A 114,324-nucleotide genomic window follows, 5' to 3' on the forward strand; every position below is an offset into this window, starting at 1 on the left:
ATTAGCGAAAGACGCAAGAAAAATGCATAATTGAATTCCGGCGTTTTTTGGAAATTTCAAAAAGAGTTGTACGCATACGGTAGAAATTGTCATCTTGCTGCGTGAGGCTTGAAATGCCACTGCGGTCTGAAATACCGCTGTGAGTTCATGGAATGTACACTGGCTAGATCCCTTTAGCCAGACCACGCTTGCATCTTGTTGTGTGGCAGTCTACAAGATGCATTTTCTACCCAGACACAATAGCCCTGACACATAACAATGCATACATTAACCAACACAATGCTTTTTTTTTAACCTATCCATTGAATGGCTGAAATTTGTGAAGACTCATAGAAAAATGGATGTGCATCATGCCTTAGCCGCTGATGAGATGATCGTGGGTTGATATTATCCCGATGGCAATAATGAGAAAGAAAGCGAGAGATTAGCCCTGGAATTTAATGGTTGAATGCATCATGGCCATGACTGTCGTTATAATCTTAACCACATACACCCTTTGTCAAAAGTTCCATACAGCGTTTTAAGAAACGCTTTGATGTGGCTCAGGTGCTTGCACTGCCGCCTCACAGTAAGAAGGTCATGGATTCGATTCCTGCATGGGGCGCTGTTGGCTCTGAGGGTCAGGTCCTACCTTCAGTGCTCAGGTGGGCTATCTCCTGGGCCTTTCTGTGTGGAGTTTGCATGTTCTCCCCGTGTTTACAAGGGGTTTCCTCCAATAAGAACCCCAACATAAAAACATGAAAAAGAACAGAACACTTTCCTGTCCGTCTGTGACCCAAGATGGACAGTTCACTTCACTTGTTTAGGTGCTTAAAAGCTGCCCACTGCTCCTGTGGAGTCCTGGAGGAAGGACGGTCCAGGATGAGAAAATGCAGAGAGCAAATTCGCAGCGAAATTGTTTGTGTTGCAGTGTGTCGTGCGTGCCAATAAAATCTGACTTATTATGATGACATAGTGGAGATGCTCACTAAGCCTTATGGTCTGAAAGTTGAAATTATGAGGGAATGTGAGTGAAAGTGTGCCAAACAAAATGATGCAGCGGTCATCAAGCTCATGGGTTGCACACAAACACCCCAATCGTCTGAAACCAAGAGACAGAAGCTCGCCTAGAGCGCCAAATGTGCTAGGGCCCCCCTGGCCACACCTGAGTTTTTTTTCGCCTCGTTTAGATACCTTCAACTGGCTTTCGTTTTAAATATGCGTTGATGACTTATGTTGTGTGATAAAACATTTGTAAAGCATATACAGTATAAATACTGTTAATATATGTTTGTTTTTTCTACAATGTAAATGTGATTTGTCAGATTGTGTGTTTTAAAATGTTTTTGTCAATAAATACGCTCAACCCTGTGTAATACTTTTGTCTTGTTTATTTATCACCACACTACATTAGGCTAATACTTGTTTAGACACTTTTCACCAGTTTGTACATATTGGACACAGTTTAACATATTAAAAGTACAATTAAATGGTTGTAATTTTTTCTCAAATGATGAAACCACATTATCCTTTTTAATCAAGTCATCAGAATATTTGAAAAACATGTCTTTATAGCTTAAACCTCTCAGCATGTAATGGAGAAATAAAAGTGTTCACCACACAACAGACATGAAATCTTGCAGGCTTGTACAGTTAGTTCTTATAAATGTGTGGATGGATGGTGGGGATATGTTTGGGTTGTTACCAATACTGTCAAACAGCCAGCACATGTGTTTTATGTACAGAGCCAGCCAGTGCTCGCCAGACAGTTCCGAACTATGATTGATTATTACAGATGCTGTTAATTTTTGTACAGTTGTTTTGGGTAATTGTGTGTTCACAGTCTCAGTGGTAATCTATCAGAATCTGTCTTTGATTTGACACCTCTATTATACCGTCAAATATGGCATAAACTATAACATTTTGATCTGAGTTTGTTTAAAAACGGTTCATTGAAAGAAATTAATGAAAATATCCCCTTTTACAGAAAGTCCGTGGTCAGATGTATTCTCACTTAATCAGTCATGTGAGTCTCGTTCATACCACAGCTACCACAATGTTCGTTGCAACACATACTCAGAAATGGACTCCCCTTGGTCCTGATAAACAATAACACCAGTTGTTACGAACAGGACTTTTTTATGTGCAGAAATCTTAGTAGAACTCTTAACACTTTCATCTTTGAATCCCCCTAGACTTACTATTAATCTACCTTGACAAATTTAAATGACAATGTATTTACTTAAATTCACCTTGTTGTCTGCCTCTTTATGTTGCGGCCTTGCAAACTGATCGTAAGGAAATCCAAGGCCAGAAGGAAATCTCTACTTTAACCTTTCATAGGTAGTACCTAATTATGATTAGTTATTGTCAACTAAATGCCACTTTATCATTGAATTTGTCATTTGCCTTAATATGGAACTCAACAGGGGTTTGAGTACTTCATATATAGTATTTTTAAGTTTTTTTTTTTTTTTAAGTTAGCAGAAAAACTTGGAAATATCCTAGAACATAAATGTTTTCATTAAAAACTAAGCAAATATGTGTAATTATCTTTTGTAACTGTGATGTACATTTGCCAAACAGCATTTCAACACCAAGAACCTCTGACGTTCGAACCCCTCTCAAGCACAATATTACACAAGATCCAATCCACCAGTCCTCTAGATGGCATCACTGCTTCGCTTTTAAAAGAGCATCTTTCCAATGGATGTGTGCCTGATTATTGGTAGAAACTCACCATTTGGAAGCACTCATTAGAAATAGAAACAATTATACATGGTTTCAATTTAAAGCATGTCCATTTAAAATGTTTGTGTGTTTTATGTCTTCATTTAATGCCATGCACTGGAGGCATAGAAACACTAATTTTAGACGTGTCATCCAATTGTGTTAACCATTCCAATTTACCATTCAATCGGCCTTTGCATGAATTTAAACTTTTGTTTTGAAATTCGATCTCCGTGCAAGACGAACGGCTTAATAAACATTTTGACGCAACGATTTCATGTCATATTTCTATTCGTGGCAGAATAACATCATGTGTAGCTACATAAGTAGTTCATTTAACTTTTAATGACAACAGGTAGCTATAGATCCAGCTATGTTGTGAACATCAAGCGAATGTTTAATAGCAAGCTAATTTCACCGCGGTCTTCATCCATCACACACCTGACACCAAACGAGGTATACCAGGACCAAATCTCAACCAATCTAAATGATTGTATGATGAAAAATGTCTTTACACCAACATTTACACGTCACTCGCAGTGAGATAAATCATTGAAGTAGGATATAGTTCAACACGTCTGCGTCCGCCCAACGTGCGCATTCATGTCTTCAAAGTACATTAGTATAGCGCACAAACTCAATCACACTGTTTTAAATAATATCTCTACGTCGTGTGAATCTACAGCCAAAAGTATTGTATTTTATAGGTGCGTATTTTTCTCTGCCCCTTCATAATAACCGTTTACTCCTAGGTTCATATTCGTCATATTCGACATTTATTTAGCAGGAACCGTTAAGGTCACCCAAACTTTCTATCAAAGTGAAGGGAGGGATCAGAGAGAGTCCTGTGGTTTGCTGAAGGGTGCTGAGCGTCAGCTTTCTTTACTATAGGGCAGATTTAGGCCGTTTGTCCAGCCCCTCTGCGATTTGTTCCTGAAATGTCTAGTGGTTCACACGTTGGACAAAACTATAACCTGAGAACCCGGAACGTGCATTCGTGTGCGTGTGTGTTGAACTATGTATTAATGGCCAATTCGAGCACCGAACAATTTTGAATTAAGGTAGACTCGCCTCACAAATATGCTAATGGATTTTTCAAGGTGGTCCACCAGGTGGAAAACGAAAAGATGGTGTTTACATCCTACTGCAACTACAGTCCTCACCATCATTTTTCTTCTGCATGCTTCCGAAGTGACAGCAGGTAAGATGTGACAACTGTTCCCCTGTCGTTGGTTATGTCTTGAGAGTTTTTGTGTAATTGTAATCAGTGTAATTCTGGGCCATGATAGTAGTGACCTCTGTCTGCAGTGACGGCAAAAGTTGGTGTTTTTTTGGACGTCGTCTTCCAGCTTGTCCGCTGGAGTAGTTCAAAACTGCAAGTGAGACAGATGTTGTAGGTTTTTGGGACGGATCCTTTGAACAGCATATGCGAAATGGCGACATTTAGTTAAATAAGTTATAGTCATTTAAATGGATGGATGAAACCAGACGGTCCCACACACTATTAAATAGTAGCCTGCATAATAGTGACTGCAACAACAGGATCAAATTCGTGGCACTTTGTTCTGAAACTTTCCGTCTCAAAGCAAAATGCCAGCTAATGCCAACTAACTCTCCGATTGCAGATATCCGTCCAAGGTAAACGAATGGAAAATGAATCAGTGTGGGAGTTGACTAAAATTAAATATTTCAATTCATAATGAATTATATATGATATTGTGCCAATTAGCACATGCCTGGCTACATAAAGATTCAACCGAACGAAATTATTTCTCTTTCACACTTTCACAAAAAAGCTACCACAAGCACCTTCTGCACTTAGGTCTTACATAAAGTTTCACAGAAAAGGAGAAGATTACTACACCCCTCTCTAAGTGATGCCACCATCAACTGAGTTAAAAAAAAAAGAACATGCTTTCATGGGACAGAACTTCATTCAAAAGTTATGCATACAGCAAAGGTGCCTTCTCATTAAGTCAATCTACTTGCCTATTGATATCTGTGTCTTACAAGGTGGTTGCAGGTACTAGTGCACGGCACCATGGAGTATATAGTGTACTCCACTGTGTATACTAACATAATATGAGGTATCTTAATGATGACACTCATGAGGATCTGCTGAATCCATGAAATTAATACATTCATGAAAATGTCAGTTTCTGTATAATTGCCTGGATAGTGAATACAGTTGCATGGCCTTTATAGTATTAGGAGATGAACGTTTGGTGTCACACTACATGATGTCATAAAAGCAGAATCAAGTGGAATATACATGGAACACCTTTTAAACTCCGGCTGCTGATTGGAAAGGATGGTGAGCTTTGGGTTAGGTGCTATGACGTCGTTATCAGGCACAAATAGGGCAACATCAAAATGAGGGGTTGAAACTTAGACACATCCTCGACTCATTTCTTATGTTTATTTGGGAATGCTCTTCTATTTTTCTTTGATTGTAACACTGCTGCCTCCTTTTACCCTTCTCTCTTCTGGTTACCTTAAAAAGAAATGTTTATCACAAAAAAGGGAAGCTTTGCACAGAATTTCTATTACCATTAATGCTAGCACAAGCCTCTGTGGGACAGGTTAAATGGCATATTGCTCTGTGGGTTTATTGTTAAATTTGTGTTTTCTAACCCAATCATACTAAGGAGAATTCTGATCACTTATCACTTTTTTCGTGATAAGACCAACAGGCACAGTTCATGTTATGAACACATTTAAACCGTAAAATGAATAAATACTTAACATCATTATTAACGGGCCTAATAAATATGCATAAAAGCAAGCTAAAATATTAGATACTGGGGAATATTTATATTTATGCAGAACATATTCAAAAGTCAAAAAGTCAAAAGTGGGGAAGTTTTCTTAGGGGAAAAAAGTCTGTCAGCACTTATATGCAGGAGAGAATTGAATACATGCTATATGCATTTATCAATCAAAAAACCACAAATATTCAGGTTGTGTTCAGTTTTTAAACAAAACCAGATGAGTTTGTTTTGGCGTCGGTCAGTTAATTCCATTTTTGCGCCTCCACATTCAACCGAAACCAGGTGACCAGCAAGCCACAGTACAGAGAGGAGGTGTGTGACGGTATGAAGTGAAAGGGTTTATTGCAGCTCGTCTTTCTCTAATAATCAGCATTCCTTCCAGGATTTAGATTGACCAAAATGACAGTTGGTGATTGTGGTGGTGATTTTTTTTTTGAAATCACGATTTGTGATTTATCATTCTCTGTAAACTACTCCACACACACTTGAAACACATTAATGAGCAATGAAGATAACAACCATTAGATATATTATCTATATGAGTATTTTTTTTTTTTCTTCACCTGACACCAAATGAGTGTGACATTGAGCAGTGGCAGTGGTTGAGACAGAATACGCATAACCGTATGCCACCATCAGGAGGCCAGAAAAAGTGGCAATAGGCTCCTAGAAATCACCACCTCAAAATGATGACGCAAATAATTTCTCATATACTGTACTCCCCATTCCTCATATACTCAAGTTGCCTTAACATCCAACATTATCAAAAATAGACTGGTTTTGGCCCATCTTAGACTTCAGTTGACCACCTCTCTGGACCCACTGCAGTTTGCCTTCTGCCCAAGGTTGGAGTTGAGGATGCCATTATCAACCTGCTTTAGCGAGCTGGACAAAACAGGCAGCACTGTGAGGATCATATATGTGAGTCTAACCCAATTCAGCCTCTTCTGGTAATGTGTGAGTAGCACCATAAAATGCCGGTATACACCTCCCTAACCACCTGGATCATTGGCCACCGGACCACAGTTTGAGCAACTAATGGAATGTATGTCTGAGTAGGTGGCTAGCAGCAGAGGGGGCCGTACTGTCACCTGTCCTTTTCACCCTGTATACCTCACAGGACTTCCAGTACAAGTCGGAGTCGTGTCATCTGCACATTTTCAACAGAGGACTCTGCAGTTGTGGGGTGTGTCAGCAGTGGGAAGGAGACAGAGTACAGGGAACTGGTGGACCGCCTTTTGGTGTGGTGTCAGAAAAACTACTATGTTTCCATTCTAGGAGAAGAGGTGGACATGGTGGAAGGCTATACCCCGCAAACAGGGGACGTCCCCAGGACGTTAACAGGACTTTCGCAACGTCCCCAATCGTCCCCAATTGGTCCCCGCCACAACGTTCGCTAGAGGACGTTACCAGAACGTTTTTGACGTTCGCAGCAAGTCTACGTTTCGTCCTTCTGTGACGTTCGCATGAGTCTTAAATCCGACTTTTAGGGAACGTTATAATTTGGTCTCTCAGCATACGTCCCCAGGACGTCCTTCAAAAACGTCCCCGTTACCTTTACCTGTGGTCCTCTGCGTGACGTTCGCATGAGCCTTAAAACGGACTTTTAGGGAACGTTCTTACTTGGTCTCTCAGCATACGTCCCCAGGACGTCCTTCAAAAACGTCCCCGTTACCTTCACCTGTGGTCCTGCGTGACGTTCGCATGAGCCTTAAAACGTACTTTTAGGGAACGTTCTTATTTGGTCTCTCAGCATACGTCCCCAGGACGTCCTTCAAAAACGTCCCTGTTACCTTTACCTGTGGTCCACTGCCTTAAAACGGACTTGCATGCGTGCATTTATCTTAAGTCGTGAGATTACTGAAACGCACTCTATGCTGGTCTAACAAAACAGATGTTAAACAAACTTCACCTTATCCAAAATGCAGCTGCTAGAATAGTCACTAAGGCTGAATCTCGATTCTTCCCCTTGCCCCTTTTGCTTTGTCTTTGTCTTTGTCTTAACCTTAGCACTTGCAAGTGTAAGGGCCAAGGGCTAAAAACTTTCCCCTATGAAATGAGATGCCACTCGGTTTCGGGTACGTCATGCGTGACTGTATGAGCTATGAAACTAGCGATTTAAAAAAAGTTTCAATGAAGACCATGGTTGCAAATATATATGTATACAACTGTGTAGAGCACGAAACAAGACTGTCGTCATTTTTAAATTAATTATAAGCCAAAAATACTTACATGTAGTGTATGTAGCATCTAGCTGGCAAGCTACCATATAAGCTAATGGAGTGGTGGTATACGCGCTAATTGTAACCTAAAACTACCGTTTGAAAGCTTCAGTTAAGACCTATAATACTATGCATCGTTCGTGTAGCACATTTCAGATCAAACCGAGTCATTATAAACATATAAAAAGTTGTGTAGATAGCTTTATTCATGTAAAATATTCCTCGCTTGTTTTTTTGAAAATTCCCGAGCTGGTTTCGCTGTGTGCTCTGGGATAGCCCTTGGAGGAGCAAGTGAGCTCTCCGATCATCTTAATTTTAAGGGGTATAAAGCCCTCAATCTTATCCCTTAATCTTGATCAAATTGGGTATTGAGACACCACTAGCTCTCACATGAATGCGCAATTTCAAGGGTAAGGGGGAAGATAAGGGGTAAGGGGAAGTATTGAGATTGGGCCTAAGACTTCAAAATTCAATCATATCACCCCTGTTCTTAAATCACTTCACTGGCTCCCTGTACAACAAATAATTGAGTTTAAAATACTCCTTCTTGTCTATAAATCACTAAACGGCCTTGCCCCACACTATATTTCCGATTGTATTTCTTTTTATGATCCATTGCGTTGCCTAAGGTCCTCCAATAAATGTCTTCTCATGACCCCAAGAATAAACACCGATGCTGCACACGGTGCCTTTAGTTACTGTGCCCCAACCCTCTGGAATAGCCTACCTCTGGAGTTAAGGTCATCGCACTCAGTGCTCTCTTTTAAAAAGGGAATTAAAACTTTTTTATTTTCTTCAGCCTATTCATGTCCTGTATGTGTTGATGTCTTCATGTTCATGTTCATTGTGTTGTCTCTGTTCAACGAAATGAATTCGCAAAATGTACCCTTTGAAATTGAATTGCAACTTTCATTCATTCAATCATTCTGTGCATCAAAATCGCCCAAATTCCCCCGTTTTTTCCAAGCAAGCCTGTATTTCTTTCAAATAAACAAAACAATGATCGCAATGATGAACAAACATTAATTTAAAAAACAAAAACACTGAGAAAATGTCACTTCTACACTGAATTCCGCTACGGTCACACCCCCCTATACAGTTCCGCTACAGCCTTACAGTCACATTTATTCGCTCATCTTCCCAATCGCCTGCAAATAATGTTTTTTTAGTCTTCTGTTCTGTTGATGGCTGGCAAACAACAATCTTAGAAGGTTTGGGTCACTTGCAGCACACAACACAGGAGAGACAATTAGAAACAAAAAAACATGACAGAAAAATAAATACATTTGGGATTAAAAAAAAACCTTAATACATTACTTTAAGTTTATCTTTGTTATTCACTAATTTGAAGCCATCAATCTACCATAAAACGGAATTCACCAAAATGTGTAAGGAACTTTTTTTTTGGCGGTTACAAACATGAAAAAAAACAGGGGGGTACGTAGCTTGAGATTGAATGTCTGAAGGGGTACGGGACTGTAAAAGTTTGGGAACCACTGGCCTACTCTAACTAGAAAAGTATTTAAACTAGCTCATTCAAACTTTCTTGGCTTAAATATCATTACTTGAAGAATATGAACTTCTAAGGGTTTGGCTTGGATATCATAGTTTTCGGGGTGCTTGAATTTGCGCAAAAAATGTACTCTACGTTCTGTTGCAGCATCTTTGACGACCTGTGGAAAGCTCAATGTTAAAGCTAGAGACTTGATATTATACACAGACCTTCCTATGTGTGCTCTGTATATTGTATTGGAATCATGCAGAAATTACATTTATAGCACAGATCAGTAGAGAAGCATTCATTTTTATTTTATTTCATCATTATTAGTTTGGCTAATTATTCTGCCTCCCTGCCCGCACGTCCGTGACGTGCCATGGATGTTAATTATAAAAGGAATCATTACAGAAAACCCTCAATGCGTAGTGACTGAGATCGCTACAATATGCTTTTCCTCAAACTCTCGGAAAAAATGACTAAGTTTGTTGGCTGTCTCACACTGTGATAAACGTGTTAAAGTGACAAAATAGTATTCAGACAGTGGTAGTACAGTAGGTAGAGAAGTGGTTTAGTAATAGGAAAGTTGCCGGTTCAATTCTCAAGTCTCGCAATCAAGTTTGTAAGCGTGTGTGTCTGTGTGTGTGTCTATGTATATCATGTGAAATCAGCTATACAAGTAAACCTGAACTTGTGTGTGCGTGTGTGTGCCCTGTAAGCAAAATGACGGCCCACGATCTATTATTATTTTATTTTTATCATTTAGCTCAGCAAAAACGGTTGTTACCCCCATGCCTGCTACGTCCGCGGTGCGTCCTTGAATAACGTCCCCAGGACGTCTAAAACACGTTTCCCAGAAGTCACCACAATGCCCTCAGGACGTTCTTGCAACTTCCTGCAGAACGTCCTCAGGACCTATAGAAACACGTTTTCCAGACGTCACCGCAATGTCCTAGGGACGTTCTTGCAACGTCCTGCAGAACGTCCCCAGGACCTATAGAAAACGTTTCCCAATTGTCACCGCAACGTCCTCGGGACGGTCTTGGAACGTCGTGCAAAACGTCCTAGAGTTGTTAAGGGAACCATACACATTTACGTCATTTTGCTTACAGGGTAGATACTTTGGCTTTCACCTTGACAACAGACAGGACTAGATATGTAACACTCAGTCTACAGGAAAGACAGAGTAGTCTCTACATCTTGAAGAGGCTTAGGTTCTTTAATGTGTGCACTGCAGCAAGATGTTTGCATATCTTGCGTCTTGCAATATGTTGCATATCTATGTTTGCAAGAATTTCTAAAATCCTGATTTTGCTTTGTCATTATGGGGTATTGAGTATAGACTCATGAGAGAGAAAAATGAATTTAAACGATTTTAAAATAAGGCTGTAACATAACAAAATGAAGGGGTCTGTTTTTTTTTACTTAATTGTGTGTTTTGTGAAAGTTGTGTTTTTGTGATTTATGTGAATTGAATCACTGTGATCCCCCTTTGGGGATCAATAAAGTACACTTGGGCCTGGGGGAGAGTTTAAAAGAATTGTGCACACTTGACCTAACATGGAAATGGATGTGGAAAAGATTGCATGGAAGAGCACTGTAAACTCTGAGAAAGTTTAACACACTAAGAAATCTTTAGTTTTGTCACTTGGATTAAAGTCTAAAAGCAGATTTCTTGTGTTGTATTCTTGTATGATGTTGGATATTAAGCATATGTTGGATGGCTTTGCATATGCAGTTCTGGGAGAGTCGAAATGCCAAAGTTAAGCTTAGTGGTAAAGACAATGACATAACAAATGACAGTGTCCTCTATATTCCCACAGCTGGACCAGTGGATGTGCTTAAGTTGTTTGACTTTCACAGCACTCCAGATGGAGTGACAAAAGTACCAGGGTTTTGCACCCTCCGAAGAGGATCCAAACCGGACATAGCCTTCAGAGTAAATAAAGAAGCCCAGATCAGCACTCCCACCAAACACTTTTTCCCAGGTGATTATCCTCAAAGAAATTGTACACATTACACACATATTAGATTAATGTTTCTTTTTTCAATGTGCAATGTGATGTACTCCACTTAAACTTCTTTGATATCTCACCTCTGTACAAGAAAGTTAGTACTTGGGTTATCCATATGTATGCTTTGCAGTGCTTCACTGCCACTCTTGCACCTAGTCTGACTATAGTTACACAGTTTTTCTCATAATAGTAATTTACCCTCTAATTGTTACACTTCCAGACCTTTCTTCGCACCCCCGGTGGGGAAAATTCAAGTTTTGGTATGGCAAGGGTTCGACAGATTTAAATGGACCTGTTTTTGTATATTATGAAAAGTAGTTGCATGCTCTCAGGTCCTTCTAACCCTTCCTGCGAAGGGGTGACAAAATTTAACACAATAACAACATCAGTATTATATATATAACAGTTTATTCAAACAGATAACGCTATGATTACACCGTCTGTTTGGTTTGTTGAGTGCAAAACTGCTGAGCTATGGGGCATTTTCTGAACTGGCTGGCCCACTCCGTCAATGAGTGTAACGATGTGTAGTCACACTTGTGGCTGTGGAAGGCACGCTTATTGTGTTAGTGTATCCTAATGAGTGTGATTTAACCATGTTACACTATAGTTAAGTGGGAGTGGAGAGGGGCCGAGCCATGTATTTTGATGCCTGTGTGTGTGGACACTGCCCCTTCTGAAGAGGTTTTGAAGGGCACACTAATGTTACTGTATTATAAACCGCATGTGAAGATGAATAAAAAGGGTAGTGTATCAAAATGAACAAGAAAACAGTTGTACATAATTGTTTGAACCCAACAAATTAATGAGTTTGGCCGCATCAATGCATCATTGTAACGTGTGGCTTTAAAAGTTGGAATTGGGAAATATCAAGCCCTAGTTCTGAGTTGTCTCGAACACAGCATTCGTGTCAACTCTGTGTTAGAGTTCAGACTGCAAGCTATACAATTTAGTTAAATTTCCAGAGAATAAGAGACTGTAAGGAGTTTACTGACAAACATTTGAAGTGGTAATGGAGGAAAAGATTGAATGTCTGTGTTACATCCTTAAATTCCTGTATGTTATGTGTAACTTTTAGGAGGAGAGTTTCCCCAGGACTTCTCTATTCTCATGACCATCAAGCCTAAAGCTGGGGTGCAGTCCTTCCTGTTCTCCATTTACAATGAACATGGCATTCAGCAGATGGGTGTGGAAGTTGGGCGCTCCCCAGTTTTTCTGTATGAAGACCAGCAGGGGAAACCTGCTGCTGAGGACTACCCTTTATTCCGTGGGATCAACTTGGCTGATGGAAAGTAAGTAGTGCTGAGGATGAGGTTATGTTTTGCCTCATTTCTGTTTGTTTGTTGGTTGGTTTGTTTGTTTGTTTGTTAGCAGGATTATGCAACAACTACTGGCTCAATGTTTATTAAACAGCCTACTTTCAGAAAACCAAAAAGCTCTACCTGATCCACTTGTCCCTGTCCCTCCTGTCCTACTCTACTCTACCTGATCCACTTGTCTCTATCCCTCCTGTCCTACTCTACTCTACCTGATCCACTCATCTCTATCCCTCCTGTCCTACTCTACTCTACCTGATCCACTTGTCTCTATCCCTCCTGTCCTACTCTACTCTCCCTGATCCACTTGTCTCCGTCCCTCCTGTCGTACTCTACCTGATCCACTCATCTCTATCCCTCCTGTCCTACTCTACTCTACCTGATCCACTTGTCTCTATCCCTCCTGTCCTACTCTACTCTAGCTGATCCACTTGTCTCTATCCCTCCTGTCCTCCTCTACTCTACCTGATCCACTCATCTCTATCCCTCCTGTCCTCCTCTACTCTACCTGATCCACTTGTCTCTGTCTCTCCTGTCCTCCTCTACTCTACCTGATCCACTTGTCTCTATCCCTCCTGTCCTCCTCTACTCTACCTGATCCACTCATCTCTATCCCTCCTGTCCTCCTCTACTCTACCTGATCCACTTGTCTCTGTCTCTCCTGTCCTCCTCTACTCTACCTGATCCACTCATCTCTATCCCTCCTGTCCTCCTCTACTCTACCTGATCCACTTGTCTCTATCCCTCCTGTCCTCCTCTACTCTACCTGATCCACTTGTCTCTGTCTCTCCTGTCCTCCTCTACTCTACCTGATCCACTTGTCTCTGTCTCTCCTGTCCTCCTCTACTCTACCTGATCCACTTGTCTCTGTCGCTCCTGTCCTACTCTACCTGTTCCACTTCATCAGTTTCCACTCAGCTTATAATACACCTTCTGTATTATGTACATATTCAGTGCCATCCTGTTTACTGCCACTAATGAATGCCATCAATGACATGGCTCCCTGCTTCAAAGCTTCACACTTCTTTGTAATAGTAACCTTAAGAGCACATTTGTGACCCACAGTGTTATAAAGATAACCTTAAGAGCACACTGGTGACCCACTGTGTTATAAAAGTAACCTTAAGAGCACATTGGTGAACCACTGTGTTATAATAGTAACCTTAAGAGCACACTGGTGACCCACTGTGTTATAATAGTAACCTTAAGAGCTTACTGGTGACCCACTGTGTTATAATAGTAACCTTAAGAGTTCACTGGTGAACCACTTCGTGGTTTTACACCCAGTACTTTTGAATGCTGGCCACTCAGTTTTTCACTTACTAACAATCTTGTATGTGTTTATGCCACATATATGCTAATTCGTTTTCTCCTGACTGAAGTATGTATTTATGTATAATATCTTCTTTTCTCTCAACTGGGTCGCCTCAGGTAAAGAGCTAGGTTCTGCTCAAGGTTTCTTCTTGTTAAACGGGAGTTTTTCCTTGCCACCATCGCATTAGTGCTTGCTCTAGGGGTTTAGGCCTTGGGCTCTGTAAAACGTCCTTGAAACAATGTTAAATTATTAATGGTGCTTTATAAATACATAAACCTGAATTAAATTCAAAGCCATCAAAGTCTTACATTTTTTTCTCACTTGAGCTGGATGTAGGAATGCTGGTAGCAGAATACATTGACAATAGCTTTCAGATTCACAGATTTCAGATTGACTAAAGTTGCCAGTGTAAAAATGTGAAATGACATACTGTTATTTTTTTATCATAACAGATGAAGAACAATGATGTAACAGTGTGGTGTTGCCATGATGGGTAACCGACAGCTCTGTTTTAACAGCCTATGTCATGTACTAATAAGCATTCATAATATGAGCTCTGTCTTAACATGAGTTCTGTCATGACAATTACTGAAAATGCTGACATGACACATATCAGTGGAAATAATTTGTCAATAAACTCTTTATGGCATATGCAGTGACATGTTCAGGATACAGTTATCTATGATGGGGGATTGAAGTGAAATGTTAGTGCAGAAAACTCTACCTTGGAACAAGCCATCCCACCTGAGCCTTGTTTTGGAATGCACACCTTGACTTATAGTATTTAAATCCTAGTGATGTGTGCCTGTTCTCTTGCTCATGTCGTCTATTTGATTCTTTGGTCTATATGCCAATGGCTGGTGAACTGAAAAAATATACTGGCCTTAGTACTTGCAGACTCTCTTAGTGGTTAGCTCTTACAGCTGGGTTTAACTCGACACAATGTCCCTTGCGCCAAAAATTGCGTCATCATGTCTCTGTGTTGAGCTATAGTAATGGTGGCCAGCGAGGTTCAATCAAAGAACCTTGAAACATAGTCAATTAAGTTATGTGTTATGTGTAGTCATAAAAGTGTAGTGAGGTAGACCTATTTTAGCAACCCGCCAATAGAGACTGACCTCATTTATTTTATTTGTCAGTGTAAATTTATACCCACATTTGCAAGTGGCGGATGCTAATTTTGGACCCTGTCTGTTTTTTTTTTTTGTTCTTTGTTACTTGAATTGTTCTGACTTGTGCAATAACTTCTGTGAGGTGTTGTAGTGCCCTTTACTATGTTTAACTTCAGTTTTTTACTTCTGCAGCAGGTTCTTTTATCTTTTTGAATAATTACCATAATTTCGGTAACTCAAGATAATTTAAGTCAAGTAAGAAGCCTTTCAGAAGAGTTGCAAATGTAGAACTGCAAGAGCAGACTGCAGCATGGATACATTGGCTTTATAATCAAAAATAATAATGTATATACCAGTACGTATAACCTTAAAGCAGATCCAGTGCCTGTTGGCCAGGGTAAGAAATGTAAATACAATTGAACACCTAAATATAAAGCTAGACATAATGCAAGGGAACATTGCAGTTTGTCATTACTGAATTTTGAAACCTCTGACTGACGCAGGCCTCTTTCCATCCATAAATATCATTACTAAAAAATGGCTGCTGAAAATGAATTATGTGTACATCTGGAGGACCATTCACCAGACTAAACCTTGGTCTGTGCTCTTTGTTTAAGGTCTCTAAAGGGCTTGCATCAAATTTGAAAGATGCAAAAAAAATGCTTCAAGAAGAAGAAAAACTTCAGCAGTAGTGAAATCAATGCTTAGTTAAATAAACTGAAATTAAATGCTGGGACATGTGATGTCAATTTGGTTATGATATTCATGCGTTTTTTTCATTTTCCTCAAATTTAAAACGGGCATTGGACAAACAATTTGTGGACTGGTTTAATTTTGTATTCTTGTCTTGGTAAGAATGCTCTCGACCACTCGTACAAATGTATCTTACCTAAGAGAGGAGCAAAAATATGTATACATTGTTGAATCCCAGAAATCAATGGATACTGACAAAATAAGAACAAACTTTGGATATGAACAAAAATGAAAGGAAATCTGTTCGTATATTGCTTCCTGCATGAGGCCATTGTCAGTGCCAATAGTGAATATTTGGCAACTGTTGGGTTTTTTTCCCTTAGAATGAGATTTGTTTGACATCCATGTCCACAATATCCAAGTTAAATGCGAACTTAAGACCAGTTTGTTTTTAATCTTTAACTTCTTACACTTTCAGATGGCATCGTGTTGCCCTTAGTGTGGAGAAGAATAGTGTGACCATGATTGTAGACTGCAAGAAGAAGATCTCCAAAGCCCTGGACAGAAGTGACCTTGCGGCAATCAGTACAGATGGAATTGCGGTGTTTGGCACCAGAATCCTTGATGACAATGTTTATGAGGTAAGAGAGATTGAGACACCTCATATATGAAGTGTAGCCTTTCAAGTCTATACTTATCACATATTTTTTACAAGGGATGTATCTACCATAGGGGAAGATCCAAGGAGTATCTTGGCTCAGGAAGTTACAATACAGTACTTGAAAACCAGCGCGCAAGGTTTTAAAAAAACTGTTTTCTGTGAGTCTGCACTTTCAAGTAAATGTAATATAAGGGGATTAACAGGATATTGATTATTAGATATTTTATAACATATTACATATATTTTATTACATATTGATACATTATTCTTATTTATGGCATGGCCTTGCTGACATTTGAGTTGTTGTGCATATTTATGTCCATTAAAGTTATTCTGTGTTTTATGGGTATTACATTGTATCACCTTACAGTAGTTCGTAACTTCTAAGTTGCTCTTCTATATAAAAAGAAACTAAAAGTTTATATTTACTGAAAGTACGGGCCCCACAGTAGGAACTCAATGCAACAAAAGATTCAAATATTTAATTTTTTCAAAATGTTATATGTCCCGCTATAATATTGATGACAGACTCAGTGTGGCACACATTTCTAGAGAGATGTTCTGCCATTTCTTTCTGCTACTCATTGATGGGGGGTGGGGTTGTGTTGCTCTACCTTTCCCTTAAAAAAGAGCACATTTTAACTCCTCCACAAAGCTGGTCATTGGTAATTCTTAAATACCTATCCCATACAAAGCGTATGCCAAATCATACTACGATGTTCCAAACATCCAGAAAAACCCGGGATTCCTGCTTTCTGCACGGAAACATCTATCAAAGTATTTGCCTTCAGATAGGAGACCAATCTCCTTGCTACCACTCTAAAGAAGATATTTCCTTATGCATTCTGAAGACTGATAGCTCAGAATTGGCCTAAAGCCAAAACTTTCTTCTTGGAATTGAAATACCACCTGCCTGAAACCACATCCGTGGAATTGTTCCTTTTTTTCCATACAATCACTTTGAGATTCCGTAGATATTCTAAAACATAATGCGCTCCTTTATAGACGCGATAAGGTACCCATTAGGGCTAGGAGAAGATGCAGCCCTTGCACAATGCACAACCTCTTGCACCTCTCTTCTCCTGGGTGGGCCATCGTCCAACTTGAAGTTGTCTGACATCGGCCAGCAATCTCCAATTCTGTGCTTTGTCCCATCTGCCAGTCCTGTTTGTTCGTCACTTTTCTGCCCCTCTTGTACAAAACAAATCATACTGCCCTTGTTATTAACTGGCTCAATAACCTCAACTGGTTTATTCTCAAACAGACATGCAAAGGATTTTAAAGCCTGATTGTCTCTAGGAATAGCAACCCTAGGCCAGGCTAGTTTTACGTCTAGACATGTTTCAATGAGCCAACACCCAAACACAACTTGCTGCTTTTACCTTCACCCTCCCACTGGGTGTTTCTCTTAGTCAAGGATGCTTCCTTGGTAGGACCGGACCGTCTGAGTCCTTCCAAGTCGTGTCATTAAGAGGCTACGCAAGACTCCTTCCTAGCATTCTGAGAACAAACAATGGAACAATCTGGCGAGTGTGCCTCATTGAAAAGATCCCGCCTTCAAATTCCGGTAGAATTAGAAGGATCCTTGGCATTGGAATAGTCCTTCAGCAGGATTCAATGACGAAGTATCCTTAAAAACAGCCATCATTGAACTTTTCTTGACTTTGAGAAACACCCACTGAGGTTCTCTGGAGTTAGGAGGACTTCAAGCAGCGCCATACAATGAGTTGAATGCGGTTAGCATTAATGCAGTTCATAGTTGTTTTGTAATTGATTGTCACATTGGTGAAAAAGGCCCATTTTCTGCCACGATCACTTGTCTTTCAATGGCACATTATGTTAGCTAATCCTTATATCATATTAAAATGGTCTATTCATCATTAGAAAACCCCTCTGCAATAATGTTTTTGCAGCTGAAACATGTTGTTCAAGGAAGCAATACAACTGGTTTTCTTTGGGTTACTTGAGTTGCTTGCTTACTGTTTATGTGTTAATGTCTGCGTTGTGAACTTCATTATTTGTTCAGTGGGTGATACAGTAGCGGAGACACGAAATAGAATGTTTTCAACTTGCGCTGACAGACTTCTGTTTCCCAGGGAAGATTCCTTTTGGGAGAGTTTTTATTGGGCGAATTGTTTTCTTTGTTTATTTAAATATTGTGTTCCTCTGGCACCCAGGCTGCCTTTGTTTGGTCAGGAATCGAAGTAAATTGACTAGCGTTAAATGTGTACTGTCCTGTAAATGTTGTGTGTGTCTTGAGTTTTGAAAGTCCTTTAACGGTTGTGATTTAATGGTGTGAAGAGTTTTGGGCCTTGTTGTGATGCTGAACTGCCCTTCTTTTGTGATTTTTAATACAAATTACGTTGGTACTGAATTGCGGCTGCAGTAACACTGTTTTACCCTGCAGCTGAAACTAAGAGTTGGTAGCCTGTGTTGTCTTTATGTTAATTTAATTGAGGCATAAGGCTAAACATGTTTACTCAATTTGTTCGTCAAGATCTTAGAAACTTCGGTCTCGTTAATATTGATAGATGTTGACTCACTAGAGCTGATTGCCCTGTTGCTCGTTGTACCAAGGGCAAGAAAGGAATTACTGGCTCAAAGCATACAAAGTTATCACTAATTTCAAGATGGGGGTTTCCCTGGGTAAAAGCAAATATGTTCAGGTAATCACATATGTATCACAAAACTGGCCACACCATGTCAACAAAAATATTACACAATATGATACAATAATGCACATGTTATGGGTTTAATACACTTACCAGATGACAGCTAACCAACTAATAAACCTTACCTTTCACGCCCACAATCAAATGCACTTTTTCATGCTCTGCCTAATCAACCGCTCACTCCCTTCTTTCAAGATGCTGGCTTCTCCATCACAGTCAGAGTCTCTGTAAGTCATTGGTCCAGGTCCTTAAATGCTTTCCAAACTTGCATAAGTCTGCCCTCTTTTTAGCCATGTTTGCATAGGCAGTTTTCCTCAGCAGGAACTTGACAGCCTCTTTTGGGTGTCTTGAACCTTAATACACATTTTCATAGCAGAACCCACCCTTATAGGATCTTGTTAAGGGCCATTTACAAGGGAGGAATTAGCAGGTACTTCTGTGTGGCCCTGCTTAGTGGGGCTAGCAGTGATGATTGATGCTTGAGTTGGTTAATGAATAACCAACTATTTTAAACAATATAAACAAGTTTTATTATGGTTCAATTTGTCATAGCACAGAAACCAAATATGGGCGGGCATACCATGGCTAGTCACATTTCTATTGATACTTCCAGGGATTGATCATGTCTCCAGCAGCCAGAGACTTTTTGCCCTCCCGATTATCCTTAGGCCCAAGAGCACCAACTAGTGCTTGAGAGGGTGTTTAGGTGGAAGGGGATAAAAGCAGTGCTCAACATAATACTTTGACTGAGGAGACCATGCAGTAGCAGCTTGATCTATCAGGGGAGAAGAACCAGCACGATGCTTTCAGTACAAAGTACTGCTGACACAATTTGTATAGGTGCTTTATTAGTATCAAATTCAGAATGTGTTCTTGTTAAAACAAATAACAATGCTAACCTATTGTCTGATTTAAATAGGCTACTGCTTCAAACAATTGAGGCTTTAGCTTTAGCTTGTTATTTAACTGCAAACTTGGCTTGTGAGCTAACTAATGTTAACGTATGCTGTTAGCTTACATTAGAGCCGCATCATTACCAGAACCCCGAGATTACATCATAGTCATTATCTTAGATAGACAAACAAAAAGAATTTGATGAGTTGACACAGATTATAAAACAATTGGGTCCTATCGCGTTATTTAGCTGTTTCTGATTGGACGAGAGACGTTCCATGCCATGGATTATCCAAGAACAACCCAACGGGTACTTTTCACATCTAATAATAAATCACTCCGCGATGAAATATTCTATAGCGCATTGATCATAACCGCTAATTCAAAATTCTTATAATTCCAAACCAAGACGTTGACAATGGAACAATTTTTTTGTTGTGGAGAAACAATGGCGAAATAAACAATTTGAATCAATAACTTTGTGTTTAAATGTTAATTTGTTGACTGTAAAATTGTTTTATAAAAGCAATATAGCACTCGTGGGAGTGGGGTAGGTAAGGGATAATCCCACGTGTGTTGTTGCCTACGCCATTCGGCCTTCGGCCTCGGTGGCTATGGCCGAACACCACCTGTGGGATTATCCCTTACCTACCCCACTCCCACGAGTGCTATATTGCTTAAATGACCCTGAGATAATAATAATACCATTTTGACTTAAAACTTCATGAATTACAGCTAAAATGAAGATCAGCTAATGAGTATGTGAACATTTCAAACTATCACACTTGGAGATTTGTGTGTTGCGTAGGCTCATGCTATATAAAATACCTTGATATCTGAAAATGCTGTTTGTGAAACCCATATTCATTTTAGTTTGATCCGTGAAGCTGCAGCAATTTGTGGGCAATCTGGTGTTATGTAAAAAAGGTACTAGTGAGTAATAAGCATGCATGTCTAGTGAAGTTGGTGTTATGTAGCCAATCTTAAGAAAGGTACTAGTGAGTAATAAGCACGCATGTCTAGTAAAGTTGGTTAGGAAACAGTGGCGTAACTATAGGGAGTGCAGGGAGTGCAGCTGCACTAGGGCCCGTGGCGAAAGGGGGCCCGTCCTCAATCTCAACGCGGAAGCGAGTCATTGGAGAACTGACCGGGCCCCCCGGCATGCTCGCCGGCTCATCGAAAATGGTGTATGATCCAGTCCCATCAATTCGCAAACATTTCTCAATTACGGTGACAGTTATTCACAAATATGAGCTATCACTTGCCCAATAACCATTTTACCAAAAGTCAGTCTTGACAACAGCAAATAATTAATTTAGCCTCATTTGCCTTTTGCTGAATGAAACGAGTCTAGTTTTTAATAAGTAATATTGCCATTGAAAAATAGCAAGGGTGTGTGGGTAATTTTGTTATCAAAGATTCTATAGCCCACCCAAACATGTTGCGATTGTTTCCCATCCTGTGTTGTGCTGCATTCCGTGTTGAGTAAGCGATAAGTAGGCTACCCCATGCCCTTCAAACACAAAAGTGGCTGCATGAACGCAACGAGCAGGATGAAAGGGTGGCAAAACTGCCAAAATTATCTTAATTTGGATTTGTGGTGAAGAGTGTTCAGGAGAACGCTACGTCTCTGACCCCCAGCCCAACGGCAATGAGGCCCACCAGGGTAGGCTAATCACATAGCGTTTACTGTCTGGTATACTGTCTGATATACTGTCAACTCCCATAGTTCACGTCCTGCTTTTCAAGCAGCGATCTCTCAGCAGTCATGAGTGCAACAGGTAGCAAAAGCTCAGATTGTGGATAACCACTTGGTTACATCAGCATTGTTACATCAGCATGGTGAGGTGTGCACGGCTCTGCTATTGTTTCTTACCGTAGAATGCCATTCTAAACGTCATGCATGTTACGTTTTATAATACGCCTAATGCTACTTGAAATGTATTTTTTCGCGTCAATGTCGTTAAAAGAATAAGTTACTTTGTGCATAGGTCTAACAGATATTGTTGGAGGAAGTTTGTTTTGTAATTGGTAGCAGCAGACGAGGCGCTGTCGAGCGGCTGTTCCCATAAATCCATGTAAATGTTCGTAATTCACAATAATGTTTGATAACCCCCTGAAGAAGTGGTATTAATGTTTTCCCATGTGTTGTCTATCAGCTCATTATACACTGCTTCTCCAAAATCAGTTTGATCGATGAAATACTGTGTTCATGGGTGTTTTCATGACAACATATTGTAGCAACCCTAAATGTGTATTGTACATGCGTCTCACTAGACTGCAATATCATTGTTTTCACCTGACGTTACGACGGTAAGGGGGGCCCATTGACATGGTTTGCACTTGGGCCCGTCAAGATATTGTTACGCTGCTGGTGGGAAACCTTACCATTTACGATTATATGCTTCAGTTGACGTGGAGATTTTGTTAAAAGTTGAACATTTCCCTCAGACTGTTAACTTTTGATAGCACAATAGGGACATAAAGGTTAGAATGAATGGACTGGCTGAAAGCTTTTATGCCTCACCCAAGATCTCACAGCACATCAAGATCTTACAGCATCACCCCAAATTGTTTTGCACATATATACATAGCTACACTTAGATTGATTTGTTTTGTTTGTTTTTTGCATTTTAATTTAATAAAATTCATGATCTGCTCATAGCTTTAAATAACCTCTCTGCAAGCTGTCAGACACGCATTCCACCGAAGACCACTGTACAGCATAAAAGAAGAAGAAGAGGAAGAAAAAAAACAAGATTTATGACGCTAAGTTTCCACTTGAGCTCCCAGAGCAGCTATGCTTATATTATTCCAGTAGTCTTGGACTTGCCAGGCATGCCCTGAAAATGCTTCTGTCGAAAAGACAGAAGCACTTTCAGGGAGTTATTGCAGAGGCGAGAAATATGTGTTAAGTGCAGACAGTTTTGGCATTTGATTATTATTTCCTGGTGTGTATACTGTTATTTATGGATAAATACACACACACAAATATATGAGAAAGAAAGGCCTTTCCGTTCTACAAATGGTACTTTAAATCTATTTGCAACTCTCTCTGAAGCCTGTTAATGATTTTATCAGAGGAATGTCAGGTCCAAGCAAAAGCATTTTGCTGACTGTAGTAGTTGGCATTTTTCAACAGCAGCAGTCGGCTCCTAGTAAGAAACCCCTTGGAAAAAGATCATGCACAGAGTTGTCGGCTTTAGGTAGGAGTAGAGGCAGGCCTCTTATTTCCTCCTCCAACTTTTAATGGAAAACAGACGGAGCAGAAGACATTTCACATGAGCTGTGGATCTGGTTATTTTTCTAGCCATTCCTCATCAGTTAGACCACCACTGTGCAACAACATGTGAATGATTTTCCTCAATGAGTCCAACACACAAAAAAATGTACTGCTTTGAAGAAGGCTACATAAACATCTTCCCATTTAAAAACTACAACCTGATTTTACTAGATTGTTTTCCCTTTGTTGCCTTTTTGATCATTGTTGTAGGTAATAAGCTACTGTGTGTTTTTACGACAGTAGCAGCTGGGATAGTTTACTCTCTGTGATTCAAAAGCTGCAAAATGCAAACTGTGTGGAGAGAGAGTGGCATACTCAACTGATGATGGATATTCAGCTTAAGTGGAAGAGAGGAAGGTTTGGATTGGTTTATCTAAAGTGTCCTTTTTGGTGGCCTTTAGAGCTCTACTTAATAGATCCATAACATTAGATCATGATTAACGAGTGATTGCATAGACAAAGATTACAATGAAAACAATATGGCTGCAGGCGGCAATACATGGGGTCCAAACAGGGCAGTCCTTGAGGATGTCGATGCTGATTGGAAAATTATGAATGGAACTATTTCTGACTGTAAGCCACTGCAGCAACTGCAGGTGCCAGCAGGAGACCTTCGGCCTTTGAGAACTGGGATTGAGTGCAGACCTTGAGGATTGTCAATGTTGAGGACTTTAAAACTTGACATTAAGAGCAGACCTTGAAGACTTTTGATGCTTATTGAATATATAAGAATTGAGAAAATATTTGAGACTGTTAGCTATAGTAGCAGCAGCAGGTTTCAGACTAACTTGAGCATTTAGATTTTTGTATTTAAAAAATTGAGACAAGATGCACCATGATACTATGAGGGCTTCAAACCTGAACCTGCACTGAGCCACCGGGAAAGACAAACTCACTTACATAAATGTGTCCAGTAAAAAAGGAAAGTGTTCAAGACCAGTAGGTTCACAGGGTCCATTTTTTGAATTAATTTAAGAGTTTAGATACTTGTGTGAAATATACACTTTCTGCACAATTTGATACATAGTAGATATGGTCCCTGGTCACTCCGGTGTTTGGAATGTGATAAGGAATAAATACATGGGTAATGGCTTATATTAATCTCATTGATGCAGCAGTGGAGGCTCTGAGCTAAGGCGATTTTTAGATAATTGCATTATATAAGAACGGCACCTTGAGGTCAATATGCGTCATTTTATATCCTTGAGTAGTGGGTGCAATTTCCAACCCAACTGCCAATGTTGGTGTGTTTAGGCCTTAAGCTTTTTGCTACACTTTTACTGGAGAAAAATAAGAATAAATTACCGGTAATTATTATGAGAACAAAAATAATAGGCTTGCGGCAGCCTATAGACCATTTAGCCAAAATGTTGAAATATTACATTGATTCTAATGTCTTACTCTTAGTTTGAAGAGTAAATCAGCCAGTTCCCTGAGTTGAGCCTAAACGGCAGTATTTAAGTAAAGAGCTCTGATGATGTAGCATAGGTGCAGATGTGCTGAGCATGTAAACCTTACCCAAACAACACATATAATATGGACAACCACAACACAGTCTACTGGACATTGAGGTCAACACATCAATCTCACAGGAACATTCAGTAACAATCGCAGTTTTGTCTCAGTCTACCATAATGACATTAGCAGGACCCTTTGTGCACAGTAAGAGCTAGCCTACAACTTTCCATAGGACCATGTGTATACGCACAATCCAACAATTTGCAAATACAGTGTATACACAGTTCTTATCATGAATCTGATTATGTGCACATGAATGCAGTTAACACCCACTCCCACCATTATTATTATACAGGTCGCGACACACCTTAAATTGGTTGGATTAACCTGTTCATCTTCCTGGTAAATGTCCCCACGGAAGGTTTGCATGGTCCTCTGTTGCCCATCCTGCAGCTTGTTAGCAGGATCAGCAGCCATGTGGTCACGTCTGTGGTCAAAATTAAGTTAGGACTAACATGCCAAATAAAGCGAAGGATAAATGAATATTTGGACAATCTATTCCTTTTGGCCATTTGCCCATACACTGCTTAAACAATGAATCATCCAGACCGTTACAATGTTTGTCAAACTGATCATCCTCTCATGGTACCAGTACTTGTTTGAATATGATTACAGTCAATCACACAGAAAGCAGTTTTGTGTACCAATAAATAACGTCAAATCACGGTTGCACTAATGACATTGAAATCACATGTACCTTAAAATTCTGATCTATGCGGTAACATGGTAGTGAGAGCAAAAACGGAAATCCATTTTGTGTCTGATTTGTTACCACATATTGATGTTGGACAGTTTGAATATGAAGAGAATATTTAATATTATTTTGTGGAATGTGAGCAAAGACTTGGAACAAGGACTGTACCATGCTGTGTAAATGCAGTCTTAGGGTGCTGTCACCATGAGACAGATGAAGTCATAGCTTGGAGTTAAATACCATCACTATAGTTGATCAAGCTAACTAACTGAAATTGCTAACAGCACACTTACTTGTATTATCTCACCTGCATTACATGACTAAGCACATATATATGATAGGCTGATGTTTTGATTGACAATGTCCAGTCTGATTTAGAATATGCAAACATTTATTTTTGTGTCTTTGTTATAAAATACCTAACCAAACTGAAAACTTTTTTATCAATAATACAAAGGTCTGTCCTCCTACTCACTTACAATGGGCAATAGAAATACAACATGTTTTGGACTTTTGGGCCAACATAGGTCTGAGATTATTAATAGAAAACAGTATTTATCATGTTATTTTTTTTACCAGGTTCTTTTTTCTTGCTTCTTTTGTGACTGTTGTGACAAAGACCAAATGTATGTTGTCCTCCAGGGTGACATTCAGCAGCTACTGATGGTGGCGGACCCCAAAGCAGCCTATGACTACTGTGAACACTTTAGTCCAGACTGCGATGCTCCCCACTGGGATTCACCACAAGCTCAGGAACCCGAGGAAGAGGTGAGGATAAAAGTGCACTTATCATTTTATTTGCTGTTTGAATTTATTTAACATCATTGAATTTATTTAACACATACAGTATTTACTCAAATGTTTATTGTTCCTGAGTTATACCCTGCTTAGTCACATTATGTCTCTAATTTCTTCAACTTTAACTTTTGACCTAAATCTCTTCAATAAATGTGAACATTAATATACATTTTTAGTTTTTTCATTTGTGTTAAAAACCTTTACTTTGCTCATAGGAAATGTGCTAATTATGATAACTAATAAATAGGAACTATTTGTACAGGCTGCTTTCAAGTTGAATTTATTTTTCTCTGTTCTATCATATGCATTCAATAAGAGATCTGCAGCTTAAGCACCTCTCTGCTATTGTAATTATGGGTTGCCTGTCTCCCTTCTGGAATTTCAACCTTTCCAGCCAGCCTTACATTTTTCCAGCAGTATTTCACCAAATAACTGATGAGCTCACCGTGGAAATGTTTTCCCTCTTCTCCGTCTCACTAAGTTGGGGCCCTTTCTGGAAGAGCCTTTTTCACTAATGATTTTCCCAGGTTTTGTCAGTTAATCACTAAAACACCTGAATAGATATTCAAATATTTGTAATACTTTCGACTGTAAAGTTTAAACAGTAGGTGTAAACTCCTCAATGAGTTTATTGTTTGTCTTTGTGTATTTAGTTCTGATCTCAAAATAGTTATAAGTACTACTGCCTCAATGCACTTTTGCAGATGAACCCTCCAGATCTGGCTTCTCATGTTTTATTATTCATTTGCCTGCTGCATATTAATGACCATGCCTGTGGTGCATTTTAGCCTTCTGCATTCTTATGAATCTTTATGTCACTCCTATGATTTTAGCAATAGGCAGAAATAGAATAGATTTATGTCAAGAAATCATAATCACAAAGAGGATAATACAGTAAGAAGTCACAACATACAAAGCAAATGTGAGGTGTGAAGTCACATTAATCCACAACCATACTTACTGCCTGCTGTTATAATATTTAAGCTTTTTCCAATCTCAAAAAGATAGCCAAAGGCCTTATGTCAAAACATTGATTTCTAAAAACTCAGTCATGCTTTCATTTTTAGAGCCCTTTGAATTATCAATGTGTATAAATTGTGCTATATCTGTAAACTTGCATCCTAGTATTGAATCCTGTTTCAAGAAATCTTCCCATCAGGTGGTATATACCTCCCTTCCCTTTTGTTTTCCACTAACTGTCTCACCCCTCATCTTCTTAGTACACCACAGACTACACAGAGTACTACGACTATCGGGATTCGGACCTAACTGCAGTTGAGGATCGAACAGAGGAGGATAGCACAGTGACAAAGGTAAATTAGTCACTTTTACTTGGATATGCAGACAATTGAGACTTTATGTTCATTTTCAGTAAAAACTAGTTTCGTAGAATAGCTTGTTGTCAATGTGAATGCAATAAAGTTTGTGTTGAGGGTATGGTTCTGTTTTTGGGCAAACTACCCATCCCTGCATACGACACATCAAGTCAACAAGAGGTTCCCAATGATTTCGATGATTTCTTAGCTTCAGAGATTTTTTTTTTACAAACTGAATACCGGGAGTGACCAGAACCCAGTAACCCTCCCGATTGAAAGAGAAAATGTAATATAGTTACTGAGATGGATAAACTAGTGGATGTTACATGTAATATAGTTACTGAGCTGATAAAAAAGTGGATGTAACATGTAATATAGTTACTGAGATGGATAAACTAGTGGATGTTACATGTAATATAGTTACTGAGCTGATAAAAAAGTGGATGTAACATGTAATATAGTTACTGAGATTGATAAACTAGTGGATGTTACATGTAATATAGTTACTGAGCTGATAAAAAAGTGGATGTAACATGTAATATAGTTACTGAGATTGATAAACTAGTGGATGTTACATGTAATATAGTTACTGAGATTGATAAACTAGTGGATGTTATAATTACTTGTAGCAATCTTGAAAGTTCTAAAAACCTTTGACGGCTTAGTTGTACATAACATGAGCCGCTGGCTACATGAAATTTGGATTTTTCTTTTTCCCAAGAAAATGACTTAATAATGGGAACATAATGTTGTCATGCTTTAATGTCCGGCTGTCATGAGCAGGGACGTGCACAGGAATTTTGAAGGGCAGTTTCTCTGCCTGGAAGAAAGGGGCCACACTTTATGTTATTTTTCACCGCCGCTGCCACGCAAATTTTACAAATATCATTTAAACTCTCACTAACCGCCGCTGCCACGCCCCCGTCATCTGATCGCAAATGTTGCCAATATCATTTTAAACTCTCACTAACCGTTGCTGCCAAGCCCCCGTCCCCTGATCGCAAATATAAATATTTCCTTCGGAGGGGAAACTTCAGTTGAGGAGGGCAAACGGGCAGTTGTCGCTGGTCATGAGGACTAATGGGTATCTAATAGGTATCAAAAGATCTTTATGAGAAGGTTATGTTAGCTGTATAACGAAGGGTCAAAATAATGTGGTAACTTAATTTTATAGAAGTGTTGTATGGGTTCATTGTGGTTCACCATATGGATGTCTTTTTAAAACAATGAAGACATGCATTATAGACATGCATTATAGACATCCAATAGACCCAGATACAATACTGGAAGCCTATGTGATTCAACCAGACCTTTTCCCACAGAGATCATTAATGCTGACATTGCTAATAATCTATGACTACATAACATCTATGAATACATAATGTGAGCGTCCACAGATGTGTTGCCATGTATTGCGATGTTGTAGAAATATGATTGTATTATTATCTTTATCTTGATGTTGTAGAAATATGATTGACTTATTATCTTTATCTTGATTCTTCCTGGGGATGGACCATGAGATGCACTGTTATGAAAGCACTGATGGTCCATCGGTCACGTAGATGTGTTTTTGTGTTCCTTAAATTATTTTTTGTCATGTTTGTGCTGAAGACGATACAGGAACAGCCAGGAACAGCTGATGAGGAGTATTACACTGATAATGAATTTGCCTACGATGCATTAGCTGGTACTGAATCTCCAACTAAAATAACCACACCGGATAAGGTAATGTTCACTTCTCATTTTCTGTGACTAATAGCAAATGTATGTTGAAGTGTGTACACTTTGTGATTGTCAGATCATACAGACATTATTCTTTTTTTTATGTGTGCTGCATACACATGTAGGTACTTTTTAGGTGATTGATGTCTTTGGTGAATTACCCTTCAATCAGTAAATAATGCATTACTTGAGGCTAACTTGGTTCATACAAGTAACTTAATCGCCTCTGAAAAAGTCTGCCTGGTCATTGGCAGGCAAAAGGCATGCTAAACGTAGCAGGATAACCTTGTTTAGATAAGTGCACCTGGAGTCGGTGTCTGTATAAAACACAAGCTCTGTGCCATGGTTACCATGGTTATGGTGCAAAGTGGCCATTGTCTTTCCCTGTCCTTGTCATTGATTTTCATTAGCAGCAAATATGAGACACTATTTTAATGACACTTTTTAATATGAGACACTATTTTAATATGACACCATTTTTAACATAAGACACTATTTTAATATGACATTTTTTTATATGAGACACTTTTAAATCAGTGATGTTGAGTTGGGGATTGTTATAGAAAGCCCACAAACATTTGGAATAACATGCAGTAATTATTGTAAGACCTCTTTTTCATATCTTCATTCATAACATATGCATAATTGTAAAAATCATGAAATATGATAGTTGTTCACACCACAGTAATGGGCTATGCTATTTTATACATTAATACAATGTAGTCTACATGTTTGCAGTATGAAATAATTCAAACGGTAATTGCTGACAGCCTATTATAAAAAGATAGTAAGATATTATAGAAAGTTTGCAAACTAGACGAATTATATTGCAGTTGTGATGTTGTTTATATTAATAATTATTTATTATTAATTAATTATTATATTAATTGGTAATCCCGACTATTTATTTGGCTATTTTGGGGGTTTTAGGTAACATTCTATCATGGAAAAGTAAATGCAGAGGTTTACAAAAAGTTTACTGACGGTACCATTTATGATGTTCTGCCCCACCAGGAAACAGGCTATGATGAGGAAGGTGTTGACTACATCACAGGACTGGATGAAGTGGTGGTAGAGAATCCCACAGTCACTCAGACCATGCCTGTGAAGACTGCTCAGTCTAAAGGCACACAGGACCCTGCCAACTATGACTTCAAAGAGTATGACCTTAATGAATATGACTCAAAAGATCTGGAGAGCGTTGACACATATCAGTATGGAGCATATGATGGACATGATGCATTTGAGAAGAAGACTGACATCTCCCCAGAAGAGAGTGAATTTGGTGTCCCTGCTGTAACAGATTTTACAGAAAGTGCTGTGAGTAAAATAGTACATGTAGATTGACAGAAACAAGGTCCTTAAGTTATGTGGGAAAAAAACATTCACTAAAGTGATCAATGAGGTTTTGAATGAGGAAAAATGTAAAAAGGGAGGGTAAGAGTGCATGCCCACACTTGAGATCTCTGAACTATTCTGAATTTCCGTTGGTCTTGTGTTGATTAAAAGATGCTTAGAGCCCAGCATAGGCCTCCCTAGGTCTGTGTGGGCTGTCTTTTGGCTGGGCCTATTAGCAGTGCATATAGGGAGATGACCCCAATGACTCTGGGCTTGTGTGGGCTGTCTTTTGGCTTGAGCCTGTGTTGAATTTCATAGGCTATGATTTCAGGGGGGGCACATTAGGTCAAAGGTTCTGTTGGCCCAGCCTTTGTAGACTTGCACACATGAGTAGTATCCATAATAAATCCTCTGTCATCCAGACTGATCAACTGTCCTGCAGGCCCAGGAATGGCTAACCCTCTATGGGTCCATTATCAAATGATCCAGTGTGCTGAGATAGCAGATTATTTCAGGCAGTCAAGTTGCATTGCTGCTTCTATATTGTCACAACATGCTGTTAGTTGATGTAAGTGCAAGTTAAATAAATGGTCTTCACTGTCTGTGCAATCTCTGCTTTAACTATTTAACCTTAGGTTTCGAGAGGTGGTGGAGAAAAGGGGGAAAAGGGGGAGCCAGCTGTGATTGAGCCAGTACGTTTTTCAGTCTTTCATTATTATCATCATCAAAGTGACTATCTGTAACAGAATTCTGTGACGATAATACCCAAGACACCTGGGTTTCGCACCAAACTGTTTCGCACAATTCCTACTGTGCTTATGTTGCATCTTATATACATATTGTGTGCCAGCTTATTTAACCATAATATAAACAAATTACATCATTGACATCTGCTTCATAGCCCTGCTTATCCTTGTAATAGTGACCTTATGAACATTCTGTATATCCACTAAACTGCTGCACAACCAGTCCTTTGAATAAATGCTGGCACTCTCCATTTGAACCATCAATCTTGATTGTATCCTTGAGTGTATGTGTGCTAATATGTTTTGTCCAGATGCATGTTTGGAATGTATGTGCTTGCTTCTGATTTTCTCTTCTACTCCTCCTTCTCTACCTCCTTCTCCTTCTCTTTCCTGGGGGTTTTAGGCTCTGGGCTTTGTTAAGTGCCTTGACATACTTTCAATAGTTTTTTTTTCACAATATACATTTAATTTAATTTAATTGAATCAATCAGTGATCTTATGTACTTTAGCACCTTGCATAGCACACGGACTAGCTGGCCAGATATCTACTGGACCAGGCATGGCTCTACTAAATTTCCAGAATATGATCCCACCAAAATCTGAGACATAGTCTGACAGTACTAGAGTCTGAGTTTAACTGTTTGATGTACTGTGAGTTAACATACACTTGCATGCCTCGTATAACTCTGAGAATAAATGCCTTTTTGGGGGGGGTTGACTTTTTTTGTCTGGGATTCCTATTGATTTGACTTTTATTGTGTTTTTGAATGCCACTGTTATATTTTATCTTTATATCTTATTTCTTCTAGGGAATGCTTATAGAGGGAGCCCCAGGGCCAGCAGGCCCCGCTGTGAGTATCACCCTCTTTTAGATGCCTTTCACAGATGGTGGAAAGTTAGGGGAAAGAATGTCTTTATGGAAAGTGCTGCAGTTTTGGCCCAGTAAAATGAAAGGCAGATATTCCCTCCTTCTTCCTCTGTTGCTTGATGCTTGACTGTTTTGTATCTCATGTGGTTCTATATTGTAGGGTCTCCCTGGAACTCCAGGCGTGCAAGGACCTCCAGGTCCCCATGGAGACCCTGGGAATAGGGTAGGTAAACTTAACTTAACCCAGGCCTACCTCTCAGATGTTCCAAGGGGATTGAAAACCTATAATTACTGTCACAGATATCATGTCATTGTTGCTTGAACACTGGGAATGATACACATAATTTCCCTGATCCTGATCCTGATCCTGTTATTAAGAATTTAGGAATATTGCTGGTTTGCTGAATATTGCTCATTTGACATTTCTTTGGTACATTATGTCCTAGTGCTTAAGGCAACGATTCCAGAGCCATCCACAAGATGAACACGTGGCCCAAGCCTGTTGTGTCTGTTTAAGCACTTCCTGTTTTGTCTGTTTAAGCTTCCACTTCCTATCCATCATTCAGCAACCCCAAACTCCAACACCTATGATCTACGATTTGTAGCAATAGCTGTTGTCTACATCCTTGATCCTGACGCTTCCTTTCTGTCTTTGAAATTACTGTACGTAATATGTGTGTTTTTAGAGTATACTTTAATAACACTTCATTCCTGTAGTTCCTCTGACACTTGTCTGCTACGTCAGTATTGTCTAAAATGTTCCTCCACCAGCTATGAATGAGCACTAGGTGGCAGTATTTCAATAGATGTCAAAGAGTGCAATAGTGAATTCAGGGTTTTTGTTGCGGAACACATGGAAACAATTTGAGGCATACTGCAGGACAGACAAAGTTGCAGTGGGATAGAGAGACATGTATGAGATGCCTGCTAAAGGGTCCCTCTGGAAAAATAGAACTCGTAATCCAAAAGTGGAAAGTACACTTAAATCACCTGGTCAGAGCCAAGACTTACTTTGCTAATATTATGACAAAGGGGTAGAATTATATCTGGCACGATCATGCCATGTTATATCTATCTAATCTATAAAATGCATGGTTGTATATAGAGTATAATTATTATTGAAATGTAGTAAGCCTTAGTTATTGTTAAGAAAGGAAAGCTTACATCTACTATACATTTAAAGGGGAAAAATTAATTAACCAGAGAGACTTAAGCAGACTTGGCAATAAGACTCAATGAAGCAGAATTCATTTGGAAATTGAATCCTTAAGCTATAATTACGTTTACCAGGAAGACAACAATTCTGAACACAGAACAATGAAAATGGGACCAGCCTCAATGCAAGATCACTCTCTCAACCTGGGTGGCTCATCTCCTGGGCACCTGGTCCACTCATCTCCTGGGTACCTGGGTAGCTCATCTCCCGGGCACCTGGGTCACTCATCTCCTGGGTACCTGGGTGGTTCATCTCCTGGGTACCTGGGTGGTTCATCTCCTGGGCACCTGGGTCACTCATCTCCTGGGCACCTTTGTGGCTCATCTCCTGGGCACCTGGGTCACTCATCTCCTGGGTACCTGGGTCACTCATCTCCTGGGCACCTGGGTGGCTCATCTCCTGAGCACCTGGGTCACTCATCTCCTGGGTACCTGGGTGGCTCATCTCCTGGGCACCTGGGTAGCTCATCTCCAGGGCACCTGGGTCACTCATCTCCTGGGTACCTGGGTGGCTCATCTCCTGGGTACCTGGGTGGCTCATCTCCTGCCCCTGCTGCTTGCTCTGCTCACTCAGCACTCTTCTTTCCCAAGAGTAGTGATTCATGTTGGCTGACTGGCTTTAGAGAACTGATCTGAGCCGCCAGAGGAACTGGATGCTATGCACAGCCAGCCTACTTACTTCTATCGTAATTCTTCATGCTCTTCTTCCATGTTTCACACAGTGGGTGGACAGCTAGAGGAATGTATGGAGAATGTTGTTTAATTTGACAAAAATTGCATTATAATGCATTATAATCAAGGATTTCACATAATGATTATATTGTGCGTGCCACCCTTGGAAAATGATTGCATTTTAGAATGTTTGTATGATTGAATAAAGAAATGTATTACTATTTAAAGTAACCTTAATTTAAAAAAAAAAATTACATTTACATTTAGTCATTTAGCAGGCGCTTTTGTCCAAAGCAACGTAAAAGGGAAAGAACAATCAAGCTATGAGCAGTAGAGACCTAGTGTAACAATAAATACTAAAGAAGAAATAGAAAAAAGTGCAGGAATGTAACTACTGGAAGTGCAAGTTAAGAAGGGAGGTGCTCTCTGAAGAGTTGGGTCTTCAAGAGCTTCTTAAAGGAAGAGAGGGACGCCCCTGCTCTGGTAGTGCTAGGCAGCTCTTTCCACCAACGTGCAACTACGAATGAGAATAGTCTAGATTGCTGTACTTGCACAGACGGCAGTCCTAAAAGACGCTCATTGGACGAGCGCGGTATCCTGGGGGTAACATTTGCCCTTATAAGAGTGTTTAAGTAGGTGGGAGCAGAACCAGCAATCACTCTGTAAGCAAGCATAAGTGACTTAAACTTAATCCGAGCAGCTACAGACAGCCAGTGGAGCTCAATGAGTAGCAGGGTGACATGGGCCCTCTTCGGTTGGTTGAACACCAGATGCACCACTGCGTTCTGGATCATCTGTAGTGGTTTCACCACGCATGCCGGCCGGCCCCTTAGGAGGGCATTGCAGGAGTCAAGGTGGGAACTCACCAAGGTTTGCACCAGCAGCTGGGTGGCATACTGGGTTAGGTACGGCCTGATTTTGAAATACTGATGATGAAATACAGTTTATTCAACACATTTTATTCATGTGCAGCCGATTTCTGCGGATGTGTAGATATAAAAGCCTGTCTTGGATATCCCATAGGACAATGCTTAAGGTCAGATAAGAACTTAAGCACAGCAGTGACCATTACATGGTTTTCAGGCAGGGAATTCATAGTAAGGGAGTATACTTAACATAAACATAAGTTTATATATGGTATCAGGAGGGTCTAATAGGCACGTAGATGATTATGATGAGGAGAATTCTATGAACACTATTTCTAACGCCGTCTTAACAGATGTTCAGGGGACTTCCTCTGGGTGAAAGGAGGAAGTGCTGGATGTATTCTATTACAATTAATGGATTTAGGATCAACGGTTTTATTTCCACATGTCCAAGTGAACCTCTTATATTCCATTCACATGTTTAGAACCAAAAGTGTTTTAGTAAGTAAACACACATTCAACAAATGGGACAACAACAAACAGTCCATTTGATTTAGACTCTCCTTTACTGTTATTTGTGTTTGTCTGAACCCTCATTTTCATTGTCTTTAGGGTCCTCCTGGGCGGCCTGGACTTCCGGGTGCTGATGGGATCACTGGGACTCCCGGAACTCTCTTGATGCTGCCGGTAATCTCTCTCAACTGTCCATAAAACAGAAATGTGCAGTGCCATTACCCAATCACATTCATTGTTGTGCTTCATTAGTTCCTTTACAAGCAAGCATGAAATCAATTAGACCTCGGTTATAACTTATTGTTTGGCTACCTCATGTGGATTTAACTGTAGCCAGTGGGTAGAGAGCTGTGCAGGGAGTAAACCTTACTACCTGACACCTTAAGAGACGTGCTAGCGCCAGACACTAGCATCCTTAGGTCTTAGCTCGCTTGCTTACATGCTGACTGCCCATGTCTGAGTTGTGAATCAGAATCCAATGCAGGACTTTGTGAGGACACAACGTGGGTTACATGGAGGCAGATGAATATTCCTCAAGTTGATTGTCTACAGGCCTGATGTAGACTAGCCAATGGCCAAGTTATTTGTAATTATTACACGGCTTTTCTTAACGTGTAGAATGCTCCATTCACTTAAATGGGGCTTCCCAACGTTCTGTGGTGAACTATTTTTCCATATTTGACCGTTGCTATGCATAATTGACCGCTGTCAAGGAAAGTTGCCTTTTTGCCTCGGATTCACGTCTTTCGTAGCACTCTACGTTGCTTTGCGTCGGGGTGCTGTTCGCCCTGTCGGGGCTTATTTTCCCGATAATGACCGCCGTCTATACATTATCCCTTACTTATAAGCAATAGGTGATACAGTGGTTAGTGTTGCTGCCCTCTAACGCTTCCAACACTAAGGCCTTTTTTTGGCTCTGTTTGGTAGTCTGCCATGCCTGATATTTCTGTATATTTCACCTAACTAAAAACCATGAGGCAAAAGTGGCATTCATGATTATATTCTAGAACACCTCAGCAATAACAAAATTAGACTAAAAGTAAGGTGACCAGATTTCTGAGACAAAATCCGGGGACAATTTCAGTTCAGATACGTTAATACCTCCAAAACATGAAGTTTTTGTCTTTGTAAACGGAAAAACGGGGACACTGGCTGGGCCCTTTTTCATAAAGCAGTGTATCTTACCCTTGTTCTTGTAAATTGCAAGGGGAAGTGTCAAACAAAGAGTATTTATCTCAAAACTAATCACAAAGTGGTTGAAATGAAGAGTAGTAAAGGTAACAACCTTTTGCCAGATAATTAGAACCATTTTTTTGTGATAAGAACCACGTTGACTCAAGCTTCCTTGCAGTAGGCCTAACCTCTGTGCTTGGCTGATAAGTGACTGGTCTGCACTGTCAGGTGTATGTTTTTCCAGCATAGAACATGTTAAGGCCATTGAGGAAACTAAATGCAGTGTATTCCTATATTCTGTGTAATCAGCTGGAACAATGAAAATACAGATTAAGCCCATACACTCCATGATCTTTGGAATTGTTTTTTAGGTATTACTATACCAAAAGTGATTTAAGAAACAAACAAACAAAAAGATTCAAACTACAATTTCAGTAAAAAAAAATCCAAGCAATGTCAAGGGAAGGGGGGAGATCTGAATAATCTAAATAATAACAAGTTCTGTGGCACACTTCCAGTTGACATCTTTGTTAATGCAGAATACGTGAAGTAAATGTGGGGAAAAACACATTTAATTAGTGTCTTTTAAGAGACCACCACAAGAACATACGTTTTTTGTTTTAGTTTTTAGGTAATGTAGTCCTACCCTTACTCTAGGCTACATGAAAATCTCTGTAGCCTAAGCACATGACTCATATTTAAGCAAATGTTTTAACCTCCTGCTTAAAATTGAACTGATGAGACTGTTTTTGCTTCCTCATCTTGAATGTAACCCACTGCCATAACATCAGCAGTTTGACTAAACTTGACAAAGAAAAAAATATTCTTCCGATTTTGAGTATAATGTTATAGTGATAAAATAGACATCTGACAGCCTGGCCCAGGGCTATTTGAAAACGTATGTTGATACAATATAAAACGAAAACGTTCGTGTTCAACCAGGCTGTATCTAAAGCCCAGTGGCGGAGTGGCCATCGGGAGCACCGGGATTTTTCCCGGTCGGCTGGTAGGCCAATAATCTGTCGAGAACCAGCCTGCAGACTGGCCTTCGCAGCCGTCGCATCATATTCATAAGCGGCCCATCGAATTTGAATATACGTCAAATCCTGGTCCCGGGAAAATCTCTAAGTTCTCCGAGGGTTTAAAGATTTAGCAGTCCAACCACTATTTATAGCACTATTTGTCTCTGTACATCACACCTATGGTGTGTCAAACTCACTCCCATCAATCCAACCTTCTGATTTTTGTTTAGCCTCCTATATTGATGTAATTCTTTTTATTCAGACGCTCCATTACTTTCATGACCACAAATATAAATTGGCCAGCGATTTAATTCGTTTTTTTTTGTTGAATGTAGAATAGTCGGAGCAAAGCATCATGGGAAATGCGTATCGTTCTGCCTTTATCAAGTGAACGTAGGGAGTTAAATTAGCGGCTATCAGGGAGAGAGAGCAGGTGAAGCGGACCTGATGGAGGGACATAAGAGAAAGGAGAAAGGAGGGGGCAAAAAGGCCAGACTGAAAAAGAGGCGGATGCTGGAGGAAAGTGCATCAAAATGTACAAGAATTACGGATTTATTCAACCAGCCGTCATCTAGGTGCGAGTGAGTTGACAGGACACATTGTTGCGAATTAGCATAACATTTGAGCCAATACGGGACGCGATTTGTTCCGTATTTCCATAAGTATATACAAATACACTGGCACTGTCACTGTCATGTCTGTCACCCACACATCAACTCTAAATCTAACAATAATGATCAAAAGCCGCCCGTTTGTTTCTGTAGTTGATATATGGGAGGTGGAGGGGATGCGGGTTGGGCCAGTTGTGGGCACGTTATGGGCCGGTGGTGGGCCGGTGCAGTCAGAATTGTCCCGGTGGATTTTTGTGTCCCACTCCGCCCCTGCTAAAGCCTACAACAAAATTGATGGCAGGGAAGAGTGGTTGCGCTGCTTTTAAACCAACGTTCCCGGAGCCACCCAGACAGAGATAGCATAGCTATACGGTTTGTGATTAATGTAAATCCGCACTCCTCAGCTTTCAAGTGGTTTCATTTAATGTCAAGTTGCCAACTACCTCTAAGTAGTAACCCAGACTAGTGAAACTGAAATATCATAGTACTGTAGCTAGTATCACTGCTAATGTTAAAAAGTTAACAAAGTTAGTTAGCAAGTCTACAGATGTGACTGACATCTGACCAACAGATAGCTGCTGCTTAACACACACTTGTTGCAAATTGTAGATCATAGGTTAAATAATATGATTATTGTAGATCATGGGTTAAATATGTAGATCATGAGTTAAATAATATATGACATAGATGATAAACAATGACACTAACCTATCCCAATGCTGTCCTATCTTGTTGTACTCGTATTGTCAGAACTAGCTGGCTGAATGAATGATTGAACGCGATCTCTTTCTAAATAAAAAAAAGAGCAAAGATTCTACCGCGCTCCACCAATCAAAATACTAAAAAGACGGTCATTCTAGATCTTTGAGCTCCGAGCGAGAACTTGCAGCCCTGGCTGCTGGCTGGCTTGCTTGAGCCTGTGGCGTGTAGGCTACGCAACTAAACGTTTTGGTCATTGTTTTCTTTTTACAGTGCATGAAATGCCCTGCATTGTTATTCCTAGGCTTCTTCTTCTTCTTCTTCTTATTCTTGTTACCTTTTTCTGCGATTAATTCAGCCCGTAGAAACTTCATTCAAACTTTGTCGCGTAGTTCTTGTAAACGACACTTATGCTATGTATTTTTCACTTTTCTAAACTTTATACTTTTTAAGATATTAAAGAAAAACGAATATAAATTTCTCCCATTGACTTACATTGGGCCATTATGACATCATAATAGGGTCTTTAAACTGGCTTGCACCTGTGCTTCACTGACAGCTGCACCAAATCAAAGGAACCTCTACTCTCTCTGTCCCTCTCAATTTAACTGTAACTAGGAACATTAAGACACCATCCATTCTCTACTTTTTTTTCTCTCCATCTCTCCATCTTTCTCTCTCAGTCAACTTTCTCTCACACTCAATCTCTCTTCTTCACTCCATTTTTTTATCTCCTTTTTTCAATATTTTCACTCTCTCTTTATCTCTTCATCCAGAGCCACTCTTGTTCACTCTTCTTTCCTTCTTCCACTCTTCTTTCCTTTCTTATTTTCTTCTTTCACTCTTCTTTCCTTTGTTCTTTCCTTCTTTCACTCTTCTTTCTTTTCTTATTTCCTTCTTCCACTCTTCTTTCCTTCCTTCACTCTTCTTTCCTTTCTTCTTTCATTATTTCACTCTTCTTTCTTTTCTTCTTTCCTTCTTCCACTCTTCTTTCTTTTCTTCTTTCCTTCTTTCACTCTTCTTTCCTTTCTTCTTTCCTTCTTCCGCTCTTCTCTCCTTTCTTCACTCTTCTTTCCTTTTGTCTTTCCTTCTTCCACTCTTCTTTCACTCTTCTTTCTTTTCTTCTTCCTTTCTTAACCTTTGCATTTCATGCACTGGTATTTCCTTCAGGAAATGCATTTTCTAGTTTAATTTTTAATTTCTATCCCGGGTCTATCTGTGAAAACCGGGGACATTTCCGGGGACAGCTCCAGCCGGGGACAGGCCACCAAAAACGGGGACTGTCCCCGGAAACCGGGGACGTCTGGTCACCTTTTAGTCTAAAAGGAATGTTGTAAAAAAAAAAAAAGGTTTTCTATTAAAATTAAATCTAAAGACACTTAAATTAAATCTAGTTTTAGAGGTGCTCAGACTTCGCACAAAAACACATTGAAAATATTTTGGAAGTTTTCTTTTTGCACGGGCCAGCTTGGGGCTGGAAGGGCTAAACAGACAAATCCTGACCACTGCAGGATGCCTTTACCTTTATGTCGTGAAATTCATGGCGAGTAGTTTTACTGAGGTTGACAGTGTCACTTTAACCAGCACTCCCATTTAATCAGAACTGTAAACTGAACTTTAAACTGTTTAAACTAGATAATGACAGTTATAATAATGAGAAGATTGCATGACAAGCAAACGTAATGTATCTTTACCACTGTTGAAAACAAAACTTGCCATAAAATGACTACCCTAGGCTGGAATTGTTAGGCCGGTCATGATAAAATGCCATTAAGAGTATTATATTTGTTTATTTATGTAGCGCCATTGAAATTGTCTCAAGGCGCTTTACAGAGCCCTGAGCCTGAATTCCCTAGAGCAAGCACTCAGGCGATGATGGCAAGGAAAAACATTTTAACAGAGATGATCCTTGAGCAGAACATTGTTCATACAGGGGACCCATCTTGGGACCCATCCAAGAAACACAGAAGAAGGCATATAAAATATACAGAATTAATAGTGGATAAAAATGTTATGTTATGCCAGTTCATTCAGTTTTGGTTGTAGAACAGCTTAGCCATGTTTAAAACCCCCCAGACCAATAAACACCGTAGACAACGTGCTGGCTGTAACCCGACAACAATTGCGTCCCCTCTACCTGCCTAACCCAAGTGCTACCTAACTCACACTGGTCTTCATGTGGTAAGTCGCGGTGGGTACTTACACACTCGATACCGCTGGCATGAGGAAGCGACCAGTTATTGGCAACAACCCCACTACCACAGAGATGCTCCCGAGACAACCGCTCTAGCCACTTTCACCCCAACACTATCGCACAAAAAAACAAACCAGCGAAACTCAAAGGAGGAACGCTGCTGTACCTAACAGGGGAACAATTGTCCAACACAATTACAACAGCATGTTCACTTACCTTTCCCTGGTCCAGTAGTTTTTCAACTCAGGCCCAGCCACCACGAGAACAATCACCAAACACACTCTGAATCCAAAAACGAACGAGCCCCCATATTTGTCACGTTGGGCTCTCAACCATGACAAATAACAGTCACACAAAGTTTATCATTATTATTTTTATTGTGTACTATTGGTATGATACCCTCCAAGACTATAGTGAAGTGGGGCAGTCAGTGAATCAGTACGGCCAATATCTACTTAGAAATCCACTGCCTTGTCAGTGAGGGGCTCAGTCACATTAAGGAAGTGGCCAAAGGCACTAATTCCAGGAACCTGGAAAACCATTGTCTCTCCACCCTGAGCAGTTTGCTAAATGTGAAATGAATAAATAAGCATAAATAATGGAAAATAAAACATCATGGAAGTAGCCCCGACTCTTTATTTATGTCTTTTGGAACACTGAAATAGAGAACCAAAGAGCAGCAGCCCAATTAGAATCCACAATAGAATCTGTAATTAGCCTGATCGCTGTTTTCAGATAAAGGCCCAAAAAAGAGCTTAGCCCAGACACGAGCCTTAAAATAGGCCAGCCGATCTCTTTCCGCAAGAATCAGCAATATAGCCCGACAGAGCTGTTTCCATAAGCCGTGTTGAGTAGATATTATCTGGTCATAGCCTAAGGGAACCGTTGGCTAAAATATTCATGTCGTTACATACACGAGTGCATGCAAAACACTTGAATGCAGCAGCTTTGTAATTACAAATAAAGAGATGGAAATGGTCTCTTAGTGACTAGCATGTGAAGGCAGCCATCCTCCTGCACCATTTTTTGTGTATTTCCCTTGCAGGAGTGACACTAACATGAAGTCAATGACTTTGATATGAATAAACTACAGAGACAAAAGAGTGTATGACTCTAAACCTATCGTTGGAAATTCAATCTAGAAACCCTGGTAACAGGGGACTCGGACATAAGAGGCTGTTTTAAACAGAACTGACTTGAAATTTTCATCCTTTTTTTTCAGTTTCGTGCTGGTGGAAATCCTGCTAAAGGTCCTGTCATCAGCGCCCAAGAGGCGCAAGCACAGGCCATTTTGTCCCAAGCAAGTGTGAGTGTTTATGTTGTTGTTTTATGTGATCATATAGATTGTTCTAGTTGCAGATACTGCAGTGGTTGTTTCATAGTCTCTTAGTCTTCAGTAAAAAGGGCAAATGCAGTCATATAATGTTGTTTTCTGAACACAAGATGGCCTTAAAGCTGGGGAAATTCAGCTTCAAATTGTCAGTAAAACAAGATGGATACCAGACATAGTATACAGTAGTAATGTGTCTGTCGCTGCCAAATGTGAGTCCCTGCCTGATGTGAGTCCGCATGGGCAAACACAAACGGTTTACGGCAGAAGGCTTCACGCATAATGTGGGTATATTTACAGGTATATTTAATTGTGTTGTAAACGGTGAACAGCTAAGGCTCAACGTCAACATATGGGGCTGGTTTTAACACATAATACCGGTACATTTAATGTTATATTTAATTGTGTTGTAAACGGTTAACAGCATAAGGCTCAACGTCAACATATGGGGCTATGTTGTATTACTGTTACTAGTAATGAATACACTGCTTAACTAATAATTCAATAAACATGAAGCGTAACATCATAAACCTTGGTGGATTTCAAACGTTAACAAATGCGCTTGTCATTCCACTTCATGCTGTACACCACCAGCATTACCCATAGACATATATAGGTCTATGGCATTACCTGGCTCGTTGTACTACAACAGTGTCGCAAAGTGACGCATGCGGACCCACATCAGGCAGGGACTCACATTTGGCAGCGACAGTGTCAATGTTGTATAAAACAGTACAGTAGTTCAGGGTGGTATGACGGATATATCCCTGTATATCCCTCCAATGGTTCTTATGAACTTGATTTGAATCATGATTAGCTGCAACATCTTAGTAGTTTTTGTAGTCATACTGCATTATTATCACCTTGTAATGGAACTGTTCAGTACAGTGCTGCCAAGTAGTATGTAATGTTTGCATTTGTATCATACAAGAAAATGACACATGCTGAAGACTAGGAACCAGTAGTTGGAATGAGACTATGCAATACCATAACTCACTTCTGGATACCATATTGTTATGGAAGAAATATCTCTGTAATCTTCAAAATTAGGTTTGTTGTGTGTGGCAAGTTAAAAGCTCTTGGTGCCTAGAAAGTTTTTGTTTCTTAATGGTAAAATGTGTATACCAAATTTTGTGTTAAGGACACAAACTTGTTCCTGTGTTAAATATTTTTTTAAATGTTTTTTTTACTGCAGCTGCAGATGAGAGGCCTTCCTGGACCACTTGGTCTCTCAGGAAGATCTGGACCATTAGTGAGTTATTAACCTTTCTACTTTTTCTCCAAATACGATCCTGACCTGCTTCTTAATATCTGTCTTTTACAAGGTCCAAACATGGTTCTTAGTTTCTGATCAGCATTGGGAACTTAACCCATTCGATCTCCAGATATTTACAGTTTTAAGGTTTAATTTGTGGATAATCTCTAAATATCAATCCATAAATGTGGAAAACCTCAAAATAATCAGATATCTCAGTTTCAAGGCTTGTTTGGCTTGCTTTTGTCTTCAGGGTCTTCCAGGAACCCCTGGCCGAAAAGGTGACTACGGACTATCTGGACCCCAGGTACTGTAGGATGACGCACAGTGCATCAAAAATATGTTTTGGACTGTTGCTGTTGAGAGAAGAATGAATTAAATGTAACTGCCAATCATAATAAATTAAGATGAATTACATTCAGTATCTTATGAATTATGTTACCTACAAATGAATGTGTGTGATATACGTATAATGTTATTATTATCTTTAATTAAAGGGACCCAGAGGTATCCAAGGTCCTACTGGCCTACCTGGGAAAGCAGGAAAACGAGTAAGCACTTCACTTTGTACCCCTCCAATATCTCAGAGTTTTTTGTAACATATTATATAGTTTCTTATTTGTAACATATTATATAGTCTAATAACATATTATTTAGTCACCTTTTCTGAGTTTCCCTTTTTGGTAGTTTATGTACTGTATGTATTTTTTGTGTATTATTGCTAAATTGCCATTTACCTTCTGTCTTCCCAAAACATGCAGAGGTGTCTGTATGAGGACCCTTTGTCTTGAATAAGATCATAGCAATACCAGAAGTACATATGTAGCTATCCATGTTGAGTGAGGTATGCAGTAAGATTATGGCCATGCAGCATGGAGGATTAACTGTGGGCGAGAATGCTCTTCAATTTCAAAAGTGACAACAGACCCTAAAGGAATCTGTTTGATCCGTGCAGTGTTGTGTGGTTTAATTCACGTGTGGCTCACCCCTGTGTACCCTTTGCAAAAATGAGTAGCTACCCTGTAATCCTGGTTATCAATGACCTGGAAGAGCAACCTAGCTGATCAGAAAAGAAGCAAACTTTAAGTAGTGATGGATGCAGGCAAACACAGGAAGTTGTGGCGAATTTCTCAAGGCACTAACTAACAAGTGTACAGACCAGCACTCAACAGAAAAATACAATAAGTAATGCTTCTACAGTAGTTTCGAAGCCAATCTAAGTGCGAACAGTCTGTCTTATCAGGAGACAGTTTTGCGAGCTGCGTATGAGAGTGCGTGCAGAAGCAACAGGTAGGCTGGGAAAACTGAGCAAGTTTGATGCTAGACGCGTGGCAAATTTTGTCACTCTTCTCCTGAAATTCCGTTTATAAAGCCATTTTTCAGAGAAAGTTGTTAACCTTTCTCATTTAAAGTATCTCTACACTTACTGTGAAATCAGGCCTTCAGAACATTATTATTTGACATGGCTGGGAGCCAGGGCAGAAGGGAAGGAAGGGAAGATAATCAGTAACATGGCAGGTATCAGGATAAGCATGCTAGCATACATATGGCAAATATATACATATCCAGCCTACATGATACATATAAAATGAATAGTGGATAAGATGAGAAGAGAGTATTGAAGTATTGTAGAACAACTTAGTGGGTATACAGTGTGCTCGTACGGTTACTATTACAAGGGTAATTAGAGCTATTAACCTATACCATTGGCGCTATATAAATACATTTGAATTGCCATTTAATTATTATTTTAACTAATACAATTATTATAATTATAATGAATAATTACTGTTAATTAATCTTTCCTGGCAAGACTTGATGTCCAAATGAAAGGAGAAAATAATAAGGAGATTAAAATATTCACATTTTTCTGATGAAAAATCACATTTAAATTGTAGTGTTGGGTTTATGTGAAAATAACATTACCATAACTTACTATTAAGCACACCTCATCTTAATGTAATTATTTGTTACTGATTTCTAATGTGTTTCAATGTTGTTAAAGGGCCGTGGAGGGGCTGATGGCGCCAGAGGTGCACCAGGAGAGTCAGGTGCAAAGGTACTTCCATAATGCTTTCAAAAAGATCTAAAAATTATGTTCACCAAGAAGATTTGCACCTGTATCCAGAAATAATTATCCATTACATAGGCAAAGTACACCAAAACGAACGAACTGAACCATGCACCTAGTCTTCCCATAATATGATTGTGTGAATCTGACAGGGTGATCGTGGATTTGATGGATTACCTGGGCTTCCTGGTAACAAGGGACACAGGGTAAGTTGTTGGACAATTAAGTTGAAATGTTTGGTTGTTTGTTAACACATTTACTGATTTATTATGATCATATTTGTATTATCATCCCATGGACTGCTGGGATGCACATTTGTCCTGTATTGAGTTGTTCATTGCGCAACTTTAATTCTGTGGATTTTAATTATGTACTATGTCAGTCTATGACATTCTTTTAACTTTGTCTTACTAAGTACTACCCAGATACGTATTTGTTGATTTTGCCCCATGTAATTTTACTCATAACTGTTCACTTAATTTAATCAAACATTTTTAGATCCATTACTCTGTTGATGCTCTATGCAGCAACACAACTCATGTTCATGACTGACATTAACATTATACTAAATGTTGAGGTTTGTATTTCCAGAGTGGTGTTTTAGACAGTGTCTATTTGGCAAAAGGGGTCATATTGAGTTTTGATCATTATCGTGAATTTTCGACCAAACTAAGCAGGAACTGATTAGCCCCTCCCCCTTTGATCTCTGACAGGGTGAACATGGTACCACTGGTCCACCTGGTGCTCCAGGAGAGGATGGACCCAGAGTGAGTGTCTCTCTCACTCTTTCTTGCCTCCCAACCCCACCTAATGTGTTTGGTGTATGTTTATGTTTAAACCTCAAACAATACAATACCTATACAATGTAATCTACAGGGAGAGGATGGAGAGATTGGGCCCAGAGGAATGCAAGGAGAGAGTGTAAGTCTAATAGGTGTATGATTCACAAGCGTTTTCAAAATGTCTCAGAATGTTTTTTCATCCATTATTATATTAGATAAAAGCATATGCCAGTCAAGGTTGAAAATAGTTTGATAATCTGTCAGATTTACGGCATTTAATCATTCAAACCATTAGGAAAATGATGCTTCTTAAGTTTTAATCAACTCTGCTGCTAATGCAGCTCTTATGTTTATTAACTTGTTTTTGTATTTACATAGGGTCCAAGAGGACTGTTAGGTCCTAGAGGCTCTCCTGGTGCACTTGGACAGAGGGTTAGTCAGATGTTTTGGTGCTTTATCACAATTATATATCTAGGTTTATTTATTTCAATATCCTTATCAGAAGTTTTGATTTCATGTTTCAATCCCAGGGTCTCCCAGGACTGGATGGTCAAGCTGGACCCAAAGGAAATATGGTATAGCAAAATGATCACAACCTACAAACACACCACACAATAAAATGACATGTATCTTACACCGTGTAGCGTCCCATTTTAACTTTTTGCCACAGGCGTTAGGGGAGTCCCCTGCTATTAAATTGAAATTGAATCTGATGAAGCTATCAGAATCTACCAGAATTGTATTTTGACCAACACAATGTAGTGGTCTTTTAAGTAAGTCCAGTCTCTGTATGAAACATCTGAAAGCAACAAACTACACATTAAACACCTCTAGTTACCAACTAGAATACATTTTTGCCCACAGATGAATACTGCGTTTATGGGATGGGATATTATTTATCATGCCAGCACAAGATGGAACCACTAATTATCATTTCAAATCACGATGAACACAAGAATGGCTCTTGTCGCCATTGTTAGACATTGTTATCATCTATATGCAAATCTTTTTTTGGATTTGCATTTGAAACATACAAAGACAAGAGTGTTAAAATGATGGCTGAAATACTCCTTCAATAGAGTGACTTGATAGTCATATTGTGTCATAATTTCTTTTCACACCAGGAATCTACCATTATAAAATGAATCACATATTCTGAACAAACCATTTGGTATAACACTTAAAAACACATTACATTAAGTGGTGTATAATTAGTTCTTAATGTTAACTAAAATGTCTCATGAAATCACTGGTGGTTAATGTGTGGTAGTGAAACTTGTCAGAGCAGCACCAAAATACATATAATCAGTGACAGGAGTGGAACAGGAGCTGTAGAAAAACCATATGTATGATAATGAACTGATAATGACAGATCTTTTGCATGAACTAGCATGAAAGAATGAGTTATTTCATGGTTGGCTTCCAGCACTGGTAGTTAGATATATCTGTTGTTGTTCTGACACACTGATTTTTTTGTTATTTTTGAGTTGTGTGAGTAAGTTCACCTTCACCACTTTCTTTTCCAGGGTGTTCAAGGAGAGCCAGGAAATGCTGGACAGCAGGGTATCCCTGGTCCACAAGTATGTCTCAAATGCTTTCTTTCTTTTATTTCTCCTTCCTTCATTTAGTTTACTCTGTGAGATGGTTCCATTTGTTTATTATTATGATTTCAGCAGCATTGTTCTCTTGTGGTGATTATTTATTTATTTAGCTGTCAGGAAGTCCCTGTGCTGTCTGTCCTAAGTTCTCTGTATTCAAATAAGTATGTCATGGATCCAGAGCATTGCTCATCATTGCCTTCTCAAAAAATGACAAAAGTATATTTACATTTTATTTGCAAATATTTCAATTCATAAGTTCCATCTGATTTTATAGGGACTGCCAGGCTCACAAGGCCCCATTGGTCCACCTGGTGAAAAAGTAAGTAGATCTCATCAAGCCTCTCTGCTCAGAGCTGTCTTTTATTATTCCGGCAAAGAGCTTTTTTCCAGCCACTGAAATAAGTGATGTAGCAGATTTCATGGGTTTTCAGGCTTCTTGGAGCAGAGTACAACTGAGGGAAGTGAAACCACAAGCTCAGTCACACAAATGCACACGTACACACACAGTACAATGGGACTGAGAGCTAAATGTGTCAGGATATTAGGGATATGAATCGTGGTACTACGATTGGTATGAATGAACATATACTGTACAATGAAACTCTTTATCTGTGTAAGTATAAACTATGCAGCTGTGTTGTCAGACCTCAAAAATTACACATATTTATTGGTCATGTATATTTTATGTAGGGTCCTCATGGTCAACAAGGATTACAAGGATTGGCTGGTGCAGATGGCCCCCCTGTGAGTATTTTGTATTCTGGTATTGATACAGTCTTGAGTTTATGTGGGATGTATGTGTCTATATATATATAGGGTTCTAAAATAGCAGGTTCTGTGGTGTACAAAATGAAACCATGATAAGTCTGAACTATTTTCACCTAAACCACCTGAAATTTGAATATGTGAAACTGAAGTGAAAAAAAAACTAACTGTTTTCAGAAAAGCATGCAATGACTTGGTTGAGTGACTGTGCACCCTGCTCAAATAATCATTTGTTGAATTTTGTATTTTGATTATCAGTCTTCTTAGCCTTTGCCTGTGTCTTATGAGCGTGACACATCTTGACTTGACAATACCGTCTTACTCTACTTGACAAAAAAGTTCTATATCCACATTGCAAAGTCAACCCTTCTGCACCGCCATGTTTCCCTAAAGATTTTCCGCTTGATGTAGGTCTAGGTTCTGTCCAAGCCATTCCAAAACCCTATTTTTTTGGGAGAAGCTGTTGCTTTGTTGATTTGGATCTTTCAGATGCCTTAAGTTCCTAAATTAAAACCATCTGTTTTCTGTAGATATGCATGAGTTCTGGTTGATAAAAGCAGCCCCAAAGCATGATGTTGCTACCAACATTCTTCACCATTTACCTCTTTTGGTGATCTGCTTTGATGTTTTGTTAATGATGTGCTTTGTTTGTTGTTACGAACAAGAGAAGGCCAGGGCTAGAGCAGGTAGATGGATAGCATCTACATTGTCCAAGGGTTCATATATTTGCTATATAGATAGATAGCATCTACATTGTCCAGAGGTTCATATATTTGCTGTCGTTCTTTGCAGAAGCAGAATAGACTTATATCTACACCTTAAAACACAGGCCCAATATAATGTGCAATTATGTAAAACTAGGACTTACTTTTGGCTTCCATTGCCCAGCAGCTTTCTCCAAACGCTGGCTACAGCTATCCAAAGCATCATCCTTTTGATAGGTCAAGTTTTAGCTTCATTCTTATAGTTGGTTTTAAATTCCGTATCAAATTCAAAGGTAATTCAAATGCCACAGTTCCATTGTGTTTATGCATGAAAAACTAAAAGAGATTGTGGTTTCCTTCACTAATTTAAGTACTTGTATTGTTGTATTGATTAAAGTTTTTCTTTTTTCCCTACAGGGACATCCTGGAAAAGAGGGTCCTCATGGAGAAAAAGGAGGACTTGTAAGGGATATGCTTTTTCAACCATTTGTATAAGTTACTTGCCTGAAGCAAACTCAAATTTGATCTGCAAAGCCTTCTGATATCACATAATGTCAGATGACCAAATGTTTTTATGAATTGCATAAGATGAAATTGAAAAAGCTTAATTCTGTTACATTATTTTCCCATTCAAATAGTTTACTTCAATTTTCAAGTTCGATTTTATTTATTTAGACAGTATATAGACATACTGACAGAATGGAATTAGGTGTCTAAATGAGTTGCTTTACACCTATGTGTAAAGAAAGATTATAATGGGGCAAAATTATGATACATTAAAATTAAAGTTCGATAAAAAGATCCAGTAGCCATACATCCGAAAGATGGCAGAGAACAGAAGGAGGTGAGGTTGGACAGAGAGATATGTGAGGTTAGACACAGAGAGAGAGGTGAGGTTGGACAGAGAGAGAGAGAGGTGAGGTTGGACAGAGAGAGAGGTAAGGTTGGACAGAGAGAGAGAGAGAGACATGAGGTTGGATAGAGAGAGAGGTAAGGTTGGACAGAGAGAGAGAGAGAGAGAGAGAGAGAGAGACATGAGGTTGGATAGAGAGAGAGAGAGAGAGAGGTGAGGTTGGACAGAGAGAGAGGTGAGGTTGGACCGAGAGAGAGGTGAGGTCGACCGAGAGAGAAGTGAGGTTTGAGCAAGAGAGAGGTAAGGTTGGACAGAGAGAGAGAGAGAGAGAGAGAGAGAGAGAGAGAGAGAGACATGAGGTTGGATAGAGAGAGAGGTAAGGTTGGACAGAGAGAGAGAGAGAGAGAGAGAGAGAGAGAGAGAGACATGAGGTTGGATAGAGAGAGAGAGAGAGAGGTGAGGTTGGACAGAGAGAGAGGTGAGGTCGACTGAGAGAGAAGTGAGGTTGGACCGAGAGAGAGGTGAGGTTGGACAGAGAGAGAGAGAGATGAGGTTGGACAAAGCGAGAGGTGAGGTTGGACAGCATGACATTTGGCAGAGAAAAGAGAGAGGCGAGGTTGGTGTTGCCAATCTGGGCCTATACTTTTTTGTCTTTGCTGACATAATTTATTAATTTGTAAGTCAACTGTTGAATCATTAAGATTTTAAAAGAACTAGGTATTAAAGATCACTAGCGAAGTTATATATTATAACTAACAAAATATATTCTGTAATTAATGCAGGTCTGTGTTGAGAAGACAAAATATTGTAGCTGTAATTTTGTGAATTCTGTGCATTTTCACAAAAGGCTATGTCTCATCTCTCGATAAAGGAAATTGCATTGTTCTGCTAGATTGCAGATATCATACTGGGGTGTCAGTCTATTTCTTCCTACTCTGTGACACTGACTCTGTAGAGCACTGCTGCCACCTATTGGAGTAGTGGATTGCTTTGTTCTATTTTCGAGTAATTAATAATGCTGGAACAACATTAACAAGACAAGCAGTACCACTTATTAACCCTTGCTTTTGGGGAATGTAAAAACAAGGCCTTAGATGTGGCTGTTATTGGGTGCACTACTTCTAGGATAAAAACAATAGATGTTAATGTTACACTTTTGTTGATAGGGTCACTCTGGTCCTCAAGGTTCTATTGGCTATCCAGGGCCTCGTGGAGTTAAGGTATGATGACTTGTTTAATTTTGCAGTTTTACCTTCTAAAGTTTGTAGATTACAACTTGTGAACTGAAGTGTAATTCTTTGTCCTAAAAGGGAGCAGAGGGTGTACGAGGCATGAAAGGTGGCAAAGGAGAGCCGGTAACAAAGAAATTAACTACTTAAAATCTTAAAGTGTTCCATTTTGTGCTTTGGAAAGGCAATTTGTCATGATGTAGATATTTCTGTGGGTTTAAACAATCAAAGTTTGTTTGTCATCACAATAATGATACATATTTCTGTTTAGTATGTAAATCCTACATTCAAATGTTCAAATATTTCTAAACACACTTTGCATGTTGACTGACAAGGAGAGGTGAGAGTTCAGAGGTTTAAATTAACTAAGAGACCATTCTCATGAGCAGCTGTTTTTTAGGGGGAGGATGGTTTCCCTGGGTTCAAAGGTGACATGGGTGTTACGGGTGAGAAGGTAAGGGTGACTTTTGTATCAAATCTATATTAGTTGAATTAACCATTGTTACTATGAAAATGAATTGCAAATAAAATGATGGTGAGATTAAATGTTTTGCGCACCTCCAAGATAGATAATATGTTTGTGTCCCATAGCACACATTGTTTGGGTAGAGACACTGAAAATAATGCATGTTTGAGATGATGATGTCATCATGATGCACGGCAGAGGAGCAATTTGCTGAATTTGACAAGTACATTGAATCGGAATCATCGACTGTACCTTTAAACTTCAGAATAGACATGTTGAATTAAAAGGCAAGTGTAATAATGTCAAAACAACTTCAGCTGCCTCATATGGTAGGTGTGCAAATATGAATAATGTAATGACATTCCAAATAAATCTCGAATAAGCTGTGGTATAAAATGCAGTTATTGCATAATTTTGTTATCTTTCATGATGACTATATTATTTCTGGGTGTAATATGCAGGGAGAACTGGGTGTCCTTGGGCTCCGGGGGGAAGACGGCCCTGAGGGACCAAAGGGCAAATCAGGACCCAGTGGAGAGTCAGGTCCAGTAGGCTTGGCAGGAGAAAAGGTCTCACCATACTATAACTTGAACTTATTTTTGTTTATTCCATCGGCTTTGTTTCCTAGTTGCTAGTACTGTTCCTTTGTATCATCTCTGTGAACTTGTTTGTAATTATTAAATTAATAGTGGTGTCTTTAATACCTTGTACTCTAATTTTACAATATAGTAGCTAAATAGACATTTAATGACAGGGGGAAACATTGAATGTAATGTTTTCCCATTGTAATTCATGTGTTTCCTGTATTTCAGGGCAAACTAGGTGTTCCAGGGTTACCTGGCTACCCTGGAAGGCAGGGTGTCAAGGTATGTGACTGTTTTTTTTTGTATTTTTCATCTTTCATATTTGACATGCTCGCAAGCAGAGAGCTGTGTCAGAGCCAACCCAGAGGGGTGCAGTAGGTGGGGTACGGAGGAGCTGAAAAGTTCCGAATTTTGTTGCCAGTCAGCTATACCTGTATGTGAAGTATATATAGGTATAAAAACGATTACATTTTATGAGTCTGTGTTGAAATGAGAAACAGCTTATACAAATTGTATTGTGTTAGTATTTTTTAACAGAATATTAGGCAAATTTCACTCAGTTTTGTGATATTGTCTGATGTCTCAGTTACAGAAGCATAATGCAATAATTGTACTGACAAAAATCAGCCTCAAACTCATTTTATGGTGCGCAGTAGGCAGGTGCAATAGAAACTTGTGTGTTTCTGGGTGGTGCCTTATACTTGCATTGTGTCATTTTGCTGTGGGGGGTATGGAAGCCTGGCAAAAGTATGTCATTCTTTGCATCAGCACATCAACATGCATGGAATCTAGTGAGCCACTCATAAAGCCAGTGACATACCTACTCACAGTGGGAACAAGGCAGATACAAAACAATCAAGCTTGCTCTTTGTTAGCCATTTTGACAGAAGCTTGGACTCTAACTTGTTAGCAAGCTTAATTCAATTAAATTACATTTTTATGCAGGGACGTGCACAGGAATTTTGAAGGGCAGTTGCTCTGCCCTGGAAAAAAGGGGCAACACGTTTTGTCACCGCCAATGCCACGCCCCCGTCCCCTGATTGCCAATTTTGCCAATATCATTTTAAACTCTCACTAACCGCCGCGTCCACGCCCCCGTCCCCTGATCGCAAATTTTGCCAATATAATTGAAGAACATGAAGTTCTGCAGCCGTAATACTATTTTAAGAAAATACAGTTTATATATATTTCCTTCGGAGGGGCAACTTCAGTCGAGGAGGGCAAAGGTGCAGTTACCCGAGCAACCTTAGCCCCATACATAACCTTTGTATGTATATAGCACCAAAACAATACAATATTATCAAGTTTAGTAGGATCTATTGCTGTCGCGTAACTACTGTATGTTGGCTAGATAGCCTCTCAAATTTGCATCTTCCCACACCAGTTGGAGTCCAAGGTTTAATTCAGTTGGTTAGTTGTTTTTAGTACATTAATCCCCTAGCGGTTTGTTACTTTGATTAAGTCAGCTCATTTTCAGGCTATGAAATGTAGTGTTCCCAGGTCTGTGGAATGCTTGCTCAAATGTAATATAAGCTACTATAGTATAACACAAATATCTGAGCAAGCATGTGTACTCCGCTGTTTTAGCTGCATTCTCAGTATACAGCTTGGCCTTTTAGCTTTTTCTGTACCTTTCAAAAACAATTTTTTTACTCATAGGGTTCCAGTGGTTTTCCTGGATTTGCCGGATCCAATGGAGAGAAGGGAACCAGGGTAAGGCAATGACTGGCAGAATTTCAAACGCAGCGAAACACCTTTATGTAAACATATACTAACCAGTGTATCAGTCTACGGTGTCAATAGAATTGATGTGTGTAGGCCTAGATTGTTATTACTTGAGACCGTTAGCTAGTTAACTTTTCAGCAATTCTAATTCAGATCACCTTTAAGCCACAGTTAGTGAATTTAACCTTACATTACAGCAGCTACATCTTATCTCTTTCAACCTTTACAGCACAGTCTGTTTCAGAGTGATTTTAAACAGTGCTCATTTCTTCACCTTCGTAGGGTGGTGCTGGCAAGTCTGGTCCAAGGGGGCAACGTGGTCCAACGGTACTAATTTCAGTTTGCAACATTTGTAGTATCAATCTAATTAGACCTTAATGTACAGTACATACCGAAATTGCAATGTCAAGTGTATTTGTTTGTGTGTGGTGTGTCCGTGTCCGTGTCCGTGTCCGTGTCCGTGTCCGTGTCCGTGTCCGTGTCCGTGTCCGTGTCCGTGTCCGTGTCCGTGCCTGTGTGTGTGTGTGTGTGTGTGTGTTTGTGTGTGTGTGTGTGTGTGTGTGTGTGTGTGTGTGTGTGTGTGTGCGTGTGCGTGTTCGTGGGTGTGTGTCTGTGTCTGTGTCTGTGTCTGTCCGTGTGTGTGTGTGTGTGTGTGTGTGTGTGTGTGTGTGTGTGTGTGTGTGTGTGTGTGTGTGTGTGTGTGTGTGTGTGTGTGTGTGTGTGTGTGTGTGTGTGTGTGTTACTAAGGGGCCACGGGGTGGAAGAGGTGCCAGAGGGCCAACAGGAAAACCAGGTGCAAAGGTATGTGACTTCATCTTCATTGATTTGAACACATGGTAGCATAGAGATGTGCATTGATGTTATTAATTACATAATGACAAAACTGTGAGAGGGCAAGAGAACAAGCACAGACAAAACTGGGACAATACACAGAAAGGCAAAGTATTATGCTAAATATAAATAAAAAGGCTAGCCCGATACTAAAGCATAATAACAAAAAAGGCATGTGATTGCACAGATTTTCCTTTAACTATTAAGGTATTATCAGCTTGTTGTCCCTGGCTAAAATGATTCAAGGCTTCTCAACCCACATTCTGATGAAAATAAGTCTCTTTAAGAAAGAAACAAACCTTCCAGAATTGCTAAGAGCAACATTTCAATGTAAGCCTTAGGTTTACCTGTTTAAAAAATGAAAAGTAACTTTTTACCAATGGGTGTGGAAGTATGGAACCTGTCAGAGGTCAGTGAGGCCAGAGGAAGGGAACATTGACTCAAGTGCAGACTAGGAAAAGATGGATTGGTAAAAGATATCATTTGGAATTCTGGCGAAAATCCCTAAAACAGGTCCACAATCTAAAATTCTGAACACATGTAGTCAAGCAGGCAAGGCGATGGCACAAGTAATACTAAGGCAATAGTCCACATTGTCAAAAACAGGAAAGCAGTCAGATCCAGTCAGATGTACAGAGAGATGTAAAAACAGTAATTCATAATAGATTTTAGAATAAGGTCAGAAATCACAGCAGGTAAAAACAAAACAAAAATGGGGAACAAGGCAAAAACGTAATCCAGGGATTTACACTGAAAAAAGTAATCCAGGGATTGTCAGTGGTCCAGCAATAGCAATTTGAAAAAGGTGTTGCGGATCTGACACAAGATAATCCGGCAACAGTGCTTGTCATGGCTTGGCTTTTAAAGGTGTCATTATCATGTAAAAATGTTACCTTCCCAGTCTACCATGCCAAAAAAAAGAAAAAATGGTGGAGGGAAAGGCTCCGTTACAATTGTTTATAATGAGGGCTGGTAACTCATCTTATATAGTTCCACCCATTTTAACATATGACGGCCTATAGAAACAGAAGGAAGATGGTGCCCTCTACTATTACAGTCAGAAGAGTTCCCTCTCTGTCAATTCACTTGGAACAATAAAGATAGAATGGGATGTCACTCAGCCAGATGCGTGTGCGTTTTGTTGCCAGCTCAGATGTTCACTCTCGAAAGCTGTGTGATGGAAATACTTTTTGGTCCAACATGACCCACTCTTCTCCTCTTAAGCACGACCCACACCTCGGGCTATGTCTCAACCTGCAAATAGTGACTCAAATAAAAGATATCCTTTTTTGAGTTCATTAGATGTGGGCTCAATGAGACTTAATACATACCGTGTTCAAGCCTTTCTCTCTCCACAAGAGGATCGCAATAATGACTAATCCTGCTCTGGCACGCAGTGTCTCCTTGGGTAGAGCCCACGGTTGGCAGGGGTTTACAGTTACTGTTAACAGTTTTGAACAGAAGCACTCTGGCTGTTATGAGGGAAAAAATAAACCTGATGACAGCAGTTCCTCACTCACAATCACAGAGCAGATGGTACAGCTGCTATTTTGTGGTTCCCAAACTAAACCGGAGTTTGTGCCCAATACCAGATCTGCGTGTGTTTTGAACAAGTATTTGAGAGTTTTCAAATTCGGAATGTAAACACTAGCTCAGCTTCTGCATTCCGTCGTAATGTTTACCAAACATTTAAGTGTCTGGAAGCAGCTGTCTGTCTGCAAGACTGGTATTCTGGTCAGGATAGACAACTTAACAGTAATATCTTAAATAAATATATATATTGTCTCACTCTCTGTTGACCTGCAACAGTTATCAGTTATCTCTCCAGGGGGATGCTCTTGTGAGAGACCCCCAGGTTGTTGCGCAGATTTGGGATCAGTTTGGAAGGGCCAACGTCGATCTTTTCGCACCCAAAGAAAATGTGCACTGTCTGCTGTTCTTTTTAATGCAGGATGCCAGCGCTACACTTGGCACTGATGCCCTGGCACATAGATGGCAGACGTGTCTTCTGTACGCATTTCCCCGGTGGAACTGATTCTACCCACATTGGATCGGTAATATCAGGAGGGCCTTTCCTTGGTTCTGGTGGCCCTCTGTTGGCCAGCTAAGCCATGGTATGCAGAGATAATCAGTCTCCTGGCAGACGAGCCTTGGTATCTCCCGCTTGCTATATGCTTTATGAAGGGAGTGCAGCAGCAGAGGAGGCGACCTGCACTTGTACGGGCATCGCGTACATATATTTCAGGCACTCAGGAGTTTTGGTCATGTGACCAGCTCTTTGTCTGTTTTGCTAATCCAGCCCTTTACAGGGTGCTGCCCAATCAGCGGCCCTAATACTGGATTGTGGTTTATAACAGCAAGGGCCTGCCTTTGTCTGAATGTATGTATGCTCATTCCACTAGGGGGTGGTAGCCATAGATATATAGATAAAGGCTAGATGGCACATGGCGGCCATTTTGCGTCAGTATAGCTCGCTCACCCTTAACATTGTGTTGGTAGTGGTACATACTTTTTAAATAACCAGAACTTGCTCAATTTTCAACCGATTTTCAAACGGTGTGGTTTGTTGTAAACGTAAGATATTTCTTATGGCACTGCATACTTGGGAAAGGTGCAATAAATACACATGCACAAGCTATTTATGTAAAATCAATATCAAGGCTACTAAAACTCAGCATACAGAATGGCAACAGGAGATAAATGTATACTATTATTACCACCTTTATAAAAGCAATATTACTGATATAATAAAATAAAGGTGATCCCACGGGGAGTCTGACATCTTCATTGGCTTTGGCAATAAAGTCAGCAATTTCCTGTCGAAATCATAATGTAAGATGTTTAACAAACCAACCCGATTGGAAATCCTGTGCAACTTCAGTTTTATTATGTGCAACTTAAGTTATATTGAAAAGAAAGAACAATTATGCCTCCCCAATTGATGTAAAATGACTGATACACAATAGCCGTGATACACAATAAAGCTGCACATTTCAACATGTTCAAGCATCCAGAATTATTACCAAGGTAATGACGTTTGTAAATCAAGTAATTTGTTAATCCGTCAAGATTTCCGCAAGATAAGAGTTTAAACGATGATGAAGATCACTGACGTTACCTAACGTACCACTGATCCCTCCCGGAAGCTATACTGTCTAAAAATGGCCTACTGTGCGGTCGTTCAAGAGTCCGCCGTAATACATCTAGCCTTTATATAAGATATCTATGGTGGTAGCATTCAGATCTTTTCTGCTTGCTGGCATAGATTGTGGACAGCTAGCTAACCAGCTTAGTCAACATTAAAGATGTGATGTGGTGCTATGATGCTATATAAATATTACATATAGTTTCAGACATGCTTGTTTCATACTCTTGTACAAGTATCTGGGTCTAAGAAGACAGTGTAACACATTCCATGATACGTTTCTTATTCAACTTTACATGCCGCCATGTCCTATGACAATGATGCAAGCAAGTGTCAATGACAAAAGTAGCTCTCTCTCTCTCTCTCAGATGAATTGTCAAAAGTTATCCTGCAAGAAATAAAAAAATTGTATACAATCTTGTATTGTATTGTATTTTAAATATTTCCGGAAATTTTTTGAGTTTGAGCCAGTAAACTTGGAGACATTATTGGAAACGGACAATGGATTTTTGAGTTGCTTTCAGTCAGAGTTTATGTGACTTTGTTATATTTTCCTTTCAATCAGAGTTGATGTGACTTTGCTATATTTACCATACTTTATAGAAGCATCTCAGGGAATTATATGAAATACTGAGGAAATGTATGATACGACCCATTTGTATGATATGACCCATCATTCTCAATGGTCTATTCATTTAGCAGTTTTGCTGTGCTCTTTTATGTTGTCAAGTCTTCATTGATATAACAGGTGGGAGAAACATTTCCAATAGTTTTGCAAGTCCTATAGAGGATACAAACTACCCAGAAAAGACTCAGGTTCCACAGGTTTCCTGAGTTTATGAAATTTGATCTAATATAACATATAAATATATTTGATCATATCTTAGGGTTCCTCTGGGAATGATGGACCTCCTGGTGGTCTGGGAGAAAGAGTGAGTGATCGCATGTTTGGAACGTTCTTCATGCTGTTTTGATCTGTTTTGTTTATTATTATTATTATTATTATTATTATTATTATTTCTACTTAACTGTTGAATTATATCTTAAATTCTTCAGTTGAGAAACCTGATATTGTATCACCCTTAGCTGAACTAAAGTTTAAAATAGTGAATGGTTGATGACTATAATGACAAACTAGTTGGTATCAATTCTTTGAGTTGAAAAATAGATAGATATATAGATAGATAGATCCTTTTTTAATCAAGAGGGAAATTTTAGAACTTCCAGTAGCTTGAACAATAAGCACAACTCACAGGCACGCATACACAAATCACATACACATAGGGAGAACATGTTCAAAATTAATGGGGTGGGTCATTCCACAGCAAGTCATGCAATGGATTTTCATTATTAAAAAATCTGTTTAATAAATGCTGCTGTAAAACTATATATTTTTTCTTAAAAATGTTTAAAGTTGGTACCCCAGGGCAAAAACAGTAATTTTGCTCTGCTCGGAATCCATGGATATTGTTTATGTATATCAGTTATCATGATTTACTACAGCATTTAAAAGTGCTTACTCAGAATTGTGTACCAGAATAAGGACAGAATACGTGTAAATGGTGTTTATATAAGAAACACCCATATTTTGGGTTTGCTCTTCCCAAAGCGCATAACTGCCTGCATAGCGCACAGGACTTTAGTCAAAAGCAGAATAAGCATAGACTGAAAAGCGAATAGCTGCACACTTTTTTTTTTTTTTTTTACTTAGGAGAATCCTAGGTCCTTTGACATTGTGATTTGTCATGGAATGACCCACATGGTCCAAACTGAACTTCCTCAAACTCAGCATGGATAAATGTGGAATTGAAATGATACTTTTAATATTGATCTAATTTACATTATGTGCTGTATCTTGTTATGTATATGTAGCTGTTTAAAATGACTCTTTCTTTTTCTTTAGGGTCTACAAGGTCCTCAAGGACCAGTGGGAGGGCCAGGTCCTAAGGGCCCAAGTGTAAGGCTGTTTTCACATCTGTTTCCTCTGCCCCCACTGGTTTCTTTTCACATTACATTATTTTGTTGCAATCCATGGTCCGTTTATGTCATCAACATGGAAGGAACATGCAGCTTTTATTTACCAATATCACTAGGCAAAAAAATGGAACGCAACATTCTATTTTTTCCCCTGAATCTTTTCATTAATTTGGTAATTTTTCGCTCAGCCGTTAATGATGTGAAGGAGGTTTTTGTGATGACAGGTGGCAATGCAAGATGAATTTCTAGCTCATAATAAATCATAATACACTGGCAATTAAGATGCACGCATCTGTCAGAGCATCCAAAAGGATTTCCTTCACCAATAATCAATAATAAATTGGAAACCTTAATACACTGCCATCTGTTGTTGCTTTGTCATTATTTCCATAGGGACCTGCTGGAAAAGATGGACTACCTGGTCACCCTGGACAGAGAGGAGAGACAGTAAGTAAAAACTCCAACTGTTTTAAAACAATCTTGAAATACCATATGATGTTTAATGTAGACACATAGATCTCAATATCTTCTATTGTATTATGGAGTTTTTACTTAAGATAATTTGCTTTTTCTTTCTGTAGGGCTTCCAAGGAAAAACCGGACCACCTGGGCCAGGCGGTGTCGTTGGCCCCCAGGTAACTACAACAGAGAGTATCTACATTTGATCAGAGAGGCTCATATCTGTGTGAAACTGTTATCATGAAACCCCTTTATGTTATGAATGGAAATGAAAAGCTGTTTTCAGTGTGATCATAAACCTACACTCATAAACCTCCTTCAGGGCTCCACGGGAGAGACGGGGCCTGTGGGTGAAAGGGGACATCCGGGCTCTCCAGGACCTCCTGGTGAGCTAGGTCTTCCAGGAGCCGCTGGAAAAGAGGGTGGAAAGGTACAACATCTATAACATAATTTTGTAAGTCAACTGGAATGTGTGGATTGCTGCATTTGCTCGTGTTGATGGCTGGGGCCATGTTGTGGATGCCACTATCCATCGTCGACATATTACAGATATAGAGTCAGAGTAACCACTTACAAGAAGACTTGGTTTGGCAGAGAGGTGTTGAGTTTTTAACAGTGAGAAGATAAGGGCTAAATAGGGGAGTGGCCATCAGTGGAAATTGAACTGGGGCAGTAAAATAACAGACAACAATAAAACACCACACAAGTCTTATGCAGATTTGAAAACAGATGCCGAGTTGGCAAATATTCTCCCTGAACAGGTAAACATTCGGCTTCAGCTAAGGCTAGCTAACCTTAATTAATGTATCATGGCTACTAGTAGGGATGGGCATTTTAAGAAATGTCAACATTCAAGAACTTGCATTCATACTCTGTGGTATGTGTGCAGCTGGGTTATCATGGCAGCCGGTATTCGAATCACACAGCCGGTGAAGTGATCCCAAGTAGAGCTGGCTAAAGCTCTCATGCGAACACACGTTAATGTACTGCTGTCGGTTACACTCTAGGAGCAATGGGCCACAGCTGTTTAGTACTTAACCTAACCCAACAACCAGTGTTGGCCATAGAGGTCATCATCCGAGCATCACGGTGGGTAGTAGGAGAACAGTTAAAAACCGACTGATGAATAAATAAAATGAGCCTGTCAAAAGCCTGGGATGCAGGAACGATGTAACCCTCAAGCACATAGACTAAGTGGGCCACCTTAGGCAGGCCACCATCACGGCCTTGGGAGGTATTAACAGCTGACTCCCCTGCAGGTTAAAATTCTGAAGCCTTCAATTCCTTTTCCTACCTTTGGGGCCTCATAGATTGTCAATGGCCACAAAAGCAACTCAAAGGTTGACATACTGGAGAGATCGATCAGATCATTTGACAAAGAGTGTCTACGTCTCCCTAGGTGCCATAGCAACATAGGGCTCTATGGAAAAGGCATCCTGGAACTTCCTGAGAGCTCCAAAGTAAGGGCCTGATTTACTAACAGGATTGCGCCCATTTCTGGCGTAAAATAGCGGTCGTAAACATAAAACGGTATTTACTAAGGGGCCGCAGCGCATATTAATGCCTGTGGGGGAGGTAACGTGGAGGTGGGTGGTAACGTAGGCGTGAGGCGCAATTTACGTGGGAGGAGACAAGGTAAGTGCGCCTAATGATGTCATGCGTGGTATTTACTAATCTGCCTGTCGAGCGCACGTCTCCAATTTGCAGGATAATTCTCCGCCTCATAAAAGCACGTCTTAACCAGTAAGCGCATTTCCACTGAGTCTGAATACGTTGATATGGCAGCAGTAATAAGAGCAAGGCGAAGACATAGACAGAGGCAGCGCACAGAAAGAATTTTTTCAACTCGTATAACACTTTTTCAATTAAGCGAACCAGAAATCATTAGACGGTACAGGTTAACCAGCCACGCAATACTTCAATTACTGGACCAGATCAGAGACGACATCTAACCCTCCAACCGGAGATCACATTCCATTCAATCAGTTGGTAAACATTGCAAATATTGGCACCGGATCATTTCAAACAGTTATAGTATCAATATTCACAAATATTCACACAGGTACTCGAAGCATTGCTATGGCGCACTGGTCAATACATTTCCCCACTGCCACAGCTGAAATTATAGATATCAAACAGGACTTTTTTTGAAATCGCAAACTTTCCGAACGTAATATGAACCATTGATTGCACTCACGTCCATATATATTGTAGTGAACCCATGTCCCTTGTAGAAATAATTAATCTCGCCATGTACACATCTATATTGTTATAATAGACAGTTTATGCATTAATGCCACCAATAGCATATTCTTTATAATCGTGTTCTTTTAAACATCTTGCTGTATGGCGGGCAGAACAACAATATAGCAGCACATTGAATCAGGTTCAGTGATTGAGCGAACGTGAACCAATATATCTATCTCCAATTCGCTGAAGCTTAATTTTCTCTTCCTAAATAAATACCACGGAAAATGCGGAAAAACACCATGCGTTAATGTGCGAACGCAGTTTAAGCAGCGGTCGCAATGTTAGTAAATCAGGCCCTATATAGGGCGGAGTAAACACAGTTTGCCCAGCGCAGATCTGGTTTGATAAATACCAAGTAAAATGCGCAAAAACACCGTGCGTTAATTTGCGAACGCAGATTAAGAAGCGCTCGCATATTAGTAAATCAGGATCTAAGGCTGGAAATGATGCTGACAGAAACCTAAACCTCCCCCACCCTAGCAACTGGAAGGAAGTAGCCCTCATTTGTGGCTACATAGCAGGCTAAGTCAGCCCTCAAACACCATTGGCCATGTGCAGCAAAGAGAGTGGAGGCCTCGGTACTGTCCTCGTACAAGGCCACGCCATCTCTTGCAGTCAAGGGGATGTGCCGGCATGAGATGGCAATGAGGTGTGCAAAGGCCGTCTCTCAAAGTGAAGCAAGGACAGTGTATGAGATGGGTGGGGGATGAGAAGAGAAAGTTCTCTTGGATGGAACTGTGCACAATTCAAACCAGCCTCAATGTATGAGACGTCCTTCCATCTCCCAGGAACCACAGTCAATAATAATAATAATAATAATAATAATAATAATAATAATAATAATAATAATAATAATAATAATATCTTTATTTTGTATTGCGCTTTATCAGATACCCAAAGTCGCAGATTACAGAGTCATAGAGGAGGGGGGGGGGGGGGGGGGGGGTAGTACAGACAGGGGGGGACAGTACAAGCAGGAGACATTTACATTTACAGGCAAAGAAAAAGGGGGGGGGGTATTACAGACAGGGGGGGACAACACAAGCATACACAGCACAAAAAGAAAACAGAGTTTTGAGATGTAACAGGGGGTAGAAGTGTAGGCAGTTGGGTAATGGTGGCTAGGGATAGGGAAGATCATAGGCTTGGGTGAAGAGGTACGTTTTGAGGCGGGACATACAGGAGAGCCTGAATCCTGATACCCTCCCTCAGGTCATATACCTGTTCTCCATGATCCCCACCAACCCCTGAGACAAATGGTTCAAAAATCTAGACTCTCTGACAACCCATTTCTACTGGAAAGACAAAAAAGCAAGAATCTCACTCACAACCCTACAAAATATGAAAGAACTAGGTGGACTTGAAGCACCAAATTTGCCAAATTACTTCCTGGCAAATCAACTACAATATTTACTCAAATGGACTCAACATCATACACCTACCTACCCATGGCTCAACCTAGAACAATCCCTATGCTCTCTGGTTTCTATTACAGACCTCCCCTTCCTACCACAGTCAATACAAAAAATGGATTTCTATCACAACATTACAATATCCTCAACTCTGACAGCTTGGTGGAAAGCCAACAAAATCACCAAATCCACCCTAGCAACATGCAGTCTCACCCCCATTTTGCACAATGCACCTATCTACTTCCCCAAATGGCACCAAAAAGGAATTACCCACCTCCATCACATATTCGAAAATCAACATTTCATTTAATTTACCGCATTTACCCAGAAATATGGCGTCGGGAGAGACCAATTTCTTCAGTACCAACAGTTGAGATCTTTAGTCAAATTCAAAATGAAAATAACCAACAACACATTGCAGCCTTCTGAATTAAGTGAACAACTCTTAAAACTTGTGAACCAACCCAAAAAAGTTACTTCTCATATCTACAAACTCATCTCTACCTCTAACCGGTGGGGAAAAAAAATGGGAAAACGACCTGGCACTATCTCCCGACCCCAATTTCTGGACACAAATATGCAGCAACATCTTTGCAATGACTACCAACACCAACCTTCAACTCATACAATATAAGACCATTCACAGAACCCACTTCACCCGTAGTAAGATGCACAAAATGGGTTTTATTGACACTGACATCTGCCCACAATGCACTTCAGGGAACACAGACTCCTATCTCCACGCCACCTGGTACTGCCAACCTGTTCACTCATTTTGGACCACCGTTATTGGAACACTATCCACCATCCTGGAATGCAGAGTCCCAATGTCTCCGACACTTTGCCTTCTAGGAGACACCTCAGAAATCCCCCTCCTGTCACAACATAAAATCCTAGTACTCGTCTCTCTAGCTATTGCTAAGAAAGTAGTCTTTCAGAACTGGTTATCCAAAACATCCTGCCATCTCAAACACTGGTCCAATCTCTTATCAGAACACATATCAACAGAAGAAATGTATGCTAGGAAAAATAACAATATATGTGCCTTTAAAGACATCTGGAATCCTTTTATAACCTTTCTACAAATTTAGCAGTAGCGTAAACCACGTACATCCCCTACATCCCCTTCTCCCTCCCCCTTCCTAACACTCCTCTCTTTCCCCTTTTTCCCATCCCATTGGGCTATCATATGCATAATCACAGACACACACACAAACACACACACACACATATACAACCTCAATTACACCTCTTTCTAGCTTTACTCTCCCTTTCAATCGCCATTAATGCAGGCACATCTCATCCCCCTTAATTCACACATTGCAGGCACATCTCATCTCCCTCACAACTGGATAATGTCCTGTGTATTTGTCTGCTTGCCTGTCTGTTGGTCCTTCTACTTGTCTGTCTTTTGTTGTGTCTTTTGGTCTGTCTGTCTGTCTGTCTGTCTGTTTTTTGTTTTTTTTCTCACACTATACTAGGGTTGGCTGTTTTCGGAACGGCTTCAATTGTTTGTAACTACACTGGAATACAAATGCAAATATTTAAAAAAAAAAAGGAGAGCCTGAATCCTCACAAAAGCCATTTGATTGCTAATGGTCAGAAGCGATCTCCTCCTACTGAAGCAAGTACAGAGTACACGGATAGGAACATGGGTATCACAGTAAGATAATACAAAATAATGTAGTAGTTCATATACGACACAACAGGAAAACAGCAATATTAAGTTCCATCATTCACCAAAACATTGCTCATTATTTCTTATGGGTTGCTAAGGGTCTTTTGGAACCATTTATATAATCTACAAGTGGTTGTGATCATGGAGTCTAAGATATTTGATAAATTATGTCATTTTGTAGTGATGTGATTTGGAGAAAATGTACTTGATGATAAGAAATGATAACTAGCTAAATAATATTACAGTTAAAACAGAGATTTTAGACACGTTTGTTTGCAACACTATATACCGTAGATTCATCCAAAATAATGAACTGCTACCTAGTTAGCACATATTGTTAGCCATGTTGCTATAACTTCTGACAACAATTTATGTATTTTACTTGCATTCACTGTTATTTCCTTCAGGAAATGCAAATCTAGTTTAATTAGTTGTTGAGCTCAAATATCAACAAACTTTCACCAGGGTCATGCAATCTACCTTTAATTCTTTTACAAATTGCTGCATATTTCTTGAGATAATATTATGATAAGTAGAATTAGGATGTCCTCCCCACTTCTATCAGCTAATGTCAAAGGTGCACTACATTCATCATCAACAGATAAAAGAACATAGAAAAAAATTAAGTAAAGATTCAAAATGAAGCTAAAAGAACATAGAAAACATACATAAATAAAGTAAATAAGTAAAAAGAAGATCAGTTAACAAAAAGCATCTGGCAACAGTTGGGATACTGATGACCTCTGAAAAGAGATTACGGAAGCAGAGAAGGCTAGCAGCGTGGTATAATGCTCAAACTTATGCACATCAGCAAATTAAGCAAAACACTGAAAGGAACGGCTCTCCATCTCTAAGAGACATTTTCTGCCTGGCAAGAAGGGATAGCTTCATAGCTCACCTCAGATGCCCTTTCTCCTTCTAACCTTTTTCTAGGGAAGGTTCGTGTTTTTGAGCTGGGTTCTGTTCAGGGTTTTATTCTGTTCCAATGGATTTTGTTTTCTTTTTTTATCTCAGGGAGATCCGGGTCCTCAGGGAGGAGGTGGGAAAGTCGGACCCTCTGGACTGAAGGGATTCTCTGGGCAGAGGGGCCTCGCTGGGGCAGCTGTAAGATCAACTCACACAGATATCCTTAGCTAGCAAGTTATCTTATAGCACAAACTGTGAAGAGTCTTTCAACATTCACAATCAAATCAAATTAAAATGTGATTGACTGCGTAGAATGCATTTAATGTATGGCGATTGGGCCAACCTCATGTCATCAACATGTGCTAACACTCTGTGTTCAGAACTCGTTTTGTTGTATCATTTTTAAAGTGTTAGGTCTTGCTGTTTAGACTCATTTTTGGAAATCATCAATACATTTATTTTTTGTAGGGGATAGGTGGTCTGAAGGGAGGGGAAGGCCCACAAGGACCATCTGGTGTTTCTGTAAGTATTTCTAACAACATTTATTGATGTTCAGTCTTCAATCCCTTGTAGCTCAAACCAGTGATTTGCAACTCATATTGGGTTATGCTGTGGCGGATCACGTATATGCAACGTTCAGAAGGGTGTATGTGTTCATATAAGTTTTTTTTTCTTTCAAACCAGGGATTATCGGGAGAGCGAGGGGCAGCAGGTCCAGGAGGGCCCATTGGCCTCTCAGGACGTACAGGCCCACAAGGAGGTCCAGGTCCAGCTGGAGAAAAGGGTGGGCCGGTGAGTAGCACCTGCTCCCATGATTGTATGATGAGTGTGTTGCCTTTGCCTTATCTTTTTTGCAGGACATGGTAAGCTCTAACAACTAAACAGCTGGTGAACTACTTAGGACAACTGCTCTGTCGCTGTAAGGAATGTTAAACCATTTATCATAATCTGCAAGTGGTTGTGATCACTGAGTTAAAGATATTTGATAAATTATGTAATTTATCAGTGATGTGATTTGAAGAAAATGTCCTTTATTTCAGCCGGTGCAGCTAGCTGTGTGTACTTACTGCCTGGTTGCTAGCTAGCTACGGTAACATTTAAATGGAGAAGTGTAATTTCTTTGAAATGATAACTAGCTGGATAATATTGTAATATATATGGTATGTTTTATTTTCATAAGGGTGAGAAAGGTCCTATGGGCCCTGCTGGTCGTGATGGAATACAGGGTTCAGTTGGTCTGCCAGGGCCTGCCGGTCCTCAAGGCCCACCTGGGGAAGACGGAGATAGGGTAACATTTCTTCTTTAGTTTTATCAGAAATAAATAATCATTAATCATGCATATTAAGTTTTTTGTTTCCTGTGCCAGGGAGAAGTTGGAGGACCAGGTCAAAAAGGAGGCAAGGGAATAAAGGGAGAGCATGTGAGTGATTTTAATTTACTACAATGCATTACTGCTGTGGGAAAAGTGAACAGGAGGAACCTTTGTCACCAAAAAACTAGCAATTTTCAGTGTCTCCTACTGCTCTTTTTCTTCTAAACTTACGGATCATCCACAAAATGTCGTGGAGATCATACATGTAAAGTTTAATGAGATTGTGAGGATGGGTATGCAAGATACAAGATAAATTGCTTAAAAAAAAATCAATATATATACTCATAATGTTACCATTATAATTGTGATTTGTAACATGGATCTTTACTTTGCTGTAAGTAGCATTAGAAGATGCACAGACTGTGGCCATGAAGGAATGCATATTGTTAGCAAAAACACTCAGATGTGTCAGTGGCATTTAAACAATTCTCAGTTGCCATGAAGGGACCCAGTAATTACCCAATATGTACAAAACCACCAGCACCTGGAGTTGAAACTTGATTGCAGATGGAATGGAATGTCCACTGTAGTCAGCTGTAGTCTTGTCAGATAAATAATTGAATTAGGAAATGCCAAATAATCTGATAGCATATTAAAGGTATTGAAGTGATGATCTGATGGTAGAGTTGATTTCTGGTAGAGCTTTTAGATCTCTGCCATTTGTTAACACATCAGGGATATAGTCACAGCGATGTGTAGGTGTATTCACATTCTGAGAAAATTTTTGATTTTTGATCATCATTAAAAAACTTTTATCTTCTCACTGTCTAGGTTATATTATACAAGTACAAAGTAAGATTGTGGCAAAGCATGGACTGTTTTCTGTTAAAGTAATCGGAGCCACTGGTTTGATGTGACCAATTTTGATTCTAAATAAATACATACATGTCCTCATCTGTCCCACTTTTTCTAGGGTCCTCCTGGTGCAGCAGGTCTCCTTGGTGTACTTGGAGCGCCTGGTCCAGCTGTGAGTATGCAGTTTGAAAACTGCAGTTATACAGTATGCTTGTAAGGTACTATTACTATTACAAGGGTAAGTAGTGTAATGGAACAGAAAACAATGACGACAATTAACAGTAGGAAATATGGCCACTGTATCAGTATTAGCATAATGGTATGCTTTCAAGTAGGAGAAAAGAAAAACAAAAAAAACTCCATTATTTAATACAACCTTTCCCTTTACAATGTATCATTAATTCTCTCTGCATCATCAAAGCATCACTTTGAGTGATGCCTTAAAGAATGCAAGGATAATTACCTTAATTATTATACAAAGAGTATTGCTTACAGCAATGAGTTCCACTCATATATTTCAGACACATGTGGTTTGGTGTATAATGTCAAGTATGTTTGAAAGAATTTTCAGATATATTTTGTAAATGACTGTCATTTATCAATTCTGTTGAATCCAGTCTTCTCTTGTCATTAACAACATCATGGAACATCATGAAGTATTCATCAAACATGTACTGGGCTGTCATGGAATTAAGGGCTATGGACATTTTTTGGTGGGATGTAAACAATTAGTAGATATCTGTGATATTGATTAGTGATCATATGTTTTCCAGGGTAGTGATGGTGAATCTGGACCAAGGGGTCAGCAGGGCATGTTTGGCCAGAAAGGAGATGAAGGATCGCGAGGATTTCCGGGCCTTCCAGGCCCTGTCGGATTACAGGTGACAGTCTTCATTTACGTGTCATGACTGACATGACTAATTCATTTTGGATGAGGAGATAGCTAGCTAACTAGGTGAGTCACCACCAAACTAAAATGTACTTTGTGATAAGGCATCAGTTAAGCTATAAGATATTGTATTCCAGTATACTACCTGCTTGACCTTAGATGAAACCACACAATAGTTTTGAGGTTAGGTACCTAGATAAAATTGTCAGACAACAAAACTTAAGATTTAAATCTTATATGTCTATGTGTAGCTTAATAAACTAAATACCTATCAAGCATGGCCTTGTCTTATCTTTAAATTTCAACCTTAAATGTGAGATGAATTGTATTCCAAATTGATGGATCTTGAATGTAAGAATGTTTTTTGAAGCCGGATATTTTTTTCAAAAAAAAATCAGTACTTGAATTAAAGGCTATGTTACACAGCACCTTCCCAAATGGATACCTTCAGTTTCCTGTTCAGAATTTTTTATCTTGTGATCAAGGGTTGGGTTAAAATAGAAATAATATATTTTGCAGGTATGTTTTTCTTTTACAATATATCACCTTTAAAATACACTTTATAATAACAATAAATAGAAAAATGTCTACAATAAATAGACAAATGTCCAGACCCATTGAACTTCCACTAAAAAGATTAAAAGGTTTAGATGTAGGGACCTGCAACAGAACCTCATTTCACCTGCCACCTCAGCAACATTATGGTTTCCCCACTGAACATTTTGAAGCAGGTATTTTGGAAGAGACATCTATGGAAAAAAATTATTCGGTTAAGTATAGTGCTTTTTATAATCTGCCATGTTAAATATTTAGTTAACTATGTTTGATCAATGTACAAACACTGTAATCATTATAGGGTCTACCGGGACCACCAGGAGAGAAGGGGGAGAATGGGGATGTTGGTCCAATGGTAAGGTTGTGGTGTAAGCCATTTCATTTGTCAACAGTTTTGTTAGTGGTGTACTCTAATATGTTGTTACTGCTCTTTCAGTTTTTCTTCTGTACATCTGTTCTTCTGTATTGCGCTTTTTTAATAGGGCCCTCCAGGTCCGCATGGTCCAAGAGGTCCCCTGGGTCCCGGTGGCGCTGATGTATGTGTTACTGTTCATCTCAGGCATGTCATACCATTGTTATTTAGTTTTTGGTCTTTTACATTGGGTGTGCCTTATTAAGCGCTGCACCTTCACAGGGTGCACCTGGAGGTCAAGGAGGTGTTGGTCCAATGGGAGGCAATGGAGAGAAGGTGGGTGCTGTCATCTACTCGCAGTGTAATTTATATACAGGTAGTCATTTTTTTCGAATTAGAAGTAAACTGATTTACTTCCAATAAGGGACTATCAGCAACGGCCATGACTTTCATTCTTTGAATTTGGAATCTTCTGGAATCGTCTCTTCTTATGTTTTTCAGTGTCATCAGGTTATGTCATGATGTCTCATTATTTTGTACCTGGAACTGATTCTTTTAATGCTAATTCTTATCAATTCTCTTTAGGGAGAGCCTGGCGAAGCTGGAAACCCTGGACCCTCAGGAGAGACTGGAACAGGAGTATGTAGATGCTTATGAGTTTGGTCTAGAAAGTCCTCAAAATAGTAAGCCAAGCAAGGGATGATCATGACAGGGGATATGATTGTATCCAGCTAGCTGGTGAGGAGAGCAGGCAAACCTTAGGCTACGTAAGCAATCCTATCAACGGCCACCTTAACTTCTGTTGTGAATAACATTAGTGTACAGCAAATGTACAGGTCATTTGAATTGTCAAAATGGTGCCTGATTGTTGTGGAGTTATTTTTTGTTAAATGAAATTCAGAGATTTGAACGTCTTGTTATGGGTTGAAGCTTTTGAAGTACTTTTGTTGTGTTGAGCATTGAGGGACCATAGAACTAAAATAAAATGTAACAGCAGTTTCTGATCTTTGCAGGGGCTAAGGGGTGATATAGGAGAGAAAGGAGAAGCCGGTACTCCAGGACCTGCTGGACCTCCAGGTTTGAGGGGTCCTTCTGGAGACGATGGCTCCAAAGGCAATATTGTATGTAAAACTCTCAACTAAAATAACCTAATCTCCAATGATTCATCATGTGTGATCCTCATCACTAAGAGCTATGTACGCTTCCATTCATTCAACACAGGGTCCTTCTGGCTTTCCTGGAGATTCAGGTCCCCCTGGCGAACCTGGTGTTGCGGTAAGTTTAAAATAATTAAACTTCACCGTTCTTCCATTAACTATTTTGGTGTGGCATAGTAGGATATGATACAGTATGGTACATTCGGGACTAGTACCTATGTGGATTTCTATCTAAAGTGGTACCACTGAAGGTAGGTGGCGTCACCAATAGTTGAAATCTCACAAAACTTGTTTACAAATAACAAAGGAGGAGGTGTAGGCTAACATATCTTTTGCTTGGTAGGCTATACATATGTATGATTTAAATAGGCTGATTAACCACTGTGCTGCATTTTTATTCAGCAGCCTACAAATAAACCAAACGTTTTACACTTTATGTTCATATAAGGTTCATTCTATAGTGGTGTGAGACAGTCAGACGGTTTCAAGTCAGTGGACAAAGACAAAGTTAACCTGTTAAAAGCATATACTGTGTAACCTAATTTGTGATCTCCTAACCTCTAATGCGCTACATATGCCAAGTTGCTCAAAAATAATCTTTTCATAGGGACTTGATGGTTTGTCAGGAGACAAGGGAGATGACGGAGAAGCAGGCCAACCTGTGAGTTATCTTTAATGGTATTTTTGTAAGCTATCAGAAATGTTGCAGTATGCAGCCCCATGTCTTATAAAGTATGGCAGTATTTTGCTTTTCAAGACAACTTTTTGTTTATTGACTCAATGGTGAAGATATGGTTACAATGTATTATTAGTCACTGGAAGAATAACTAAGATATTTGATTTTTAGGGACCGTCTGGTCCATCAGGTGAAGCAGGTCCCCCAGGGGCTCCAGGTAAAAGGGTAAGTACATTAACTTTGTGTCAGAGCAGACTGATACATACTTCCAAAATAATTTTAGGAAGCCTTAAGCTTTACTAAAAAAAAAAGACTACAAAAACAGTTTGTAAAAATTCTGTCAGCTGTCAGCTGTCCCGCTCACACACTGTAAATGTAATGCCTTGATTGGTTAGCTTATAACTTATATCTTATAACAAAGGAAAAGGGCTGAAATTCCATAAAGCTGATACAAGTGGTTTCTGTGGGAGAGAGTTACTCCCTCTGGTGTGTACTTTGGGGTTTGTAACTTTGCAGACTGTTTACATGCACAAAAAGCTATATAAAACAATAAAGGAAAGGGAAAAGCTGGAAAAGAATAATAGGTCATCTTTAAAAAAAGAATGTGACAGCATGCAAGAGATATAGGCCAGAGATTTAGGCCAGAGCTATGTTTCCCAGATCAAAAATGGGTCAGATAAATGAAAAATAACATGTAATTTAAATCTCATGGGTTTTTGGATTAATTCAGTTGACTTTTTAAATGTAATCTTATAAGTATTTTGTGGTAATTTCAAACTTTAATTCAATACATTACGAAATGTATTTTCATGTATTTATTGTAAACAATCTCTCCCGGCCCACACTTTTGGAATCACTTGGAAAGAAAGGGTATAAAGCTTTAAAAGTACCTAGAACTTCCTAGACCTGGTTTCCTAGAATAGAAATACACAACAAACATGCGGCTGTCCTACCAAATTAATGAACTGGGCAAGCGGGCCAATTGACCAATAGGCTAGCTACAACACTGAGAGGGTGCTGCAGCCCATTGACTGAAATGGGAGAAACAGTTCAGGTATCAGGAAAGAAGCTTCTATGAAACCATTCAGGTGAAAGCAGCATCAAGCCGTGTCTGGTGTTTGCTACAAGCAATTTAAGAAGACATCTTTTGGACTTTCTGGTTTGTCTAAAATCTATATTTAGCTTGAAAGTAAACCACCATGCATCCACCATTGCACCAAGCAAGGTAGTGGCACCATTATGGAACTGTTGAGCTTTGGAGTTTGGAGTACACAAGTCTTTTTTGTGGGGAAAGTTGATTCATTGACATTGTTATGCTCCACAGGGGCCTGCCGGGCCAGCTGGGAAACAAGGAAAGCAAGGAGAGAAGGGATCAAAGGTATTGTATGAAAGTTCTTGATTTTGTTTTCCACCAGACCATACCTAGATAATTAATAACGGTTCCTTTTCTGTATTCCCTGTGGTTTTAAAATGGGTATGCTTATCCCTTCTGAAAGTAAATCTAACTTTTACACCTATACATTGTAGGCTTATTAGTCTTAGTTTGAAATCAAACAGTATTCATTAGAGATCCCAAGAAACAGTTTATTAAAGGCACTGTTCCCACTGGTGGGAGCCCCCTAAGGGTTAAAGTAACATATTAAGTAACCTAAAATTCTGATTCAGCTGCCCTTATTTGGAAACGTTTTAATTTTGGTAACATTTACTTTCGGGAACAAATGTCAGCCATTAACACATAACGTATCGGTATTCCTAACTGCAAACTTTGCTTTTAAATATATTTACTTTTCTGTTAGCCATATATGTTATGCAGCAGCTACTAAAGCTAGCTTTGTTTATTGTTTCCATATCTGTAATGCACAGTTTACGGTCAATTTAATAGATAACAACATCATTGGCTGTAGATAAAACATGACCAATCAAATAACCTTAAAAACATTTGAAACCTTAAGGTCATTTACATTCCTGTTTACCTGTCGCGAAATAGTCAGAACAGATTTTGCTGTGAGGAGAAGGCTGGACGTTCAGTCTGTTAATTATGAGCAACCACAGCGCTCTCCTACGGTGACACAGCTCCTCGGTAGCTTTCCCTTAGTTTTTCTGACAGTAGGGATAGCAAAATAGTGAACTCCTTTGCTTTAGTTGCTGTTGTTGGTACAGCCGTGTATGACACAGTTCACCATTTGAGCATCTCAATAATTTTTAACTAACGTTAGCTTGTTGTCAGTCAGTTAGCGCCCTCTGCTGTTGCTTTCTATGACAACAAAATGGCCCCAGCAGGCTATTGTGACGTTGAATGAATAAGGCTAATTGGGCATTGATTCTATTGTTATCCCAAATGGAGGATTGGTTCTATTGTTGTCTCAAATGGGGCATTGATTCTACAATGGAAAGAATTGCAAAGGATTCAAATCTGTCACCCAAACACTCAACGATCCCTGCTGCGACTGAACATTTTGACTATGATCATCACCAACGTTCCAACGTTTCAAAATCGTGCTTAAAAATCAGGAGGTCTGTTCACAGCTTTAGCTAGGTGCTAGGATGACACTTATCGCTGGTAAAACCACACAAATTAAATACATTAATTTTTGTCTTTGAAGGGTGAAGCTGGTCCTGAGGGACATATTGGAAAAATTGGTCCTGTTGGTGCCCAGGGTCCATCTGGAAAGCCTGGTTCAGAGGGCCTTCGTGGTATCCCTGGCTCTGTGGTAAGCAAGCGGGCTGTTTTTACCAGTTAAACTGGAATTCACTTAGATGTTGTGTCTCATGAAAGTGTGCCGTTTCCAGGGTGAACAAGGACTCCCTGGTACTTCTGGTAAAGATGGCCCCCCAGGACCTATGGTAAGAAGTTACTGTCTTGAAGATTCAATTGTAAGATTTGTTTCAAGTTGTTTAATACCTCTTAGTCACATTTCTATCCTTTCTTTCCATCCAGGGCCCACCTGGTCTCCTTGGTTTGCGGGGTGACCCCGGTTTGAAAGGAGAAAAGGTAAAATATTTATTTAAGCATCAATGCAAAGCATTGACAAATATTTTAATATCTGTGTGTCCTATATGGTTCATATCATACCACATTACATTTTACAGTCAAAGTTAGAGGTACGTTTAAAAACACACCTTATTTTCATACGATATAAAATATATAACAAATTCACACCTATTCATTTTTTTAAAGCCATAGCAGCATTCAAAACCTGTAATTAATTAATTAATCATGCTTATACATTTCTATGGCAGTGGATGTTTAGTGATTGGAGTCTTGTTCGGCTTTAAATTGAAACCTCATTTTTTTATTTATTTTTTTTTCATTTTATTTTTTGCTTTTAGACAAACATGGCTTTGGGAGGGGTCATTTCCCCCCCCCCCCCCCCTTTAAGGCCTGTGGTGAATGGAGATTAGCCAGAAATATTAGCAATATGATTAGCAGTGATTACTTATCCAAAACTCATAACCACTGACTAAAGTGGACAGAACCTAAAGCCTTATTTAATGTTACAGACCACTAGCACTATGTAGGAGAGACACAGGATCAGAGCATAGATGAGAGTAAGATACGTGCTATCTATATCTACGTATCAGCAAACATTAACGAACGTAGCCTTAACTTCACGTTGTTTCAGTCCAAGGAAAATGTTCTTGATAAGCTATTTGTAACCATATCACTAACAATCTGACTTTGCTACCAACCTACCAGCCCAACCATTCAGCTGTAATGTGTCAAAGCATCATACACCCACATGGTTACACCTTAATACATTACAATTGTCCATATATCCAGGGCCATACAAAATTCCAGCCCATCAACATGTTGTGTCAGAAGCACAGAAGGGAGGGTGTAATGTGATTGCCTGTTGAGCTTAAATGACAACCTTTTGCAGACTATACCTTTAATTGATAAGGTGTAATACAGCCACAAACTGGGCAAACTGTGTGGCTATTGACAATTCATACTATTTGTACAGACTCCTGGTTGTTTGTTAGTCATTTCAGTCATATTTCTTCTATGTACAGTATAGTAATCTATATTAACACTGTACCAAGTCTCACAATAAAATCTGACACTGAATTATTTCTTACCCCAGGGTCATCCAGGTCTCATTGGGTTGATTGGTCCACCAGGAGAGCATGGTGAGAAGGGAGATCGTGGGTTACCTGGTCCACAAGGAGCAGGTGGAGCAAAGGGAGAGACTGTAAGTTAATATAGCAACACCACAAGAAACAGACAACCTATCACAATTGTGAGATAATCTGTACTGCAAGTTCCAATAATTAGGGTGTGCTGACACCACTTTTTACTTATCACGTACAAGTACTGAGCACTCCATTTTAAGTATTCACCAATATGAGTACCAATTCAAATACTTTCAATTACATTTACGCTTCATTTCATCATCACCATGTTCAACAAAATGAGTAGAATTTAGAAATCTACTGTTAGCAGTATCTTGCTCAAAGTAAGCACTATCAAATCCCTGTAATTTTCCACTAATGTCTCAACTCTACCTTAGGTCAGATAAGCACACAGATAGCAAAAACGGTACACAAACTACAAATGTATTGGTTGATGTGTTTCACAGGGTCTTGGTGGAGGTTTTGGTCCTCTTGGCCCCCCTGGTCCCCCTGGTGTTCCTGTAAGTTGTTTCCTGTTCCAACATTGCAGATACAGTCAAATGTGAAGGCAGCCACGTAAACACAGACATGAGACCATGCTGCATTATGAACTAAGTTACAATTAAAGTACATTAAGTGCAGTGTTTTGTGTTAGTTACTGTGTAAGTAAATGTTTTGAAACAGTACTTGTTTATTTTTACATGCATATTTTTTTATGTAAAGCAGCATTATATTATCATTCATGGAGCCTTGCTATTAACTTTCAAATGAAGACTCAAAGTTTTCTCTATTTTTAGGGACCGTTGGGAGCTAAGGGATCGAAGGGATCAAGCGTAAGTGACAGTTCAAATCTATCCGATACAATTTAATTTGATTATAAGTTTAGTAGGGGTGTAAATCTCTCATGAAAAAAATGATTCGATTCGTATCTCGATACATGGGCACGATACGATACGAGAAAAGATGTATGTTGATAAAAAACGATACGATACGATGCGATTTGATTCGATGCCGTTCAATTATTGAAAACACTAAGTCAGACATCCCAACCTGCAAAAAATCATTTCAGGGAGGTATTCCCCCCCTAGGCCTACGTATTTCTGTTGTGGTCCTTAAAAGTTATAAAAGCATAATATCATTCTATTGGCTAGTCCTATGCAATTATTTGTTAATTATGTTTAAATATGTAGATTACTTTTACTATTTATTATATGCTGCTAATATTATCCTATTTATGTTAACTGCTTTTATTAGTATTCCATTGCAACTTTCAACAAGTCTAAGGAGCTTGTTGTTTTCATGTAGCCCTGGCAACTAGCTGGCATGAATAATATATATGCACATGAAATTAAACTTGTTGAACACACCTCAACATGTCTATTAGAGTAATTTAACCCACCATGGGCAATGCTGAAATCACTGTAACAGATAGTACAGCGTGCAAGACGGTCATTGTGATTTACTTTTATAAGACAGGGGTACACCTTTGTGTAGTCTGTTGTAAAATGTCTTATATTTTCTTTTTGGAGGGCACTGTCCCTGTGCCATGGTTCCTAGATACACTGAACTGATTAATTCGGTTCGGCAGAAGAGATAAAAGCCCGTCCACACTGAAAATTGGAGACTTGGGATGTCTGCACTGGCATTTGCACTGTTCATACTCTGCTTATAGTTATGTTAGGACATCATGATGGCTCGGTCTTGGAATCATGACTATAAATGTAAAATCATAATTGTTAATGATTCAAATATTCTCCTATTTATTATTTTATAATTATTTAAATCCAAGGAAGACTGTAGAAACATGCAATCAACAACGATGTATCTTCCTTGGCTGAAGTAGCTAGCATAGCATCGGCCATTGAAAATGAATAGCGAAGCTAGCATAGCATTGTTGAGAATCTGTCATTCTCTCCAGGTCCTTGCTTTAATACTGAGAATACAGCCTGATAGGTTTATGCTATGCGGGCTTTGACCAATGACAGGCTGTCATTATTATGACTGAGATCAAATGCAACAGGCCAGCAAGTGTTTTGTGTTTAAAAAAAAACGGGACAAACGCTTGTGAACCGATTCATTACTTTTAAATCAGGCAAAGACCGTTTCATGACATTTTAAAACCGATACGGGACTTCATGCATCGATGTAGTCGTATCTTACATGCTAAAAACGGATATCGATATGTATCGGTTATTTTTTACACCCCTAATGTATTCTATATTCTATTGTATATTTATTTGGTATATTTAGTATAGTTAGTATATTAAGCATATTTTTAGTTTTCTACTTTAGTATAGGTTAATTATATGTTTATTATATGTTTAGTATATGATCAGAGTATTCATATGTTGTGTTATGTTAGGTTGTTGTGCGCTGTCTTGTCACAAGAATTTCAGTGCCCAGTCTGACTCTGTGTTGATTTGTGCATCTGACAATAAAAAGACTTGAACTTGAACTTTGAATGAAATATAGTTGCTATGAGGCCCAACCTCTCTCTCTGAAGGGATGATATCACACTGCTTCTTTTCAGGGTTCTGGTGGCCAGAAGGGAGAGCCAGGCATGATTGGACCCCCAGGTCCTCCTGTAAGAAACACTTTTTTTTCTAATGTTGTAATGCAAATAGGTTGTGGGGATAAGCTTTAACTCACCAACCTGCATTTTCAATTTTACCATAAACTTTCCATATCACTGGAAACTGTGTGATGATTGCTTCTAATGTCTTCTAAGGGTCCTGCTGCAGATGTCATCCAGCCCCTACCCATACAATCTGCAGGAAAATCAAGAAGATCCTCTGATATTCAGGGGGATGAAGTGGCTGCAGGCATGGCGGACTACAGTCTAGAGGGGCAGGAGGGCTTGGAGAATGTATTTGAATCCCTAAAGAACCTCAAACAGAATGTCGAGAACATTAAATTTCCTTTGGGCACCCAGGACCACCCAGGAAGGACCTGTAAAGACTTGCATCTTAGCCAGCCAGACTTTCCTGATGGTATGATCTTGAAATAAAAAACATTATTTCAGAATTTTCAACATGCTGTGGTCTAGTAGAGCCAGCTGTATATTAGTGTGTGCGTATAGTGACAAAAATAGGTGAACTCTGCCTAAATGTCGGGTTCTTGTTAGAGAACATCCTATTTAGCATGATATGATAGCTCGTAATCCAGCGATAAACTTTAGACAATAGAACCACAAGGTGAATCAAAGGTCTTGGTTGTTTATTTCTCACGTGTGCCTGCAGGGAGCCAATTCCAACACCATAAAGACAAGGAAGAGACTGAATATCAAATGTACAGTAGTAGGACTTTTTATAAGGTCAGCTATGGGAGGTCATAGGTCAAGGGGGGTGTGTTACAGTTGAGAGGTGGGACAGGGGCTTGTTAGTGGGAGGGGAGGGGAAGTTACCCCACAGAAGGTTCCGGAGGGTCCACACACAAAGTCACAAAGGCACATGGTAAATAGGTGATGTGTATTAAATCACCCTGGCTGGAGAGCATGTCTGAAAAGGTGCCGTGGCCTATTTTGCATAGGCCACGTCTGAGGGCCTTACCATGGGTGATAAATGCACATGTTAAACACACACACACCGGAGAGCATACACGCTTGCAATGTACTTGTAAATATATGAATCAATGGTAATATCAATTTCCATCAGCATGAAGCAATAATGCTGGTACCATAACTATAACCATAATTATGAATTGCAGAATAGATTTCAATGACAATGTTTAAGCCTGGCTTATGGGCAGACTGTTAAGGAATCATATTTGAATGAATGAAGTTCATGTATTCAATACTGCCTGCCTGTGTATGTGTACCAAGTGTAATCACAAATCAGTTCCACAAGAAAAGTTAGAATAGTTCCTCGTCCAGTACCAATGGTACAAGGAGGGTTTAGGAGAGAGGAGAGAGTAATAAACCATTTAAGGAACTTAGTAACCAAAATTGGATGTTAGTTTTTTTAACTAACACAACACAAGCAAGTTCCATTTTACAGTTAGATGTTCCTTGTATGGATCTTAATATAAATCCTTTAGTTCTTTGGCCTTAAGTTCATCTATTTTATTATTTAATTAACCGATTATTTCAATAACATAATATAGAGTGCAACATTCAGTCTTGTTTTGTGAACTAAACCTTCCAATAACCCCTTGCTGTGATGACCTTTTTCTGTCTATAGGTGAATATTGGATTGATCCAAATATGGGATGCACAGGAGATTCCTTCAAAGTCTACTGTAACTTCACAGCAGGTGGTGAAACTTGCATCAATCCTGACAGGAAGTCCACAGGGGTAAGTGTCATTTTATTACAGTTCGCGTATAATACATAAATGAGTGATTTGCTGTTATCAGTTCAAGCATGTTTTTAAGAGCTAATAACATGCTTCAATGTCAATGTTTACATTAATTTCTATGTAAAACTATGTCAATAGTGGCACTTATTTACATTGCAGGAAAATTCCAGCACATAGTATGGGGTAGAATAAGTGTATGGCAGTGGAGTGGGGTGAGTAAGCATAGACTGAGGGTTTCTACAAGAAGATTGGGTAGAGAGACTACAGTAGCATCCCACAGCAAAGAAAGTCTAGACTAGGAGGGGAAGAAGGTGAGTGGGTGGGTGGTAGTTCGGCTGACAATATTCATAAATGCATACTTAGTGGATATGGTGATGAGGAACCATGTTTCCACATCCATCAACGAGAGAGAAGATATGGTTAGTAAACATCAATTTGATAAACAGATAAGGAGATACATTTAAGTAAGCAATTCAAAGTAGGTAATATGGCCACTTTATGAGTAGCAGTATTAGCATTAGCAATATGATAGAAGGAGAGGGAGAGAGAGAGAGTCTGCCTGGCAGGGTGTAAGCCAATTTTATTTATGTTCAGTTTTGATGAGTTATGTTTAGTTAAGGTTGGCTGACATGGTGCATGTGGATTTAAGTACGGATAGCAAGGGTGGCAGGATACACAATAGTGCCCAACTGGATGGTGACAGCCATAACACACGCCGTATGCTGTACCTGGGACCTGTAAAGGTACTCCATCACAGGACAACATGTGCTGTCTGTAGCCCACTCCTGCTAAACACAACAACATGGCCAGCAATAAGAAGTTAAGAATGTTGTGACAGGTGACGGGTTTTTAATGCATTATTCATGACTATGGGACGCACTAAAGAGGAATGTCTTAGTCTCAAAGATTTTTCCACAGGAGGGGGGCTCGATAGCTGAAAGCTCTGCCTCCTATTTGCCTGGGAATGAACCCGGGCCCCGAGCCCCCGAGCCGGATTCGAACCCGGGTCCCCAAGGGCGTTCAGACCTATTCATGGCTCAGGGATGCTGCCGCTTGCGCCACAGCTTCCCCTAGATGTACAATTTGATCAGGTTTCACGGATAGGTAAAGTTGGTCGTCATCAGCATAGCAATGGAAATCAATGGTATGTTTCCTTATGAGAGCACCTAAGGGTAGCATGTTCAAGGAGAAGAGCAGGGGTCCAGGGACAGAGCCTTGGGTAACACCATAACTTACTCTGGATGACTTGGATGGACATGAACGAATCAGAAAGGGAAAGACTTCAACCGGAATAGGGCACAACCTTTGAAGCCATCATGATGTTCAAGACTCTGAAGTAAAATATGATGATCTATAGTGTCAAAAGCAGAAGAACCAGTATTGAAGTGCACCCATGATCAGATGCGATTAGTAGGTTATTTAGAACTTTGACTAAAGCCGTTTCAGTGATGTGATGAGCTCTAAAGCCTTATTGGAAGTCGTCTTCGATACTGTTTTTATGTAGAAAGGAAGTTAGTTGCTTTGCTATTACTTTTTCGAGTAATTTTTACAAGAAACGGAGGTTAGATATGGGCCTATAGTTAGCCAGATTATCAGGATCAAGGTTAGGTTAGTTTTGGGGGATAGGGTCTCTGGGCACGTTGATGTTTTAGAGTGAGTTCAGGAAGGACAATGGGTGTGAAAGATTCTAGAAGCGCACCAGGTTGTCGCAGTGTTACAGAGGTCATCATAGTGCATCCTGGGAATGCTGTAGGGTCATGGAGGGGAAGGAGACTGACATTCTTCTCTTATTGTTGTAATTTTGTTATTGAATAAAGGTCATGAAATTGTTACTGCTTCAGGTTATAGGAACCGAATGTGCGATTGTTTTGTTCTTATGTTAGTTAGGGTAATAATAATAAAAACAACCCAAGGTTTCTCTTTAGCACCATTTCTAGATTAACATCACAGGGTTACTTAAGAAGTGACTCTTATTACTCTTACTCTGAAGGAACAGCACGACAGACTGGTGGGTCTTATATCTTCCACATTTCGTTGTATGCGAATACAATGACAATAAAAGCTTTTTTAAATGAGACAAATCCATAGTAATCCAGAATGCTGACAAGAGGGGGGATTGCTGGTTGAACATTCTGTGATACTAGTTTTGTATATTCTATATACTATTTCTAAAAGAGAAGATCTCTGCATTTGTTGATTATTATTCCTCCAGTCAGAATTCTATCTAAACCAACACATGCAAGGTTCCTGGCGCACTAGTGCAGTTGTTTAAAGCTGTGCTTTCTTACAACCATTTTCTTTTTGGACTGGTTAGAGGTGAAACAATTTGTTTCTCTTTTGTACATCTGTCATTTCATTAATTTGTGAATAAACTTGGCGAGTTGGTGAATGCAAGTGTGATATGGTGAAATTACTCTATCTTCATAGATGTGCAAATGGCATAATTTTAATTGACTTTTTAAGGAACACAGCACAATTAAGAATGAATCACAGCTGTGTTATATATATGCATAAGGGTATGTTAAATATGCATTATATATACATACTGTATGTGTGTGATGTTCATTAATGTCCCATGTGAATGTTTCTGTTTCTGAAACAGGCTAGAATTTCTTCATGGCCAAAAGAATCTCCAGGGTCATGGTTCAGCGAATTTAAGCGTGGAAAAATTGTAAGCATATGTGAAATGAACATGATGAACATGTAGTGTAAGAGGTGTGAAAATGCCTATCGTCTTTTCAATGGTATTTTTTTTATTTGAGCTGATGTGCAGTAAACACTGCGCCCAATGGGTGGGTGGCATAAAAACCTGCTGATTGAATTCATCATTAAATTATTGTGATATTAGAAACTAGATATGACTATTTACGTTTATATAAGTGACAGTCTTAAACATGCCCAGAAATCTTGAATATTTACAAGTATACTTATAAAGTACACTTAAGTATACTTTGATGCATACTGGAAATATAAAGCCTCTAATTTCTGTTCTTTCACATTCCCTAGCTGTCCTATGTGGATGTGATGGAGAACCCCATAAACGAGGTTCAGATGACATTCCTAAAACTTCTCAGTGCATCTGCCCGACAGAACTTCACTTACATGTGCCACCAGTCAGTCGCATGGTATAATGCTAAAACGGATAGCTATGACAAGGCTCTTCGCTTCCTTGGCTCCAATGATGAAGAGATGTCCTATGACAACAACCCCTTCATCAAGACCCTCTCTGATGGCTGCTCGGTAATCTTACATAAGACATACACCTTACAATATGACATCCATACTGACACCTTACAATAAGAAATTCATACGGACACCTTAAAATATGACATCATTACTGACACCTTACAATATGACATCCATACTGACACCTAACAATAAGACACCCATATGGACACCTAACAATATGAATCCATACTTCAGTATCACATGACCTTAACTAACCAAACCTCACCTGTGCTATTGGAAGATATTGATGCACAACATTTCTCTTTCAGCTGAGACAAGGCTTCTCCAAGACGGTAATAGAGATAAACACCCCACGAATTGACCAACTACCAGTTATCGACATCATGCTGAATGACTTTGGGGATGCTAACCAGCGATTTGGGTTTGAAGTGGGGCCTGTCTGTTTCTTTGGCTAAACAGTATCATGTAATTCTCACAATGCTGTACAGGAAGACAAACCACTGCCACCTTGACCACATGAAACCGGTGTAGAGAGTGTGCTGATGTATTATTTTTATTGTTTTTGTTATTTTTATATAATTTTTTTTATTGTAGTTTTTTTATGTGGGAAGTTCATTGCCCTTGTAGGGCAACTTAAAGAAAAGGGTGATGGAGGACCATCATTTCAAAGAGCAACGGACAATTGATACACATTGGAAACCCTCAAAATCCCTTCACTTTTGTTCTCAAGCCTTTCTCCCTAAAATTTGTGGTAGGTAAACTACGTGTAGAAGGTGCTATTGAAAGTGCTTTTGACAAATGTGTGTTTTTTTTTTTTTTTTTTTGCAATACTGTTTTGTGAAGGAGATTTTAGACTGCATGGTTTTAGTTTTTTTGACATATATTTGTCATATTGCTGTTTGTAATAGCCATGGAAAAAACATTTTCCATTGGCCCAAGCCAATTAATCTATTTTTACAAAAAGTATTTTGTAAATATTGGATCCTTTCGGCTAGAAATTAATTCATATATGTAGGATTGGCCATAATCTGATCTGATGACATACAACATGAAATATTTTGTGATGAAAAGTGCATAATTATTAAAATGTGATTGTGAACAATGCCATAATGACTTTTAAATGAATGGAATTGATAGAGTAGTAAGCATTGAACTATCAGATTTGATGTTACTAAGCACTGGAGTCTCACCTATAGCCAACCAGGGCTTTAAATGTTTTCACAAAAAGACTTTCAGGCAAGGACAGCCACAGTAAAAGCTTTTGTGTGCAGCTGAGTGATCCCAATTATTCAATAACCTGGGCTATTACATCCTATTGAGCTAGTATGCAACAAAGAACTAAAGGGAAGGTGGCTGCCCAGCCCTCAGACCCAGGAACAGTTTTATGTGAAAATCCAAATCGAATTTACTGGACCAAGTAATTGATAAATCCAGTTCAAAGTGTCAGGACTGTCGCTAGATGACCTCCGGGCGACCCAAGGTTTAAAACAAAACCAAAGATGGAAATAAAAAAGCACATGCATAACCTAATTCATTAAAATACATTATCATACATTCTTACCTAGCAGCGCTAACTGCAGAAACTGACAATCATCATCATCATCGCCTACTACCTCTTCTGGGGCTTTGGGGATTCCACTTGAGGGACTGTCTTGTGATGTTTGTGGCTGGTTTGCAGAGAGTATGGCCTATCCATCTTCAACGTTGTTGGAGTTTCTCTTCGTCCGCTGACTTTTGGCTGAACCTGACAATGCCCACGGGCAAACCAGCCAGCCAGCCAATTGGTAAGAACAGCAGCACAGAAACATCCCAAAAGAGCAGAGGCACAAAACAGATCCAAACAGTTGAGAAGTCGTCTAAACATGCAAACTCAACATAGCTGTGGGATGTTGTCACAGAGGTAAGCTATCACATGATTTCTGGCGCAAGTAGAGTTTTGGAAAGAAAAAGAGAGAAACAAAGCATTACATTAAACATACAAAACAATTTATCATCAGATAAGAACAAGTGTTTCTGCCTGGTCTGTGTGGAACTTTTTTAAAACAGCGTGCCAAATGAGCCACACGTGATTTGTCATCATTTTGTAGAAATTATTGGTTACTTTTATGTTCACTTAAGATGCTGCATAAAATAAAAACAAATCTGTTCACAATTAATGATGTATTCGTATTTGTTTAAAGGACCATTATTAGGTATTACATTTACTGTACTAAATCATAACATTTACATGTCATCAGAGAAAACATGCTAAACTGAAATACTGGCTTCTCCAACAACAATGCTACAGGCAGTATATTGTCCTTTTATAATTTCTGTTCTGGAACGGAACGTCCATGTTTTGGCCTGTATGATTCCACCCTTTGCCCATTTCTCCAGTACCATTTTGACACCCTGGGTTGCCAGATAAGAATGCCAATATAGCATGGACCAACAGAGATGATGTTTGGCTTAACGTGGAGAGTCCCTTTTTCTAAAACATGCTAGAGGACCTGAAACCAGAGTTTAAGGTAGGCTACCCTGACACTTACACTTCACAGGCTAACAAACATTTAAACATAAAAAAGTTGCCTAATTAAACCCTCAGGGTGCTGGTGTTAGATCTAGGTGACACTTTGTTTTGTAGGTTTCTCCTTTCCTTTGTATAGGATAGGATGTACAGGTGGTGGTATGACGGTGTAATCACAGGACCAGTGCAACCAAGCAGGAAGTGCAATCTGGATTTGTTTAATTTATGTGTCTATGGTAACAGTGACTAGGCTTTACAGTAGTTGTGCTGGTTAATTACATTCAATAGTCTTCAGTAAACTACTGTTCTATTGAAACTATTCTTCCTATGTTGAAAAATCCCTATGCTTTGGCTATATAAGAAAACAAGTAATCCAGATTTGTGATGAGAAGTCAAACTTAATGAGTTGGATGAGCTAGGTAGCTAGTGATGCAGGCAAACAGCAGGAAATGTAAGCATGACTGAAGTGTGTAGAGCAGACGCAGGGAAAGGGAAAGAAGGGAACAAATAGAATTCTGCACTGGCTTGTTCCAACTGTTGCCTAGGTTATTACTGATGAGGAGAGCATCATGTTGGGCACCTATGTAAAGGAGCCCAACAAGTATGTAAAGGAGCCCAACGGAATTCATCACTCTAGAACTTCCCTTTATAACTCCATTAGGTGCCATTTTTGTAAAGTTTATGTGTGTACAAGGGTTCACAACAAAGAATTTTTAAAATAGCTTTTATTAAGTATTTTATGGCTACATCTTGACAGAGATATTGTTGCATGCATAGTAATACTTGCTTACTTGTAACTACGTCATAATAAAACTTTGTTTAGAAAGCGAACACAAATAACAAGTGATGAAAGGCTCCTCAATGGACCATGTCTTTAGGGGATATCTGGGTCAGAGAGAGGTGGCTTAATCTTCCTTTTAGCCAAGATATCTGGGACATCTGAAGAAGGTCTGAAAAAAAAAAAAAATCTATGGCAACTGTTGGCTTTTCACCTTGACCCACCCCCCATGTTTTCTTTGATATTGTCAGTTCAATGTGTCAACAAATATGCCTTTCTTGTGACATGAATATCTGAAGTGGGGAATAAGAGAGGGTGAGGGTTCATTAATTATCACATGAATCATCAGAAACTAACACTGGAGTTGTCTTATTGGAGTTCAAAGTCTTTCATTCATGACCTTGCGCATGAACAACACAATCATTTAAGCATTAATTAAGATAAACATATCATCATGAGCATGTGGTATAGAGCCATTACAGTACAGAGTACATAATTAAAACATAATGTGGCTATTTTGAACCATTTTATTTTTTAACGGTAAAGGTAAGGTATTTAGCAGACGCTTTTATCCAAAGCAAATTACCTGGACATCCTGAAGTAGGCGGACATGAAATCCGGGTTAACCTCTAGGAGGGCACATGAATTCACACATGTAAAACGTCTTGAATTATATAAGGAATGTTTATGTAGGACATGCGTGTCGAAAATGTATCTAGAGTAATATGTTAGCTTCAGTGCTAATTTTGTCTCTGGAGGAAGAAATCCCAGTCATTAGAGTGATGCTTTATTCTATGGCTATTTGATTGAATTAGCATGAACTATCAAATAAAAGCCTGTATATTTTATGTGTGTTGTGTGGTTGACAATATGTTGTAGTAGGCCTACTGGGACACCTTGTGGTTAAAATGGATTTGCTCTAAAAGATTTTCATTTAAGTTGTCCCTATAGAGTTACTATAAGTAGCACAAGTTTTTTTTTTTTTAAGTTTTTTAATGTTTAGCTCAAAGTTCAAAGTTCTCAAATATGCTTAAAATAAAGACATAAAAAAAAAGATAAGATATTTTTTTAAACATAGGGGGATGTGTGTTTGTGGTGGTGGTGGTGGTGGTGGGGGGGGGGGGTAGTTGGGGAAGGTTAGTTAAAGAAGGAGAGTTACCTTAGCACCGTTAAATAAGGAGAGTTCGGTACACGGAACTGACATACTGTAAATCTCAAACACTGTTGTCTCATCCTAATGGGCTCAATGTTGTTGTTTCTTTGTTTTTTCCTTGTAGTGGCACATTGTCATTGTATTGGAGTTGCTAAGTTCATTTTATATTTTGTTTGCTTTTTTAAACAGCTAGTGCAGGATTTAGGACTGTGTTATAGTTTACTGAGCAAATGGTATACGGTAGCTTTTCAGTATCACAATTTGTATTGGTGTGGAGATCCACATTTGACTTGGCAATATGAACAGTTTCTGTGGTTGTTTGTCTTGTGGTTTATGTTGTATCTTGCAGCAATGCTTTTCAATGAGAATGCTGACCATCCACAAATAACAACATGTAAAGGGAAACTTGGCTTCTCTTTCCAAAAGCCAAAAAGGGAGAACACACCATCAAACCAGTAAAGACAGAGCCAAAATGTTGTAAGTTTTACAAAAAATATATTTATTTTAAGCAATACTTCAAAATGTGCAAAGAAACAAAGCAAAGTTGCAAGGGATCTTTTCAAGGGATATGTTTGAACCCGACATATTGCCCTGCAGCATCAGGTAACTCTTATGCGCAGCACCAGAACTTGACGGGATGGCAAAACGAACACTTCTTCCAAAGCATCAGCTTAGAATTGTTTGTTTTAGTATTTATTTGGTATAGAGTTTATTATTGGGTATATTTGTTTGATACTGAAGCAGAATAGAGGTGTTTCATCAGTCACTATGTTCATCGTTATTATGAGTGTCTTAATTTCTGACCTAGATCAGACAACGTTTGTGAATTTGTATCCACTTTTTTACCTGCAACATTGGCTATATTCTTTCTCTCTCGAGGGGCACGTGTGCAGGTTCCACAAGAACACCTGGTGAAGAAAAAAAGATATTGATAGCCATTGATGTAAAATTATTTATAAATAGTAGGCTAATAATCAGATATACAGCATATTCAGCAGGGGAGTAGTAAACAACATTACCAAGTCTGATATTGACAGCTCTCTCAATTCATAATAAACAACACATATAGGAGCTGCTCCTGCCGTCCGGAGTTTCTAATAAAAACTGCATGTCAAAGCTAGCATTGTAGAATCATTGTTGACAGAGCTGCACAATACTTACAATGTTCTTGTTACAATTGTAAAAACAAAGTTATGACTATGCAAAAAGTTGTTGCTGTGGCTAGGCTGAAATTAAGGTATTACAGCTGACTTATGTGTAGCAGAATTTTACTGAAAACACATTATGATAAAACTTACCACTCAGAAGCGTTCATTTCCAATCTCAGAGCAACTGGCTGGTCCTCAACATCTGTTTCCTCCTCCAAATAAACACTCCATGGTTCAACTCTCGTGGCTTTAAGTGATTTACAATGTTATTATGTTAATGTCTGTGTATGCTATCACAGTGACTTGCTGTAACTTAGCCAATCAGAGCAGAGCTCATCATCATTATAAATAAGCCCACCAAAAAAAAGGGGGCGAAATATAATGGCCAAATCACAGGATTGTAAATAGATGTCTAAAACCACATCTGGATACACCTTCACCAGAGAAGAAATTTAAAATACTGAATAAATGCATTCTATGGAACCTTGAATAAATCATGATGATCTACTCCCCTCAGTTAGGGCTTTAACTCATGTGTTGTTAATGCATGAGGTCATGAATGAAAGACTTTGAAGTCATGTTAATTCCTGATGATTCATTAGATATTAAGGTATGACTTATGGATGATTTCATGAAAATTCATGTACCCTTACCCTAAAGTGTTACCAAGGAGGTTAGTTTACATTTTCATTTCAAAATTAAGTTGATCTGTTTTGATGAAATATTGAGTGGCAATGAATATATATAATATAATTTTACTATTTATTCAAATCATTTTACAGAGATCTTTTGGTTCATCTTACCCTTCTTCTGGTAATGCATCAGCAGCTGTCCCAGCATCTGTTCCTATCCTGCTCTTGGAGCGCTCCAGATTCATCTGGCTTTGTGTACCTTTGGGGGAAAGAAACACAAGATAAAAAAAAACAGATAAAGGTGTTATTGTACTTAAGAACAGTTTTCCTGATGGTGGTTGGTGAAGCATACTTCAGGCATAATTCAGATTATTATATTTTAAACATTTTTAGACATTTTAAGGACCCATGGAAAACTGTGAATAGTATGCAGATCTTAAGTAGTGAGATACTTAAGACTGTAATGAAACCAGGATCAGACTACTGCCCATATTGTAAGGATCAATTCAAGGCTAAACATGCATATGTTACATTCATATACATTTACAGATTTAGTGTCAGAGGTGTGACCTTATGGTGACTTGTGCCCATGAGAAAGAGAGAAAGGGGCATGAGAGAGAGAGAGAGAGAGAGAGAGAGAGAGAGAGAGAGAGAGAGAGAGAGAGAGAGAAAGGGGTATGAGACAGAGGGAGAGAGAGAGGGAGAAAGTGACATGACAGAGAGAGGGAGAGAGAGAAAGGGGCATGAGAGAGGGAGAGAAAGAATGAGAGATAGAAAGGGGCATGAGAGAGTGAGAGAAAGAATGAGAGAGAGAAAGGGGCATGCGAGAGTGAGAGAAAGAATGAGAGAGAGAGAGGAAGAGAAAGAATGAGAGAGAAAGGGGCATGAGAGAGTGAGAGAGAGAGAAAGAGAAAGGGGCATGAGAGAGTGAGAGAGGGAGAGAGAGGGAGAGAAAGGGGAATGAGAGAGGGAGAGAGGAAGATAGGTCTTCATTGGTAATACATGTAACCTTTCAGGAGTCAGGTTGAGTATATAAACCCTAGAGAGAGAGTCCTGAATGGTGTGATTGAAATACTTTTCTTGAAAAAGTTATTTTAAATCTTTAAAAAGGTATATATTTCAAATTATATGACATTAGACTAATTTTCTGTTTGCACACATGTGCTCACACTTTTTGAGCAGCTATTTGAAAGAAACAACAATAAGAGAAAGTCTCATGGAAGTGTGACACTTTATAGTCAATAAAATACAACTTCAACTTCAACTTGCAATTATTTACATTACGGGTAAAAAGACTAGCACAGAGTACGTATGCATCATGAGCGGGATATAACTGATTAATTAATTAATGCATGACAGTGTGGTGGGGATGGGTAGAAGTAGGCAGAGGGTTTCTGCAGGTACATCAGGTGCAGAGACTACAGCAGCATCCCATAGCAGAGACAGTCTAGACTTGGAGGGAAAGAAGAGAGACAGTGAGTGGGTAGAGCTCGGCCGCCTTATATGTAATGGTTATGGTGATGAGGAAGCCATCAGCATTAGCGAGCAAAGGTTGTGCTATAAAAGAGAGAAACATTTGGTTAGTAAACATCAATTTGACGAACACATAGAGAGACACATTTAAGTTCACAATTAACAGTCTGTAGTATGGCAATTTTATCAGTGTTTTAATGCATTAGCATAATGTGATATAGAAGGAGATGAAGAGGGACTGGAGAGGCTGCCCAGCATATGGGAATGTTGTGTACTTTTGTTGAGAAATGTTTAGTTATGGTTGGCTACATGGTGCATGAGAATTGAAGTTATACAAGGACAGCAACGGTGGCAGGTTACAACAACAGTGCACAACTGGCCTGCGATAGCCGCAACACACCGCATGCTGTACTCCGGCGCTTTCCATTTGTCTTGCCATGTACAAGCAAAACACCTTTGTCAAGTGTGTCAAGTTGTCAAGTTATGAGAATTACATGTCAGATAAAGAAATTGTCAGAACTTGAGAGATAGTAAATGTAAATGTAACCTGCTGTCCCTGCAGAACTGATGACAGAGGTTTTATAAAGTCTTTGCTTCTAACATAGGGTTCCTACATAGGTTATGCATGTGCTTTATAGGCTATGCATGTGCTTGTGGTGCTTGTGTATTGTGGGTTTTGTTTTGCAGTCCTTTGTTTTCTGTGCACATACTTACCAAGCATGACATCATGGAGGGCTTTGACGTTGAAGCCTATTTTCTGGTCGGTTGAAATTAGTGGCCAGGCTGTTGGTCTGGCACTGCATCCTCGTCACCAACATTTCTGAACTGGCCCATCCACCAGGGCAAAGCAAGAAACCTGACAAATCAGGTACATTATCTAGGCAGGTATAATCACATTTTCACTGCAACTTTTAACAAACAAGATAGCTAAGAATGAGCTATTTTACACATCTGAAATAATATGCGGCTACCTGAACTAGCCAAGGTTACCCAATTAGCCTAAGCTTTCTATCCTCATTTGAACATGACCAGAAATATGACCCAGTATAACTTCACTGGTCCTCTAATTCCCTTAACATATATTTGTCTTTAACTAAGTTAGTAGCTCATACAATAACATAACATTGTCCCGGTTATATTTATATTTCTCCTGTCTAATAGCCAGCTGACCTCAGAATTAGTTTAAGTAAGGAGACTTAAAGATAAGGTCTGACGATCAGGTCAGGGTTAAAGTTGGCTGTTATCAACGTTCAACAGTTTGATCTTGGCTGCTAGATCTGCCTAGCTAAAATCCTCAAGAGTATGTTATAAGTAAAAACATATAAAGAAGTGGTGACATTGATACAAATGTACTAGTGTTAACTTTAACTACAAAGAAAACAAGCTATTGTGTAATGCTCCAGCATACCTAACACTTATTTTGCTAAAATTACGTCAAGAGTAGGCTTGTCGTCAGCTAACAGTCACAGTTATTTAACTTTTGCATTAGCTGTATTGTTAAAAATCAATAGTAACTTAGTTTGTTGTTTAAATTAACTGGTGTTTGTTCATTATGCTATTGTCACACAGTTGCTTGCTAGCACACTATGAAACTTTCAAGTTAAGATTCAATCGTCAAAGAGTGTCACACAGCATGGATTGCTACTTACAGGTTTCAGTTGGGGTTGTGATGCCAATAAAGCTGAAACTGCCTCTCTTTTCATTATCAAATGCTCAGCCTGCTCAATATTGTCCCAGGTTTGAGAAACTGTCCAGAGTGAAATGTGCAGAGCACACTTACAACTTTAAATGAATGTTGTTCGAGATTCTGTTAAAGATAAACATGCCCGTTGACAGTTCAGCCCTTTGGAAGGGTATCAAAAGTGGCGGCAACAGTGGCCTAGAGGGGGTTTTGGCCACCCTGTGCGGTAGCCAAATTCGCCGCCCCCCTTCAAGGAGGATTTCCTACTGGTGCATATTTTTGTTATTGACGTTCACACACACTGGTCGCTGGACATTGTTTACAATCTGTTGAAGTTGCATAGTGGAGGCTAGGGAAACCGCACCACTACAAAACAACACCATATTCTAAATTCGGCCATTTAGGAAAACAACTATTATCAAAAATGTACCCCCAAAAAAATCCCAAGAAAGTAATACAATTATAGTATTTGCCGCCCCCATTCAATTGGCTGCCCTGTGCGGTCCACACACCCCGCACACCCCACGCGACATCCCCATCACAAGCTGGAACAGTACATTTTTGCACATTGTCTACCATTTTCGTTGTTGTTGCTCAGTTGTCTTGTTCTCATTATCATCTGTAGAACTGCTGAAGCTGTGCAGATCCATATTGCTTGGGCTAAAAAATCAGGCGGGAGTATGTTAAGATTGGGGGCGTACATTTTATTGAGCAACCACAGTTACGACACCGTAGGGGGTTTATGGAACTGGCTTGTTTTACCACCCTGCTTTTGCTCTTTGGATTTTCTTGTGAAGGACGACACAACAGTGTTTGAGATTAGCGATATGTCAGTTCCAGGCACCAAACTCTCCTTATTTAATGATGCTGGGGTAAATTCAGTTTTCCATTCTATGGCACCTTTAAACGGTTAGTGTAAACCCTTATGTAAATGGTTCGAGAAAATCTTTCATAAACAGACAGATTTGTAAAGCTCCCATTGGGTGAAATATAGACTGGTATTAATGGCTAATTAAAAAATGATTTAAATGGTTCTGGTCTACAGATGGCAAAGCAAGAATGTCAAAATAGGACATTTCAATGTATTTATTCTTTCATTTAAAAGGGAAAAAAGAGGGAGTAAAAACAAGAAAAAAACGACAGGTGGCAGTGCAACCATGTTTACACTACACTGTATCAGGACAGAGATGTCAGAGTTAGAGCGGTGTTGATATCTCAAGCGCTAAGAGCAATAGCCTCCCAAAAGAACGGGTGGAATAAGAATAAATACAAATAATAGTGTTCTTGTTTCGCCATGTTGTGTGCCTGAGCAATCACACTAGAAATCAAATTTAAGAAGAACAATAGTGTGACCAGTGATGAAAACAAGCACAAGCAGGCACATAGATGTCAGTCATTGCTTTTGAACGGTATTGATAACATTCTTCAGTGTTCTTTGTGGACTTCGGACCAATTTTCTTCTGTGAATATATTATTATATGAACTAGACTGAAGGACTACCCACCTTCTCGCCTGATGGTTTCCATTGCTTGTTCAAGGCCTGGATTTGAAGGCATTGGGTGGACTCGGAAGTTGCCTGGTGGTGTGAGATTACATTGTAAAATAACATTAATGCCTATTACTTATAAAACAATAATTTGATGTATGAACAACTTCATGTAAGCCTATGTACAAGGTGGTGTGTATTTCGTAGGTCTTGCAAAGCACTGTTTCCCCTAGGATTTATCTCAGCAGCAGAGGTGTTGTGCATGCCGAAATGAGCCTGCGACGCTGACATCTTTGTACTTTTCTTTAATAGAACAGTTTTTACTTTATTATTATTATTAGTAGTAGTAGTAGTAGTATCAAACGGCTACTGACATTAAAATTGTTTATCCAACAATCTATATTCATATGTTTTTTATATTGTATTTAATATAATTTATTGACCTTTCTTTCATATTCTTTACCTAATATAAATACTAAATAGACTGATATGTACAAGTGTCCTTTAATTTTTTTAAAACCTTGCTTGTTCGTTTCTTCATTGAATAATGAATTTAAAAATCATGTGAAATTTCAGCAGCAATATTTATTCAGGAGCAGGGTTGCACTGTTGCATTTAAGGGAAACATTGCAAAGTTTATAGGTAGATTTGTATTCATGAGAAATATCTTACCCACAGTGGGGAGGATGTGGTGAAAGTTAAACCAAGCTCTTATGAAGGGGTAAACAGCAATAAGGAGACCTGAAAAGGAAAAAGCTATTTTAGAACTGTATTCAGCATTCGGACACCAGGGGAATCACCAACGAGAGTGCATCATTCAGCAGCAGCCAACTTCATGTCTGGCATACAAACATTTCTAATGGTTTTAGTTAGTTGGCAACACTTATATGCAGTATAACTATTTGTATTTTTCCGATAGCAAAGATGGTGATGGTGGAGACACAGTTGGAGAAAGGTCAATCAGGAAACAGGCTTTATTCTTGCAATGATGCATCAAGGGAAAGAGGAGAGTTACACTTGGCAGATTCACCCGTGTCTCTGATTAGACATTAAAACAGTCCAAGTTTAAGTATCCTATACAATCATCAATGTCAACCAACAGCCCTGACCCTACATGGATATGTATCAGCCTTCTTCCTTTGAGATGGGAAATGCCACAATGCTGGTCTTCTCTTCTTCTTTCTCTTCTACTCTTTCTGTTTGTCTCTCTTTTACCATTTCTCTCACCCATTTATTTCCAATTTGGTTATTCATCCCATGCATTCAGGTTAGTTTGGTCAATTTAGGGAATTTGGTGTAATTGGAATCAAAGCTGTGTATTCACTTGCTATTATTTACAATTTAACTAATTCATTTGGGTTGTATATAACATTAAGTTTGACTGGCACTGTAACATTTAAGCTTACCGTTTATTGTATTAATAAACAGTTTATTCATTAACCGTTCATATAATTCCTCGTGTACCATGCCATTACATTTATTAAGATCTCACAGTTGGCGTATACTGTTTGGTAAAACTATAGGTAATTTAATATGTAATGGAATCAGATAAATTGTATATTCCGCAATACTTATCACTCTTACGCTTTCTACTGTCCCATACGGTTCAGACATGTTTAACATTTCGGACTTGGTGTTTTCCATCATTGGTAACATTTTGGCTGTCCTTACAGACAGCTTCAACAGGTGAAAGACTATGGAGAGAGAAATGGCTCATAATGATTTGTAAATGCATGTACCACAATGATCCACAAATATTCAATAATTTTATCCACAAACACAGAAGTCCTCTCTTTTGTACTTGTATCTCACAGAAATTAATGTCAACTACATGAACTTGCACTAAAGCAGAGATGTTCGAACACACATGTCCAGTTTGTAAGGGTATGACACTATACTTTCTATACTGTTTATAGTGCAGTCGTCTGCCTGTATTTCCAGTTTCGCTGATGCCTGTGCTTTAACCCTGCATAAGTGACATGTTTGATACTGTTTCACTGGCATTGCTCAGAGTCCTCCAAGAACACGTACCTGTTCTTATCATACAGTGTCCTTTGGGGATCTCTGCCTCTGCCCACCGTGGAGCTTAGATTACAGCATTGGATCATATGTTAGTCTGAGATCTGTGTCAGATGGAATCTCATGGAAAATAGCCATGACTACTAGAGCAATTGTTATAGCCCTGCTAAAGATCAACCAAATGTATCATCACACAAGAACAACGTTAGAAAAAAACAGGCTGTCAGCTTTCCAGCAGAACGATTTTTGTCCTCACAAACAGAAGATACAAATTTTAATTACACAATAATCTGAGTATAGCACTCAAACCAGGTTACCTGTAGGTTTATGGACATATGATGCAGACATCCTCATAGGCTCTAAATTGTGAAACCTGCTGAACTTACCCAGGCCCCCTGCCCCCAGGAAGATGCCCCCTACAGCATCAGCATCACAGTCTTTGGAGACGCCAATGATGATGCAACCTGCCACAATGCTGAGCAGCGCAGAGCCCACTCGCAGGCCATGGTACTCCCCAATGCTGACTGCGTTCATCCAGCAGGTGGAACCCCCACCTGCCAGGGTTCCACAAACACACACGCACCTGTCCACACTAAAGAAAGCACAGATGGAATGGTCTGAGATGAATGTGACTCCAGCTCCTCTGAAGTCCAGAAACACATACACCACTTTCACTGACACAGGTACACCAACTACAGGCTTACAGCCTTCTCAAGACTGATCATGCATCTTTAAACACAAGGGTTCTTGTTTCCCACTTAATTCATAGTGTCGTCAAGTGCTCAAATTCAAGCTTGATTACAGTCACCTAATCAGACATGCATGCATAAATAGAAGCTGTACAACACTCACAAAACTAAGACGAATTTGACATTCTAGAAAGGCAAGGATCTAGAATATTTCCTGAATATTTCCTTAACACAACAAAACTTTGGTATCCCAATACCCGGGCAAGGTCCTCTGATTCAAGGAGGTCCAGGGAGTCATGCTCAAACGCCTGTGTCAGGTTTAGTTTTCTAATATAGTTTTTCCTTTCAATATTGCTAAATGAATATTCCTTCTGACTACCATTTGTACATGTATTCATATTTTTCACGTAAACATTTGCACGTTTGTGGACCTGGCTAACTCATAAATCAACCAGTCAGATGACACTGTTCTTTAGTGTTACAATCAGGTGTCAACCTGTGTTTTACTCACTAAAATAATAATGATAATAATAATAAGCTAAAAATGTGCAATGCCGTGTAACCCCATTGATCCCAACAATGAGATGACCAGAAATGAGTTCCAGTTGTTAGAAAATGTCCTTTCAGTTATGTTACTGACATGGAGTTACACATTACCCAAACATGCTGATAAACAACTAGCTTGCTCAAAGATAACCAAATTAGCCAAAACAAGTGATTGTGAAAATGTCGTATGATATTCAATATCTTTATCATATCAGTTTGTAATTTGACCTTTTTGTAAACCTCTGTGGGTCTGTGACATAATAGAACCTCTGTGTGTTAGAAATTATACTTTTTTTTATATGTAGTAAAGTTGAGAAGCAAGGCCTAAGGTCACATAGGTCTTTGATGAGGTAAAGGCTGTTATGTCTACTGTTTTATATCCCATCTTTTTTTACCTGCTAGAAGCCTAAAATGTGGGATGTGACGTGCTAGTTAATGAACAGGCTTGGGACGTCATATCCTTGATGTCGTCATCTTGTTTGGATAAGCTAGTCAGCATAGCTCTATTTAAAATGTGTGTTTAACTGCCAATTTCATAATCTACTGGTAAAGTGCTAAACTTAATGGGATGGCTGCAACAGTGTTTGTCACCATTGAGACAAAAGTCTGAAACATTAGCACAATTATCAGCTTGATATCAGCCACAGGTAAGCTTACGGTTCTGTGTGTCACTGTTTCATATGAAAGATCAAATATGCAAGCACCATTTTGAGAAGATTAGGTATCACCCATTCTAGGGATGCTGGGTTTCAATTTTGGCAAAACCAGTCACTTCCTCTAACATCCCCTTGCTTCATAAGGTGCATCCTGGTTTTGCCCTGGGTGTGAACATAAAGTTTACGAATGAGATGCCAAGTAGCTATCTAATGATGATCGCTTATCCTTTTAATAGGATTTATAGGTGATCACAGTATAGGTCCTACTAGGTACATTCAAATGCAGTAAATAATAACAGGGGGAGGAAAGTTAGATCGGTGACCACTATTTGATTTTGAGCCAATTTTCTTCCTGTGTCTCACTAAGGTTTTGCCTTTTTTCTCCAAATACTTTTCTTGACAGACTTTAGGGATAAATTAGTTATTATCTTCAAGAATTCAGACAAATATGGCCTATGCCCACTAGCTCCAGTCAGAGGGCCAGAATGATTATGCTAATTACCATGCCAAATTCTGAAGCCAATACAGTATCTGTCAACAGAATTTCAATCACTACTCATTAGTTTCTGCCCTTGTCCAATTTGAACAGGTCCAGACCACAGTAAATAAAGTGAATGTGGATCTGAAACCTATCCACAGTGAATTCCCAGATTGCATAGGACTACGTACGAGCTACTAAGAAACCTTACTTGTGTAGTTTACACACATGCACAAGGCAGAATTACTGTTGAGTTTTGGAGAAGAAGAGAATATCAAGTTGTCACTTTCACCATAAACTGGCTATAGATAGCCTGTTAGACCTGTTAGACAGACAATACTTATTCAAGGTCCGGCTGGGGCCTGGCCCCACCACTAGATGTCGCTGTGGAGCATACACAACATGTTCAATAATTCCATTTCCAGTGTAACAAGTTTTTCAAGTCATTGTTGTGCGTTTACTATGCTACATATGACAACAGTAGTGCTGTCTCCTCTGCTGAGTCACGTTGAATAGGATTAACACATTTACACAAAATTCCATGGGCAATTGAAGTTAAATGCACTTGGTATACTATCATTGTAATTCTTCACGGATTGGTGGACTTTGACAGAAAAGATATTGACAAGTTTGCCTTGATGAAAGATTGTCGTGCAGCTTTCCATTTCAAGCAGCAAACATCCCTGGTAAGTACACTGCATTATTACAAGGCATGCTGTTTTGGTTGTAGGTTAAGGTCTGGAAAGCAATGGGTTTCCCTGCTCTGAAATGTTTCAAGTCTGATGCTGTCCATACAGTTTACTGTGCCCCACCAGGCTTTTTGTGCCAGATAAATTGCATCCATCTACTATAATCTCAGAGAAAATGTGATACTGACGGCCAGATTGTGTGTTGCCATTCCAAGTAACTATCAGGCCTAATGTTCGTATACCAGTTAAATATTTTCAACAGTAAAGATATTTTTGTATGTCCACCTGATAGATTTGCCCAATGTGTTTTGCAGAGCTACCTGAGGTGGCCTGCCATGATGCATTTGGGAACAACTGGATTAACCCAAAGACCAAATTCATTTTGAATCTGTCAGTGTGATTGCTGGTCTTATACACCAATACAAGTACCTTCATTCTTACATAGGCTAACTAATATCAGCTGTGCTTTAGAGTGACAGAGAATGTGATACCCATAGGTGATACCTTTGAACCCAGCCCCTTTCTTGTGGAAAAACATATAGCTTTGATTTGTAAATACACACTTCCTAGTCACTGACAGCACGTCACCTGTATCCATTGCAAACAACATCAAGTAACACAATTCCTCAAGATCTCCCCTTAATCACGTCAACTGCAAACTATAGGGAAGGATAACTCCGAGTTGACCTCTGTCTTTTCAGCTTCTCCTTTGATGGGACCGCCTGTTTACATTGAACATTCTGTCAGTCAAAGTTGAAAACTTCTGCAGCCAAGCTTTATTACGTTATAATAATTAGACTCAAGGGGGAGCTGTGTGGCGTTGACTTTATTCGACGCATGTTGGTTAGGAACGTGTCGACTTTTGCTGACACGGTGGAACGTAACCCTGACCCTGTCGCATGACTTTTTACCCTCGCAGGAGCAAGTTTATCAAGTCAGGCACTGCATGATGTCAGACGTTGTTCTCCATCCAATGCACGAACTAGAACACCCTCGTGATATCAGAATATCGCCTTCATTGGCTGGAATCTCCAACGACAAAGATGACGTGTTTCCATGCGTGAATAACTTAAATATTTAAGAAAGAGCCTACCAGGCTCTGGTATGCGATTTCCATAGAAATAAACACTAGAGAAATAAGAAAAAAGAAATAAACACATTATTTCTATGTGCGATTTCGGCAACAATGCCAATGAAAACCTTTTATTACTCTATTATTTTATACTATAGTGCAGGCTTATAATGAATATTTGAAGAAAACAATGAACTCTGAGTTTATGTGACCTGTGATGCTGACCTGTTGGATGTAATCCAACAATGGTTTGTTAAATTAACACTATTTATTCCGTTAATGTTTACGTTCATCATGTTAATTTTAATAAACAGGTAAGGGGGGATTTCACACAATATGGTACACAACTTATTGTGCAAGGCTGCAAGCCCTGGTTATGTCTTAACTAGACTATTTGTAATGCAATTGAACAGGCCTGCCGGCCCAATGTGTAGGGAGACCGTTGCAAATTATTTGCAATGCACGTTTGCTCTTTTATCCGCCAAAAAGGACACATGTAACTCCTTTGCTTGTGAAACTTCGCTGGCTCCCTGAAGCTGCTATAATGAAATTGAAATCCCTCACTCTGACCTAAAGGTCAACCACTGCATCGGCACCTGCGCATTAATGTTGATTCTGCTCTATCCCCGACTCGACCACTTTGTCCCACTGATAAGCATGTTTTGTCTTTGACCTCTCTCAGCTACAAGAGATCGCAAGAGACTCTTCTTGTTCGTGGTAAGTGCTGTCCGTTCAAGCCTTCAATAGCCTTGGTACATTTAAAAATGGTTTTAGAACTCACCTTTTTAGTTATAAACTGTCGAATTAGTTCATTTGCTTGAGGCCAACTCCGCTGGTCATAGTTTTTGGTATTTGGCAATGTTGTTATTTTTAGTTTATGTCCTTTTTTAATGTTTCTGTAAATTTGTTCTGGACAAAAAAGTCTGCTACATACTAATACTTTAACCAATTCCAGCTGTATCCAGTGGTAAACAATTCAGTGCGATCTCATCTCATCACTGCAATGGAAGAAGCCCGCTAGACGGCAGACTTTTCACCCGCTCCCCTATTAGGCCGTAAGGTGAACACGGTTTTCGTTTCAGCCCGTTCCACTCACTGGCATCTACACAATCTTTAGCTTATAAAAAAGAACGAGTCGTGGTTAGTTACCAAAAAAAAGTTCGTCGCTGATTTTCCAGTCGATTGTCTATATGGCTTTGTTTTATGCAGAACTAGAGACTTCAGAGCGTAATAAGATTTTTGTCGGGAGCCGTGCCACGGTTCGACACGTGATCATGCTACACCAATGAGAAGGCTGCATTTGTCAACAGAATGGAAAAATGGCGGCTCCCGTGTGGTTAGAAACATCGTTAAAGATAGAGGAAAACATCCGAACATCCTCAAAAGTGGGCTAAATTAATTCTAATTAGTGCTGTATAGATAGCCGCGTCCAAGAATAACAATGAGGCAAATATACGATAATGTTATTTTTATGTTAAGTCATTTACATCAAGTTTAACATACATGGGAATACCCATTACTGTGGATCTTACATGGACTGTGAACACCCACCGAAGAAATCAAGGCAAAGACTGTACTTCCTACATCAGCTGAGGAAGTTCAGCACCATCAGCTGTGTGTCCTGACAGCATCACTTGGTATGGGAACTGTACAGCCTGTGACTGCAGCACCGAATCATCAGAGCATCTCTCCATATTCTGCAGGAGACCTACAAGAAAAGACCTACCTACCAGCGCCCAAGGTATTGTAAAGGATTCCTAACATCCTGACCATGGACTTTTCAAAACACTGAGGTCAGGCAAACGTCTCTGCTGCTACAAGACCAGAACAGAGAGACTGAGGAGGAGCTTCTTTCCTCAAGCATTCCTTATCCTGAACACACACAATGACTATAAAACATCAATTACACCTTTTTTCACACACTGCTCTTTAAACTCCCTCTTGCTATTTATGAAAAATATTTCTTGATCTTTCTTTCTTCACACTTGCACAGAAAAAACAGTAGTATTTTTATGTATGTGACAAATAAACCTCCATGTATCAATAAAAGGCAGTAATTGTAAATACCAATGACCATCTGTTTGTTCATTCATTCATTCATTCTTCCACAAATGAAAACAACACTAATGAACCATAAAAACACTCTTTATGAAACATGAAATATGATATATAAAACTGTACAAAACTGAATAAGAAATAACAGATTAGGGACACTCAGTCCTCACTGTTAGTGTCAGTGTCAGGACTATGCAACACAATCCTGCAGAAAAACATCTGTCTGTCTCACAGGCACCTTTGCAGCCACAGTGTATCACATGCAAAACACTGTCAGGGGCCGGATTTCTAGTCATCCAGGTGACGTGCAAGTTCCCATTCTCTATTTGCCAACCATATCCAGCAGGTGATGGAGCACTTATATTATGTTTGAGACAGGACCTCATTATTGCAGCCTGGTAGTTTGCCCTTTTGCAGTGCTGATGGAGGGCATCAGTGGTAGGGGGAATGGATAATTCTGGCAAGGCTGATGATGTCATACAGAAAGCCTTGAACCTAGCTTTATTTACATTATCAGCAGCCGACTGATCATATAAGTGGCATACATACTGGCAAAGAAATGCAAATGTTGACTGCTCCAAGTTTAAGTTAGTACCTAAACTTTTAAAAGCCTTTAGGTACTCATCTTTCTCACATGCAACAGAAAATGTCTTTTTTTTCTCCTTTGCCATTAAAGGCACTTGTGGAGTCACACCCAGAAAATGTTTGAATTCCGATCAAGGCTGAAAACACACTGGTTCCAAGAGCTGATGACACCTTGGTAATGTCAATGATACATGTCCTGTTGCCAGTCCCTGTGAAAACATATAAAGTGCATGGCAAATCTGTCTGCACACTTACCACATGCCACATCTGTAGATGCCAGACAGTGTAGCGGGTTGAAACGGAAACAGGGTTCACCTTACAGCCTATATGAGGATGTGCATGTGTGTGAGTGTGAGTGTGCACACACTGGGCACCTTCACGAGGCTTCTCGCAGTCTTCTCTTCCACACACACACACACACAAACAGAGTTGAAGACCTTGTAAATGTTTTCCCACATAGTATGTTTTTGCATATGAAAATGCCAGTGAAAATGCCTTTACATATTGTAAACATATAAAAGGTCAGGCACATTTATGTGGACCTTCCCTGCCATGTACTATCAGGTGACGTTTTAAAGACCCAGCTTGTTTAGAAGTTTTTCCACATTGGCATGAGTATCAACATATGCATTTGAGAAGGGCAAACTTCACACTTCAGAATTCAAGCATTTACATGGCTTTTCTTCACTGTGCAACCGCTTATGGCATTTCAGACTTGATGTCCTAGTGTAGTGTTTCTCAACCACTGGGCCGTTGCACTTATCCTTATTACTACTGTATTTTGTGCTGTGTCTTACTGATATAATGTATTTAACCCTTATTTAATGTTAATCACAATTACAAACGAGGGTCTGACAGGGCTTACAATTAGGTGTGAGTGCTCCAGATCAATGAGGAAAAGTCAACCCCCTCGCTGGATTTCTAAAGTTGGGATTATTATTGTATTTCTGTAATGACTTCTTACAATGTTGCATGGAATTGTTTGTGTATCATCTAAGCCTATGATTTCTCATAGTTAAGATCACCTTAGCTGACGTAGTGAAATACAGTCTTTGCCTTGATTTCTTCGGTGTGCTGGGTGTTCACAGTCCATGTAAGATCGTCAGTAATGTGTATGCCCATGTATGTCAAACTTGATCTAAATGACTTAACATAAAAATAACATTATCGTATATTTGCCTCATTGTTCTTCTTGGACGCGGCTATGTATACAGCACTATTTAGAATTAATTTAGCCCAATTTTGAGGATGTTCAAGTGTTTTCCTCTATCTTTAACGATGTTTCTAACCGCACGGGAGCCGCCATTTTTCCATTCTGTTGTCAAAAAGCAGCCTTCTCATTGGTGTAGCATGATCACGTGTCGAACCGTGGCACGGCTCCCGACAAAAATCTTATTACGCTCTGAAGTCTCTAGTTCTGCATAAAACAAAGCCATATAGACAATCGACTGGAAAATCAGCGACGAACTTTTTTTTGGTAACTAACCACGACTCGTTCTTTTTTATAAGCTAAAGATTGTGTAGATGCCAGTGAGTGGAACGGGATTCATTTTCTAAAGCACTTTTCGTGCTTCACCTTGCGGCCTATATTGACACCGGCAGTTCGCGTTGACCATCAACATTCGTGCAGCAGATGGCGAGCAACCGCAGCTTCTAATTAAGGGCAGGACCAGAGGGGGGTGGGGGGCTTAGTTGGCACGGGTCACCGTGAAGATTTGATTGGGTGCCACCCAAAATCCTAGTCTATAATTGACCATAAAGCAGGCGGGACTTTTCTTAATATAATTTGTGTTTCAAATCAGAGAGGGAGTCGGAGTCCGGAGTGACTGACTTCAAAAACGTAAGTACACCTTTTAATATAGCCAAGAAACACGTGTATCACATCAATATGTGTAATGTGTTGTTAGCGTGTGAGTTAGTTTACAACACAGTCGCTCTTGCTAACAAGCGTAGATATTTAGCTAGCTAGCTAACGTCAGCTAGCTTGACGATGAACTAAAAAGCTCACTAGGCAGCTAGATAACAGTTCGCTGATGTTAGCTAGCAAGCTACCTGTCATGAAGTGAATGTTGTAGGTTAGCCAATTGTCATGTTTCTTCTGTAAATGTGTATATTTTATGCATTGTTATAATTATATACTTTTGTAATGTAATGTTAGAAAGTAGTTAACACTTATTTCCTGGCTCATTAAAACTAACTTAATTCTTCAAGGGGGTCTGTATGTATCATTTTGCTTCCACACCTCAATGGTGGATAGCTGGCTAAACAGAAAAAGAGTAGAGCACAGTACTTTATTTTAGTCTTGAATTAGAGTTTATTTAATTGAAAGCCTTTTGGGAATAGATAGTGGTTTGCTAGGCTTTTCTGAAGGTCATCTGGCTTTATTGCAGTATGAATAGGGGCCAGAATATCCAACAGTTCGTCATAAGGAAGAAAAGCAATACTGGCCAGGACACAGAACTGATCAGGACAGCTAGCAATGGCAGTAGTGATTCAGATAAGGTTAGTAGTGAGTCAGATGATGACGAGACTGACCTGGCAGCTTCACCTGGGTTCTGGCATGTTAAATCTAGAATTCAGTATTAGGAAAGTCATTGATTTGATCAATATTATTTGGAATGATGACATTTTCTAAGATGACATTATTTTAATTTACACATTTAATTAAAATGTTTGCTGCACATAGCATAACACAGTCATTTAAGGGTACTATCAGGCTAAATGTAACCTATTTTGCAAATTGTTAAAGGTGCATTATGCAACAATTATGCTTCAGGATTAGGGTTAGGATAAGTAGTTTAACCTTAAAATAACAGCTTAAAAAAAATTGGGGCGCTACAATGACATTTAATATGGAGAATCGCGTCGGTGCCATTGGCATAGCAGGGTCGATAGGCATATAACTGCGTTCTGTAGTTTCGCCTGCCGCAGCCCGCCGACCTGACTTGTTTACCTTCTGCCGATCTAGTAAGTAGCGTATTTGCCGTCTTGCTTAGTCTTGTGTTGCACTTGCTTGATGTTTGACTGTGTAAGGACAGTCGTTGAGTAACTAGTTTGTCATAATGTCAAAGTCAGCACATTTCAAGAGATTTCGTTAGTTTTGGCTGCTAGCATACCTTTAGCGAATAGCTATTGATCCTTATTGCACCTTTAAGTGTCATTCATATGTCAATTTTGTGTTATTCAGACAAGGGTACTGGAGACAGTCATTTCATATCCCTTTGAGGGTATGTACTTGACTACTCTGCTATATCTGATTGTATTGGTATGTTGCGTTTGTTTTATTTAATACAGCACAATGTGATTTAAAACCTTTATATTCAGGTGACATCTTTTACATTGGAGGCCTAATTGCTGCTACCACCCCTGGACCTCATGGTGTGTATGCTGTAGTCCTGTTGTATTGGGATTGAAAATATTTTCTCTACTAATATCCTAGTGAGTCCTTTCGTTGCTTCATGTTTGTGATACAGATGAAGGATCTGATTAATTATTACAGTGCATGAAATGCCCTGTATTGTTATTCCTAGGCTTCTTCTTCTTCTTCTTCTTGTTACCTTTTTCTGCGATTAATTCAGCCCGAACCGCTTAACGTAGAAACTTCATTCAAACTTTGTCGCGTAGGTCTTGTAAAGGACACTTATGCTATGTATTTTTCACTTTTCTAAACTTTATACTTTTTAAGTTATTAAAGAAAAACGAATCTAAATTTTCCCATTGACTTACATTGGGCCATTATGACATCATAATAGGGTAATTAAACTGGCTTGCACCTGTGCTTCACTGACACCTGCGGCAAGCCTCCAAGGGTCCTCTTCTCTCTGTACCTCGCCATTCAACTGTATAACTAGGAATATTAATAGACACCTTCCATACTCTACTTTTTTTTCTCTCTATCACTCTCACTCTACTTTCTCTCACACTCCATCTCTCTGCTTCACTCTTTTTTTTCTCCTTCTTTCAATATTTTCACTCTCTCTTTACTGTCTTCATCCAGAGCCACTCTTGTTCACTCTTCTTTCCTTACTTTGTTTCTTCCTCTCTTCTTTCCTTCTTTCTACTCTTCTTTACTTTCTTCTTTCCTTCTTCCACTCTTCTTTCCTTTCTTCTTCCCTTCTTCCACTCTTCTTACCTTTTTCTTTTCTTCTTTCCTTCTTCCACTCTAATTTCCTTTCTTCACTCTTCTTTCCTTTCTTCTTCCCTTCTTCCACTCTTCTTTCTTTCTTCACTCTTCTTTCCTTTCTTCTTTCCTTCTTCAACTCTTCTTTCCTTCTTTTACTGTTCTTTCCTTTCTTCCTTCCTTCTTTCACTTTTCTTTTATTCGTTCTTTCTTAACTTTTGCATTTCATGCACTGGTATTTCCTTCAGGAAATGCATTTTCTAGTTATATTTTGTTGCTTTTAGATATCTCACAATCAAGGGTGACAGATCCCAGTAGACCTCGCCTTAAGATATTCCTCAAGACAACACAAGGTGAGAAGTGTAACAGCACAGTAAATATTCTTGGCTGGAATAAGTGGGAATGAATATGATTGATTGAATGAATGAATGGGAATGAAAATGAATGTAAACTCCTCAAAAAAAGTTCGGAAACATTTCTTCAGTCGATTATCCCTCCCCCTTAATAATACCAATTGGTATTGTATATCATTGGAAAGCCTGATTAGTCACCTTTACAACGAGGTACAACTTGTAAGGATTGTGCATTCGTGGACTGAGCAACACAGCTAACCATGTGGGTAGCGGCCCACATTTTTTTGCCAAAATCCTAAAAAAAAGTTTGGAAACGTTTCTTCAGTCGATTTCCCCTCCCCTTTAATAATACCAATTGGTATTGTGTATCGTTGGAAAGCCTGATTAGTCACCTTTACAACGAGGTACAACTTGTAAGGTTCTTGCAATCGTGGAACGAGCAACACGGCTAACCGTGTGGTTAGTGGCCCAAAAAAATGTGCCAAAACCCCCTGCAATATTCTTCTGTTGGTATTCACTCTTGTTTTAAGTTGCTTGATGGATTTGATGATTCTCCCACAGTATTAAGAAAAAAAACACATATTGACAATTTTTACACTTTATTCATTTTACACTGTCAGGGACCTCAGTAGCATGTGGATCGTGCATTTGTGGAATGAGCAACACAGCTAACCGTGTGGGTAGCATCCCAAAAATGTTTGCCAAAATCCCCTGCAATATTCTTCTGTTGGAATTTAGTGAGATATCGGAATGAGATTCTGGAGCCAATGGCGACCCCATATCTCCAGAATCTGGGACTTAACTCCATCCTCCAGGATGACAACGCTCGCCCCCACAGAGGCAGGATCATCACAGAGTACCTCAAGAACTTGGGAGTGGAGAGGATGGAAAGGCCTGCCGTGAGTCCAGACCTAAACCAAATTGAATACTTGTGGGATCTGCTTGGGCGTGCAGTACGTGCCAGAGTGACCAACGCAACCATGTTGGCTGACTTGCTACAAATTCTGGTTCAGGAATGGGATGCCATCCCACAGGAGGTGCCAAGCTGTTGTGGCTGCGTATGGATCTTCCACATGCTACTGAGGTCCCTGACAGTGTAAAATGAATAAAGTGTAAAAATGGTCAATATGTGTTGTTTTTCCTTAATACTGTGGGAGAATCATCCAATCCACCAAACAACACAAAACAAGAGTGAATACCAACAGAAGAATATTGCAGGGGATTTTGGCAAAAAAATGTGGGCCGCTACCCACACAGTTAGCTGTGTTGCTCATTCCACGAATGCACGATCCTTACAAGTTGTACCTGGTTGTAAAGGTGACTAATCAGGCTTTCCAACGATATACAATACCAATTGGTATTATTAAAGGGGAGGGATAATCGACTGAAGAAATGTTTCCGAACTTTTTTTGAGGTTTATATGAATGAATGGGAATAAATGAATGGATATGAATGAATGGGAATGAATGAATGTATATGAATGAATGGGAATAAATAAATGGATATGAATGAATGGGAAAGAACATGAAAGTATATGAATGAATTTGAATTAATGTATGGGAATGAATTTGCTTGGAGAGCAAAGATTCAGCATACTGTTATGAATGTAGGAATGTCTCTCACCTCAGCATTAGAGTCTGTTTACATCACAGACAGGGTTTTCCAGTTGTAAGAAGGTGTGTTTAAAGATTTAGGCTTTAGGTCATACAACCTGTCACACTGTTAACGCCATGCTCGCTTGGCAAGGGTATAAGATGAACATTAGGGTGCATCAAATTACAATGCAAAAATGAAATTTCAACATATCAAACCGTCTGGGGTTGCATTTTGTTCGGGGTCACATAAAAATCCAAATCAGAAAAAGTTGGGACGGTATGTTAAATTTAAACTGAAAACAGTGATTTGTAAATTCTCTTTGACCTGTATTACATTGAAAACAATTCAACAACACATTATTTGATGTTTTACCTCATGAATTTGTTTGTCTTTTCAAAATAAACAAGTTTTGATCCTTGCAACATGTTTCCAAAAAAGTTGGGACAGTAAAGCATTTACCACATTGTAATGTTTTTTTTTTTTTACAACACTAAAGATGTTAAGGGACTGAAGACACCAAGTAGTAAAGTGTTTCTGGTGTAACTTTGTCCCTTTCTTCCTGAAAACAAGTAAGGTGTGTTGAGGTGTACAATGGAACAGGGTCTTCATGTCACCTTTTGCGTCTCATAAATGCGCCACACATTCTATATTGGGGACGTCAGGACTGCAGCCAGGCCAGTCCAACCCCCACACACCCTTCTTCCTCAGTCATGCCTTTGAAATGTGTGCAGAATGTGGTTTTGCATCCTCTTGTTAAAATATGCGTTCCTGGAAAGGGCCTTCCTGAAAAGGTTGTTGCCTTGAAGGCAGCATATGTTGCTCCAAAATCTCCATGTACCTTTGGGCATAAATGGTGCCATTAAAGAAGTGTAAGTTACCTTTGCCAAGGGCACTGGCACAACCCTGTAATATGATTGACCCTGGCTTTTGGTCTTGTTGCTGGTAACAGCCTGGATGGTCCTTTCCTTTTTGGACCGGAGCACACAGTGTCCATTTCTTCCAAAAAAAGATCTGAAATACTGATTTTCTTCTGACCACAATACACGTTTCCACTGTGTGATGGTCCATCCTCGAGGCCTCCTGAGCCCAGAGAAGTCGACAGCGCTTCTGGTCACAGTTAACATAAGGCTTCCTTTTGGCACTGTAAAGTTTTAACTGGCACTTGTAGATGTAACTATTGTAGTGCTTGACAAAGGTTAGCCAAAGCAATCCTTAACCCATGTTGTTCTATCGCTCATAGATGAATGACTGTTCTTGAGGGATTGGAGATCACGGTTATTCAGCTTAGCTTTACGCCCTTGCTCTTTATGCGCTGAAATTTCTGTGGAGGGTGATTTTACATGCATTTGTTGGGAAACTGGTGATACTCTGCCCATCTTTGCTCCTAAAGGACTAGGCTGTCAAGCTAAAAAGGCACCGGATGCCTAAAAGAGCCCGGGTGATGTAATGTTGACTTTCGAACGACTCTTGAGTGACAGTTGCTATGACAACGCCAATACGTCACCCGGTCTCTTTTATTCCTCATAACGCGATTTACTTCAGAGCATCTTGCATTGAACTTCGCTACCTGAGACCAGCTTGCTTGTATTTGACCTACAATAAACCAACCAAAACAGCCATGTGCTTGATGTTTGACTTTGGTAGGAAAGTTGTTGATTCGCTAGTTTATTACAGTATCAAAGTAAGCACATTCCATCAGCTAGCTCCTGCTAGTGTAACAAGCTATCTTGTTAGCTTGAAGCTATTCATCTGTTGTTGTGCTTAAATGAAGAAAGTCCTTTATGTGTTGTGATTTTTAGACATATCTGACGGCACCCACAATTACATTTGAACAAAACAGGGCATTGGTTGCACAACATTTTACTAAAGAACAACGGGGGATTGCTAGCTTTGATATGCTAGCGGACTTTGCTAACTTACAGAATACCAGCAGGTAGGTGTAGCTAAAACTTTTTAGTCGCTTAATATTGTGCCTAAACGGACACTATGTACCCCGACACTTTTTGGCTATCAGTCAGAGAGTCTCAAGAGTTGTTCGAAAGCCATCAGCTACTTTTTAGTCGCTTAATATTGTCGCACAAAAGGAGGAATTGCTATTAGCAATATAGATGCTAGCGGCAAAACCTGTTGATGTGTGCTTACTTACAAAAGACCGGCAGCCAATATTAAGCGGGTAAAAAGTACCTGATGGCTTTCAAAACGACACTTGAGACTCTCTGACTGATAGCTAAAAAGTGTCCAGATGCGTAGTGTCCGTTTAGGCACAATATTAACCGATTTAAAAAGTAGCTGATGGCTTTCGAACGACTCTTGAGACTTAAAGTAATAAGTGGACACAAACGCCTCTTGAGTGACATTTACTATGCCAACGTTAGCATTAGGTAACCCGGTCACCACAAAATACTTCATAGTTTAGGTTAACAAGTAGCTTATTAATGTACACTGTCCCTCTTCATCAAATAAACAAACTGAAACTAAAAGCTGGTGGCTTTCGACTGCCAAAAAGAGACCGGGTGACGTATTGGCGTTGGCAAAGCAACTGTCACTCAAGAGTCGTTCGTCAGTCAACAATACATCACCCGGGCTCTTTTAGGCATCCGGTGCCTTTTTAGCTTGACAAGGCCTTTCCTAGATGCTGCTTTTGTTCCAAATCATGATTATGTTGACCTGTTGAAATCATTAGTTTCAAATTACATCATAATTTAATTATTCAACCTCATTACTACCCCTAAATTGCCCCCGTCCCAACTTTTTTAATGGCAGCAATGGATGTATATTTACAAATTAAATTAAATTGACCAGACAAAAAATGAAATATCTTGTGTTCATACAGTCTGCAATGAAATACAAGTCAAGGTAAGTTTATAAATCACTGCTTTCTTTATTTATTTGCATTTTACCTACCGTCCCAACTTTTTCTGATTTAGGGTTGTACAGGACTGGGTTATGTACATAGGTAAGGGCTGGAGACTCAAAGGGATACATGGTGGCCAATGCAGAGAGTTGCAAAAAGTGAGTGGCACAAGATGGGCGTGTAGGGAGGTAGGTTGCAGGAACTGGGTGGAAAGATTACCAGCTGTTCTGCATGTTCTCGAGATCAGCTCTGACAACAGTGGGGACAGATCAGTTGATAATGGAGGTTGCCTTGCCTGATCCTAGACTTCCTTATGAGTGAGATAATGAATGGGAAACCGGCACTTGACCTTCAAAGACGTACATTCCTAGACAAAATTCCTGATTTTGCCAGCTCACATGCACATTATTTTAACTCAAAACAATTGCCTCATTGGAGTGTAGATAAATAGCTAGATGACGAGGTATTCATTATTTAGTTGGCATGTAGTAGTATCTTGATGTGTGAACACTCAAGTCTTCTGGTTATATGTAAAAAAAAATATTCAAAAACACCAATGCCTTGTAGGTGTGGATCTTTCCATTTCATAGTTGCCATGTGTTTGTTCGTTCATTTCATTTCTCCAACGTCTTTAACTAAAAATCCTTGAAGACCAATCGGCCGACCCTAGGGCCGCTGAGGATCTTCAGCTGACGAGCTGTGAAGGACGCAAACTTTTTACCCTTGGGCCTGCGTCGCCCCACTGTTCGTCAGACACCAAAGAATGCACCGTCGTCCAACAAGAACGATCACAAGTATGGCTGGCATCTGGTTAGTTGAGTAGACTGGGACTCCCCCTCAATATGGAGATCCTTTGTTTCACACCCACACTCGGGCATCCAGTGCCCATCCCCACTCTTATTAGTGCCTGACACACATACATCTCTCACCTTTGCGCCTGCTCACGGACCGGTGTCTCTTCCCCTGATCTTGCTCATGGACACTCCCTCGAATACTTGAACATACAGCCGTACTACCTCTTATTGCCAATTCCACTTGTGCATTTATTATTAATTGTGTACTCGGTAATCTATTGATAATGCCTGATCAATATTAGTTGATAATTATTGTTTCTTTAGAGAAAGCTGTTGACCTTTCTGTTTTTGTGGTAAAATCCACTGAAGCCATCCTCTGCCAACAAAGTACTAGTTGGGTGGTTGTTTAATGAGTGTTATAGT

General features: G+C 39.4%; 2 protein-coding genes across 2 annotated transcripts; one reads left to right on the forward strand and one right to left on the reverse strand.

The window, feature by feature from the left end:
* The first annotated feature begins 3,616 nt into the window (after nt 1-3,616).
* Nucleotides 3,617-86,694, forward strand: LOC308379013 (collagen alpha-1(XI) chain-like). Its single transcript, XM_080856054.1, has 67 exons — nt 3,617-3,910; nt 11,021-11,185; nt 12,291-12,504; nt 16,127-16,289; nt 26,013-26,138; nt 27,389-27,481; nt 29,096-29,209; nt 30,221-30,526; nt 31,180-31,236; nt 32,100-32,141; nt 32,319-32,381; nt 35,524-35,598; nt 42,346-42,429; nt 43,649-43,705; nt 43,962-44,015; nt 44,206-44,259; nt 45,714-45,767; nt 45,932-45,985; nt 46,493-46,546; nt 46,656-46,700; nt 46,940-46,993; nt 47,092-47,136; nt 48,088-48,141; nt 48,437-48,481; nt 48,853-48,906; nt 50,049-50,093; nt 51,651-51,704; nt 51,795-51,839; nt 52,114-52,167; nt 52,641-52,748; nt 52,992-53,045; nt 54,423-54,476; nt 54,771-54,815; nt 55,236-55,289; nt 59,352-59,396; nt 60,368-60,421; nt 60,835-60,888; nt 61,023-61,076; nt 61,223-61,330; nt 67,255-67,344; nt 67,615-67,668; nt 67,831-67,938; nt 68,327-68,434; nt 68,513-68,566; nt 69,432-69,485; nt 70,087-70,194; nt 71,059-71,112; nt 71,240-71,293; nt 71,392-71,445; nt 71,695-71,748; nt 72,123-72,230; nt 72,331-72,384; nt 72,874-72,927; nt 73,114-73,167; nt 74,267-74,320; nt 75,546-75,653; nt 75,733-75,786; nt 75,881-75,934; nt 77,028-77,135; nt 77,523-77,576; nt 77,853-77,888; nt 79,586-79,639; nt 79,784-80,045; nt 81,234-81,346; nt 83,952-84,020; nt 84,356-84,589; nt 84,847-86,694. The coding sequence occupies exons 1-67, from the start codon at nt 3,790-3,792 to the stop codon at nt 84,991-84,993; spliced, it is 5,484 nt and encodes a 1,827-aa protein (XP_080712180.1). The 5' UTR covers nt 3,617-3,789; the 3' UTR covers nt 84,994-86,694.
* A 1,224-nt stretch (nt 86,695-87,918) lies between these two features.
* kncn (kinocilin) lies at nt 87,919-97,948 on the reverse strand (the record flags this gene model as incomplete). The annotated part of the gene is made up of 5 exons (XM_080857279.1): nt 87,919-87,994; nt 90,927-91,014; nt 95,414-95,485; nt 96,068-96,136; nt 97,801-97,948. 5 exons carry the CDS (start codon nt 97,946-97,948, stop codon nt 87,919-87,921), a joined length of 453 nt encoding a protein of 150 aa, XP_080713405.1.
* Between the last annotated feature and the right edge of the window lie 16,376 nt (nt 97,949-114,324).

This window comes from Sprattus sprattus, assembly GCF_963457725.1.
Source record: "Sprattus sprattus genome assembly, chromosome: 18".
NCBI lineage: Eukaryota > Metazoa > Chordata > Actinopteri > Clupeiformes > Clupeidae > Sprattus > Sprattus sprattus.

Excerpts from the sequence above, each read along its gene's own strand:
- LOC308379013 (XM_080856054.1), top strand. The coding sequence starts at position 3,790 with ATGCTAATGGATTTTTCAAGGTGGTCCACCAGGTGGAAAACGAAAAGA. Across the intron at positions 3,911-11,020 it reads TGCTTCCGAAGTGACAGCAG|CTGGACCAGTGGATGTGCTT; the intron begins GTAAGATGTGAC and ends ATATTCCCACAG. Across the intron at positions 12,505-16,126 it reads ATCAACTTGGCTGATGGAAA|ATGGCATCGTGTTGCCCTTA; the intron begins GTAAGTAGTGCT and ends TTACACTTTCAG.